Source organism: Equus przewalskii, chromosome 8, assembly GCF_037783145.1.
Source record: "Equus przewalskii isolate Varuska chromosome 8, EquPr2, whole genome shotgun sequence".
In the NCBI taxonomy this organism is placed as follows: Eukaryota; Metazoa; Chordata; class Mammalia; order Perissodactyla; family Equidae; genus Equus; species Equus przewalskii.
The window spans coordinates 75,372,914-75,514,721 of NC_091838.1; the positions used below are offsets into that span (position 1 = coordinate 75,372,914).

General features: G+C 52.3%; 2 protein-coding genes, 2 long non-coding RNA genes and 1 other non-coding gene across 7 annotated transcripts; 2 read left to right on the top strand and 3 right to left on the bottom strand.

Moving 5' to 3' along the window:
* The first annotated feature begins 6,966 nt into the window (after positions 1-6,966).
* Positions 6,967-43,871, top strand: CCN4 (cellular communication network factor 4). 2 transcript variants are annotated; one of them, XM_070632116.1, is made up of 5 exons: positions 6,967-7,313; positions 26,992-27,271; positions 33,606-33,869; positions 37,321-37,514; positions 39,331-43,871. In XM_070632116.1, exons 1-5 carry the CDS (start codon positions 7,245-7,247, stop codon positions 39,628-39,630), a joined length of 1,107 nt encoding a protein of 368 aa, XP_070488217.1. In that variant the 5' UTR covers positions 6,967-7,244; the 3' UTR covers positions 39,631-43,871. The 2 variants fall into 2 exon arrangements, with proteins under 2 accessions (XP_070488217.1, XP_070488218.1); XM_070632117.1 differs by lacking the exon at positions 33,606-33,869 and having other exon boundaries at positions 6,982-7,313.
* A 4,357-nt stretch (positions 43,872-48,228) lies between these two features.
* On the top strand, positions 48,229-62,211 carry LOC139085290 (uncharacterized). The gene is made up of 2 exons (XR_011543533.1): positions 48,229-48,381; positions 56,697-62,211. It is a non-coding gene; the product is annotated as an uncharacterized lncRNA (long non-coding RNA).
* NDRG1 (N-myc downstream regulated 1) lies at positions 49,600-105,385 on the bottom strand. 2 transcript variants are annotated; one of them, XM_070632114.1, is made up of 16 exons: positions 105,187-105,385; positions 92,590-92,670; positions 89,323-89,358; positions 75,728-75,833; positions 73,546-73,666; positions 70,274-70,336; positions 69,405-69,465; positions 68,265-68,351; positions 65,880-65,936; positions 62,997-63,100; positions 62,450-62,506; positions 61,608-61,659; positions 60,338-60,385; positions 57,929-57,964; positions 54,699-54,750; positions 49,600-51,503 (listed from the first exon to the last, which is right to left on the bottom strand). In XM_070632114.1, exons 2-16 carry the CDS (start codon positions 92,650-92,652, stop codon positions 51,292-51,294), a joined length of 1,155 nt encoding a protein of 384 aa, XP_070488215.1. In that variant the 5' UTR covers positions 92,653-92,670; positions 105,187-105,385; the 3' UTR covers positions 49,600-51,291. The 2 variants fall into 2 exon arrangements, with proteins under 2 accessions (XP_070488215.1, XP_070488216.1); XM_070632115.1 differs by lacking the exon at positions 89,323-89,358 and having other exon boundaries at positions 105,187-105,368.
* Positions 105,386-108,879: 3,494 nt separating this feature from the next.
* LOC139085291 (uncharacterized) lies at positions 108,880-114,595 on the bottom strand. The gene is made up of 3 exons (XR_011543534.1): positions 114,444-114,595; positions 110,724-110,874; positions 108,880-110,127 (listed from the first exon to the last, which is right to left on the bottom strand). It is a non-coding gene; the product is annotated as an uncharacterized lncRNA (long non-coding RNA).
* A 12,308-nt stretch (positions 114,596-126,903) lies between these two features.
* LOC139085364 (U6 spliceosomal RNA) lies at positions 126,904-127,010 on the bottom strand. Its single transcript, XR_011543638.1, has one exon. It is a non-coding gene; the product is annotated as a U6 spliceosomal RNA (small nuclear RNA).
* Positions 127,011-141,808: the final 14,798 nt, after the last annotated feature.

Genomic DNA, 141,808 nt, shown 5'->3' on the forward strand with positions numbered 1-141,808 from the left:
CGGGGTGTGACTCAGATGCTGGGGTGTCTCCTGGCATAGTGGTTTTCAACAGGCATTTCTGATGTTCCTTCCACAGGTGCTTTGGGAAGCCTTGGTGCCAAGGATGAGGGTGACATTAGGCTCTTTTCCACAGCAGGGAGGCCCACTGCTTCCCCGCCTGGAGCCCTGCTTCCTTCCTGCCCGCTGCCAACCCAAACCCAGCACCACCTCCACGACCCTGTGTGGACCCAGCTCTTCCGCCCAGGACTCCAGAGCCTCCTGCTCTGACCACTTGAGAGCCCACGAGCCCTGAGGGCCCCTTGTTCAGAGAGGTATAAACCTGGCCTGGGCACCAGCATTCTGGGGTCCAAACCCCAGCTCCACCCCTCACGTGACTTTGGGTCATTACTTACCTCTGTAAACCCAAGTTTCTGCCTCGGTAAAATGTGGATGATGTTAGCACTGCCTCACCCAGTGGCCCTGAGGGGATGAATTAAAACATGGGGAGGGATTAAAACAACAAGGAGATCCCACTACACACCTATTAGAATGGCCCAGAGCCAGAACATTGATGACACCAGTGCTGGAGAGGATGGGGAGAGTGTGGAGAAACGCTCGCTGATTCACTGCTGGTGGCGATGCAAAGCGGTCCAGCCACTTTGGAAGACAGGTTGATGGTTTCCTACAAAACTAAACATCCTCTTACCGTATGACTCAATCATCAATCTCCTTGGTATTTACCCAAAGGAGCTGAACAGTTATGGCCGCACAAAAACCTGCACAAGGATGTTCATAGCAGCTTTATCCATAATTGCCAAAACTTGGAAGCAACGAAGAAGTCCTTTAGCAGGTGATGGATAAGTAAACTGTGGGCCATCCAGACAATGGGATATTATTCAGTGCTCAAAAGAAATGAGCTGTCGAGTCATGAAAAGACGTAGAGGAACCTTAAACGCCTATCACTAAGAGAAAGAAGCCAATGTGAAAAGGCTACAATGGTATGATTCCCACTATATGACATTCTGGGAAAGGCAAGACCCTGGAGACAGTGAAAGATGAAAGGCTGCCAGAGGTTGGCGGGGGGTAGGATGAATAGGCAAAGCACAGAGGATTTTTAGGGCAGTGAAAATACTCTGTGTGATATTTTAATGATGAACATATGCCATTACACATTTGTCCACACCCATAGAATGTACACCAGCAAGAGCGAACTCTGATGTCACTATGGACTTTGGGTGACTATGATGTGTCAACGTGGGTTCATCCTTGGTAACAAACGTACCACTCTGGTGAGCGATGCTGATAATGGGGAAGGCTATGCGTGTGTAGGGGCAGGGGGCATGTGGGAAATCTATGTATCTTCCTTTAAATTTTATTGTAAATCTAAAACTTCTCTAAAAAAATAAAGTTTTTTAAAAAAACCATGGCTAGGGCGAGCAGCCAGCACAGGGGAGCGGCCAGTGAAAGCTTCTCTCACAGCGATCTGAGACACAGAGAGGCACACACTGTCTTTGATTTAATACTCAGAAAAGCCCCACGAGGTAGACAGCACTGTCCTCTTATAAGGTGAGGGAGCTTTATTTTTATAACTAACATCTATTGAGTGACTATTGCATGCAAGGCACAGGGCCAGCTCGCAAGGGGCATGGAGATGAAGAGTGTGCTGTGGTCCTGGAAGATTTTCCCTGCCGCCACCCACGGCAGCTACCTTGCATCCAGCCAGGAATCCTCAGGAACGACCGGCTGGACACAGAGGCAGAGGCCGTGCTGGAGCCCCACGGCAGAGGAAAGGGCTGGGCCCCGAGGCGAGGGTCGGAGGCTCATCAGAACTGGGCAGCAGAAATACAGTGGACCTCAATGCCCTGCAAACCCAACCACTACTACTGGCAGGGACCACACGGGTGACTCCCACAGACAAAATGTGGAGCGGGGAAACCGAATAAAAGAGCATGAACTGCCTGCTTCCGCATGCACGGAGCTTCAGAGCAGACACAGTGACAGTGAATCCACCACGATGGAAGTCATCGCTGTGATTTCTGGACGTGGGTGTCAAGTGAGGACAGGGGCACGAGGAAGCCTTCCTACCCTGATCTCGGTGAGGGGCACACGGAACACTCAAAGCTCATGTGTAAAATTTACCAAGCTGTACACTTAAGATTTGTGCATTTTCGCATCTGTTAGACTTTAATTGTTTTAAAAGAAGAATGAGCAGCCCACGTGTCTGTCTGAGATTGCCCATGGAGCAGGCAGAGCCTGTGGGCCCCATGCCCTGGTCTGGGAGGCCTGGAGACGCGAAGGATGCTCCAAGCCAAGGGCCCCCAGAGACCCTACAAGTTCAGGGCAGGAGAGGGTCTCCGGGAAAAGAGCTCAGGACGTATTTGCTTCTGTTCCAAAGCAGACTGTGGTGAGCTGGCCTTGCCTTCACTTTAGAAGAGAAGCCCCATGAGCTGCCAGGACCCTTGAGGAGTGAGTCAGACCAGGGGGCACTGCTTTCTCTGCCCTGTCATCATCATTCCTTTTTCCTCATCTGCTCACACCCCCCAATTAATTTCAGCAAAGGGTCCCACAGAAACACTCGCCCTGAGGCCTGGGAAGACTAGATTTCACGGGAGGAGGCAGGGACAGTGAAAAAGGAGGGACACTGTGCTCCAAACCACAGCCATGCTGAGAAGGGGAGACTCAGAGGGAGCCAGCGGTGGGCTCAAGGTGACCCAGGCCGGGGACCCAGACAGAGTCCCTATGATAGAAAGCAAAGAAGACTATTAATAATAACCATTCATCCAGCATCTCCCACGTGCTGAGCGCAGACTCAGTCTTCACCACAATGCTAGGAGGTAGATATCGTTGTTACCCCCATTTTACAGACAGGAAAACTGAGGCTCAGGGACGTGAAGTGGCTCCCCTAAGATCTCCCAGCTGGTATGTAACAAAGCAAGAGTTTGACGCAGGCCCGCCTGGCCCCAAAGCCCTTGCTTTTCCCTCCACCTTCCCAGGTGAGAAGTGGGAGCTCCTGGAGGTGGAGGTGAGCTCTTGCCCACATCAGGCATGCCTCAAAAGAAGAGTAGCAAGCAGAGCAGCTGGAGGGGGCTGCCCAGGGGTTCCAGCCTCCCTGAGTGGACCTAGCTGTTTAGGCTGGACCTGAGGAGAGTCACCCCGACCCCTTGGCCTCTGAGCAGACCTGGAGCCCAAGGTGACCCCTCAGAAGTTCCTCCATTCTTGCTTGGGCCCCAGGAAGAGGGGCAGAGCCCCCTGCACCACTGAGCCAGCCCAGCAGGACGGCAGAAGGCAGAGCAGGCCCACGTCCATCCTCCTCTTTCTTCCGAAGCAGCCAGGTTGTTCAGCAGCAGTGGCGTCTGCCACCCAGGCAAGGGTGCGACGTGACATCTGCGTAGCCCCAGGAACTTGCATCACGGACCGTGTGGGCTGCATTCACGTTCACGGGACAAACCAATGACAAACAGGCTGCAAGCAGATCGGGGACTTCCTGGGCCCCTGATCTTCTGTGCATCTGGCTCTGGTCAAGGCAGCCTTCTGTTTGGCACAGGAATGCTCTCGCCTGGCCTCTGTTCTCGAACCCCCTCCACCAGCCCCTCTCTGGAATTTATTTGCAGCTGTTCCGGGAGGTCTGTGAGAGAAGGCGCAGGAAGCTGTGCTCGGGCTGCAGGAGGACAGACACACAGCTGGAGGCAGGGACCCCGCCAGGCTGGGAGAGGCAGGAGGGGAGGCCCGGTCTCCACTGGGAATGAGGCCCCAGCCCAAACCCCACCTCTGCCACAGCGTCCCTGACCTTCGCCATGCACATCTGAAGCACCTACTGTGTGTAAGGCGGGAGGCAGGACACAGACATGACCTAGTCCAGACCCTGCCCTTGAGGTGCTCCCAGCACGGAGGCCAGGTAAGAGTATTCGTCATAGATGAGGAGTTTTGTGGAGCACTGACTACGTGTCAAGCTTGATTAGTACACCTTGACACAGCGCTCACTCTGCGCCAGGAGCCGTTCAGAGCGATCAGTACCCTCTCATACCCATTTTAGAGACCAGGAAACCAGCACACAGAGAGGTTATGTAACTTCTCTAAAGATACACAGCAGATCAGTGGCAGGAGGCAGGAGTCCAACCTAGGCCTGTGCAGGCAGCACTGAACCATCTGCCACACAGGAATGACATCAGCTATGGTGACAACGAACGAGGAGGCCTGAATCCCAAAGAAATCCCCCAGCAGGCCCGTAAGGGGATGTGTCTGGGCCTGTTGGTGCAAAGGCGGAGGGAACGTGAGGACCCCTCAGTAGGGAGATGGGATGAGGGCGAAACTGAAGATTGCACACTGGGGAAACCGAGGCAACAGCAGAAGCCACACACCAGGAAGCGGCAGCCAGAGAGATCTGAAGAATGTAAGACTGAGTGGAGAAAAGGAGACTGGATGGAGGCCACAGCGTCTTGCCCTCCACCTACGGAAACACTCACGGGTGTGCAGAGCTCCGAAGCCCAGTCCGTGGTCTCGAACCTGCACTCTGCTCCGACTTCAAGCAATGTCCTTTCGTCTCTGTGCCTCGATTTCCCCAGATATAAAGCAAGGGTGATATGAGCACCCACCTGCGAATGACTCAGAGCAGCGCGTGCTCCGAGCGTGATTATTAAATTAACAACCGCACCACATACATAGTACACACAGACAAACAGGCGCGAGTAGAAGACACAGAGCCTGCGGTCTGGGGAGAACGGAGGAGAGTCGTGGGAAGCAGAGGGAAATAGGAGTGGGCAGATGGATGCTAAGTTCGGAGGGGGCTCTGTGCAGGCTTGGCAGCGGGCCACGAACCCTCTGCAGCATAGGTAGAAACAAATTACCCGCGACATTGGAAATAACAAACGCTGTGATGCCCCTGGGCCTCAGGCCTGGGAAAATGCAGGCCATCACCCCCAGCCCCACTCGCACATTCCTGCTATCTCTGGGCTTGCCAGGACCCTGCCCAGCTTCCTCTTTCCTTTACTCCCTGGCTCACGCTGTCGGCAAGCGGATTCTGAACCTACTGGGGGCTGCGCATTCTTCCCGGCACCTTGGGGAGCGCAGAGCGGCCTGAGAGACGTGGGCATGTTTACCTCCCCTCCAGGCATTCCCTCCTGCCTTCACCGACTCGTACATCCCCTCACCCCCTCATGCATCTGCTTGGTTCATCCATTTGGCCATTCACTGTAAGTCTGTAGAGAGGAAGATGTGGGGCTGTCCTGCCCTCGGACCTCACAAGCTACGTGGGAGACAGTCCATAACTAAACAATGGCCACTGGGCTGGGGGCTGAGAAGGAGGCAAATGGGTTATTGAGCTAGAGACCAACCAGGGGCCCATTTAAGAGGAGTGATCAGGGAAGAGGGACCTGGATGTGGAAAACTAAAGACGCGGAGCCCATCCTGGGAAGAAAGACCTGGGAAATGGCAGATTCCCAACAGTGGTACCATCTCCTCACACTCATCCATTCATCCGTGTGCCCATCCACGTGTCATTTATTCACTTATTTGTCTAACACGTACGGCAGCTTGGTCTACCTGAAAAAAAAATCATGTTGGAGCCACACAGGTTTGAGTTCTGATTGCAATTTTGCCATGCCCTAGCGGGATGGCTGGGGGAAGTTATTCGATCTCTACGTGCCTCAGTTTCCTCTTCTGTAGAGCGGGGATGATGATATCTAGCGGGAGACCGGGTGTGAGGGTGAACTGAAATGAGGATTCGGTGAGATAACAAGGGTTCCCCGGAACATGGCGGATGATCCCTAAATGGCGGCTATTGTTCCCTTCACCACCAGCCGGTCTCTTAGAGATTGCCCAGTTCAGGTGCCTGGTCCTGGACCACCACTCTGGTCTGTATACTGACCCCAGCCATACACCCAGGCTGCATCACAAGTTCCCCCAAGATGCCTACCCCCTGACACAGGATGGACGTAGGACAACCCACTCGTGCCAGCCTAGGCCGCAGCCCATGCTGGCCTCTTCATTCACAAATACTGGGACACACCTAATTGTCTCCTTCGGGCCTCCTGACAACCCTATAGGGTAGGCACTAATGTGACCCTGTTTCTTCAAATGAGGGAAACTGAGGCACAGAGAGATTGTTGGTTGTCCAAGGCCCACGAGTAAGTGGCAGGGCTGGAGTGGCACCCCAGGCCTTGTGCCTCCTGACCCACTGCCCTGTCAGGGTCACCGTGTCACCTTTCTCCAGGTTTCGCTATACTGCAAATAGCAGCAGCCAGTGGGGCCAGCGGGGCTGTCAGAGGTTCTAACAGCAGGTACGAGCAGTCAGCATTTCCATCATGCTTTGGGCATCTGTTCCAATTGCTCGTCACAATCAGATGTCCTAAAACCCATCCCGGCATTCTCCGGGGTCCTCGTGGCTCCATCACAGAGCATCAAGAGGCTTTGGCAGGTCAAGCTGGCTTGGAAGTGTCCGGTCCTGACCCTGTGCCCTGTCAGGGTTCAGAGACTTTGGTTTCAGCCCCAAGACTGCCACCAAGTTTGTGTCCGCTCTGAAATCGCCTGGCGTCTCCGTGGGCAGACCGCTCCAGCACCAAAGGGCCTGGCGGCTGAGCAGGCACAGGGCACTCCCGCAAAAGGCTCATTTACAGGGATGAGAACATGAGCCCCAGAGCGGAGCTCATTTGCGAATTCCTATCATTTCTAGATCGCTGCCCTTCGAGCCATCCTCCTTTGCTTGCAGCCAGGGAGGGAAGACTGAGAGATGACAAATCAAAACCAGAAGTAGGAGCAGCCCGAAGAAATGGGAGGGAGGTTCCTTTCCCAGTTGGGAGCCCTTTCGAAGCCCCCCCGCCTGCCTGCCAGCCCGGCCCCGTAACTCTATCTCCCCCTCCGCCCGCACCCGCCACCGTCTCCCCCTCCCCAGCTTTGTGAAACACCCTGGCAGGCTGACCCCAGCTCCTTCGGTGAGAATTCACCGCCCCCATGTGAAATCACAGCCCTGTAACTTTCCCTTTAAGAACTGTCAGAGCTGGGGAGGCCAGCCAAGCCCAGGCTGGAGGTGGGGACAGAGGGAAGGAAGAAAAAAAGAGAGAGAGAGGCAGGAAAAGTTTTTTCAGAGGAAAATGCAGGGCTTGTCCTTAACCCTGACGTCAGATCTTGCTTTAATAAAACCCCCCAAAGGCTGCGGGAAGAAGCATATCTGGTGCTCCTCATGGGCCAGGCCAGTCTCGGCCCAGCTCCCCCGAGAGGTGGCCGGATCCTCTGGGCTGCTCGGTCGATGCCTTTGCCACTGACTTCCAGGCATGAGGTGGTTCCTGCCCTGGACGCTGGCAGTGGTGACAGCAGCAGCTGCAGGCAGCGCCCTGGCCACGGTGAGTCCTGTCTGGAGGGGCTCGGAGAGGGGCCCCAGCTCCCTTCTCCCCCGGGCTGCTCCGTGAGTGGGCAGGATGAGAGGGCCCAGATCGGACTGGTGGGGAAAAAGGCGTGGCCCAAGGTGAGGTGTAGGGCTGTGCGGGGTCAGCAGATCCCAGCAGGGTGAGGAGGAAGGAGCAGCATGCGGAGAAATAAAACAAGCAGGTCCTCTACGCCCTTCTTTCCCACCTGAAACAGCAGAAAGGGCACTAGGTGGAACTGGGAGTCAGGGGCCTGGACTCCAGACTGAGCTCTGCCCAGATTAGCTGTGTGACCTTGGACTTGTCACTCACCCTCTCTGAGCAGCGTAAAGTAAGAAAGTTGTTAGGAGGTTTCTAGAGTCTTTGAGTTTGGAAAATGAGTCTCCAAGTGTTGGAGATACTATAAGAAGGGGAGATGGAAAATGCCAAGAAAAGTTGGAAAGGGAAATGCCAGCTTTCAACCAAAGCGCCTCCCTTGAGCGAACAGCACTTGGGCTGGTTTTCTACCCTCAGCAGCTGCCGCTTGGGCTTGCACAACCCTCTACAGTGCACAACACGTACACATTGGGTCCTGCATATAAAGCTGCTGTTTCAGGGGCCTCCTGAGGGTTCTCTCTCTCCCACCTCCATCCCAGGAGAAGCCAGACACGTGGCAGCACCTAGCCAGCCGCTGGCTCCGGGCGCGGAGGCGGGCAGGCAGGAGGTGGGCAGCTGGGAAGAGCTTCTGAAGTCGAGCTCCCACAGGCCGGCCAGGGACTGCTGCCAGGGGCAAAGCCAAGAGTCAGTGGGAAGATGGCAAGAAGGGTTTATTACACCCACTCAAGCTGACAGCTTGCTTTGGGACAAATGTGTCCCATTCATGATGAGAAACTGAGGTTCGGGGTAAGCTACCTGTCGGTTGGCTCGGAGACACTGGTTCTGATTTACCCAGATCCGAGGCTGATGAGCCGACCACAGGCCGGTTGCCTCGTGGGGTGATAGGTATCCTCCCGGAGCCCTGGTAAGCATCCGGAGGGCAGGGCGTGCGTCTGTGCGACTCATCGTTAAATTCTCTATACAGGGCGCCGTGCCTGCCCATGGTGGGTGCAGACATCCCACAAGCAAAGTTCTGAATTCTATTTTACCAGTGAAAGAAACGGAGACAGAGCAAGGGAGGGACTTGCCCGGGGTCTCACAGTTACTAAGTGGCCAGGGCTCAGACTTCGATCTTTTCCTGCCGAATCCCGCTCTTTCTTGCAGAGCTGCCCTTGTTTAGGGGAGACTGAGCATTTCCTGCAGGCTGCAGCAAGAAGAAGGGGCCAGACCAGCCTTCATCTCAGGGTCGCCATGGCCAGGAGGACAAGGGGTAGATGGAGAAGAGGTGTGAGGTGTAGGGCAGCCGGAGTCTGAGTGAGGAGGAGGAAGAGAGAAATCTGCAGGTGGCTCTGAGTCCACAGGAGCCCCAGGGACCGCCACAGGGCAGCCAGCGCTGGGGAGGAGTCGGGTACAGAGTGCGGGCTCAGCGGAGGGGACCCTGGAGCCCAGAGTCCAGACAGACCCAGGCAGCAGCAGGCAGGGAAGGCTCCTGGGAGGAGGCAAGGTGGCTCTCCTCTGTGCAGCCCCTGGCCGGGGCCATCTCTGGGGACGCGGCACTGCCCAGCCCACACTTGTCCCTGGTCCCGGGGCTCCCTGCTCACAGCCCAGTGCCAGAGCTCTCAGGGCATCCCTAACAGCCCCGGTGAGGACCACCAGTGCTTTCCTTAACGGCCAAAGCCCATGCATGGCCGTCCTCCCCAAACGAATATAGAACCGGAATGCAAGTCCACTTCAGGGTCCTGGGGGGCATTTTGATGAAAAAAATGGCTATCGATGTTCATATGGAAGACAGAGTTTGTGCAAATTGCCAAGAAAACTTTGAGGAAGTAGAAGCCTGGCCCAATCAGATAGTAGAACATTCTCTGAAGGTTCTGCAATTGAAGGAGGAAGATGCCAACCCAGGAAGCGATAAATCGAGGAGCAGGACGGGGTAGTGAGCTCAGAAACGGAGCCAAGTACATTCGGGAATGTCAATGATAAAGGGCTGTGATAAAGCTATGATAAAGGGACGCTGCAGATATGGCTTGTTTTTCCGTTGCTTTGTTCTTTGCTTCCATCTACGCATATTGAGTACCCAATGTGTGCTCAGAGAAAGGGACTATGCATAGTAAGCCCTGCCAAGCCCTGTGCCAAATACCATATATGTATGTATGTAAAACCTTCCTCAGTTCATCCGACAGGCATGTATTAACATTTATTAAGCATCTCCTAAAACTCCCATAGTAATACCATTAAGCAGATATAATCATCCTCCTTTGTAGATGCAAAAACTGAAGCTCAGAGAGGTTAAGTAATTTGCCCCAGGTCACACAGCTAGTACTCAGTGGAGTTGGCATTTGAATCTAGGTCCAGCTCTTTGCAGGGCAGCCTCCTGCCTCCTGGTTCACGTGCTTGTGCAGAAATGAGAAGCACACGGTCTCGCCCCTACAGAACTCACAGGCTAGTGAGGTACGTGACAGCACCCACATGTTGGAATGAGAGGTGACAGGGCGATGTCCTCCAGGAGAGAGGGGCTGGATGCAGGCTCTACCACGGCTGTGCCAGCTTCAGCAAATCCCTTATCCACTCCAGACCTCACTGTCCTCTTGTGTTTACGGGGGCTGACAACCTCAGCCCCACCCAGCTCCCTGCTGCTGGGGAATGAACGCAGGACCACCCGAGGGAGCCTCGCAGAAGCATGTGACTGGGTAAATGCATGCTCTGCTAACAAATTCCTGGGTAGACAGGAGGGCTGTGGTAGTCTGTCTGCAGGTGAGACCCATACAAATGTATGTGGGATGTGCACAGATGTACGTGTGTGTGCACGTGTCTGTGATCGTGGCATGTCTGGGTGTATAAACGCCCGTGGTGTATGTGTGCATTTACCTGAGGATGCGTGTGCTAAGTGGGGAATGCAAACTCAGTCTCTGTTCCTGGGAACAACTGCAGGATAGGGTGGACCCGGGCATGTGGAGTATCCCTTTTAAAACATCACAGGAGCCTCAACAATATGCCTTCTTTATACCTCTGGTCCGTAGTTTGGATCTGAGCTAGCATTTCAAACCCCACCCCAGGCCTCACACCCACCAGCTGCCCGCTCAGAGCCTCTTCCAGGAACTCTGGGGCTCTGCTCCCAGCTCAGGGCCCCTCCCGCCCACCACTCGTCAGGGATGCTGGTGAGAGCGCGGCACCAACAGGCATTTTCCACCTGGGCAGGCACTTGGCAAGGGCTGGCCCTCTGGAATGGGCATGGGAGCAGGGCTCCTGGGGAGACCAGACCCCGACTGCCGGCTGGGCAGTACCCCAGGGCCCCTCAGCACACTCACCTCCCCCAGGTTTTAGAAAAGGCCCTGCCTGGCGCCAGCAAAGCAACCAAATGCCAGAAGGCTGCCTTCGGCTTTGTACAAACAGAAACCCTGGGATTCCTCCCAGGAACCTCCGTCATCCCTCTGGGCAGCTGGGAGAGGTTGCTACACACACTGTGGGTTTATATGGGAGCAAGGAAAGTGAGCCAGCAATGGTCCAGGGTGGAATTCCGGTAGGGCCTGGGAGAGATGCCAACCACAGCCCAGGAAGCAGAGCAAGGTAGGGAGCATCAGATAGAACTGTGTAAGACTGCGATGGTCTAAGAGCTGGGTGCGGCGCATCTGTTCATTCATTTAACACCTTTGCAGCGTCCTGTGTCCCAGTAACAAGGATGGTAATCAGGGCTAACATTCGTCAGGCGCTCACTGCATCCTGGGCACAGCATCCCGTGCCTCTGCATATATATATCAACTCGCTCGAAAACCACACACCGACACGGCAGGCAGCCTCATCACAGTCTAGCCCAGCTCTGTCCAGCCAATAGCCACTCACCGCGTAAGGCCACTGAGCATCTGAAGTGTGGTTTGTCCCAGCTGAGCTGGAGGAGTAAAACACACACTGGATTTCAAAGACTTAGTATGAATACAAGAATGTAAAATTCTGATTATGATTTTTTTCTGACTCTATGTCAAATTGATACTCTTAATATATTGATTATTAATTGATATTCTTAATATATATTTAATAATTAATTATTATTAAAATAAATTTCACCTGTTTCTTATTACTTTTCATGTGTTTACTAGGAAGTGTAAAATTCCATATAGGGCTCACATTATATTTTACTGGGCAGGGTTGGCCTGAAAAGACACAAGTGTACATAGAGGGACTACAACAGGTGGAGAGGGAAAATGATCAAGGGTTCTAACCCCGGCTCCTCCACTTATGAGCTGTGCACCCTTGGACAAGTAACCCAGCCTCTCTGAGCCAGTGTCTTCATCTGTGAAAAGGCGTAATATTAGAACTCAGTACTTGGGGCTGTTGGGAGGATTAAAGAGTGAAATGGAGATAAAGCACACGAAGGCCCCGCACACCCAAGGGGAAATGGGAGGGGACTCCATTGTTCCAACAGCAGTGACAGGGACTCCCAGCTCGACTGGAGGCACTGGCTGCAGACAAGTGCCACGTCTGATGGAGGAGGTGTTTATAAAGGAGCCAGGCTCAGCACCAGGTGGGCCAGAGGAGGGGCAGACAAATTGGTGGGCTTCGCCAGGCTCAATGCGGGGACGTCTTCTGAAGACCTTAAGTTTTCTGCATCCTGGCCAGCTTCCCCAGCCCATTTAGAGGGAACTGATGAACACTTTTGGATTATTGTGCGGGAGAAAGAAATAGTGATGATGACAATGATGATGATGATGATGATGGTGGTGGTGGTGATGGTAATGATGGTGGTGAAATGATGGTTCTAATGGCAGTGGTGATGGTGGTAGTGGTGACGGTGTTGGTGGGAATGAAAACAGTGATGATAGTAGTGATAATGATGGTTCTGATGGTGGTGGTGGTGGTGGTGATGGTGCTGATGATAATGGTGATGATAACGATGGTTCTAATGGTGATGTTGATGCTATAGGTGAGATTCGCGCCTTCCAGCCCTGAATCAGGGTCTCTCGACACTGACTGTGGTTTCCACAGCCCAACCACTTACTTGTGCCATGGATGTTGACAGCCCCACTATGTGCCCAGCCCCTTCCTATTTCTAGCGATGTGATGACAGATGGTTGGCTCTGGCCCTACCATTGAGGACGGCTCACGTGTTGGAGACAGACTTTTACACTAGCAGAGAAGAATGTGTCGAGGAATCAGAGAGAGAATCTCAGAGGTCTACGGGAGAAAAATACCAATGCCAGGGCCCTGAGCCTGAATTCTGAGGAGGCCTCCAGGCACCTGCACGCTAACCGACACCTTGACGATTCTTAACGTACACTTGATTTCAAAAACCATTGCATTAGATGGACTCTAACCTTGACGTTCTGTTAGTCTGCCTTTTCTCCACGAAAGAGGGAGGTGGAGGACGGAAGGGAGATAGAATCAGAGGAGAAGGAACCAGGCCTCTCAAAACGTGAATAATGGACATTCCAGGGGATGTGATAAAATCTGTGCCCGCCCACTCTGAGGCCCCCAGTCTGGAGGCAAGTCCAGGCTTGGGACGTGGACTACGGATCTGCTAAGCCTTGGTGGGGTGGGAGCGGGGAGTGAGAGGAAGCGAGAGCCAGGCCCCAAAGAGAGGAAGAGAGGGGTCCGCCTGCGGGGAATCCTGTGTTGAGTCTCAGAGAGGAGAGAAGCGGTCTGTGCCGTGAGCCTGCCCTGGGCTGGATGGGGGAGTGGAAGGGGGTGTCCAAGAGCAGAGGAACTTTCTGAGAGAGCAGGGACTTGTAACCCTGCCTTGGGGCAGAGCGGCGGTAGCCTCGCCAGGATGGCTGGAAACCCAGGGGAAGAGCTCATTGCTGTGAATTTAGACAAACCATGGCTCTCCCAGCGCCATTTTCTAATCTTGAAAATGAGGAGGTTGAGCTTGCCCCCGAACTTGCTTCCAGCTGGAGCCACCATAGAGTCCCAGGGTCCACTCCCTCATCACTGGGCGGGCCCATCATCTCACCGGCAGCAGGGCTCACATGCCATAATTCTTGTAGGGGGCGCTCGTGCTGCTGCCACTCTAGAAAGGGCTGCCCACGCTCTGGGATGTCCCTCGAGACTTGCTTCCTCCCTTCAAGATGTCCCAAAAACGTCCCCCTGTTGGCCCACGTCTCTCTTGGCAAGCCTTCAGAGTGTACCTCTGGTCTCATAAAAGTGGAAAGCACACCACAAGCTTAATCTCCAAGGGGTCCCCCATCTCCATGGCTCCCCAATCAGCCCTGGTCCTCAGCATCCTTGGGTGCTGCTTGCCAAGGACCAATGCCGGGCTCCCCGGGGCCTAGTGAGTCGGGCCAGGCAGGGGTCCAGGGTTCCAGAGTTTCAACATTTTCCAAGACAGATGGTCCTGGATGCCTTGCAAGTTTGGGAAGCATCCTTGTAGATAACGGCTGCCATCAATGGGCTTCAGTCCCACCTGCCTCCCCCTCTCAGTAAATAGTGCCTCCACCTGACCCCATCAGAAGCCTGGGGCCATTGCCCACCCTTCTCTCCCTGCCCTGGGCCTGGCTCCCCACTCCTCCTGCCACAGCCTCCACTTCTGACCTTCAGCTGAGCTCTGCCTCCTGCAGCTCCAGGCCTAGAGGTCAAGCCCCTACACGGAGCTTGGAAGGAAGAGAATAAACTCTGCAGTAGGAATGATCTGGAGTAAACCAGAGTTTGAATTTAGAAGGGGATCATCTTGAGCACCTTGCTTAACCTTTCCGAGCCTCAGTTTCCTCCTCTGTGACCAGTGGACATCCACCTCTGAATAGAGTTGTGCCAAAGAATAAGCCGGGTGGGCACAGAGCCTGGTGCAGATGGGCACTCACGATGCTCGCTTCACTTCCTCGAGTCTGGCCCACATCTGTTTTCCAGCCCCATCCTTTGGGACTGCCTCCTTCACCTTCTCTCCTACTTCTAGGGCGTTCTCCTATGTGCTCAAGGGTCCCCACCTCTGCACGTGCCCATGCTGTTCCTTTGGCCTGAAATGCCTTTCCCTCCCTTCTTTGTTCATGAAATCAATGTCATTGTAACTGGTCCCCCTCCAGGAAGCTTCCCTTGGCCTCCCCCAGGTGGAGCTGCCAGCATCCCACCGTGGGCACCCATGATCCCTGTTCTTGCCCAGGTGGAAGGAAGCATGTCACTCAGCAGAGCTCTCTGCTGGCCTTGCCCAGTGTATGAGCCGCCCTTCCTCACAGCCCCTCCCCGGCAAGGACAAACCCCCGGCCTTGGCACGTGCTGTGCCCTCCCCCACCTGGCTCATGCTTTCTCCCTCCTGGACCTGACAGCTTCCCTACTCAGTTCGCTGTCACCATATCTGCTGGCACATTACAGGTGCCCAAGGCACACCTGTGGGTCAAGTGAATGAATTAATAAACAAAACCAGAACAGAAGGAAGATGGGCGGGGCCGGATGTGTGTGGAGGGGACAGTCGGGAGCGGGGATCACCGCTGACCTCTCTGAAGTGGACGCTTCGTGCTGGGGAGGAGGAAGGAGGGAACCTAAGGAGAGGGCCCGGCCTGATCGCTGGGAGGACTGAGCAGCGAGCCGCAGCCAGTGGGCTTGGTGCCTGAGCACAGAGCCAAGAGTCTGAAGACCCCCTCTAGTCCAGGCTCTGATTTTGTCTCTGAGCCTCGATTTCTTCATCTGAAAATGGGGACAGGAAACCCACTCTGCCCATGCTCCAGGTAGGATGGCACAGTGGTTGGGGGGGGGGTGGTGGCAGCACACAGCCTGGGGTGGAGAGCCAGCTCCAGCACTTCCCTGCTGGGCCTCAGCTTGTCCCCTGTGACAGGGACTTAAAGAGAGCCCCTGTGATGGGGAGAGGGTGCAGGCGAGGCCCTGAGCGCCCGCCGAGGGGGAGCTGGGGAGGCGCGAGGGAGTGGACGTCAAGGAGCTTGGGGTCAGCGGTGCTGTCTTGAGAGTTCCTCGGCAGGGGGAGCTGGGAGTGGGCGCTGAGTGGCTTTGGAGCTGCAGCCACCTGTCCTTCCAGCTGCTGCCCAGGTAGTTACACCTGCCCCCCCCCCACCCCACACGCATACACACACACAACACATGCACGTACACACCCCAATCCATTCCATGGTAGCCCTTTCTAGCCCTGCATTCCAAGGGACCACATCCTGACACTTGGAAACGTCGCTCTTAAATGATCACAAGCGCCAACCTTGTCGAGCCCTCACTGTGTGCTGGGGACCACACATGTCTCACTTAGTCACACAAGGGAGCCCCGGGTGGCAGGAGCTTTTAGCATCCCCACTTCACAGAGGAGGAAACTGAGGCACAGGATTTTATGGATCCCCATGCCATCCAAGCGTCAGAAACACCACCGAGTTCCCCACGCAGGGCTGGCGGGACCCACTCCGGGGGGCACTAGGTGCCAGCCCCTTGTCCACCTCTGCCTCCTCTCCTTGCCTGAGTCAGGACGCAGTCTGAGAGGAGAGGGGAGGAGGTGGGTGGGGCTCTGGGCTGGGGGAGGGAGGAGAGACCTTATCTGAGGCCCAGCCACCCCGTGACCGACTGTCAGAGCTGGAAGGCGCCAGAGGGATCGCCTCATCCTGACCTCCCTGTGAGGAGGCCATAAGTCTCCCAGTGGGGGCTGGAGCCCCAGGCTTCCACCTCCAGGTACAGGGCGGGGCGTTGGAGCTGAAGGCTCCGTTCCCTCTCTCCGCTGGCTAGCTTCTCACTCCTCCTTTGTGAGCCCAAGGGATGGCCACTTCTTCCACCCTTGTTTGTACTGGCTGTTGCTCCAGGGCTGGCCCCCTCCCTGGTGACACCATGGCCTGGGACCCGGATGGCTCTCAGTTCCTTTTGGTTTATTGAATGAACCAGAAATTAGGCAAGAGTAGTGTCCCTTAGAAGTCACTGGAGGAGCATGGCACCCAGAGTCAGAAGAGCCAAGCATGTATTTTCTTGCTGTGTGTCTTCACCTCTCTGGGCCTCAGCTACCCCATCTGTCAAATTGAGGCAATCAGTGCGGACCTCACAGGGTTGTTTGGATCGTAGCCTGGCACGAGGGGTTGGCTGGCTCAGGAAGGACCCCCATCTTCCCCTGAAAGAGTGCACCCCTCCCGGGCTTGGCCCTCAAGGTCCTCTGGCTGTGGCCCCTGCCTGCCAGCTCCATGTCCCAGCAACACTGACCACTGGTCCTTCCTGCACCACGCCGCACTGCTGCCGCCTGCACGCCCTTGTTCATGCTGTTCCTCAGCTTGGATGCTCTCTCTGCCCTTCTGGTCAATTCTCACTCATCCTTTAAGACACACTGCAAATGCCTCCTCCTCCTCTGGGAAGCACGCCCTACCCCGGGCCCTGCCCCTTCCCCTCTCGTCTTGCTCTCAGCGTTCACCTGGATATTGCTGAGACACCCTACGGGGTGGCCCTTCGGCGTGATGCCTTGAGAGACCAACACTGGGTTCGAATCCCAGCTCTGCCATTTGCTAGTGGCCTTGGGTGAATTATCCGACCTTTCTGGGGCTCAGTTTACTCTTCTTTAAATTGGAGAACATGCTTCTTAAAGCATCCTGCCTCTTAGGGTTATCACAAGGGTGGGATGGCTTATTTAGAGTGTAAACTGATAAAGAGGCTTCCAAGACAAAACATAGCACAACAGACAGGCCTCGTTTTGATCTTGATTCAAGGAAATCATTTGATTAAAAAACTATATTGGAGACGATCAGTGAAATTTGAATATGGACCAGGTATTAACTAAAGAAAATCACAAAGTGCAACTCATTTTATTGGTGTGGTAATTGTGTGGGGTTTATATATATATATATATTTTTTTTTTAATTCCTCATACTTCAGAGACACACTGAAGAATTTCAGGTGAAATCACACGATGTTTGGGATCCGCTTGGAAAAACTCAAAAGGGAAAAAGTTTGCCTGTAGGTGGGAGCAATAGATGAAACAAGACCGACAAAGTAAGTGTTGATAAGTACTGAAGCTGATACAGTCTGTGAGGTTCTATTCTTCTCCCAGCTTTTGTGAATATTTGGACATGTCCCCAACAGAGAATTATCATGTTTCCAATTTCTTTACCTCTAAAGTGCTGGCGGTAACGCCTGCCGCTCAGTGTGCGCTCTGCGAGGGCTCGCTGTTCTTAACCACGCTATCACTCTAGAACAGAAGTTAGGAAACGTTTCTTATAAAAGATCACAGAGTAAATATTCCAGGCTTTGGGGGCTATAAGTTCTCTGTGGAATATTCTTCTTTGTTTTTTTTACAACTCTTTAAGAATGTGAAATCCATTCGTGACCCTTATGAAAATTCCGCAGCCAAATGTGGCCCATGGGCCGCAGTTTCCGATCCTCACCCCGCGGCACTGTCTCCTCGGAAGGCAGGACGTTCCCCGAGCCTGCGCTTGGAACTGAGTCCATGCTTTATATGTGTTTGATGAACGAGTGTATGAGCACACACACGACAGCTCCTTATTTGGAAAGAAGCCTGGTGTCCTGCCCCTTCTACGCTCTCCACGTACCGTCGATTTCCTCCACCAGGAGCTTGCAAAACAGCGTGTTTTTAAAACCAATTAGCAGAAAATCTCCAAAAACTTCCCACATCCCATGATGTGCAGCCTGGCCAACGCTGAGTCAGCCGCAGGCCCCGCAGCTCCCTGGAGGTCCCGCCATCCATCCATCAGAGCCGGAGCCCGGGCAGAGCAGGGAAGGCTCTGGGCAGCGCTGGTCCCCCAAACTCTCAGGCCAAGTGACTTCAGGGTTGGGAGCTCAAAGCTTTCCAAGACAGTGGTGCAAGAAGGACCCAGTTCCATGGCCCCATCTGGAGGGCGTTCCCACCAGGGGTGGGGGTTCAGACTCCTAGGGGCACACTCCTTGGAGGTGCTCAGAAAAGAGGGGTCCACCCACTCACATTGTGGCTGCCCCGGCCAGTTGCACCAGAAATTCAAGAACACAGTAGTGGAGAGGGCGGGTCCGGGCCTCCATAGCTCTGGCCCAGGCCAGGGCCACATTCTCCCACTGCCCCTGGGGGGGCCTCTCTTTGCAGTAAAGGAGCAAACAGAAACTGCTTCCAGGCAGAGCGCTGCTTCCCTAAGCCCCCAGGCCCAGCGGGGCGACTCCGGCCATTTCTGTCTCAACCCTGCCCCCTTGTGGGGCCTCTGGGTGCAGCCTCCCAAACACAAGCATCCAAGTGCTGGGAACATCCCTCCTGGTCACTGGGCGCCGGCCCAGGGCATGCTGGTGCGGAGCTGGGCACTGAGGAGGCGGGAAAGGGCACGTTCTCCCTGGAGAGCCCCACGAGAGGCTCCCATCTCCTCTTGTGGGGGCCCTGGGCATCCTGGGCCCAACTCCACGACAATCCGCACCACCTGAGTCGTATCTTTTGTGAGCCTCTGGACTGTGGGCTCCCTTCGGGTGGGGACCTTGTCTTGTTCTTCTGAGCACCAGCCGCACAGGAGATGCTTAGTGCACATGTGTGATGGGTGGATGGAGGAATGAATGAATGAATGAATGAATAGGAATGTGAATGAATGAGGGAGGGGTGCGGCTTGGGGATTGTAAGTGAGGGCTGCTGAGGGACAGTCCGGGGTCGCAGACCACTTCCCAGCTGCCAGACCTTGAGCGAGTTACCTGAGCTCCCTAAACCTCAGTTTCCTCATCTGTGAAATGGGGCTGGTACCAGTAACTGCTCCTGAGGGCGCCAGAGGACGCTGTCCCCCTCACCATTGTACAAACGAGGAAACACAAGCTCAGAGAGGGTGAGCGCAGCCCCAGGTCACAGAGCCTTGGAAATGGGCTCCCGCCCGGCAGACACCATACCCTCTCCACCTCCTCCGGGGTCCTGTTCACCCATGAGCCACACACACTCTCAGGAGAGGAGGCTCCAACTCCCTCATCAGAAGGGACATTTCGAGTTCCCAGAATGGCACTCCACCACCAGCCTCCTACTTTCTGCTCTCATGCCTACCATCATGCATTTTTGTAAAAATGAAGTAAAACTGATGTGCAGAAGTCAAATTACAGATTTATGTGTTCCTAGGTCTATTTTGGGGGAGCTGGAAAACAGCATGAAATCTGTAGGCACTGCTCATCTTTTTTTTTTTTTTTTTTGAGGAAGATTAGCCCTGAACTAACATCTGCTGCCAATCCTCCTCTTTTTGCTGAGGAAGACTGGCCCTGAGCTAACATCCATGCCCACCTTCCTCTACTTTATATGTGGGACACCCACCACAGCATGGCTTGACAAGTGGTGCCATGTCTGTACCCGGGATCCGAACCGGCGAACCCTGGGCCCGTGAAGCAGAACGTGTGAGCTTAACCACTGCGCCACCGGGCCAGCCCCACCACTGCTCATCTTTAAACATCACCCCCAAAATACATGCGAGCATTTCCTGAGGGGCTTGCATTGTTTTCCTTCCCAACTTTAATCTGCTCCAGTTGGGCCGATAAATACTATCAAAAGGATCGAGTCATCGCTTTCAACCTGCCTACTGTCGCCCATCCTTGTCCCGAGGGCCAAGTAAGACGCTGTCTGAGTCAGTTCAGGCTGCTGTAACAAGATACCACAGACTTTGTGGCTTAGAAACCACAGAAATGTATTTCTCCCCGTCTGGAGGCTGGAAATCCACGATCAAGGCCAGCACAGTTGTGTTGTGGTCAGAGTCCTTTTCCTGGTTCACGTGGCATCTTCTCGCTGTGTCCTCACCTGGGGGAAGGGACCAGGGAGCTCCCTGGGGTCTCTCTTACAAGGGCTCTAACCCCATCCATGAGAGCTCCACCCTCATCACCTAATCACCCACCATGGCCCACCTCCTAACACCACGACCTTTAGAGGTTAGGGTGTCAACATAAGAATTTGGGGGGACACAAACCTTCAGACCATAGCAGACACTTAGGGGTCTTATCCTTGGGATCTGCTCCTTTTTGAATTTTTCCACCTTTCAGTCATTTTTCACAAAATGTTAAAGGCAAAAGACATCATTTTCAGTTGAGTGCCCATGGCCCACTCACCCAGCAGGGTGTCCCCTGTGAAGTCGCAGACGGGGCGCGCTCTGTAGTCTGTGCGAGCTGCTGCGGGGAGGGCCATGCAGGCGCCGATGGGTACCACACCCAAGTGAGGTTGTACAGGCCTCAGGCGAAGGAGGAAGTCAGCCTAGGGCCCCCACACCCTTCCCACTCTTCCCCAAACTCTAAGGGGGAGGTCGCATTGCACAAAAATTGCCAGGTACACAGGTCAGTATGCAGACTCTGGGCCCAGCCTGCAAGAACGGAAGCCAAATATTCCAAGGGGGGGGTGCAGGAATCTGTACTTTAACAAGGTCCGTGGCCCATGGCTCTCAGCCTCTGCTGCATTCAGAACCACCTGGAAAATCCCAGGGCCCAGGTTCCCCAGAGAACCACTTAAATCAGGATGCCTGGGGACGGTGCTGGAGCATCCGTGTTTACTCAAGCTTCGCATGGTTCTAACACCCAGTGAAGTGCGGGAACCACGCAGGAAGTGATTCTGGTTGAGGTCGCTGCCCTGGGTTGTCGGGAGGGGTCGCTGAGGAGGGCAGAGCCGGGCGGGTGGTGAGGCCTGTGTCCTGGGCTGAGCAGGCAGGACGGGGCAGGAGCAGCTGGGACCGAGTGAGTGCTGGGCACCCAGCCCGGGAAGCCTCAGGGGATTGCCCCCACCTCCCTGCTTCCCCTTAGATACAGTGGTATGGGCAGGAGTCCAGTCCCAGAAGCACATCGTAAAAGAGACTTTTATGTGATCAAGCACAGCCTGGAAGCGCCCAAGGCCATTCTCTGCTTCCCCTGGCCTTCCCTGGACCACATTCCCCTTGCTGTACGATTGTTTCCCTCTTAGCTTCTGCTCTCAGAAGAAACGGTGCAGGCCCCGCACGCAGTGCGTTTGCAAACGTGCCTGTACCAAGCAAGGGGCAGGTGGGCATGCCATGCCATCTTGGACAAGCAGGGTGGCTGGTGTCGTGTGTGTGTGAGAGTGAGAGAGAGAAAGTGTGTGTGTCTGCATGAGACAGAGAGACAGACAGACACACAGACACAGCCTTATCTGGCATCTCATGGAGCAGGAGGAGCAAGGAGGACCCGAGAGAGGTGCCCACAGCTGGGCCGGCTCCGCCTGTCTGGGGCAAGGGGAGGCGGCGGATGGATGAGCATGAGGTCCCACTGCAGCCGCGGCTCCATGACCAACTGGGAACCCCTGCGAGGTCACCATCACCACTCCCGCATCCCGGCTGCTGCTCAGGGTTTCTTGGACAGGCCATTTTGCCAGAAGCTGATGTCGTTGTGAATGTCCCCTGCCCGGGAAGGGGACACAGCAAAGTCGTCAATGGCCCACACCCCTCGGGGTACGGCTCGGGCGGGGCAGGAGGGAGGAGGGCCCGCAGCTTTACCGGTGGTTCCTCGGGGAGACGCAGAGGCTTCGAGCACAGAGCTCAGGGTCAGGCACTTCAGACTGGCACCCCTCTGCCATTCGCTGCCGTGCATCTGTGGCAACTTCCAGACTCCCTGAGCCTCAGTTTCCCCGCTGGTTAAGTGGGTCAGGCTGCAATTCTACAAAGGCTTGGTATGAGGAGTAACTGACAGAGTCAATGCAAAGCCCTTAGCACCGTATCTAGCATATTTAATGTAGAAAATAATTGGCATTAATTATTAAATGGGTCAATATTGGCCAGAGGAGCTCTTGAAATGAAAACACAAGTTCCTGGAATTGAAGGAGACTGGAAAAGCTCACACTATGGACACTGTGAGTTCTGGGGATAGTGGACGCGCTGGGTCCACTGCTCCATTGCTCACGCACTCAGCCACCAGAACAGCAGCTTAGGCTGGAGTTTATGGAGGAAGGGGGACTGAAACAGGGTGATGAGCCACCATGAGCTCAGCTTGGGCAGTGACATTAATGCCCAAGGTCATTACTTCTCATGAAATGCCATCCTCGGGGCACAGACACCTCACATGGGGATCTGACTCTGCTCCCGGGATCCCGACAGCCTCTCCTGGAGCGCCCAGCCCCTGTGGAACATTTGTTTTGCTCAAGGGCTGATGAGAGCATGTCCCCAAGGACCACAGGCACACAGTCTTTCCTGTGGGGGTGATCACAGAAGATGGAGGAGTTAGGGGCTCAAGAGCTCTGGGCAAGGCAGAGCTTGGTTCCATCCTGATGGTGCCCCAGAAGCTGTGTGGTCTTGCACAAGTCACTCAACCTCTCTGAGTCTCCATTTCCTCCACTCTGGGGAAAATTAGCAGGCCTGCCCTGTGATTTGTTGGGGGGATTATATGAGATAGGGCACACAGAGCTCTCCGTATATGATGAACACTCAATAAGTATTAGCTATGGTGATTGTAAGGGCCTGGGTGTGTGTGTGCACAGGGAAACAGATGGATGGCGTGTAGTCCCTGCCCTCAAGTGTGGACAGTTGAGTCAAGGAAATGTACATGGACTCTTTGATTCATTCTACAGACAGATGCTTACTGACACCTACTATGTGACAGGCTTTGTGAGTCCTGACGCCCTTCTACAGCCGCCAGCCCAAATAATTGTCTAGCTGCTTCTTGATTATCTCCGCTGATGGTATCCTCACTACCTTACAGCCAGTTTCTTCTATTAGAAAATTCTGCTTCACACATATTAGTGGGGGAAAGTATGAACCCAACCGATTTGGGTTCAAGTCCAAATTCTGTCACTTACAACATATTGACCTTGGGCAAGTCACTTTCCTGATCTGTAAGACTGGGATAATGATACCAGCCACTGTGGGAAAGACAAAAGGAAATGGGCCAGAGGAACTGAAGTCTAGCTCAAGACTCACGCCTAGCAGTCATCAGGGTGATGGTCTGCAATGGACGGACCGGCTAGGATGCTAGAAGAAGCTATAGCCATGATCTCATTTGGCACTTGCTCCCAGTACCTTGTGTGTGTGGGGGGGGAGGGGGAGCAGCATCTAGCAGTAAGAATGTCATTGTGCAATGGAGAAAACCAAGGCTCAGGACGGGAACTTCCAGAGTCACATGGACAGTACGTGGCAAAGGCTAGACTTGACACGATACAGTGTATCTGAAACACGGATCAGCCCCTATCATTCTGCTGCTGAAATCCTTCAAGAAATGACTGCAGCCACCTCCAGCCCAAGGCCTGAGACCTTAGCAAGGCATCCGAGGCCCTCCTTGACCTGTGCTGCCCAATGATGTCATCGGCGTCCGTTCTAGCCTCCGCCTCCTCCCACCTCCTCCCTGCACCCTATACCAGCTCACCACACTTCCCCCATGCTCCAGAAACAAGTAGTGCTTGCAGCGCATGGCCTTTGCACATGCTGGGCCTTCTGCTTTGGTGCCTTTCCTTGCCGCCCTAGTCCTGCTCATCCCTCACGGTCCACTTCCCACACCTCTCCGAAGGGCCCTCTGAGGCCCCAGCAGACACCGCCAGCCCTCCCTCCTCTGTGCTCCCACAGGCGGTCCCTCGGGGCCTCCCACTGCATCCCCACTGGATGCCCAGGGCCCGTGTGCCAGTGCCTGGAGCAAAGCGAGAGCTGACTAGAGATGGGTTGGTGAGCAGATGAAGGGAGAGCGAATGAATGAACGAGTGGCTGCCACCTTATAGCACTGAGCACGCTGAACTGCAGTTACCATTTAGACGTCTGTTGGCCTCATGGCGCAGCGAGCTAACAAGGACAGGGACTGTGTCTTATGCACCCCCGCTTCCCTCGAGCCTGGCACAAAGCCGGGCACATGGTAGGTGTTCACCAAGCACCTGTCCATAGGATGCATGAGAGAGTCAACGTGCATTTCCCCAAGGGCAGGAGCCACAGGCCATCCTCCCGCCTCCCTGCACGCACACACACACACACAGAGAAATGATTATAAGGAGTCTGCACTTACTGGTGACCTGTAGTCACTTCCCCTAGGGTGCCGATGTTGGACACGGCAGCTGGATTCAGGGGGTCTTGCACCAAACCCAGGAGTTCTGGTACCCACCGTGCCAGCTCTTCTCCCCTTGATGCAGTCTGGGAGGTTTCACACCACTAGATGGCGCCAACTGCAAGGCTAGCTCAGCAGACCCAGCACCCATCCCTCCACTGCCTGCAGGTCCCAGAACCGCTTCCCTCGTCCATGGGGCTTTCCCTTGAGGAGACCGCATGCCCTGGAGCTCCTGGCAGGTACCTGTAAAGGAGGCTCCCTTCTGGGGATCCTCAACGTGGTATGGAGACTGCAGGGCAGACAGTGACCATGTGGGGAGGGGTACCCACCAGGCTGCAGCCCACCCAGCTCAGCTCCAAGTGTCCAGACCCCCAGCCCTGGACTGGGCCCTACGGGGGCGGGAGAAGAAGTGCAGGGGGAAAGTCATGCCTTTAAGCGTCTGCCAGGTGCCAGCCTCTGCTAGTGTTTCCACATATGCAATGCCCCTCACCTCCCAACAGCTCCCAGAGGGGACATTATTGTGGCTGTATCACAGATGGGGTCTTTGAGGCTCAGAAAGGTTAGGAAGATTGTCGAAGGCCACATAGAGAGAACCCACTGCTGACGGCCTCATGTCCCATGCTGTTTTCTTGACACTCAAACTTAGAGCCCAGAGGAGTGGTTCTAGGATGGGAGGTCCTGAATATCAAGGGATGCCAAACCCCTTGTAGTCAACAATCCACCATCCATCTATCTCACCAGGCAACTTACGAAGCCCTGCTGGGTGCCGTGTGCCCTGTTGCAGGCACACAGGGAGCAGTAAGGCACAGACGCTGCCCTTTCAAGTTCACATTCTGGGTGGGGAGGCAGCACCTCTAACACGGCCTGGGAAAAGCACGGAAGGCTTCCTGGAGGAGAGGGGCTTTTTTATTTCCTCTACCAAGCGTGTGTCCTGAGGGTCTGGGGACTGGTGAGAGATGGTCCACAAGTGTTCTTGTAGTTCTGGGCCGTCCACTGTCAGACCGACAAGAAAAAGCCTCTCCCCACAGTCAGAGAGGCGGGTGTGTGTTTGGATGATTTTACTGATTTGGGGTTTGGGGTTCTGTCGGATCATGTTGTGTATTTGAGGAGAAGCAAATGAGGGCAGGCACCTAATCCTCGCAGGTGGACGCAGACCAGCCCTGCCGCCCCCGCCAGCAGACCCGCCCGAACCCAAGCTCTCGGTGACAAACTTCAAGTCCAGGTTTGCCTTTGTGACTTTCATGGCCCTGTGTTTGTGGAGTCAATCTTTCCCGCACTTACCGTGTGCCCAGCCCAGGTCCAAGAGTCCATCTACAGCACCTCAACCTCGACCGTCTCTCCCGGCCCCTGGTCCTCGCCGCCACGCATGCAAGGGAGGACTTCAGTCACCACGGGTGTTCAGAGAGGTCCCGGGGCTCCCCTGGGATGCCCAGCACACAGCCTCATATTGTAACAAATCACGTCTCAGGTCTGTCCCTCCCATACGCTGTGGGGTCCCCAGGCACAAAGAACTTTACGATTCCTTTTAAGCGCCTAAAACTCATGAGAGACTATGAGGTAGCTCAACAAACATTTGTTGAGTGACTGAAAGAGCCCAGGGGAGGCAAATGGAAAAGGTACAGACATGAGAGTCGGAGAGCCATTTGCGTCCAGGCCCTGACGTGGACTGTGTCATCCTGGATGCTATCTCTACCTCCTTGGGTCTCAGTTTCCTCCTCAGAAAAAGAGAGGGAGAATCTGTCTGCATATGTCAGCATCTGTTGTTCAAAGAAGGAAATGCAGGTCTATAAGTTCCAGGAGCAAGGTCCCTCTGGTTCGAGATGGAGGGGGTGGCCTGGGGCCCCACCAGCCCCGCCTGTGCCCCCTACAGAAGCCCTGGCCACCACAGGACCCGCTGGGAGAAGCCCTGGACAGGAGGCTCTTGGAGCCTTATTTCCCCTTCCCAGCTGGCCCGTTGTCGTGTCCATCCTATTTGCCAGGATGAAGCTGAACCTACTGGCCTGGGGATGGGAGCAGGCTATGGGGAGGGGGAGCGGGGCGGGGTCCCTTGTGCTTTGTGCAGAATAAAGCTCTTCTCTGCAGGGTTTGTGCTGCCAACAGGAGCAAAACTCCCATCCCATGGGGCGGGGCGGGCCAGTGGCAAGGAGCTGTGAGGTTGTACACCTGCTGCCTCCTGCGGCAGCCCTTTCCTGGTGCTCCAAGGTGAAAATAATCACGATAACAGTCATAACAGTAATAGTAAGTGCGCCGGCTGAGACCCAGCATTGATGTGGGTCCACTGGTTCTGTGAGCCCTTGAGGACCCTTAGTGGAATAAAGAGCGTGGATCTTCAGGACACAGAGAAAAAAGCAGTGGGAGCTGGGGAGCATCTCACAACGTGACATCAGAGGGATTTACTCCTCAAAGCCTCCGCTCCCTCATTAGTAAAGCAAGGCCGACTCATGCCCCTCCTGGCTTGTGGGATGTTCACGTAGGAGAGAAAACACACACAAGGCTCCGCAGGCCAGAGTTCTGATGCAGAATCCACCAGCAGGGGCATTCGGGCCATTGGCTTAACATCTCCGAACTCTGGGCTCCTCCGTCTTATTTGTTTTATCGAGGCAAAAGGAGATGGCTGGCCATTAAAAGCAGGGTAGAAAAACATAACTTTATGTAACCTTTTCAAATGCCATGAAGACGGGAATGTGGCCGCAGGCCGTTTGGACTTTGGCAGCCCTGCCTGGCAGCCCCCTTTATCTCTGCCGTTCCCCCGCAGGCCCTCTCTCCAGCCCCCATGGCCATGGCCTTCACCCCCGCGCCGCTGGAGGACACGTACTCACGCCCCCAGTTCTGCAAGTGGCCATGCGAGTGCCCGGCGTCCCCACCCCGATGCCCGCTGGGGGTGAGCCTCATCACCGACGGCTGTGAATGCTGCAAGATGTGCGCTCAGCAGCTCGGGGACAACTGCACAGAGGCCGCTGTCTGTGACCCCCACCGGGGCCTCTATTGCGACTACAGTGGGGACCGCCCGAGGTACGCAATAGGAGTGTGTGCACGTAAGTGAGACCCCCTCTCCTTCCAGCAGCCCCTAGCACCCCCCCGCTCCGGCTCAGGGCCCCTCACCTTTTGCCTGGCCAGGCTCCTGTGCTGCAGGAGGTACCCCTGGGACCCACTCCAGTCCCTGATGGGAGTCCAGGAGCTGGGCCCTTCCAAGGAGGGAGAGATGCTTGGCTTCCTGCTCTCTTCTCAATCCCGGAGCCACATCCACGGCTGACTCCAGGGTACAGCGAGCCACACGGGAAAGACCTAAGTCTGGTTTCCTTCTTAGTGGTGGGACCCTGTGCTGGATACCCATGGCTCCCGGGGGCTCCAGGACCCTGCAGAGCTCCTGGTATTTTAGTAATATCGTAAATGAAAGTAACACGGTTTAAAAATTTCAGGAGCCTTCAAAAAATAAAACTCAGCAGGCTGCGAGCACGTGCTCCTGCCACCCGCCCACGTGCCTGCCATTACTACAGTCCCTTAGAACATTTTAGCCCTTTCTTCTGCTGGTTATCAGCATACAACATGGGTCTTCTGTTATACCTTGATTGGCTTAAAATATCAATTGTGGGTAATCCACTAATGATCCTGTAAGACAGCTGATGACTTAGCTCCTCCATCCCAGCTGACATCTCCCCATCTTCCAATATCCTTGTCCTATTTTTAGTTATATGATTACCACTATTTACAATATTATGACTATGTAAATATTGTTCGGGGCAGCCTGAGATAAGAGTACTTGTCTGAATCTCCTTTCTTGTGAAGCCGTTTGTTTTCCTGGGGTTACTATTTGCCTTTGCTTTTTCTTTATTCTTGATCTTTATAATAGTCTCCTATGGGGGGGCTGTTGTTGTTTGTCGTTTGTTTGCTCTTCAAGTGCTCCACCATGTTCTTTTTTGTTCCCAGAGACCTCCATTCTGGGACTTTCTGGTCTCCTGCTCATATCTGGATGGGCATTCACTTACCTTGAGTCATCTAAGCATTTATCCAAGATACACGACCCAGCATGACCAAGAGAGGGAACTAGGCATCATGACACAGCAGGCTAACTTCTGAAAAGTTACATGAACCCTCATAAACCCAAGTGCCCCTTTCTTCCCTTAGTGTTGAATCAAGCTTTCTCCATAATTATCACACCCTAGAGACCCCATTACACACTCACACACAGCAAGCTCTCATCCTCAGCTAGCCCATATGTTTCCCGAAGTGGGCTGCTGGTGACGGTTACGCCCATAATTCCAAGTCAGACAGTCCTATCTGAGCCTCACGGTGAATTTACGAGCACTTTCTGCTCTTTTGTCATTGGTTCATACTTCAGCTCTCATACCAAGTCATCGGTCTTCAGCTTTCCAAGTAGCTACGTTGATTCTCCCATCCGGCACTTTTTTCCCCTTTACTCAGACTCATTATCGGCCCCACAAAATAGTGTGTTCAAAAAGAACCTGCAGCATCACCTGAACAGAGTCATCTGACACGTAGTTTAAGAAGGTTATTCCTGAGCCCCACCCCGACTTACTGATTCCAATTCTCTGGAAGCGGACATGGGAATCTACACCTTAACCAAACCTCCCAGGGGATTCTCACGGATGCTCCCGTTTGAGACTGACGGCTCCTATCCACCGGCAGGCACATCCTTTCTCCCCACACCCAGGTGAGCCAGCCTGGCTGAGCCTTCCTGCACTAGAACCACCTCCAGGCATATGAGATGGTCTCACCACCTCTTTTCTCGTTTATAGCTGTTCTTCAAGGTTATTACCAAGGTAATTCAGTTTGCTGCGATTATACTAATCTCTAGAGCTGTATTGACATCTTACCACGTGCCAGGCACCACACCTTTACAGGCATTCTCTCATGGACCAGAGGTTGCACAGGCCCAGAACTGCCTCTCCTGCCCGCCTTCCCTACCAGGGGCCTGAAGACCACCCTCTAAACCACCCCTGCCCCCATCTCTGTATCTCACGTCCTTCTGTCACTCATCAGAGCGTCTTAATTCCCCCTCATCACGAGTCTCTGAGTATTTCCTTTCCTTTTATCTGGAAAGAAAAGTCTGGTCTGCAGAAGATTTTAATAAGTATTACCCTTGCCAAGGGTTCCCTGGTCATATAGGTTTACAGATATTGGAACAAAGCTAAACAATGTCATAGAACTTCTCAGAGGTTTTAAATGTTCACGTCCATTGTCAAATTCCAAAAGGGGAGCTATCATTAGACTTTTCTTTTCAAACTTATTTGCCCAGTGAACAGTTTGTCCAGGTAGATTTTTACCCACCCACGCATCCCACCACACATACACACGCATACACTCACACAGACACACACATCTCATGCATACATGGGTTCACATACACACACACACATAACTCGCTAGGGTTCTACTGAACATCTTCCTAGAAATGATGCCATAGTGTCTGAGCTTGTGAGACCCTAATGCAAGAAAGGAGAGTCCAGGGTCTGAAGGCTAGAGAGAGCAAGGCACTTCAGGACCAGAAGGGAAGGAGAAAGAAGAGTTCCCTTAAGTAAACACTCTTTCAGCAGATGGTCAACTCAACCAATGGTCGATCACCAGGACGGGCTGAATCTGCCTGGAGATGTGCGAGTAATCAGGCCAGGACAAGGGAATAAAAATGAGCAATTGCACCACTAGCTCATATAACTCAAAAGAGAGAATGCTGGGGACTCAGGCAAACCAGTGCACACAAGGTTTGGCTACCAGGGATCACCTCTACTGGGCCCCGGCCACTGTGACCAGGCAGAAAAGTGAACTTGGTCTTGTCTAGTCTGCTCTGTTTTCAAGAGAATCCAGAAATCCAGATTTACATATGATTTGTAAATGTTGGCAACCGGTTCAAAAATTTTTTTAAAAACACTCTGTGGGCCAAACTAAACAGATCTGTGGGCAGAGAGTGACCTCTGAATTGGCCTGTTTGGCTATTTCGGTTGTACAAACACCACTCTGCATTTAATGCAGCTGGGTGGGGCCTGAGGGCAGTGTGGTTTGCTGGAAGCATCATGAAACTTACAGGCAGACAGACTTGGCTTTTGAATCCTGGCTCTGCCACTTACTGGCTACGTGACCTTGGGCACGTCACTTAAGGAACTTGATCCAACCAACCTCGTGTGGTTGTTGAGATTAAACAAAGGGACACATTAGAGCCTCTGATGTGATCGGCAGCTCGAGGTCATTGTTTTCTTCGCTTTGTTTGAACTTTCCCTCAAAGACGTCATCTTAGCCTTGTCCACGGTCATCCCCAGAGTCGCCAGCAGGTCTGGCTGCAGGCTAAGACTCCCCAATGGGAACAGTGAGGAAGCAGAAAACCCACACATGGTCTCTGGAGCTAGACGACCTAAATCTGAATCTCAGCACCATGACTAACTAGTATGATGACATTAGGCAAGCAACTTAACCTCTTGAGTATCAGTTTCCTCATCAAAGAAAATGCAACAAATAACGCCTACCTCTTTGATGGCTGGGATGTCCAGTGCCTGATACATGTGAAGAGCCCAATAAAAATGAGGGCTCACCCCACCTCACATCCATCCATCCACGCATCCATTCACACAGTGAACACAGGTGAGTGATAATACAACAATGGGGTGACAAGGCATGACCCACTGTCCTGCTCCCATGCAGCTGACAGTCCATCAGGGGTGTGGGGGATGAGGGGAGTGAGGGTCCAGATGGCAGAGCAAGGTGACTTGAATTCCTGGAAATCCTTCAATGAGAAGAAAGCTCACCAGGTCATGCTTGGACTTGCAGGTCTGAGATTAGATAGGAGACGGTAAAGGAAACTCAGTCAGCTTCACCTTCTGGTTAGCAGCTGGTCCTTCCACTGGTTAGAAAGAAAGTGAATGAGGAGGGGGTACTGGAGTCCGCTGATGAGCCCATACACAGCCATCATACATATCATACACCCCATTAAACATCTCATACAGCCATGACACATATCACACATCCCCGGCCCACCCACGCCCCAATCAAAGCTCCCAGGAGACTGAGAGCCACTTCCAGATGCAGTGGTTTCCAATCTTGGCTGCCAATTGGATTCCTCTGGGGAGCTCTGAAAACTACCCAGGCCAAAAAAGTAAAAACACAGAGGCCCAGGTCCACCCCCATATTCCGGGATACAGTTTGGGCATCAGCATTGTAAAAAACTCCCCAGCGGATGTGGTCGTGCAGCTGGTGGTGAGAACCACCATGTTCGGGCTCCCAGCACTGCCCTCTCCATCCAGAGTTCCCACACCCAGAGGCAGGGATGGGAGCTTCGGCACACTCCTTTCTCCCCCTCTGCCAACGCGTGCATGCACACAAGCACGCACAGCTTCCTGGAGCAAGAGGGTAGGTGTGGTCCGGTGACTCGAGGAAAGCAAAGATGAGTGATTCACCCAACGCCTCCTCTGCTTGGTTTTGTTTCCCTGTTTCCCCTCCCTGACTGGTGTCTGGTGGAAGGAAATGGGCTGGGGAGTCAGCTCCCTTGGGTTTGAGGCGCAGCTCTATCTTCACCAGCTGGGTGACCTTGAGCTGATGAATCACTTGACCCTCCTGAGCTTTCCTGTCTGCCAAATGAAGAAAATAAAGCTCTCCTGGTGTAATGACTGGGGGACGGAACGAGGGAACGTGTCAGATGGTGCCCGGCAGGAGATCAGAGGGTCAGGAAGTGTGAGTGCCTTTCCTTTGTCGGCTTCTTCCCTGCACCCGGCAGTACGTGAACATTCCCACAGGCGAGTTGCTGCTGCCTCTGTGCCACCAGCTCCAACACCCGGGGCACACGACTTAACCTTGCCGAGACTCGGTTTTGCCGTAGGTGACAATGAAGGTGATGATGTGGTAGCGTTTCCACCCAGGCTGAAATCAGCAGAGCAAGAAAGCCTGACACAGAACAGGTCATGTGACCAAGAACAGAGACCGTACTTGAGAAACATTCGCTTCTGTTAGACACTGGGATTGTTATTATTTAATAACCACCTCCAGGCAAATACAGGAGATAGGCGGCCACTCTTGGCGGACTGTGGATTCCAAACTAGCCTCCTGGGGTGGGCACCTTGCTGCCCCAGCTTTCTGCCTGCACTTCCAGACACTGTCCTCATGGCTGGTGGGGGCACTGGCCGGGGCCTGGCAGCCCCAGATCACTCCTGGAACTCCAGAGCTGCATGACCGACTCCACCTGCTCCTCCCAGGAGAACACCTCCTTCCTTCCAGGGCTCAGGTCACAGAACTGGAAGTCATTCCCCACTCCTCTCCCTCTCATCCTCGCATCCCATCCATCAGCAAGTCCCGGCAGCTCTTCCTTCCAAACAGATCCAGAACCTGAGCTCCTCTCCTCATGGTTCTCGGTCCCTTCCTGGTCCAGGCACCACGGCCTCCCTCCTGGATTACCCAGGTGGCCTCCTGACGCTGTCCTCATTGCCTCCAGTCTATTCTCAACTCAGCACCACCAGCATTCCGTGAAGCATCACTCCTATCATTGATTCAACAGTTCCTTATGGAGTGCCTACTGTGTGCCAGGCACAGTTCTAGGCTCTAACCGCTTTGCATCCTCCTCTGAGCCTACAAGGAAGCCCCCTCTCACCTCATCCCCTGCCCACTCCCCGGCCCTCTCTCACATCCCAGGCCTCTAAAGACCTGCTCCCCTCTCAGGTCTTTACACCCACAGACCCCTCCCTGCCTGGAAGGCTCCTCCCCTCCTCCCTGTCTTTGCTGAAGCACCATCGCCTCAGTGAGGCCGCGTCTGCCCCCTGATTTCAATCTGCATCTGCCCTCCCCCCGCCCCCTCCCCACTCCCCGTCCCGCTTCACTTTTCTCCTTGGCCCTGTCCCCATCGACATCCTAGACAATCTGTCTTCCCTCCGTCACCCCCACGGGAGTGTGAGATCTGGGAGAATGTGGCTCTTGTCTGTTTTGTTCACCCCTGAATCTCCAAAGCCTACAACACCCCCCCCCCCGCAAATATGCCTGAATGAGCGGAATCTGCGTTTCCAAGTGTTCCGATTGGTTTTACAAACCGTGACCCTACAGGCAAATATCTGTCAGTAGGAGCCCTTGTGTCCCCCTTGTGCTGGGGATGGGACAGGACGCTAGCCGCCGGGGACCGTCTCCTGGCCGCGTGTATCCCCTCACTCTGGCAAGGGGTGTTCCTCAGTGGGTGGCAGCTGAAGCCATACAGGAACTCTGCACTCCCTCTGCTCAAAAGCCACCCAGCTCCCCATGGCTGCCTGGGCCCCGTCCTTTCGCCCCGCACCAGCCCCACGGTGGGAGGGATTCCCAGGGTGTGGGCGCTGGTGGGGCAGTGGGAGGGCCCCCAGGACTGGGTCCGGTGCCCACGGGGCCTGACCCTGCCACCTGTGTCCGCAGAGGTGGTCGGCGTGGGCTGCGTCCTGGACGGGGTGCGCTACAACAACGGCCAGTCCTTCCAGCCCAGCTGCAAGTACAACTGCACGTGCGTGGACGGCGCAGTGGGCTGCACGCCGCTGTGCCTGCGCGCGCGCCCCCCTCGCCTCTGGTGCCGCCGCCCCCGGCGCGTGAGCGTGCCCGGCCGCTGCTGCGAGCAGTGGGTGTGCGACGACGACGCCGCCACGAGGCCGCGTAAGACGGCGCCGCGCCACACGGGTGGCTTCGGTGGGTGCAGGGCGCGGGGCGTGGGGTGCGGGGCGGGGGATGCCAGTTCCTGGGGGCGGAGGCAGACCTCCCTGGAGCTCTGACTGCGTGTGATTGACACAAGCCCCTGAGTCCCCTTCCCCAGTCCACCAGGCACCAGCAGCCCTGTGACCTTGGGAAGGTCACATCCCCTCTGGACCCTATTTCTCCATGGGTAAAATAGAAACACTTCCCTCTGTCCCGCCTGCCCTATGGGATCCTGGGAGCATAAAATGAGGAAGTGCTTTGTAAAGAACAAAGCCAGACACGTGCGATTCATGTTATCCTACTTAAGAGATTAGGTGGGGGTGTGAGGCGGAGGAGGAGAGGCGTGAACAGCAGGCGCAAGGGCGGGAGAGGAGTAGACGGCCTCCCCCTCACTATGGAGGATGGGTGGACAGGTGAGGCTTCAGCCGGGTAAGCCTGGCCAGAGGAAGCTCTGGAAAGGAAAACAGCCTGTTTGTTTCAGCTCTGCTCACTGGAGCCTAGCCCAGTGCCAGACTTAGAAGGTACCAAATCAGTGCTTGTCATAGGGATGGATGGATGGATGGATGGATGGATGGATGGATGGAGACAGATGGAGGAACAGACAGGTAGATGGATGGATGGGCTAATGAGGGTCTGAAGTAGGGCAGTGGGAATAGATGTCGCAAGGAAGAGACAGATGCGAGAGGCATTGCTCGAGAAAACTGAAGGTCTGGGAGTCAATCCAAGGCATCAAGTGAGGGAGAGAGAGAGAGTAGAGGATGACTCCCAGGGTACATCACTGCCTAGGACAGAATATGAGAGAGTGCATTTGGGGTGAAGCAGATCTGTGCTGTTTGAGACAGGTGGAGTTTGAGGCAGGGCGCCCTGCCCTGGGCTCACCCAGAGGAGGGTCCCATGGGGGCAGCATTGGAGGAGGGAGACGCGGCAGAGACAGAGAGCTCTGGAACTCACCTGGAGCTGCTGGCGGGGTGGGATGGCCCAGAGATGATGGACGGAGGCAGACAGAGGGGGCCTGGGGCGGAGGTCTGGGGGGCTGACGGTGAGGAGCGGACAGAAGAAGAGGAGGCCGAGGCGGAGACAGGAAAGTCATGGATGTAAGAGGAAAACCAGGAGCGTCTGATGACGCAAAAGACGGCAGATGAGGACATTTCTAGAAGGAAAGCGTCTCCCAGGCAAGTGGACATGAAGGAATGAAGAAATGGCGATAGGGTTTGAGAGTTAAGCGGACTGGTAATTTTTTAAAAATTCTAAGTGCGTGAGATTGCCGAGGGAGACTGGAGAGCAGCGTTTCTCAACCTTGGTCCTGACACCGTTTTGGACCAGATAATTCTTTGTGGTGGGGACTGCCCTGTGCATTGTGGAATGTTTAGCAGCATCCTCGGCCTCTGCCTCCTAGATACCCATAGCACTAACCCCCCAAGTAGTAAGAACCAAAAATACCTCCGGATGTTGCCAGTTGTGCCCTGGAGGACAACATCACCCCAGTGGAGAACACGAGTGTACCCCTGGAGACACCACTGTTTAAGGGAGGAAAAGACGCTGAGAAAGGCAAATCCAAGAGGCAGGACAGAAACAGGAGAAAGAGGGTTTGCAGAAGCCAAGAAAGTGTTTCAGAGAAGAACAAACTGGAAAGCAGGAAAGAAGAGGGGAGAACAGGACCTGCCCAGACAATAGAGACCTGCCTCCTGGCTGCATGGCTGGGTGTGACTAGACCAGGAAGGAGGGCGTCCCCCCGACCCCTCACTTCAGGCATGCACCACCTCTGTGTGGGTGCCCCACAGGGGCTGAGCCAGCCCCATGAGCAAGCAGGCCCGTGTCGATGGAGCAGGTGGCAGGGAAAGCTCTGTGGCTAGCAGGCCCAGAGTGGCAGTCCCACCATGACCCCCCTTGGCAGAGCCACACAAGGGTCACAGGGGGACGGGCAGCAGCTGTCTGCCCATTGTGTGTGGCCCAGTGACCCCGTTCTGACCGAGTAGCCACAGAGCCTCTGCCTGCCTGCTGGGTGACCCAGAAACCAAAGTCCTTTCATCCTCCTAGCAAATCCCTTCCCACTGCTTCCCTCCCTCCAGGCCCACAGCCCAGCCCAGCCCCTTCTCTCCTCTTTTTTATCCATCTGCCAAACCTCCCCTCCTCTCACCCATTCACTCCCATGTTCGTCCATCCATGTTCCCTGCACACCTGTTAGCTCAGCTCGGAGGGGCTGGGAGCCAGCACAAGCCTTCCTTTCTCCTGCTCTCATTAGATGTCTTTTCTTTCCTGTTTTCCCCTCTCTTCTATTCCCCCGCTTCTTTTATGACTTTTCTCTCCCCTCCCTATTCTCTGTCTCTGCCCCTCTCCCTTTCTCCCCGCCACCCCGCCTTCCTCTCTGTCTCCCTCCCCTCTCTTCTCTGCTGTCCATCTGTCTGTCCACTCCTCCCTCTCTGCCTCTTCCTTTCCCTCTGGCTTTTGGTGGTAGCCCCCATGCGTCAGGGCAGGGCTGGCTTCCTCTCTGGGTCTTTCTCTTGTATATCTGGTTCCATCTTTCTGTGCGGTCTCCCCTTTGTCTTGCTGGCTCTTTACCTGCCTCCATCTGTAGCTCACGCCCTATCCCGCTTGTCAGAGAGTTCCTGAGCACTCCCCGTGTGTTCTGGATGCTGGGATGCAGGCATTCACAGAACCATCCAAGAGCTGGTGTTTAGTTGGCCGACACTCAGGTACCCACGCAAGTTCCCCCTCATTGAGGGCTTACGGAGGGCAGGGCCAGCTTGAGTGCTTTCATACCTGTGAACCCATCTTTTCCGCCCACAGCCCTGGGAGGAAGATGCTGTGATGCTGTTGCAAGTGGGGAGCCCGAGGCACAGAGGCAGAAGGGACCTTATTGGGAGTAGCCGAGCTACTAGGCGGCCTTGCTCACAGATGAACCAGGCAATTTGACTCTGAAGCCTGTGTGTCCCCTTAACCACTGTGCCCTCAGCATCACCCAGATAAAACATTAGGGACTACGGTGTAGGCACTCCCCTTTGACCCTCCCTGAATAGACTTCATCTCTTCAGAGTCAGGAACAGCATCTTCTAACCTTTCATTCCCAGCGCCTTGTAGATACCTGCTGTATACTCAGTTGATATCCACACCCTTTTCTTCTCATACCAGCCCCACAAGGCAGATGTTATTGTCCTGACTAGAGACTGAGGCCCAGAGTGAGTTCTCTAGGATCCCACAGCTTGTAGGTGGGCGAACAGGATTTGAACTCAGTCCACATGTCTCTAAAGATGGTCTTCCCTCCGGAGAAGTAGAAGGAGCTCAGAACAAGTCCTCCTCTGCCAGCTGGTTAGAAAGTCAACTTGTCCTCCTGTGGACACTTCTCCCCTCCCTGAGTTGCAGGGACCCCACCCCTAAGTGTGGCAGTGGTGGAACTGGGGGCTGACAGAGGCTGGAGACTCACAGGGACTCTGGTGCCCATCCGCAGCGGCCGCGGCCGAGGGAGAGCCATGGCACAGGAACTGCATAGCCTTCACGAGCCCCTGGAGCCCCTGTTCCACCACCTGCGGCCTGGGGGTCTCCACTCGGATCTCCAACGTCAATGCCCGGTGCTGGCCTGAGCAGGAAAGCCGCCTCTGCAACCTGCGGCCGTGTGACGTGCACCTCCATCCACTCATCAAGGTGAGTCTCCCTTCGGCGGGGGGAGGGTGGGGGGCAGTCACCTGGGACCTAACAGACAAGCCTGGCTTGGAGCCTGGCTCCTGACCTTCTTCATGGGGGCCATTGGTAGAAGGGGAATAATTAAGCCCACCTCGTAACAGTTATGGGATCAAGTATATCATGGGGCTGGTGTTGGTGAATTTCACTCAACGGAAATGACGGTGGTGACCATACTATGAAAGTCAAGATCACTCTGGAGAGAACCCAGGGACCCTCAGAGGTGCTCTCTTGTGATGATTCTCAGGGACCCTCGCCGACTGCCATTTTCCCTCTGCTCTGGGGCCAGCCCACACCCACGAGCGTGCTGGTGTGACAGCCACATGGCATGATAGGGGAGCCCTGGACAGCTGGACTCACATGCCCGTCTGCTGCTGACGTCCGTGGCGGTGGCCAGTTTCCTTGCCTCTCTGAGCCCCAGACCCCTCATTGGCAAAATGTTGGAGTTGATCCCAGATATCCCTTCCAGCTTTGATAGTCTAAGATATTTAAAGGGTCAAGGAGGTAGTGGGCCACTGAGACCCGATCCTCAGAGTTAGAGATGGAGCTGATTTGCCTAAATCAAGGCCTACTCGCCTGTGCCTCAGGACTGGTCATTTTCTTCCGCGTCACGCAAAAGAAACAAAAGCTCAGCCCTGAGGCCATTTTTGGAGTGCTAATGGCTTCTTGGGGATGCTGAGGAGAGGGTTGCCCAGTAAACAAGACAGCCCGGCTTCCCAGAATCCTCCTTAGACATCAGACGTTGCTCCTTGTCCTCTGTGCTCTACTCCGGTCATCTCTGTGTCCGTCAGCTGGGTCCTCCGCCGTCTCCTTCTCCTGCGGTCTCTTCTTCTCCTCTCTGATTATTTTCCCTGCCATCCTAGCCTTTGTATTCTTGGTGCACGGGAGCTATCAGCAGCCATCTCTTAACAGAAAGCATGAGAGGAAAAGTTACCGGCGGCAGGGAAACTAGAAGCACAGGTCCTGGGCTGCGTGAATTCACGGTGCATTCCAGGTGGAGGTGGGTTTGCCACAAAGCTAGTTCCAGCCCCTGCTGTCGGCTCACGATTCCCATCCAATTGTGTTTCCACCATTCTGTGCCCTAAGAGGGCTGCTTAGATTGTATAAGCTCCAGGCCCCATGTAGCCTGGGTCTGCTCTGTCCCCAGTTCTGGCACAGTGCTGGTACGTAGCTGACCCCGAGAACCAGGAGTCTGATGAGTTTTGTAAGTGCCCCCTGTGTGCCAGGCACAGAATTAGACTTGGAGACACAGAAAGAGCCCCACAGCCCTCTCCAGTGGCCCACAGCCCAGTGGAGAGTCAGGGCTACCTTTAAATAATGCCAATCCAGTTGACTAAGTTGCACAATAGGGGCAGGTGTGGAGGCTGTGGGAGGCTGAGGAGGAGGAGGAGTCAGGGTAAAGTGCGTCCCCAATCATAGGGTCCCTTGATGGTTCTGCCACTAACTACTGAAGGAGCTACAGAGGCATCCTGTGTTGGTGAAACTGTGACAAAGGACTGGGCGTGGGCAAGGCAGAAATGCAGGAAAGAAGGAAATTGCAGGCTGGAGGTAGCACCCAAGCGAGGCAGTCCCCTTCTGTGGTCCTCGGTTTACCCCTGCGTGGCGTGGCTGGGTCTCGCTGTATTTGGGGAGGTCCCTCCTAGCGTGATGATGCTGCGAATCTGAAAGTAAGCTGAAGGGCCCCCGCATGGTGCATGAAAAGAGAGGAATTGAGGGCTCGGACGGAGGAAGCTGCTTGTTCATCCTCTGAGCATCCCAACTAAAACCTCCTTTCCTGCAGGAAGGGAAGAAGTGTTTGGCCGTGTACCAGCCGGAGGCGCCCGTGAACTTCACCCTCGCCGGCTGCGTCAGCACACGCTCCTACCGGCCCAAGTACTGTGGGGTCTGCTCGGACAACCGGTGTTGCATCCCCTACAAGTCCAAGACCATCGATGTCTCCTTCCAGTGTCCGGATGGGCCTGGCTTCTCCCGCCAGGTCCTGTGGATCAACGCTTGCTTCTGCAACCTGAGCTGTAGGAATCCCAATGATATCTTTGCGGACTTGGAATCCTACCCTGACTTCTCAGAAATTGCCAATTAGGCAAGCACGAAACATGGGCCCTGGGGCCTGGCCCAATGCTTGCAAAGCAGCCAGCCCTTTGAGGCCCACGGGTGAGCCTTCTTTTGTCCCCTTCCCTCTCATTTCTAACTACTCTGATCCAGACCCTTGGCGCCTGTCCTGTCTCTGACCACCCCAGTGACCCATTATGGTGCTGCTCGAGCCCAGGCCGTGGGTCCCTTCCTTGCCAGCATTCTGCACCCATGCCAAAGAAAGTGCCTGTCACCAGCTGTTCTGGACAATACCCAAGCTTGACCCAGCCTGTCCAAGCCACTGGAAGTCCTGCTGGATCTTGCACGAGTCCCAAAGAACAGAATCAGCTAGACATTTGGTGTCACTCATTCTCTCTTTAGATACCAAACCACAAGACTCTTTGGGTCCATCAGAAGCGTAGACGGGATTTAGGGATTTAGGACCATGGAACAGTGTATTGGTGGGGCCCTGCCAGGTGGCACTCTTAACAGACAGCCTGACTGCAGTACATCATGTATCTCTGATTCCAAAGATTCATGCATCCCAAGGTCACCAAACATGTGCCAAGTAGGCGAATGACGGTTTGGTTTTGTTTTTTAGTGGAAAATTGTATCCGTTAATCTGAGCATTGTCGAGGTTAAGTCTCTCTTTGCCTCTGCCCTGTGGAAAGTGCGAATTGAGTGCATCCCAGTCAGAGATGCGATTTGATAAACTTTATTCTTGTTTCTGGGGAAAGTCCCCAGTTGCTACTCCGGGGTCAGAGCAAGGCCAGCCAATTTGCAGAAGGAGCAATGGACCTACCAGCGAATCTGCTGCTGACAGACAGGGCTTTGGGCGGTTGGCCGGGCTCTTCCTTGCATCCAGATCCTCTGCCTGCCTGGGGGTTCATGGGACTTGATGGAGCCCCTAGGGCGGCCTCTCTGACCCGTGAAAGTGGTGTCCTGGGATATTCCCCTGGTCTCAAGGAGCGTTGGGGGATGCAGCAGAAGCCCAGGCCGGCCCCACCTGCAATGACCAAGACAGCTCCAGGCTGGGCGTGGGACAAAGAAGCAGGTCCACTCTGCATGAGCCTGAGGTCGCAAGGGTGAATGAGCCCAGGTCACATCTCTTTCTGCCACAGTGACCCATTTCACAGACTTTGGGTCTCCTGACCCAAATAACCCAGTTCTGGTATGAAGACAGAGGTTTACCAGTTGTCTAGGAATATACTTAACAGGGATTAAAAGCCAAAAGGGGTTGAAGCTAAAAGGGAGAGAAGGTTGTTCCTAATGGAAATGAGGCTATTATTTATTTTGTTAGTAAAGTATAAATATTTACTGTTATAATTCTTTTATTTAGTACCTCCTCTGTGCCGGACATTGTTCTTAGTGCTTTCCATACACTAGCTCATGGAGACTTCGCTTCATGTTGAAAGGTCCCCGTTATTGTTTCTGTCCTTACAAATGTGAAATGGAAGCTCAGAGAGGTCAAGTGGTGGCCCCAGTCACCCAGCTGGTAAGCGGGGAGTCAGGATTCAAATCCAGGTTGGACTGACTTTATAACCCATTATTTTTTCCTTACTTTTAGAGCTTCCAAATGTGTCAAAGCAGAAAAACATGTCAGAATAAGGGACTTTTTGCTCTCTCTCTTCACTCTTATTACTGTCTCTCTAGTTCCTTTCCCAAGAGAAAAAGAGCATCTGACTTTCAGATAATTTAAGTGCCTGAGCATCCAAAGAATATGGGATGGACAAAAATCCAGGAATACCCTATAGATTGTCCCTTCCTTCAAGTCAGAACCAGCTTGAGCCAGCCCTGATAGTCTAGCGGTTAAAGTTCCGTCCGCTCCCCTTGAGCGGCCTGGGTTTGGTTCCCGGGTGTGGAACCACACCACTCATCTTTCAGTAGCCATGCTGTGACAGTGGGTCACAAAGAAGAACTAGAAGGACTTACAACTATACACAACTATGTAGTGGGGCTTTGGGGAGGAAAAAAGGAGCAAGACTGGCAATAGATGTTAAATTAGGGCAAATCTTCCCCTACAAGGAAAAAAAGTCAAACCAGCTCCCCTCACATATTTAAAAGATGCTTTTGTTTACCCAATGGTGCATATTAAATGATGCAGTAATTCATGAGGGAATCCTGCGTGGTGTGCAGAGGGATTCCTAAACAGGAAGAAAGCATTGGGAGTTGGGAGCATCGGGAGTGTCCCCCTTACTGTGAACTCCCGATGCCTAGCCCAGTGCAAAGCATGCAGTGGTGCTCAGTATGTATTTAATGAATAAAAGAAATTTTGTATGTGTTCCTACTTTTATTCAGTAGCTCTCTTCTTCCAAAGGTACGAGACAGTCTAATTTTTACCAGCCAAATTTTATTTGAAGTGCCGTAGGAAAAGAGACACTTCACATTTAAAGAAACGTATATTTTTTATTGGAAAAAAAAAAGAATTTTTGTGTGAAGAGAATTTACCCCGTGAGTAATCCTTTCTAGAAGTCTGTGTGGATTGTGTTGGATTTTCTTGGAGTGAAATCACCTGCCATCTTCAGATTACAATGACCAGATGACAGCTGACCCCTTTTGAAATTCAGCAGCAACCCGAGAGCTAGGTTCTTACTGAATTTGCATCCCAATTCGGGAAACTGAGCATAGCTTCCAAGATCCTAGGAAGCCTGGCTGGAGGAACTGGGGGTTATCCAGGGAATGCATGGGATGGGGTGGCCGGAGTGCCCCCGTGATTATGTGCTTTGAGAAATGGACCCGTCTCAGGCAGGCCCTGGAGGGATGGTCTCAGCTCCATGATTTGAAGTCGTGGGGGAGGCAGTTTGGGCGCAGTGAGAGGAAGCTCTTTCCAGCACGCTGCAGTGGTGTGACCTGCTTCAAGGAAAGTGCAGAAGAAGAATCACCATGAGAAAAGTCTGTCTGTGGAGTGCGTATTTGGTGCCAAGCACCATGCTAAGTTTTAAATTATCTTACCACTTATCACAGCAATTTTGAGGAAGCGTCTCTTCCCCATTTTATAAATGGAATGTCTGAGACTCAAAGAGGCTGAAAAATCAGCCAAAAAAGTTGGAGCCCGAAGCCCAGCTTATTCCACTCTGCCTTGCCCTTGGGGAGGCCTCCAGGCAGAGCCTCGATGACCTCTGCTGGATGTCTCATCGGCGAGAGGGACCAACTAGATCAGATAGATGCCTCTCCAGCCGCTTGTCCCTCCATGTTCTGGGATGAGGGGAAGGTGCACTGACCTTCGGTGGAGAAATTCACATCAGTGCCTGGAGTGGATTTCTCTGGCGTGCTTAGGTGTGGGGACCTGAACTCATCAAAGCACTGGTTCCTGCTCAGCCTTCTCACCAGCATTTGAGGAGCGCTCCCCAGGCCTCGGGCTGCGTGCTTTACACCACGTCTTCTTTAATCCTCATGGCAAACCTAGGAGATATGGCAATGTGATCACTTCCCCGTCTAAGAAAGGAGTCCTTTGAGGCTCCCAGAGGTTATTTGCTCAATGTCTTACCAGCTGTTGGACTGCAGACCAGGATCTCAAACCGAAGTTCTTCTGACACCTGAGCCAGCTCCCCCGACGTGAAGCCGGGTTAGCCTAACCCCCAAAATCAGAAGGTACAAGAGATGCTTTGCTGACCAGAGCTGCAATGTTAACTTTGAAAGTGATTTGGAGAATGATCAAAGAAACAAGCTCCAAGGGGTACGACTGTCTCTAATCTCATTAACATCGTGCTGTGTATACATAGAGGTGGTGGGAAAGCAACACAGCCCGTGACTATTGTGTTAAATGAGGTCACTGCTTTCTTAAGGACTTATCTTGATGCAGAGTAGCTGCAATGATGACCCTGCGCGGCTGGGAATCATGGATGGTCCGAACGGTCAGCTGTGTATCTGCACATATGCATACGTGTCTGTGTCTATATCTGTATGGATATATCTCTTTTCAAACTGTGGCTTAATATTTGTCTTCCTACTGCCATTTTTGTAACTGAAAAATACACATGAAGAAATGTCTTGGAATTTCCCAATAGAGGAGGAAGAGCACTTGGGCAATCTGTCTTGTTTTACCACATTCCTCATTTTTCTTGTGATTTGGGTAGTGTGGAACGTGTTTGCTCAATGTGAACGGTTCTCATTGCTCAAATTCCCTGTTTATAGCTTTTCTCCTTAAAGCAATAAATCATCAGCAAAGTGATTTACTGGATTTGGTGGGGTTTCCTGTATATTCAGTTATTGTGAGGACATTCAATAAATGTGCAGATGGTGGAAATTAGATATCAGTTGGTTGTTTTTTTGGTTTTTTTTTTTGCTGAGGAAGACTGGCCCTAAGCTAACATTCTTGCCCATCTTCCTCTACTTTATATGTGGGATGCCTGCCACAGCATGGCTTGACAAGCAGTGTGTAGGTCTGCACCCAGGGTCTGAACCAGCAAGCCCCAGACGGCTGAAGCAGAGCACGCAAACTTAACTGCTACGCCACCAGGCCAGTCCCTAGATACTTTAAATATGGTAATAAAAATAACTAAAATTTGGAGATGCACTTAGAAATATGAATTCTGGCCTTCAGAAAAGACCAGGGCTACAAATATGTCCAGGCTGGAAGACACCTCATATAAATATAAAATGAAAATTTTAGCATTCACTGATTTATTCACTCACTCGTTCCTTTATTCAGCGTCTTTGTCTATCCCCAACTAGACTGCGGGGACCCTGAAGTCAAGGACCATGACTGCACCCTCTGAGCCCAGCACAGTGCCTGGCACGTGTCAGGGGCTGGGTAAGCAGGGGTGGGTGGATAGAGAATGGATGCATAGAGAATCTTCTGCCGCTGCCTTAGGAGCCAAGGGGAGTACAAAGAAGTGTAGGAAAGTTGCATGATGCAATGGAAACGGTTCTGACTTTGGGAGTCAAGTGGCTCTTCATATCCTTCCTTCTTTACTGGAATTCCTCGCTTCACCCATCCGAGCCTCAGTTACCTCAGCTGTGAAATGTAGAAAATGAAAGGAGACACTGCCTTGTGGTGGTGAAGTAATAATTAGATGCCTGTTGCATGCAGAGTTTTAGAATGGAGCTTGGCACATGGTAAGCACTTAAACATACCTATTGTTAGCTGCACCTCAGTTTCCCCATGAACTGGGGCTAATCAGCAAGATTATAGGAAGAACCGGCGTCCGTGTCTGTGTCTGTATATTCTACTTATTTAGCCTTTATTTCAAAATAGCAAATATACAGAAAAAGCGTCACCAGTCTTCAGTGGAATGCTTTTTTACTTTAATCATAGGCTACTTGATCCCTTAAGTTTTTTATTTTTATGTTTTCACTTTATGCTATAATTTGATTAAACGCCCAGCTTCTTTAAGGTGGGAAGGATGTCACACTTTTCTGTGTCTCCCAGACCCAGCGCAGTACACGGCACGTGCCCAGCTGTGTGGACAGATGTGCCGATGGCCGCGTAACTGAAGGGAATGGCACATTCGATGCCTTCTGGCCAGAATTCCCTCACCTATGGCCCCCAAAACACAGGATGCTGTTAGAATAAGGTCAAGGGGAGAATCCGTTCCAATAAAAACGTAACTGCCGCAGGAACTGTTTCCAAGAGCACTTCTATCCTGAAGCATACCTTTTCCAAAACTGGAAGTTCCATCATGGAGCCTTACAGATGCCTCTGATTCAGAGAAATGTGTGGCCTTTGGGAGAAATTTCTGATGATACCAGGTGGTTGAAGTTTTGGGAAAATGGGATTCAGGGCAATGGCCAGAGCATTTTATTATGAAGGTAAAAAAGCACATAGTAGAGATGCCCAACATGTTGTCTTTTGTCCCCACTAATGAAATAAAAATGTAAAAGTATCCTTTGTATTCAGAGGTCCAAGTTGCAGCTGAACCTGGGTTTATTTTCAAAAAATAGAACTAAGCAAAAATGACTTCTAAAGAGATGAAAGAGCTGGCACCAAGCCCCCTACAGTTTCCTATAAAGTAATGCACCACACAGCCACGTTTCAGTAAATGATGGACGGCATACAGGATGGCGGTCCCATGGTCCCATAAGATTAGCCCCATACAACCTAGGTGCATAGTGGACTGCAACATCTAGGTTTGTGTAAGACACTCTGATGTTTGCACAACAACGAAATCGCCTAATGATGCATTTCAGATAACGACATACCCCTGTCGTTAAACGACACATGACTATATTATATTCTGTCGAGAATGTTTCCAGCTCTCTGTACTAAACTTGACTGCTCTTGTTTCTCTCACGATACTAACAGAGTGGATTTCTTAGTCCATGAAAAGGGGAAGGAAGCTACTAGAAGCAGACTCATGGATAGCAATGTGAAATTTTCAGCCTGCCAGCAAAGGAGGAAACAGAGGGATTAAGAACTAGATGGAAGATATGGTAAAAGCAGGTCATGGAGTCTGGGTGGGACTGTTTCATGGAAGGACAGACATCCCCGCAGACAGTAAAAGCCTGCAGGTCATCCACAGTGATATTCTGCCATCCCAAGGCATCGGTAGGTGGTTGCATTAGTCATGTCCTCAGGGAACCGCTTTAAAAGGCAGTGAGGGATGTAATCCATTTTAGAAATGGCTGGACAAGCCATTTAATCTTCCTGAACCTTGGCTTTGTTATCTGTGAAACAAGGAAAACTCATCTTCTCAGATAAAGAATTAAACAGACAAAGAAACTATAATACACGCTAAACATTACTATGAGCAGAGGGGGTGTTCATCTATTTATTTACCCCAAACCTCCTGGTATATGTTGGGCAATTCTGCTGGCCCCAGAGATACAAAAGAAATGCTAGTGTCGAGGGAAAAGGACACCTAAGGGGATGTGTGAGCTAGAAATGCTGCATGTACAACAGAGGCCCTCTCTGCAGGGGGCCACTGTCACTTCATCAGAGCTTCCTGGGTAGGGCGGGGCATTCAGAAAACACTTCTCGGAGCAGGCAGGAGGAAGGGCCTGCTTTGAACAGTGAGTTTGGCTGTTCATTGATTTAATCGTGCCAAGGACCTGGCAATCCACCTGCCACAACGACAGCAACTACTAGGAGCCCCTGCTGCGTGAACCTGCTCATGATCGTTTGGCCAGTAAGTGGACGCCTGAGTCAAGCTGGGCCAATTAGATTCTTCCCCTTAAGAGGCCCAAAGACCTGATTGGTTCCAGGTCCGAGAACTGGAAGGTCCCGTAGCCCTTGTGTTAGGACAGATATTTGATGCTTTGGAGACACAAGGAAATCTGATTTTAGGAAGGAGGCTGGGGGCTGGCCCCGTGGCACAGTGGTTAAGTTTGACACACTCCACTTCGGCGGCCTGGGTTTAGTCCCTGGACATGGACCTACACCACTCCTCAGCCGTGCTGTGGCCGCGACCCGCGTATAAAATAGAGGAAGAGGAAGATGGGCACAGATGTTAGCTCAGGGCAAATCTCCCTGGGCCAGGGGGGAGGAGGCTGATCTGCTCACTGGGCCCCCTCCTTAATCCCATCTCCAACCCCATAAGCCCAGGCTTCACCGTCTGCCCTTGGATTCCATATGGGACACAGTTGAAGGGCTTCTATGCAGCCTGAGAAGCCCAAGGTAAATAGGTAACCAGATGGCTTTAGGCTACATCTAGGGACCAATCCTATGACTAGCAGTGAGGCTGCGTCTGGGAAGGGGCGGCGAGGAAGGTGGCAGATGGAGGTCTCGGCTGTCCCTACGGATCCTGCACGGGGTTCATGTCAGTGCACACTTAGTCTCTCAGCTGCTGCTGAAACCCTAGGGTGTGGGACTCGAAACCAAAACAAGCAGCTAGAAGAACAGAAATAGATCCTCAGCTGGCAAAACAGCCTCCAGGCGTACCATCTCGAAATAGCATCCGATACATGCAAACACCTGTAACATTCCCTCGGTGGAAGCCTGAGCTCCAGGGAGCTGACGGTGGCCGGTCCAGGGGTCTCTGTGCCACCCCTCACCCCAAAGCTGACGGATGCACCCACTGGTGATTACCTGCTGGCTCTTCCGTTTCTACGTCCCCAACTCTCGACTCTCACACGAGACCTGACACAGAAAACGCACTTACTGTGAATGTCAAATAAATATGAGCCCACACACTCCTCCTCCTGCACCTAAAACAGGGCTTCTTAACGTGGGGTCCTCAGACCAGGGACCCACGGATAAAATTCAGGGGCCGTGTACTTGGATAGAGAAAAAAACGCAGCTTTGTTTTTACTAACATCTAATTGCAATTAAGCATTTCCTTCTATCTAAATGTAAGCCACAAACCCTAATTTGTCACCATTGAAATCACATATTTCTTATCACACTTGTGGCAGGTGTCCAAAATATTGTGCTCGTCACTGCTTTGAAATTATGTTGAAACCTGCCTCCATGTTACTATTTAACTTATTAATTGATAAAGAAGTACATGTCACTATATCACACAATTGTAACATCTGGATAATTATACTTTACTATAAGTGGCTTCTTTTATAATCATATGCATTTTATTTTATGCATTGAAAACTCTTCCTGCGATGCACAGCACACACCACCCTCTACCTGGGTCTATACTGCAGGTTCCTCACTAGGGGCACACCTTCCACCCTCTGTGTTGGTGTCCGTGCTGGCCCCTCCCCTAGGAAGTCCCTCTCACCCTTCTGAGCTGAGTCAGCTGCTCCTGGCTATTCCAAATCTGTCTCGGAAACAGCAGGGCCTGTGGACTAAAGCACGTCCCCTCACTGCACGATGATGCAAACTTCAAAAGTGTTCCAGCTAATTACACACGCTAAGAGACACCTCAAGGTAAGTGAATAAAAACCAATATAAATCACAGCATGATAGCTGTTTAAAAGGGGGAGGGAGGGGCTGGCGTGTGGACTGCGTTTAGGGACCTGCTTCCCAGGAACAAGTAGGGAAAAGCAGCAGTAACTGGGCAGTGGAGAGACCGGGCAGACCCCACCTCTGCCAGGAGATCAAGGTTAACCTCATCGGCGACAAATCATGTTGACCTGTCACGCTGATAGCGTGATGTGACGAGAATGGCATTTCCCCTCTGTGGTCTGCATTCCCAAAACCCATAACCCGCATTGAGCCAGGAGAAAAACACACAAACGTCAACGGAGGGACATTCTACAAAATGCCTGACTGGTGCTCCTCAAAACTGTCAAGGTCATCAAAAGTGAGGAGTCTTGAGGAACCGTCACAGGCCAGAGAAAGTTAAGGAGCAGGATGACCAGTGTAATGTGGTATCCTGGGTGCATCCTGGGACAGAAAAAGGACAACAGGGACACACTAATGAAATCCCAATAACGTATTAAGCTTTGTTAATAGATCAGGGTTGATTTCTTCGTTGTGACCAAGGTGCCACAGCCACATAAGATGTTACTATTAATAGGGGAACCTGGGTGTGGGGTATATGGGAACTCTCTGCACTCAATTTGTGACCGTTCTGTAAATTTTAAACTAATATTAAATAAAAAGTTTAAATGAAAGTGGGAGGTTATACTAAAACCTGTTGTGTTTCTAATTTTTTTTTAAGTGCCATAGAAACAAGCATTACAGTGGCTGTCATTGGGTGTGAGAAAAGGAGTGGTAAAATGTAAAATAATGTCTCCCTCCACTTATAGCCTGAAAGCTTTAGCCCCTTACCACTGCACTGTCCAGGCTATTGAGCACTTGAAACGGGGCTGGTTTGAATTGCGATGTGCTGTGATGTGAAATAGCTCACTAATTGTTATATTGATTCTGTGTTGGAATAGTGATATTTTGGATATGCTGGGTTAAATGAAATATATTAAAATTAATTTCACGTGTTTCTTCCGACCTTTTCAAATGTGGCTACTAGAAAATTTAAAGTTACATCTGTGGCTCACATTCTATTTTTATTGGAAGTGCTGCTCGACAGCAAAGAAGTGCAATGGCAAGGGGCAATGTGGCAGGAGGCCCTGGTAAGGACAGCCCTTCCCCATGTTGTGATGCTGCACGCACCCTCTCTCGGCAGAGGAAAAAGACACAAGCCACTGCAAAGTTACAAATTTATTGGTCTGGAAATAAATACAAATATTTCATTAAGAAAATCTTCTGGAAAGACTTGTACACAACAGTTTCTTGTCTCAATTCAGCCGCTCCTGCCCTGACCCCTGACCTTTCTGCAGAAGCCAGGGAAAGTCTCCCAGGTGGTACGTGGCAGGTAAACCGAGTCATTGCCCCTCAAGCCTCCTAGAAGGCTTGACTACTTCCTTCTACCCACTTAAGGGTCCCGAAATCACCAGGCCCTAGCGGCTGATTCACAATGTTCCATGCGCTCTGATCAAACTTCCTATAAGATCCTTGGTTAGCCAAAATGAAAATCAAAAGGCAGTAGGACAGGAACTTGGCAGCTACGCCCACATTGCCCAGGAATGTCAGTGGTGCCGCCCCATTCAGCAAAAGGAGGTTAGAGGGGCAGGGAAGAGGGTGAGGCGGGAGAGGGAAGGAAATGCCACGGAACAGACATTCCAGAATCCTTGCGTCTTCTCAGCCACCACTCCCCACGTGAATCCCACCCCTGCAAGAGCCAACAGGTCGAGCTGAAAATCCAGGAATGTTCCCAGGGCAGAAACGTTCAGCCGTCAAGTTCAGATTCAACCCTGGGTGTCCAAGATTGGAAGGTGGATTTAACTCAAGCACACAAGATTCTTGGTAACCGGGGTGGGATCAACTGAAATCAGAACCGCACCAGATGCCATCACGACCACAGGAATCCCATACATCTAGGAACCCAGAGACCACCCCCACCCAACACCCCTGCCCCCCCGCTGCGTGGAGCCCCATCACAGCCAGGTACAGTTGTTTGAATGTTTCCCTCCACTTCCAAGAAAGCAACTATGGATCTAAATGATCTTCCCCATGAATGAAATACCCACTCGCTCATTTTTGGGGTGGGAAGCAGGGGCTGTGGAGAAGGAGGCAGATAGGAGAGCCAAAGTCTTCAATCCATGACACCAAATGTTTGCTGAGACCCTTTCTCTGCAAAGCCAAGAGACGCTGGATTTCGTTGTGCATTGAAAGGGTGCCGGGAAAACAGGCCTGTACGCCTCGGCATTAAGGGTGTATATATGCACGAAATTTAAACATCGATTTCATCAAGTTAACGACCTGGATTTGCCTTTCCGAATGCTTCCAGCCTGCACATGTATTCCACCTTTTTCCCCTGCTTCCTGTTTGGCCTAGTTAAAAGAGCTACCCTGCTCACCCCCTCCCCGAGCCAGAAAAGGGTTTTGTTTCCAGAAACTACACCAGTTTTTCTTCAGCTGGAGAGGAAACCGGAAGTCGGTGGGCGGGGCTTCGGAGCAAACGCCCCTCAGAAGCAGGATGCTCGGGTTAGTCTAGGCTTGGACTTAGGAAGTGTTTACGGCTATGTTTCTCGTTTTTGGTAATTTGGCGTCTCCCAGGGAGGGTAAGAGAGTGGTCACCAGGCCACTCCTTTAATGAAAACAGGACACTGAGATGCTTTTCCCTGGGTCCACCCCACCCCGCCCCCGTCAGAAAGGGCGGCCTCGACAAACCCAATCTCACTTTGTCATCACCAGAGCTCACTCTTAGAAAATAAGCCTTGGATTAATACCGAGTTACTGCGGTGCGGCAGGCAGGGGGCGGGAAGGGGCTGGAGGAGGGGGCAGCTACAGCGATCCCGACCCCAGAGTCCAGAGGGCGGCCGTGCGCACCGGCCGCCTAGCAGGACACCTCCATGGACTTGGGCCCCGCGTTGTTCCCGGTGGCACCGGAGTTGGGGGTGATGTCGAGGCGAGTGCCCTCGCTGGTGTGGGAGCGGCTGCGGGTCCCCTCGCTGGTGTGGGAGCGGCTGCGGGCGCCTTCCAGGGATGTGACGCTGGAGCCCGAGGCCGTGCGGGAGCGCATCAGGCGGGTCATGCTGGCGGAGGGCACTGGGGAGAGAGGAGAGAGCCTGGTTAGGGGACGGGAGAACCCCTAGGGCCACGTGCATGCTAGCAATGGCGCCTCCTCCTGCCCAACCTGGCCGAGCTCCTTTGTGCACTGTCCATCCTCTCAGCAATCCAGCTGCTGGGCTTGCTGTGTCTATCAGCTCACAGGGGTGGAGAGCCAGGCTCAGATGGGGTAAGGACTTCCCGCAGTCACACGGTGGCTTGAACCCAGAGCTGGGTCTGAATCCCAATTCTTCCATGTGCTTAAGAGCTATGTGATTTTGGGATTACCTCATTCTGAGCGCCGGGTCCCAACTGTAAAATGGGAATTCTACTACTGACTCCCTAGTCTGTGCCCGTGTGTATGCCCACCCCCCCGTCAACAATTGCTGGAGCAGGGAGGGCAGTCAAGATCAGCCGGGCTAATCCCTGCTCGACACAGGTGGGGAAACTGAGACCACACAGCAAGTTTGCAGCAGAGCTGTCAGTTGTCTCTTCCCTTGAGAAGCCCGTGAGCTCCCAGGAACTGTCAAGGGCACTGTCCACTCTTTGGGACTTAAAATGCACATGGCAGGTGGCTGATAAAGTGGAATGAAGACAAAACCATCCCCTCACCTGTACCGGGTTGATTAGTGCTCCCCCCCCCCAAATTCATGTCCACCTGAACCTCAGAACGTAGCCTTATTTGGAAATAGAGTTTTTGCAGATATATTTCATTAAGCTGAGGTCATACTGGATTGGAGTGAGGTCGAATGCAATGGCTCGTGTCCATGTAAGAAGAGGAGACAGAGACAGACACACAGACACTGTGAAGACAGAGGCAGAGAGATCAGAGTGATGCAGCTACAAGCCAAGGAGCACCAAGGACTGCCAGTGGCCCCCAGAAGCTGGAAGAGACAAGGAAGGATGCGTCCCAGAACCTCGGAGGGAGCATGGCCCTGCGCAGACCTTGACCTTGGATTTCTAGCCTTGAGAACTGTAGTACTGTGAGAGGATAAACTTTGGCTGTTTGAAGCCATCCAGTGATTAACCAGGGGATTAACGGCAGAAACTAAGATGCCACCTAACTGAAGCATCATTGCCAAGGCCACATGGAGTGACGGGCACCACAGACGCAAGCACCTGATGCACACACATGTAGGTGGGGCTTACATTACTCGCTCGTCGGCCATATGCATTGGCTTTCTGTGGCAGACACCCACAAACAGAATTAATCCTTGCTGGGATAGAATTTTCTTCTCAAAGAGCTAGTTTCTGAATCCAGAAAGAATCGGGATCAATCCCACATCTATCGCTCCCGTACAGCCACGTGCCGCTTAATGATGGGAATACATTCTAAGAAATGCGTTGTTAGGCGATTTCGTCGTTGTGCGAACGTCATATAGAGTGCGCTTACAAAAACCTAGATGGTGTAGCCTACTACACCTAGGCTCTTGGTACTAATCTTAGGGGACCACCATCGTATGTGTGGTCCGTCATTGACCGAAATGTTGTTATGCAGTGCATAACTGCATTTTCTCTGAGCCCCTATTTCTCGACCCCAAATCTGCAAGTTTTACTGACCTCGAGGGCTCTGGTGACTATAGAACGGTGTCATGGATGCAAATGGCTAGTCACACCTGGCCCAGCATCCGAGGAGGCCCTCAAGTGATCACTTCCCTTCTCTTTGGCTGATGCCTCTGGACTATAGCTCTTCCTGCTGTCTTCCCTCATAACCTGCAGGATGCTTCGGCTTTCTGGGAGTAGAAGCTGGTGTGTGTGTGCGTGTAGGGGAGCGACAAGGTCTGTGCTTTGCTTCCTTTCTCCCCAGAATACACTTTCCAAGCAGAAATCCAAACCCAGGGCACATCCAAGACAAATGAGTCCTGGGTCACGCCCTGCAAGGTAAACAGAGGCTGCCCAGCAGCTCTCTCCAGTTACGCCTTCGCTGGCACGTCGCCCACGGGGAAAGCACGCCCAAGGGCAGGAGACCCACAGGCAGATGTTTTCTGCTGGAAGAGGGCACCTTGGGACAAGGATCCTGCCCGAAGCATGTAAGTCGGGTTCCCCTGCTCTCAGCCTCGCTAGAAACTAAACATAGCTGAGGCCAAGCTTAAGACTGCGGTCAGTTCACCAAACATAACATTACTATTTTAAATGAGCAAACAGTTTAAGTCTCAGAAAAAAAACGGAAGAGACTAGCCGTTCAGACTTCCTAGTTAAGATGCGCACATAAATTGGAATTCCGAGCGGTAGGCAGGAAGAGCCAAAAGAGCCACATCACGGCCAGCACCACGGCCGTACAGGGATGAGCACCAACCGTGGCCGCTGCCCGACAGAGGGCTGCACCTTGGCACTGTCTGTCCTGGCCCTGGGGCCGCATTCCTGAAAAAGCGCTGTATGTGTCTAACAATATACCATCACCACAGCACAAGAAGCTGCACGTTCTTGAATTACACTTCTCTTTGTCCTTCCACTCCCAAATTTAATGATTTAGCAAAGAAATGCTCTGTCTTGAATATAAGCGACTTTGTCACCCACTTACTCAGAGCTTTACAGTCCGAACTTTCATTGATCCCCACTCTGCTCTTTGCTTAATCTGTCAAAGCCTCAGTTTCATCGGTTGTAAAATGGGGATAAGAATTATCTCATAGGATTATTGTGATGGCTAAATAAGAAAAATAAAGGATTTACTAATCTTTCATCATTATCACCACCATCATCACTATCACTGTCATCATCACCATCATAATCACCACCACCACCACAATAACTACCACCACCATCATCATCATCACTATCTTCAGCATCATCAGCATCACCACCACCATCATCATTATTATGACTACAATCGGAAATCTCTTAAGAAAGCATGTATTCAAAATTAAAAACATTTTCATGGTTTCACTGTTGTCTTGGTGCTTAAATGGATAGTCTTCACCTAACCCTAAAAACCTTCCCTGGTGTGAAACAACTTCTGTTCAACCACAGAGGGAGAATCAGCCACCAAGGGATAAAGGAGAGACTAGAACCCTTGGTGCAGTGCCGCCCACTGCCTCTGCACCTCAATATTTCTTCCCCTGACCCACCCAGTTTGCAAAAGGCTGCAGCTGGACAAGGTGATACAGAATATTCATTCAAACCTGGCTCAGGGCACCACATCTCCCATTCCCACACCTGCCCCTCAACCCACTGCCTGCTGGGAAACGCCATACTTACTGTATCCCATGCCCTGCACGAAGTACTTGAAGGCCTCGGCAAGCTTGGCTGGCTGCAGGAGGAAAGAAGGGAGAGCGCAGTCAGTCACTGGAGGTGGCCACATGGAGCTGTGAAAGACCATGGCCCAACATAGAAGGCCACCATGTTGATAGGACAATACACAAAGGTAAAGGGAACACTATGGGATAGTCATGGGGACCAAAATTAGCTTTGACTAGTGAGGAAAAATTCAAGTTGACTTCACAGCTGGGGGAGCTTCGTCAAGTTATATGACGTGTCTGAGCCAGTTTCTCCACCTGTAAAATATGGGCAGAGTGCCACACCCACATCTGAGGGTTTCTTTGAAGAAGATGACATTTGATAAAGCGATGTGCCCAACTCAGCATCTAGAATGTAACAGCATCAGCATCATGTGCATTCTTTGTGCCAAGGGCTGTGCGGCATTATCTCGTTTTCTCCGGACAACAACCTCATGAGGTTGGTACCATTTTCATATACATCTCATAGCTGAACAGACTTGGAGAGGTAAACAATCCATCCAACGTCCTATAGTTACTTAGTGGTGTGTCTTGAAGATCAACCCAGGGCTTTCTAAACCCCATGCTCTCAAGGCAGTGCCCTCTCGGCCTCAGTAGCAGGCTGGCTGGCTGGATGGATGGACGGATGGAAGAAAGGATGGTAGATAGATAGATAAAAAGGAAAGAAGATGGATGGATGGATGGAAAGAAGGAAGAAAGGAAGGAAGGATAGAAGGAAGGAAGACAGAAAGATAAAAAGGAAAAAAGATGAATGGATAGATGAATGGAAAGAAGGAAGGAGGATGGATAGATTGAGTGAAAAGAAGGATGGATGCACAGAAAGAAGGAAAGATGAATGGATGAAGGAAAAAAATGGAAAGAAGGAAAGATGGAAAGATGGATGAATGGATGGACTGTTGCACAAACTAATTGATCAATTAACTGAGCTACTTGATGTGAAATGAGTTGAGAATGCTGAGAACACACCCAGTTCTGCCAATTACTCTCAAAATTTTAATTTAATCTAAAGTAGGAGCTGAATGCTCAACTAAAGGCCATATTCACAGTCTAATTGCCTCCAGCTCTCAAATGCAATGCCCTGGGTCTGTTCTGAGAAGTCATCAGCGGAGGCCGTGTTCCCACCCACCTCCACCAACTCCTGACACTATTCCACAAGGAGCTAAATGACATTTAAAGGAGGGGCTGTGCTCAAATTGCCCTCTGGGGTTTGGGTGACAATGGTAAGAAAGTGACAAGAGTTGCAGGTTGGGGCTGCAGAGAGCCAAGGACTCCTGTGTTCAAGAAGGCGAACAGAAATAAGAATGCGGACTTAGGAACGAGAATACCTGGGCCCAAATTTGGCTCCCCTGCGTGACCACGGGCAATCTCTCCCATCTTTTAACCTCACTTCCCTCATTCTCTTCCTCGTTCTCTTCCTATCTCTAAGGACTGTTGCAAGGATCAAATGGAATGAAGGGTGGGAACGCCCTTTGTAAACATGCGCCCAACTTGCCAGGGCAGAAGGATGAGGGATGACACAGTACTTGGTCCTCCTTGGGCTGGTCACCTGGAAGCCTGGGCTAGTTCAGCTCCTGCCATGATATTTACAATGTGTTTTCATTCTGGCCAGGGCTAGATCTGTTTTCATTTCAACCAGAGAAAGGAAGAAAGGAAGGGAGAGAGAAAGAGTGTGGAGAGGGAGAGATGGAAGGAAAAATGGCGCCTCTTCTCTCCAGCCAACTTAAGGCCCTGGGTGGCACTGTCCTAGCAGGAGACTCAGGAGCAAGCTGGACTGAGAACCGGCTCCCCCCTAATGTGCAGGTATTAACCCACACTTACGTCTAAGCAGGGCTCTGTTGGGAGCCCATCTGTTCCTTCCGGCAGCTGGGACATCCCACCCTTCTCTGGCTACTCCCAGCTATCAAATGGGCACGACATAACAGCAGATAAAAAGCTGAAAATATTTTTTGTTCTTTTCTAGTGGGTGCAGAGGGAGACGCTGTGGAAACAGGTGCAGAGAAGCGAAGAGAGCCACCAAAGGCCACTTCTGCTCATACTTCTAGACTAAAACACTGCAATGAGATGGGACCCAGAGCAATGAGCCAAGATCCAGCATCCGCCTGATGCAGAAATCTGCTCCTGGGGCTGCCCCATGGGCCCCTCGGCCTCTCCTTCAGACCCCCGGTGGAATACTTCACAGCCCCAAAGAGAAGACTGTTTTTCTGTTGGCACAGTTCCAGCTCTAAGAATTATATATGGCGCCCAGATGGACGTCTCTGCCATGGCCATGCACTGGGGCCGTGGGAGCCAAGACTCACCCTTTTCTGTCCCACAACCCTCGAAATGGGCAGGCCCACATGAAAACAATCAAGGAGCTGATTGCTTCCACATGGAGAGGCACCACATGGAATAGTGAAAACCCAGAAAGGACCTAAATGTCCAGCAATAGCGCATCAGGGAAAGAAATTATGGGATATCTGTACAATGGCGTTTTCTGCCATCATTAAAAATTAAGACACAGAACATTTTTTAACCAAATGGAGATATCCCTGAGATGTGAAATTATGTGGGCAAGTGAAAAACATACCTGCCACATGATCCTGATTTTGCTTAAAGTAAGACAAAAATGTATGAAACTATATCAGAAAGGAGACTAGAGGGAAATACTTTCAAGTTTGTAACAACAGTAATCTGAAGTTGGGGCACTACAGACATGGTTTTTTAAATGATTATTTTATCCATCTGTATTTTAAAATTTCTTGATAAACATGTATTACTTTATAATTAGAAAAGCAGAAGCAATAAATATCAGTGATTAAAAAAAGAAAAACTTCCCAAAATATACACACACACTGCTTTTCATCTCCTCTCCGCCCCCTGCTCTGGGCCTGAGCTCCGGGAGCCCAGGGCTCCAGCAGAAGCCCGTGGTCTCTGGGGTCAGGTACACTGACCTTCTGGTCCATGTTGCCAGGCTGTGTCCCCTTGGCAAACCCCTTTACCCCTGTGAACGCCAGAATCATCTACTCTACAAAGGCTTCTGGGCGATCCCATAAATCCTCACATGTAAACACCTTTTATAAACAGTGAGCATCCACAAACTGTCATCAGATGTCATGGCCAGATGGGGGACAAGCAGGCAGGGAGAGAAAAGGTACTAACAGGTCTCAGAGGCACATGCCCCCCTACCTGGGGAGCCGCGACAGGTGGACTCACCTGGGAGATCTGCGGGAGGCCGCCACAATCCGCCATCTGGGAGAGAAGGGAAGCTGGTTAGTGCCGAACACCTGGGCGGAGGCGATCCTCGCTCTGTGAACCAGCTCCAAGTGGTGCCCACCCTCCGCTGCCCTGCCCTGTTGAGGGGGGACTGGGCATGTTATGGGCAGAGACACCCAAACCCCAGCCAGGAAGGCTGCTGTCATCACTATCCATCTCGGCACTGAACTATCTTCTTGGCGACCACTGCTTGTAGCTTATGACAAGCCAGGCACTGTGCTAGGCCCTGTAGATAATTCCTGTCTGTTCCACAAGAACCCTGGAAGGGACGAATGCACCATTTCAGAGGCAGAAACGGGCCGGAGTGCCTGAGGAACGTGCAAGTTTCCATCCAGGGCCTGTCTGACCAGAAAGCATTCACAGCACAGGGCTCTGGACATACATTCTCTTTAAAGACTCCCTCGGAAGGAAACTGCTAGATTCGAGACTTCGGGCCTGATTGGGGGTCTTCACTGGCCTCCCTTGATAAATGCTATAACTCCCAAAGTTCCCGTTCCATCCCATCGCTGCTTAAAGCCAGTCCGGGCATGTGTGAATATTTATCGAGGGCTCAGGCTTGGGGGCAGCAGGGTGAGGATGGGCCAGGATGGGCGAGAATGGCCTGGAGGGTGACAGGACTGGAAGGTGTGAGTGAGGGAGGGTGGGTGAGGCTGCGCCGTCCTACAGCCCCGAGTCTCAAAGCCAGATCCCGAAGGTGAGCCTCGCGGCCACGCTAACCCAGGACCACCGTCCGGACACCAGAAAGCAGTGGCAGGATGCTGGACTAATGCCAGGGGCCACACAGCAGGGCAGGGTGGGCAGTGGGGAGAGAGTGTCTGGAATCAGGCTGAAACAGGTTCTGATCCTGGATCTACCGTCAAACCAGCCACCAGATCCCAGACAGGTCACCTACCCTCTGTTGTGGGATGTCGGGTGAATTATGTCTCCCCCAAAAGATATACGCAAGTCCTAACCCCAAGGACCGGAAAATGTGATCATATTTGGAAATAGGGTCTTTGCAGATGGGATTAGGTGAAGATGAGGTCATACTGGATTAGGGTGGGCCCTAAATCCAGTGACTGATGTCCTTCAAACGAGAGGGAAATCTGGACGCAGAGACACACAGGGAGAAGGCTGTGTGACAATGGAGGCAGACTGGAGGGACGCGTCTGCCAGCCACAGAGCACCGAGGACTGCCAGCCAGCAGGGGAGGCTGGGAAGGGGCAAGGAAGAATGCTCCCTCGAGCTTCAGAGGGAGCTCAGCCCTGCCCACAGCTTGATTTCGGACGGCACCCTCCAGAACAGCGAAAGAACGGGTTCCTGTGGCTCTCAGCCTCCCGGTTTGTGGAACTTTGTTCCACCTGAGGACACTGGTCCACCCTTCTCCAAGGCGCTTTCCTCGTCTTCCTAACAGCAGTGACGGGGCCATCCCCATCTGGGTCTGTATCTCTGTCCATCTTCTTCCCGGGACAGCAGCCTGGATGCTGCGGGAGTCCAGACACAGATGTGTTTGGACAATCTAGACAAAGGACGCTCACTTTGTCCCACTTTGCAAAAGCTAGCCAATTAGCAGCCCCCTCGGGCCCGAAGCCCAGCATCTTCCAGTCTCGCAATTTCCTTTTGAGGGAATCTTGAAAGAAAATGTAAGGGAAGAACAAATTATAGGGACCAGCCCCCCCAGGAAGCACCAGACACCTCTCTCGTGCCTTTCAAAGGCATCCCGCTTTCACAAGGGGAGTGGAGGGTACAGCTTCTTGTCCTCCCCCACACAGGGGGCCGCCTCATATCACACAGGCCCCTCCTGGTCACCTGCCCTCCCAGGGGGACAACCAGAAAGGTTCCTGCTTTCATGCTGCAGCCTGGGTCACGGCTGCCACAAACACCACATGGGTTTGGAAGGTACATCAGTCCCCTCGAACAGGGTACTGGCAGGGGCTGCGACACAGACCCCAGATCCAGATACAGAGAGAGCAAGCACACATGGGTTCAGATGACCTGTGGGAAGAGGCCTCCCTCCACAGCCTCGGGGGTCCATTCTCTCCTATTCGACAGGCAGGGCCCCTCTCCGAGGTACGTCCTGGCCCTACTCCCAACCGAGAGAGCCCGGTCTGCATGCCTCCTGGTCCGCCCCTCGCCAGAGCACCACAGTGGCTGCCCGTGGACTCATGGGTCCCGGAGAGGGCTCTTCTCATCTTTGTGGCCTTGGGTCACCAGCCGGCACCCAAAGATGTTTGTGAATAGACACACTAAATAATCATTTCCAGGGATTCTGACCACCAGCTTTGCCTCAATCAGACGCAACTCAATTCTGCAGAAACTTGCAGGTTTCTAAGACAGCACAGACACAGATGCCCCTCATTCTCCCTGTACCTTGAGCAGAGTGGTCTTCGTCGGGTCCAGTTTCGAGTTGCACTCCACCTGGACAGGGAAAGGGAGAAGAAATTTGTGAATTTTCCCCGTGGAGCCAAAGTCATAACCTCTCCCCGTTCCCTGCTGCTCTGCCGCCATCATCAGAGATTCCAGCACTCCTACTGGCAGAGAAGAACGCACGCTCTGGGATCAAACATATGTGGCTTTAAATTCCAGCCCTGCCGCTGCTAGCTATGAGACCCGGGACAAGTTAGTTCACTTCTTTGAGCCTCAGTTTCCTTGTCAATAAAATGGGGATACTATCTTTTTCAAAGGGTTGTTATGAAGATTGGCTAAAATGTAGGAGGTGCTCCGGAAATATCTGCTGAATGAATGACACCGTTTAACCAGCTGTTGCCAGTGATTCTGTAGAACGGACAACCCCAGTCTCAACAAATATTCTTCCTATCAAATCACATCCACCAAACTGGTTTCTCTCTGCAATCTGTCAATGACTCTCTTGAAAGTGCATCCAGAAGTGGGCACAATACCCACACGTAAACTGTGATATTCAAAGTGCTTACTATACAACTATCACCTCCCTTGATGGGAACAATATATCTCTATTGATGCAGGCTATGATTATGTCCAGTGGGTTAGATCCCAAGAAACTCACGGTTCATTAAAACACCTCAGATGTTTACTAAATGAACATTTACAGATGCTGCTCTGTAGCCCACCGCATAAGACATGTCCCCTCTCTAGGACTCTGCTCAATAGCCCCTAAGTCTCCCACGTCCCCAGCTACAGTGATGTTGGAAAGGTAGAGCTCCTGCTTTGCATCCACAACATCACAGGTGGGAACGAAGGGGTGAAATGAGCCAGAAAGCCTTGCCTAAGCCCCACTCCCCAGGTGCCCCTCTGCCCTCCCAGTTGACCAGGCACCAACCAGGTCTGAAAGCTCCACCTGACCCCCAAATGGGAGGAGAGTCTCTTGGCCAGGAAGCCGAGTGGCAAAGATGCCCAGATAATCAAGCCAATGAGGGGCAGACTGGCAGGTAAGGGGCTGGGAGAGGAGACAGTGGGCCCACTGCCAAGCGGCCGGGGCTGGCAGTCATCAGGGACAGAGGCTGATGGCCGGGCTCTCTACCCAAAGGCCAACATGGCATTTAGAAGACGTGCCCGCCCTGATGGGAGCAGAGGAGGGGAATAAGGCGGGCAGGGAGACGTCACGCAACGTCTTAATTTCTGCAGAATTAAGCACAGAAACCAGCAGTTGATTTCTACATACCACAGCATCCACAGCAGGAGAATTGTCGCCAACCACCAACAGAGCAGGACACCTGGGGGCAGGAGAGATGGCAGGTTAACACAAGGTTCATTTAAAGACTCTCACACGCCCAGGCCTGCCAGGCTGGGACCAGAGTCCCAAAAAAGTGCATTTTGGTTTCCCCAGTACCCTTTGCTGTTTTTACTTCCTTCTCCCTCCAGGCTCTGCTTTGTTCTTAGGCTAAAACTGGTTAGCAGTCATTTACACCTTAGTATAATTTCAGCCAGACAATTTCTGTGCCCTGATATTTTTATTTTCAAGCACCCTCTCCTCAAAGAAGGACGGGTAGGATTTTGCCAGCAATCAAGATGAGAAGACAAAAAGGACATGTCTGACAAAGGAAACGGCATGGGCCAAGTTCAGGTGTCAAATAATATGGTTCACTTAAGGAACTATAAACAGACACGGTCATTACTGGTGGATACAGTTTGTCACATCCACAGCCGTCTTGTCCTCCCAGCTTCATAGGGCACCTTAGGGTGGGTTCATTTCCAGGCTCTGTGAAGCAAAGACTGACGCTGCATTTGATGTATGGTAGGGGCTTAATAAATCCTGTCCAAAGCATGAACATCGTTCCTTCTCTGAGATCAGAGGTCCCAACCCAGGTCACCGGGGCCCCCTAGGAACTGAACGCCTGCACAGGAGCAGGCCAGCGAGGCTGGGTTGGGCCCAGTCCCTGGGCAGAATACAGCCGATTCTCACTGATGGCGACACCCTAGCACACGTCCGCCAAGCCCAGAAAGAGGCCCTGCCAGCATGGGTGGGCAAGGCCAACAGACAGCGCGGGGGAGAGAGCAACTCACTGCAGCGTGACGGTGTGCGCTCCGGGCATCGGCCGCTCGATCTCCAGGTCCCGCCGGCTGCAGGCAGCAAATGCACCATCAGCATCCGCAGACACCCCACCGCTGGAGGAAGCCCCTCCCACCGCGCCCAGCCCAGGGGGGTCCTGCCATTGACCCTTCTGGCAAACCCCCCACACGCCAACCTGTGCGAGGTCATCTGGCTTTGGGGAAACCTCTTAGCTCTCCCCACCGCCGGCCTCTCCTAATGGTCAGCCACGGACACAGGCATGTCCTTCCTCCCAACCCTTTGAGGGCTCGGCTGCGTCCACTCGTGCCTGCGGCCCGCTGGTCAGGCGTGGTGGCTCAGCTCCTTGCAAGGAGCTCAAACCTCGGGGAGGCACCTTATTTCCCTGGGCCCTTAGGGTACCCCTGTCCTGACAATCAATTTGCTCCAATTCAGGGGCTGCATCTTCTACTAGTTTTGTGATCCCGCCACCTCGCCCCCCTGTTCCAGACCTACAGCAGGGGCCCGACCATGGCCGTGGTGCGGCCGCCGGCAGCCCCATACCTGTTGTAGGCGTTGATGAACAGGTGCAGGTTGCCGGGGTTCATGTCGTTCACGATGTGCTGGCGGTAGGTGTGGACCACCTCCACGTTACTCTGCATTTCCTCCTGCAGTCAGAGAGGGGGACATGCCCTTCACTGGGACTGGGGCCCTGCGCCGGTCACGGCCGTCCCCAACCTCCAGGTCACATAGGTACACAGGGAAGATAATCCTGTCTGATGCACAAGGCTGCTCCAGAGCCCAAGGAAACCTTTGGAAAAGCGGAAGCCACTCCCCGGATGCTGACTGCTGTCTGACCATCAGCTGCAGCACAAAGGAGCCTGCAGGGCAAAGCAGGCTCTTCTGGGCTCCGACTTAGGGGGTTCTGATTTGAATTAGTCCCCCTGGATCTGGAGCGTGGCTCCATCACTGCCCCTTTTCACGCCAAGTGCCTTAACCGCTCTGAGCCTCAGTTTCCTCAAAGAAAAAGGAGGAGGGATAATATTTCCTATTCTATCACGTTGTGGGGTTTAACACAGGTTGTGCACCCAGAAGCCCTTGGAAACAGTAAAAATCGACACAACTGTTAGCAATGATCGTTACTTAATGGGGAGAGTTGAAAAGAAGCTTTTCATGCTTAGAAAATAAAACCAACTCATGCAATGGGAAGTTGCCGGAAAGAAGGGCCATCCGGATTCCCGGGGGGTCACCCAGAGCCTTGCAGAAGGTCGGCCTCTACCTTGCCTCTCCCCGGCTCCTTTCCGAACGTGATTCGGGACAAGCCAGCAAGTTATAAGCTCGCTCTGGTTCTCATTTGTACATCGGTGGATGCTGCAGCTTTCAGAGAACATCCCGATGTGATCAATGACACCAGAGCAGGAGCCGGAGGGAGCGAGGGGGCCAATGTCAAGCCCCAGCCGCTGCCAAAACCATCCTCGATCATTTAAGCAACAGAGAGGCCAACCGGCTGTTCAAAGGCAAATCAGGAAAAAATAGGCTGAGGAGCTGTGCTGGGGTTTCAGATCAAAACACAACTGAAGCCACATGGGGGCACCAACAGATACCTCAAGTAATTTGGGGTTCCATCAGACCAGACTCTCACCCTGGCCTTGACACCCTCCCCCTCCAAGGAAATACAGACACCGGCTCTGCTTCCTTCCATATCCCTATGAGGTTCCGATCATACACTCAGGGTGGAGAAAGTGTATCACCAACTCTGAAAAGCAACGTGAAAGAGGAACGAGGACCGCAGTGGGCTGAAGGGTGGCCCCCAAAGGCCGTGTCCGTGTCAGATCCCCCAGGCCTGCGAGTGTTCACTTATTTGGAAGAAAGGTCTTCGCAGATGTAATTAAGTCAGGGATCCTGAGAGGAGATCGTCCTGGATTATCCTAATGGCTCCTGAATCTAATGACAAGTGTCCTCATAGGAGAAAAGCAGAGCGAGATTTGAAACAGACGCAGAAGAGGCGGCTATGAGAAGAGAGAGGCAGGGACTGGAGTGGGCAGCCACGAGCCCAGGAATTCCGAAGCTCCCAGAAGCTGGAGGAAGCAAGAAGGAGCCTCCCCAAGAGCCAGTGGAGGGAGTGTGGCCCACCCGATGCTTGATTTGGGAGCCCTTTAAGCCATTGAGTTTGTGGTGTTTCATTACAGGAGACAGGAAACTAACATAAGGACCAAACGCAGTGGGCACGCTTCGCCAGCCCCACAGTGAACATCCGCATCCCTGGGGGGTCATATGGTCACACGCCTTAGCTGGGGAGCAGGCAGTGGGCGGTGGGCCACCCTCAGTCAACAGAGCAAGTCACCTCGAGCTGGACACTGAGCGGTTTTTCAGTGTCTGGGCTTATGTCCAGGGGAGACACAAAACCGGAGTCAGGGGTCGTGCTGGCGGGGCTGAAGACGAACGGGGCTTGGCTGGGCCCACCCTCAGCGGGGTCACTGCAGTACACCCCATCTGAGAGCCAGGCGACAACAGAAGCACAGACAGACAGACAGACAGACAGGGTCGTGCTCTGGTTACGGGAACGCGCTCTGGAGCCAGACTCATAGGTTCCGATCCCAGCCCCCCTCTCCCTGCCTGTGAGACCTCACACAAGTTCCTTGACCTCTCTGGTCTCAGTTTCCTTATCCACAAACTGGTGAGAAAAACAGTACTTCTCACACAGGTCCTGGAGCTCCTGAGCAGATTCCATGAGTTAATACTTGTGTTAATACTCGCCTTAGGACTGAGCCGGACACACAGCAACCGCCATGGCTGTGTATGTTACAGGCTTTATCAGCAACAGTCCAGAACTGGAAATAACCCAAACGTCCACCCACAGTGAAGGAAAAACCAACTGCGGTCCATCGACACCACAGAATAGCACCCAGGATTGGAAAGGAGTGAAGAATCAATGTACCCAACAACAGAGATGGGTCTCAAAATAATTATGCTGAGTGAAAGAAGCCAGATTTTTTAAGAAAAGAGTACATACTGTACAATGCCATTTATATAAAAATCTAGGAAATGCAAATTAATCTATAATGACCGAAAGCAGATGAGAGGTTGCCTGAGGAGGAAGGAGAGGAGGATTACCAAGGGGCACAGGGAGCTCGTGGGGGCGATGCAGATGCTCAGCATCCCGATTTCAGTGCTGGTTTTATGGGGGCATTCTTATGTTAAAACCCTCAAGTTTTACGTATTCAATATGTGCAGTTTACTGTACTTCAATAAAGCTGCCAAAAAGCCTTATGTTAAAAAGAGAGAGAACGAACGGCTTGTGATCATGAATTAATAATGGCGAATTATTTGGTGGGTATCCACACGAGGCCCCCACCAGCTCGTGTCTTGTTCGTCTCTATGCCCCACATGCAGGGCAGCACACAATTGCTCAGTGCGAACAACAGAATGCCAAGCCACGCTACTCACCTTCCCGAAGAGGTGGGACACCACCATGTCTGGAAGCGCTTGGGTCCATCCGGAGATCTGGGAAGAACAAGACCAGGTGGGTTCAGAAAGCAGGCGCTCGCAGCAGCACGAAAAGGCCAGCAAGGTCAGCAAGGTCAGAGTGGCAGTGCTGGGCTCCCCAGCACTCAGGTCTGAGGACGCTCCCTTGATGGGAACTTGGTCACCTGTCTCCAGTGACCTACGAGCCCTAAGGCTCCTGGAAAGCAGGGCCTGGGTCTCTGTCCACTCCTTGTCCTCAGAGCCCATGTGGAGATGATGGCCCATGAATGCTGAACCAAGACCCAGCTGGCTCCATGTTCCCTGCTCCAGAGTCAACCAAGTCCTCAGCAGGGGCGGCCCCGTCCATTTCTCCTAAACACACACTGAGCTCCCCCAGTCTACACCCCAGGATCTGCTTACTTCCCGCTACCCTTCCTGTATCATCCTCTAGACTTTCCCCCTCAAGCCAGTTTCCTCTCTCTGAATATACTGAGGATACTAAAGACACAGACGATCTTCTCCTCTCTACCTCTCCCCAGTGACAATGCTAGATATGTAGCAGAAGTTCCATAAATACTAGGTACACAGCAGGAGCTTTATAAATGCTAGATATACAGCAGGAGCTCCATAAATGCTAGATATACAGCAGGAGCTTCATAAATGCTAGGTATACAGCAGGAGCTCCATAAATGCTAGCTACACAGCAGGAGCTCCATAAATGCTAGGTATACAGCAGGAGCTCCATAAATGCTAGCTACACAGCAGGAGCTCCATAAATGCTAGGCATACAGCAGAAGCTCCATAAATGTGTGTTGATCAACTTTAGCATCAGGCAGGGGAGAGAAATTCTAGACAGGGGGTCCTCGGCTGACCTCTGACTGCCATACCCCAGCTGTGTGGCCTGGGGCAGGTTGCAGAGCCTCTGGACCTCAGATTTCTCATCTGTAACTGGGGATGCCAGGAACTTCAAAGTCACAAGGCCAGGGTGAGAACCACACAAGGCAGCTACATGTGTCACAGGATCTGACCCCAGGGCCTGACATACTAGACCCTTGATACAGGTCTTTTTTCTCCAGGGCTGGGGCTGAAAAGGAAGGATGTGGTGCAGATATTAAAACCTCACACACATTCCTCAGGCTCCACTTTAGCCAACGGTCAACGTCCCCAGCCCTCCACGTCTGGCTCGGAATAGCCACCACGGAGCCAAACTGGCTGACTGCAATGTCACTTCCTTTGCTGGAAAATAAAATCAAAAACAGGGAGTGTGTTCCGCTTCTGAATGTCACGCGGGCAGGAGGGCAGGGCTCCCGCGTTCTGGAGGAAGGTTCCAGGGAGAGATGCAATATCAGAGTGGCCAAGATGGGTGGCGAGAGATGGGGGGAGGGGCACGACCCCCTCAAAACCTCTGTCCCCAATGGTCACCCCAAACTTGGCAAAAACACGCTCAAAACGAGAAGCCAGGACCACCCCAGCCTGAAAGGCTTTGTCCTGTTTCAATTGGAATGGTTTCTGCCTCTTCTTGGCAAATACTGGGGACTTTATGAAAAACACAATAATCGTTTTTAAAAGGTAAACAAGGGATGCCAGGACGCCAGGCAAGGCAGAGCTCCGGAGACAGCGAGGGTCCCTTCTCCTCCAGGTGGGGATGCGTCCTGTCCCCTGCATTCCCAGACCTGCGGTCAAGGTGGGCATGAGACACCTGCTGAAGGGGACCAGAGAGGTGCTGAGCATAGCACAGAGTGGAGGCCGAGGACCACGGAGTCCAGGGGATCTGACCCCGTTCTCCTACTGTCCAGCTTGGCGTGACCCCAGACAGCTTCCTCAACTACTGGGGGCCTCAGTTTCCTCCTCCGTGAAACGGTTCTGACCACGCCGCCTCCTGGAGTGACTGTGAGGATTAAACGAGGTCATGCGAGGACGGCAACAGAGAGTCGAAACAGCACCTGGTCAACAGCCCATCTGCGGCAGCTAATTACTATTGTCGTAAAACTAAGTGGCAGAGGGTCACTAGCAAACACGGGTTTGTTTTTCATTAATAATAGGTGGGATTAGAGGCATTCGTCTTCTTCATCTTTTTATTCTCTGCATCCTGAGCAAAGCCCAGCACGTAATAGGTCCTCAGCGAATACTTCTTAACCCAGGCTATGCTGATCAAAGCTGGCTCGGGGGCCGAGGTCCCCCTGGGATCGCTGCCTTGGACAGCAGCATCCTAGTGAAATCTTCGGAGTGGCAAAACCTGAGGCCCTGTGCACATTCTAAGCAAAGCAGAGAAAACATGCTACCTTTGCTGGGAGTGGGGAGTAGGGAGTCGGGGGGACCCTCTACAGGCCGGGACCCCACCTGCCTGAGCCCGGCCCACCCCCTCACCTTGGAGGCGGCCCAGTCCATCCAGCCTTCTGCACAAGGGTTCACGTTGATGAGGACGAGGCCCTCCACCATCTCGGGATTGTTCAGCTGCAATTCAAGCCACGAGGTGAGTGAGACAAGCCAGCAATCGGAGATGCTACGAACGTTAACAGTCAACCCAAAGATTGGGCAAAGGCCCAGAAAAGGGCCCGTGGGGGCCCCCAGGGCAGCCTGCTGCTCTCCACAGGCTCCGACCCCTCCCGCACGCAGAGCGGAGGCCCCAGCGCAGCGGACGTGGGACTGGGTCCCTGGGAGAGTGGGGAGAGGGAGCACGGGAGCAGCAGAAGCACACGGGCTGGGCAGACCTGCCCTAGGCAAGTCGCCTGACCTGGCTGTCCCTCCATTTCCCGCCATGAATGGGGGTATCACACTGTCAACCTCACAAAGCAGGTGGCACATCAAGGCTCTTGCGTAATCAGGAGGCACTGTCTCCATCTCCTAGACACATCTCTAACACGCAGTGGAGACGTTATTTTATCTGCTCAGAACCTAGATATCCAGAGCGTCTTGTATTTGTGTCAGCATTTCTAATCTCTAGCAAAGTCCAGCAAATACAAGGCGGCCAGACACATACGGCTGAATAAAATGAGCATCGCTGCATTTTTAAACAATTCTTTGGTTAGGACACAAAGGCTCCAGGAGCACTGGACTTGGGCCCAGAGTCACATAAGTGACGACAGTCCTGCAAACACATGCAGCTCTGATTCTAGTTTAGGATCCGTCCAGATCCAAGAGTTCCTTGCCCTCACGAACCGTGCAGCTCTGACAAAGAAGTGGCATAGAGCACAGTGTCGAGAGGACCCGTCCACACTCGGCCGCTGAGCGAGCAAAGCCGGCGACAAAGGAATATGGCCAGTATGGCATTTCGGTGATGGAAAAGGAAAAGCTGTCACACTGCACGTGAGCACACACACACACATCACACACACACATAACCCTGGACCAGAAACCACAATGTGAACTGTGGTTCCCCCTTGGGAAATGGAATTCTGGGTCACTTCTTTTTTCCCTTTGGGATTTTTGAGGCTTTTCCAATTTTCGTCCTTAATCCTGAATCAATCTTATTTAAAACATCATTTTCAAAAACTGCCAAGAACTCACAGCAAATCGAGTGAGGATGTAGGCGCCTGCACCGGTTCCCATGCCAATGACGCTCTTCAGCCTGGAAGCAGAAATAAAAATTCATGTCATGGAAGAACGAGCGACAGGAGCCCCAAGAACCCTCTTCAAACCACCCCCTCCCTTGTCCCCTAAGGAGCCTGGTCTCCCCCAGCGTCTGTCCCGGTCACCCCTGAGGGCAGCCAGCAAGCTAGACAAAGTGGGAACACACTGCCGCGTGGCGCCCTCGAGGACCCACAATGCATCATGCTTCACGCGAGACAGAAGGCCATGACCTTGGAGAGACTAGTCTCTCTTCCTCCTTTCTCTCCCGGCTGCCGCCCAGGCTTGGAGACACTGTCTGACACTGACGGGAAGGTCCATTATGGCCCCCCTCCTTCCCACTCTTAAGCTTATTTTGGATTCTAAAATTTGGAATGACTCGAAAATAAATTGAGCAAGAACACTGAGGTATTATCTTCACATGAAAGGCTCAAGAAAGAAGGAAATGAGCCCTGGAGAAAGAAGGGCCTGCAGAGAGAAGCTGAGGGCTCAGGCAACCCTCTTCCAGAACGTTCTACTGGAAAGAGAAAACAATGAAAGGAGAGGTGGCAAGGAAAGGATGAGTGGGGTGGTAGTCATCAGGGGACGTATTTACTCAGGGAGAAAAGCTCGACTTACAAGGGGCAGACCAGAGGAAAGAGACCATGTGAAAAACAGTGTTTACAAAGTGTGAGGAGCTAATTTCTTCCCTGATCTTGAAACGCCAGTCTAAATTTGAGTGGTCAGGCCAGATCAAGGCCAAGGAGAGGCAGAAGCTAGAAGTCACCCTTCTCTGTAGGCGGGTGGGGGAGTGGATCCCTCACTCTTACCCAAACCGGTGCAGGACTCCGGGCAGCATTTCGGCCAGCTGGTCCATGGAGGGGTACATGTACCTTGGGAGAAGCCATGCAGAGGCAGTCAATGAGAGCCTGGACCCCAGTGGAAAAGAATGCAAACTGGAAGGGCATTTGAAGGGCAGTGACCACGAACCAGCTGCCCCATGTGCTCAGGATCCCCAGTCTCGTCCCCCTGTAGCCACCATTCCGAGCACCCCACAGCGTACAAGCCTGCTCCGCTGAGCAAGGATGCTCTCCATTCCCACATCCTGCCCCTTTCACTTCGTAAAGTGACCTTTTATCACTTGCTGCCTATGTTCCAGGTCCAACCCCAAGCATTCGATGAGCATTCTAAGCGCATTTAATCCTTACGATGACTCTATGCGGTTGCCATATTCCCCCCAATGTAAAGATCACAAACGTCACTGAGGCTGAGAGAAAAGCAACTTGGCTTCACAGGAGAGCAGGGGCTGGGAGCCACATCCCCCGTGGGCCCTGGGATTTCAAGGCCCATGTTCTTACTCACCTCCCCAAAGGAGGTGCCCTGGCAGCTCTCCCGTCAAGCACTCCTGACCGACCGTAGGGAAGTCCCATACCCCCTCACCTCCTCTCCCAAGGGATGCTGTGGGAGAAGCCTGGAGATGACGGTGGAGAAGGTGGGCCACCCCGATTAGCTGGATGCGGTGGGCTAACTGGGATTTCAGAAATGGATACCCAGGGGGATTTTAAGGCACAGGATGCCTCAACTCACACATCCTCTGGGACCACAGCACCTGTTAACAGAGGGCTGGGGAGCTGCCCTCTGTTCAAAACCGGTTCCTGACAGCAGGTATGGAGGAGGGTGAGACCGTGAGGCTTCACATTTGGGTGATGAGGAAGCCTCGGACTGCCCCGGGGTCTGTGCATTATGGTGAGGGCTTCTCCTCTGCAGGGTGCAGGAAACACCACAGTCTCTTATCACCAACTCCTTAGCAGGGACGGAAAGGGTTGCTTGTCCCCATTGGACCCACCTTTCCCATGGGCGTGCAGTCACCAATCCCTGGTACTAGACGGAGCCACTTCCCAGGCTGGCTCCTTCTTCTCAGCCAAGAACAACCCCACCCACCGCATCTCTCCTTCCAGATTCTCTGCCATTTCTAGGCTCACTTTTCTCTTGGCCTTTGCACATGCTGTTCCCTCTGCCTCCTCAGGAGCAAGCGTGTGCTCACCAGCTTGGAATTTCCACAAAGGAGGCCAAGAGCCCCTGCCCTGCCAGCTGCCAACAACCCTAGTCAGAGTTCCTACAGGTTTTCTTTCCCGTCAAAGAACTCAAAGAATTGTCCCTCCCACCAAGATCTTGGCTGTCACCAGGGAGCCTGGCCCTTTTTATTGAGAGCAGGTCCACAAGGCACACTGCGTTAGAAGCAAGCCCCTCCAAACATCCCGGGATCCTCTGGGCAGGTCCCTGGGAGAGCCATCAAGGATGCCTCACAAGATGAACGGATGGTCTGGGATGCTGGGGAAGCAGGGCTGGCACTGACTAGAAGGCATTTCACACTGCCGACCTCGGGGAGGAGACATCAGAACAGGCAGGAGGGAACTCCTTCCACAGATGTGGTTACTGGTCCTTACCGCCAGGCTCCTGGCGAGGCCACGAGGAGACCACATGAGCAAAGCAGACTCAGTCCAGGACAGGAGCCAGCCGGGGAGTAAACCAAAAGAGTGACTGTGACTAATGGCAAAGGCAACTAGGAGGGAGGTGAAAGTGCTGAGGGGGGCACCGAACAGGGAGACCTGTTCTGATCAAGTGGTCAGGGAGGGCTTCTTGGAAGAAGTGACACAGAAGGGGGGGCTTGATGAGTGAAGAGTGTAGGAAACGTATTCTAGGCAGGGGAACCAGCATGTGCAAACGCTCTGGAAAGAGCCAAAAAGACCCTGGCTGGTATGGCTACACACACGTGGAGCCATTTTCTTCTGAGACAGGCTCAGCTCAGTTTGAAGCCAGCAGCCTGCAAAGGGCGATACTGGGGATGCTGCTTAACTCCTGGGGCTTCTTTGCTCACTGCTCTCTGGGAGGGGGGGCCACAGCCAGGAGGCAACAGGACTCTCCTCCAAGGCCCCCACGTGCGGGAAGCTGACTCCAGAGCTTGGAGGAACCCAGCCAGGGGTCCCCATCCCTGCTTTGCCGTCTCAGCCTCAGGATGGAGGGTGGGCGGGCACCCTAAAGGGAAGAAGGGACCCCCGACTACAGGAGGCAGAAAGGAGCCAGGTCCCATGCAAACAGCAGTTCCACCAGCCACACCTGGCAACCTTGGGGAATGAAAACCCCGCACCTCAGCCTCCAGTTCAACTGCATAAAAATTCCTGGGGGGGCAGGGGCAGGCTAGGCCTCAGAAGATGTTTTAAACCTCCCCAGGGGGAGCTAAGAACCACTGGGTTCCCCAAGTCCTTCCAACAGTTGCCCCAGCCACAGACGGATTTACTGACAGACCTCTGGCTTAATCTGCTGGTTAACAATTAACTGTGTCCCACGGTATTAAGCAGCTTTTAATTTGTGGTCCTGGCCCCATGTGGCTGGGTGGCCCTTCCTTTGTTCTCTGATAAAGGTTAATTATTAAGGATAATTCGGAACACTAATAGAAAAGGAGATCTCTTTGTGAAAGCCAAGAAGGCCCCTTCTGCGAAAGTTTAAACCCAAGAACCTACTCGTGACCTGGTTTCATCAGAGCATTTTTTGGGGGGGGGGAGCACCTCGAAGGGGTCTGCCTCCCCGACATGACACCAACTGTCCTGTGCGATTCACAAGCCTGTCCTCAGCCTCACAATGAGAGCTGCGTGCTGGGGACGAGCAGGCAGTGTGAGCACCCTGGGACAAGGCAGCCTGATGTTCCAAAGAAAGTACGAGTCTGAGAGTCGGGGTTCAAACCCCAACTCCCCAAATTAAACTAGCTGTGCAACCTGGAGCAAGGGAGTTAACCCCTCTGTGCCTCAGCTTCTTCATCTAGAAAATGGAGCTGCCAACCACGTACACTAGCCCTAAGGATTAAGTGCCAATGACACTTAAAATCCTAGAGACAGACGGTGGTGATGGCTGCACAACAACATGAATGTACTTAATGCCACCAAGCTGTACCCTTAAAAATGGCTGAAATGGTAAATTTTGGATTATATACCTTTTACCGCAATGAAAAAAATTACAAGCCACTCTAACAGCCCCCCACCCCCGACCTGTTTCCCCAGGCCGGCTCTCCCGTCCCTCTCGTGGGCTCCAGGGCCCCTCCTCTCACCCCACGGGGAAGGAGGCGGCGCCGTCCTGCTGGCCAGGGGCGTCCACATGGCAGACGGCAAAGTGCTGCGTGATCTCCTGCATGTCCTCGGAGTTGAAGAGGGGGTTGTAGCAGGTTTTGTCTGGAGAACGGGCAGGAGAGGGAGAAGAGAAGACGGAATGAGAGAATCAAATAGGTTGCTCAGTGGCAAAGCGTATTCATTTTGTTTCGCTCCTACTGAGCAGCGGGAAGGAACTTACAGGAAAGAAGCCCTATTCCTTTGTCCCCTGTCCCACTGTCCTCTGGTAATAAAAGGCAAAAATAAGTCATGGGGCAAAGGAGAGGGGGTGGAGGTGGGGATGGTCTGAACTCCAGGAGTCTGCCACTTCCAGCTGGTGCTGCAGGGGACTCCCATTCTGGCTCCTGCTCCGTCCCCATCAGTCATGGCCGTGATGGCCCTCCTACGAGGTGGGGTTGCCCCACTGATGCTCTCTTTCTCTCTGCATCTCCTGAGCCCTCACATCCGGGAGAATGGCCATGGCACACATGGTTTTCAAACAAGGAGGAGCACAGGAGCTGAAGCATGGACGCTCCCACTTCTTGTGTGGCCTTGGATGAGTTTCCTCATTGCTGAGGGCCTGAGACGAAGAGGCCAGCTGGTTGCCAAACCCTTTCCCTTCTCTTCCTCGACACACTGCTGGACTACATTTCCCAGCCTCCCTTGCAATTAAAGGCAGCCATGCTACCGGGTTCTGGCCAATAGCACGCGATGCTCCTCATTTCCTCATAGCACCTGCCACCAAGCCTCTAGGTTTCTCTTTCTTCTGTCATCTACCTGCCAGATGCAGAGGAGCCGGCAGAAGCCTCTGAGGCCCCAGGGTTGGCAACGCCACAGCTGGAAGGAGCCTGGGTCCCTAATCTCCATGTGGACGGTATTGCACAGAATGCCCACTGAGTTGTCACGTGAGAGAAATAAACGTATATTGTGTTAAGCCACAGAGGTCTTGGGTCTTCTGTTAAAACAGTCAGCTTCCTATAAATAACAATGTGCCTCTCTAAAACGGGGAAGGGACACCACCGTATGCAGCTCAATTTCCTCATCAGAGTCCAGGGCAATAATGTGACGTACATCAAAGTTCCTAGCATGGGATTGGGTACAGGATGGATGCAAGTGGGACAAACAGGGAAGAAAGTGAAATAAAAGAACGAAGAGTGAAGGAGAAAAATGGTTCCCAGTGACTGACATCACCCCCAGCCTCATGGTATTAACAAGCTCAAGGGGAAGAATGTCAGTCAAAAATCCAGCAAGCATCCAATGGCAATACTCAGGCTTACACAGATTCCCGGAGCAGGAAGGTCTAGAAGAACCTTCTGGATCATCCCAGAAATGTTTACTTCTATTCTGTGTAATTTCAATATTAAGGAGATCTTATCGTTTTCCCATCTACGAAAAATGGGGAAGCCACGTATGGTAACACTTCCTGGTAATCTTCAAAACTCCCAGTCTAAACATGAACAGCAGCAGTAGTCAGAACGGCCAAAAAGTGGAAGCAATCCTAATGTCCATCAGCTGGAGGATGATAAACAAAACGTGGCACGTGGCATGTCCATACAATGCAATATCACCCAGCACAAGAGAAGGAAATGCTGGGATTTTCTACAATGTGGATGAACCCTGAAACATCATAAAGCAGCCAGTCACAAAAGGCCACATACTGTGTGATTCCCTTTATACAAAATATCCAGAACAGGCAGATCCCGAGAGACAGAAAGTGGACGTGGTTGCCGGGAGCCAGGGGCACTGGGAGACTTGGGGTGGGGGGGTTGATAGAGAAGAGGACAGGATTTCTTTTCAGAGTTATAAAAATGTTCTAAAATCGACTGTGCCGATGGTTGCACAACTCTGTGAAAATACTAAAATCCACTGTACACGTTAATTAAAGGAAGTCACTGTCACCAAGACACATGGCGGAGGGGCTCCCTGACTTCCCAGCACCTCCAGGCACACAGACAACTCCGTGCCCCAGTGCAGAGCATTCCACGCCTTTCCAGTCTGTGGCAAGAGTTCTTCCCAGAACAGCTCCAGGAGGTCCCAGCAAAAGAGAAACAGCTGGAATCCTCGCCACCAGCCCTGCCAAGCTGTGCCCTTCCTCCACCCTCTGTGGGAACCACCTCACCAAGGACATGGCTCCCCGGGACTTACGGTTCATGCCAATGTCATGGTACGTGAGGATGACGGGCCGGTTTCCCTTGGGGGTCCCGCACAGCGTGACGTGGATGGAGCCATGCAGAGTCTCGATGTCCTGTTCCTGAGGAAAGACAGCAGACAGGGTGTCAGGCGGGACCTGCAGCGGCATCGCTGAGGCTGTCGTTTCTCACTGAGACACCCCGGGGTTTCCAACTGTGCTTTGAGGAAGCTCTGAGTTCACTTCTCATTTGTTCACAAGAGCGCTCAGCTTCGGGCGGCAGATCTGTGGCCAGTGACACCACTCCAAGAAGCACAGAGAGAACGGAAGGAGAGCTAGATGGAGAGAGAGGATTTAAGCCCCGAGAGAGGCTGGGGGTTGGGGTAGAAGGGAGATCAAGGTAGGCCCCCTCATCCTTTGAGGTCCATGCCTGTCAATCTGAGGAACTTGGCTCAAAAATAAAGAAAGAAATACACCCCAATTCTCAGGCTGTACCTCCAGAGCAGGAGAGCACAGTGTCTGTGCACGGAAAGCACATCAGCGGCTCCCTTCCCCATCGCAGGCAGAGCGAGGCAGGGGCCTCCCAGATCTCACTCCACAGACCCCCGAGGCAACCAAGTCTGAAGTTGGGGAACCACGAGGAGCATCTCCCAGACCGCCACTGTGCTCCTGGGAAGTGGGGAGATGCCAGCTCACGGGGAAGCGTGAATGCTTCCAGGGGACGGCGAGGGGTATACACAGGGCACCGTATGCAGGGGCCCTGGCTCCCTGTTAGTGCCCAGGCCCACCCACAGCAGTGTCCTCCTGGGCCACCTGCCTATTACTCCAACAGAATGAGTCCCCGGAACACAGAGTCCATCCATCTCCCTGGCCCTCTTTTTTCTCCTCAGGGCGTGACACTTTGCTCCTGTCTACACAAGCACTGGAAAAATCCACAGAGCATAGATCAATGGCCTGGCCCCCAGTGCAGGCTACCGATCATCTGCTGGGCCCAGTCCTGGCCCCGAAGCCACTGTGAGAACAATGGTCCATTGTAGGGGCCACATTCTCTATTGTCTCCCCAGCTGAGACACATGGTGCCCTCTAAAAATAGGCCAGGCAGCGTCCCCACCAGCCTGGGACATCAGGGTTCAAATCCAATCTCTGCCTCTCCCCAACCCCTTTGAGCTCCCTGGTCCCCACCTGCAAGACAGGAGCCAGCCGCCTCACCCCGGGCTCCTCAACAGAGGAGGCGGCCTGGTGGTGGCAGCCACAGCGCCAGGTGGAAAGGGATTTCTCGGTACGTGGTGGCTGAGGGCTTTAACGAGGTGCCTGGGCACTACACCTCGGGGGCAGGTATGGGACATCCAGCCCCGGCTGACATCAAAGATGTTCCCAGCAGCTCCAGGGGTGGGGTTGGGTAACAGATGTTGAGTCATCTCTTTGGAGGCCTTAAAGTTAGACAGCTGTGGAACCAGAACGACCTCCGTCCAAGAAGGACGGATATTTACCGCCAGGTCCTCAGGCCCTGCTGGATAAAGACCCGAGCCTCACGGGATCTCGGTGAACACAACTTCTCTAACAAAGTGCTTAACTATCTCTGGTCCAGGCTCCACTCAGCCCCTTATTTGGAAAACCAGGCTTGGACCCCACGTCTGCTGGGCCCTCCTGCTGTTGGCCCCCATCTGTCCTCCCCTGAGTTCTGGGCCCTCCAGCCCACCCAGGGAGGAGGAGGAGGAGGAGGAGGAAGGAAGGCAGAGGCTACCTTCCCCATGCCGAGTCCTGTTCCTCAAGTCACACACACACACACACACACACACACACACGGGTCAAGCCAGCCCTGGGGCAAGCCCTCCACTGGCCCAAGCCAAGAAGACTGTGCCTGAGACCGGATGGAGAAATAAAACACTCACAAACACATGCCTTCGTCTCCTGCGGTTCCAATGGGACATTCGGTCCTTCTGCCCCTGTGGGGACGAATCACCCAGTGTCCTGGAGGGAGGAACCCGCCCTCCGCCCTCTGTTCCCCCAAAGACAGGGCACCACGGAAACGAGAACATCAGAACCGCCTAGTTGGCTTGGCGTCCTCCTGCCTGAGAGGGGAAAGCCCTGTCCTGGGGCTCGTCAGGGGTCTCCTGCGGCTGGGACGGTGGCTGGAGACCCTCACACGACACCTCTGTCACCCAGACCTCCATCCTCAGCTCTTCCACAGTCCCGCACCCGATCTCAGGAGCCCTGCTCACAGGCGCCTGAGCCAGCAAGGGAGGCAAAGCCACGCTGTGCAGATTTTCCTCCCACCTCCTCTGGTGCAGAGGGGACGGCAAGATGGTGGGGCAATCCCTGTATCAGCCGTCGTGTCTTCCTGCAGGCCCTGCCCCGAGCATTTCACAAGTGTTCTCTCATTGAATCCACACGACAACCCCACTGAGTAACGTCTGTCCACACCTGACAGGTGAGGAGACCCAGGCAGAGAGAGGGGAAGTAACTTGCCCAAAGTCACACAGCTGGAATGGTGCAGCAAGATCTGAACCCAAGACCATCGAAGTCTAAAGCCTCAGAAGCTCTTTGACGTCTGTTTTATACTCTGTGCCGTGTCACATGGAGAAGTGAAACCTTTAATGTGTGACATGCACGGTGGCTCTCTAAAGAGGGACTCGGTAAGTCAGGTCTCCCACGGATGGGACTGTAGAACTCTGTTTATCTCCCCAGCATCTCCAAGGACCAGCAATCCACGGGGCATGACCTAGAACACACTGGCACACGGAATAGGGAAATGACATCAGCTCCTCCCATCCTCCCCAGTGTGCATCCGCCCCAAACTGCACAAATGTGCGACAGGGGTGTCGGACTTGCAAAGGCCTCAGCACAAAGGTCCTTGCTAGGACGCCCTGCCGGCCACCCACGGTACATATGACACACGGCCCCTTGTTCTCTTCTTGGGACCACCTCCCACAGTGACAAATATCTGTGTCATAGCTGCCTCCTCGATCTCGCTGCCAGTTCCCAGAGGGCAAGGCTGGCTCTGCCATAGACAGGGTTGGGCGCAGAGGAGGCACCTGGAGATTTACACGGTCTACAGTGGTGAATGGCACCATCCCAAGTGTCTACACCGCCTGTAAGCCGGTAAGAGGTGAAAACAGCTCCCACCACTAAGTCTTCCTCAAAGATTGCGTCTCTTTGGCTGTCAGTTGTGGTTTGGAGCTTTATGAACTATGGCAGACTGTGGCGGTCAGCCTCCGGGACCTGCGCTGTTCCCTTCTTTAGGGCGGTCAGAAGACTCAGTTCTGGCCAAGGAGATGTCAGCAGAACCTGCTGGAGCTTTGAGGAGAATTTTTTAAAGGGTCATACTTGGCCCTCTGATTTTTCCATTTCACCCTTCCACTTGCTTACTACCTGGAACATGGATGAGATGCTCAGGGATTCAGCAGCCACTTTATGAGCATGAGGACAAAAGCTACATACTCAGGATGACAGACGAGGAAGCTGGAAGGAGTCTGGGACTGGGTGACATTCACTTCCTGCTGTAGTAGGCTTCTAGGTTAGTAAGAATAACAGACATTTCCTTATTTAGGACACTGTTTTTTGAGTGAGAATTAATAATACTAACGATACACCCACCATGCGCCCTTGGCCAAGTTACCCAACTTCTCTGAGAATTCCTTCCCTCAGCTGTACAGTGAGGTCAACAACAAACCCATCTGCTCACGGAGCTGCTCCCAACACTAAAACCGTGGGAGCAACTGGGAAGTGTTTTGCAAATTGCACTGTTTCCCTCCCTGTCAGTTGCTATGGACGCCTGTCCCAGAGACATTACCAGGAAGCCACGAGGGCCAGACGCATAGCTTAAGTCAACTGGCTGGATGATCCAGGGAAGCCCTGGGACCAGCTGCGGCCGCCTGCTCTATAATCCGCCTGCCCAGCGCGCCCTGGGGAGACGCTGGACACTCTGGCCTGAGACGACGACACGCTTACCCAGGCTCCAGTCAGCTGTGCCCTGGGCTGCCCCTCCCCTCGGTCCAGCAAGCCTAGGTCCAGGCGAGGCCCGAGGGCAGAGGGCTCCCTAAGGAACAACAGGCAAAGAAAGCAGGTTCTGGCTAATGGGACGCAGCGGTAAGGTTTGTTAAGGCAAGAAAGGCAATCAAGAGAACGAGGCTCAAGAGGAAATCCCGGGGACCCGTCCCACCACCAGCTTTCTGGGAAATCACGCGCACCTCCCCAAGCTTCCTGGGTCACCTCCTGTGCCCGAGTGGGGGAGGGGGAGGCACGGCTGCATCACTGATCCTATCCTTCCCCTTAAGTGAGGAGCACATGAAGGATGACGATGACCGGGGAGGCTGCCTGTGTGGAAGGAACACAACAGTATGTAAGGACAACGGTCCCGTTAACTGAGCAAATACTATAAAGCCACATCTGGACCCTGTGCTGTCAGGACGGCCATTTCACAGGTGGAAAAAGCCAGCCTGTGGGGCTGGCACCCAAGGGACACCCCTGATGGGAGCAGAGTTAAGATTCTGGATAGGGCCTTGGGCCTCCAAGCCTCAGGGTTGCAGGAGACGTGGGGCCATGGGGAGGACAAGACAATCTCAGAGGTCAAGCTGGACCCGTGGTGACTCCTTGCATCTCTCAGGTTTCTTAAACGTTGTCATCACTTCAAGAAAAAGAAAAGAAGTTGGAGAGGCAGGAAACGGGGTGCTGGGGGCAGACGGGGGGCAGGCTGGGAACACAGCATGAAGCTGGGACCACACCCAAGAGCGCAGTTCTCCAGGCAAGGATGAACGAGGAGGGAAGACCTTCTTGGATTAGGGAAAACAGCAAGAGCAGAGCGACGACCATCCACGACCATCCACGGCCATCCACCCCGGGAGCAGAGGAGCGAGGCCGGAGGAGGCCGCGGGCTGAGTCCCATGCGACGGTTATTTCATTTCGCAAGACTGGCGGGGACAGTAATGCTCCTCCCCTTTCTACAGATTAGAAAACCAAGCCCCAGAGGAGTTCAGGCAATGGGCCAAGGACACAACAGCAGCAAAGACAGAGCAGAGCTGACCCCGCTCCTGTCCACAGCACCCTGTCTGCGACACCGGGAGATGGGCGTCTACACTCGGTCCAGCCTGGGCTGGACAGACCTGGGGAGGGGATGAGAGCCCCACGATGGGGGTGCTGACCTTCCCTCCCCCTCCGCCAGCGGGGCAGTCCCAGGAAACCACAGAGGACAGCAGAAAGGGAATAGCCTCATTTCACGTTGACCCGGATGAGGGCCGCTGCCATCTGTCACTCGGGGTTTCTCTAAGTCCCAACGGCTTCTGCCAGGAAGTGTGGCTGGGGGCTGGTGGGGACGGGAAGTGGTGGGTTTGAGGATTTCCAAGCCTCTGAGTTCTACCCACCTTCAGTCAGGGGACACGAAAACAAGAAGCAACTTTGTGGAAAGAAAGAATTTAGTTAAAGGTCAGCGTTTCCATTTTTCCTGTGAGCTGAGCTGCTTCCAAGAGAAGGGAAAAAAAAATCAGCTCCCGTCTCCAACACACACACACACACACACACACACACACACACACACACCGGATCAGATGTCCCCCGGGCCCAGCTCTGCCAGACTGGGGACTCTAGAGTGAGCGGACCAGACCTCAGGAGACCCTGCCCACCACCCCTCCACCCCTCCACCCTGTGGGTAACATCAGCTCATTGCCCAGAGAGGCCTGGGGAGCACAGGAACACAGATTCCCATGGAGACCAAATCAAATCAAACCGTCTGAATAACTAAAGATCCAGGTGGAAGGAATGAGGAACAGCAAATCCAACAGGAGAGGCGATCTGAGGTCAAAGGAAGTTACCCAGCCCGTGAGCCAGGAGTGACGGAGGTGGACTCGACTCTGCCACCCCCTCCCCCAACTAGTTAGATGGACTTTGGCTGCAGACATGGGGACGGAGCCAGGCTTTGTCATCTGTCTCATCAATGAGTGACAGTGGCAAACCTTCTCCAGGCCTCGTCTCTTCAACTATAAAATGAGATGGCGATGATACCTCTCTTAAAGGGTCGTCACGGGGATTAAGTGAGATGATGCCGGAAGAGAGGTCAGCCCAGCTTCTAGAAGGCCTACAGTTAGTGCTCAAGAGATCTCAGCTGTCACGAGTCCCATGTTTATTACATATTTAAGAGCCAGATGGGCTGAAATTTAGGACTATCTTGATAGTAGCCTTTGGCAAGTCTCTTAACATCACCAAAATGGTCTCATCCGCAAAGCAGGGTAACACTCCCCATCTTGGCAAAGAAGCCCTGGGACAATGAATGGCCACGCACAGATTCATTCGCTCCTCTCCCCTCAGTGGCCCTCAACAAGGCCTCCCCACCTGGCACAGGAGGGGAAGGGCTGGATCATAAAGCATCTGCCACCTCTGATATTCTTGGATTCTAGAATTCTAGCCAAAGAAAATAATCCAGAACCCAAAATACTCCCACCTAGCCCACCCATCAAATTTGCAAACACTAACTGCCTAGAACTTGATGAGAGAAGCTTCTCTGCAAAGCCAGATCAAACCGTGCCCTTACTCCAGCCACAGGGGCGCCTCCGGCCAGCAGCCCACCCAGCCCCGTGCTCTGAGGGCTCCAGAGCCTCCCTAAGGGGGCAAAACAGGGTCCTGAGAGCAGCTGGCAGAACCTCACGTGCCGGGGCACTGATCGGATTGCTCTAAACATCTCCCAGGCCAAAACAAACTGTCCACCCTAAGATGATGTCAGCCAGGGAGAGATAAGGCCACGCTGCCATCTGTTCCGGCAGCTGAGCTCTCTCCTAAGACGGCCCCCCAACAGCTCGGGCGCAGACCCTTCAGCAGCTCTACTGCCGCGCTCTGGGCTATGCTGTGCATTTCATCCACGGATAAAAAACATACAATACATATATACATATACATGTATCCTTGACTACTTTGGGAAAGAAAAAGTCTGCCTGAGTTAGTCAAGACACTGAAGCAACAAATACTTTTCAAGAAATAACAGTGGCTGCACTCGGACACATAGCCAGATGGCTCCGACTCTGAAAAATTGAGTACCAAAGAGCTGCCCAGTGGAGTCCCTGCTTCAAGGAGCAGGAAGGACCAACTCGAGGAGGAGACGAAAGCAGGCTGCAGTTAAGGTATGTGAACTTGAGTCCTACATCAGCTCACCAAAGTGTTACAGATTATCTGCCTGACTGGGCTTTTAATTTTTTTTTTTTTTGAGGACGATTAGCCCTGAGCTAACATCTGCTGCCAATCCTCCTCTTTTTTTTTTTTTTTTTTAGCTGAGGAAGACTGGCCCTGAGCTAACATCCATGCCCATCTTCCTCTACTTTCTATGTGGGACACCTACCACAGCATGGCTTGACAAGGAGTGCCATGTCTGCACTCCGGATCTGAACTGGCAAACTCCGGGCCGCCGAAGCGGAATGTGCAAACTTAACCACTGCACCACCGGGCTGGCCCCCTGACCGGGCTTTTTTGGATACAAATTGCAAAGGTGAACTGGAATCTAGTCCATAGATGGGCCCTTCCGGGTTGAGACTGCAGCAACACACTTGAGAGCACTGGTCAGGGTCAGACAGAGCTGGGTTCAAGGGGCCCCCTTCACAGCTGCCAGCCATGGCAGACCCTCAGTGTCTTCATTTGTAAAGTGGGGATGAGGGTACAAGTCCCACAGGATCCAGCAAGAGGGCACGGGAAGCCCTGGGGTCTGGGCTGGCTCATCAGACGACCCTGAGGCCACAGCAGGCAGGGGACTGTCATTTCCCCAGAGCCCCCATGCGAATCCTGAGGTCAGGGCGTGCTGGCGAGTCCCTGGGCCCTGCAGCCACTCTTGACCAAGGCTGGCATTCTCTGTCCCCAGCCCTGTGAGCAGAGGCTTGCCAGGGCCCAGAGAATGTCAGTCATCGCTTTGTACCACATCTTTTGAAGGAAATCCCACGGCGACTGACACCCACGACTTTGGAGGCTGCTGGAAATTTAGGGGAAAGCTTCATAAACATCATGAGTCAAGTAGATCCGGGAGCCAAGCCCAAATTAATGTAGTTCTCTGCTAAGATCTTCTGGGAAACAACCTTGAAAAAGGCACTCGGGTTCAGCTCAAATATTGTGATTCACTGGTAAGTTCGAGCTCATTAACAGCCCAGAGGAAGAAGTCACTTCGCCCTTGGAAGGCTCGGAATCCAAGCCAGGGGGCCCTTTCCCTGTGCTGCTGCCTCCACGCGGAATGATCAATCCCTAATCGGGTCATATGACTGGCTCCCTCTATCATTCAGGTCTCAGTTCAATGTCACCTCCTCCGAAAGCCTTCCCTGACCCCTCGGCCTACCACAGCCCCCATCGCATGGGGCTGCACCATACAATCTTCAAAGCCCCTGCAGTAGCTGGGATTGTCATGTCTGCTTAATTGTCCCCATCTGTTTCCTCCCCCTTCAGGGAGTCAGGAGTGGTTTCAAAGACATGCTCTGGAAGCACACCTCTTGAGTTGAAACCCCAGCCCTACCCCTTTCCAGACCTGTGACTTCAGGCAAGTTTCCTAACCTCTCTGTACCTCTGGTTCTCCATCTGTAAAATGGAGATGGAGACTATTACGAGTATTCGATGGGCAAAACCCACGACACGCTCGGAAGGATGCCCGGCGTACACTTGGTGCTCAACAGGGCTGAGCTAGTCATCCAGAATTCTAGTTCCTGGAAACAGGGATCACCGCCTGTCATGCTCCCCACGGTCCCCAGCACCTGAGATGACAACGCCAGGCACAAAGTGGGCATTTGTTATAGGAACAAAGGAATGCACAATGAGAGAAATGCCCCCACCTCACAGGACAGCTCTGGGGACGAACTGAGAGGGCTCAGCCCAGGCCAGTGCACCATATCCTGCCTCCCCCGCCCCTCGCTGAGGCCGCCCTCTGTGGTCTTCAGGTGCCCACTTTGCTGACATCCCGAGCGTGCAGCATCCTTGTCCATAGCGGGGCAGAGGTCCTGTACTCTGCTCTCCCACCTACCTGTGCCCTGGGGCAAACACACAGAACGGTGCTTGTCCACTAGCAAGAGCGGCACAAAGTGAGGAATGACCTGCACAGGGAACAAACAGACTACGCTCTCTAGGTTTCTCCGAATCAATCACCAAGATTTTTTAAATCTACAATAATCGTATGATCCAACGATGCCCCTTCTGGGTATGCACCCAAAAGAACTGAAAGCAGGGTCCCAAATAGATATTTGTGCACCTGTGTTCACAGCAGCATTACTCACAAGAGCCAAAAGGTGGAAGCAGCTCAAGTGTCCAGACAGAGGAATGGGTAAACAGAACAGGGTCTATCCACACAATGGAATACTATTCAGCCTTAAAAGAAAAGGAAATTCTGACACGTGCTACAACATGGATGAAGCTTGAAGACATTATGCTAAGTGAAATAAGCCAGTCACAAAAATACAAATATTGTACGATTCCTCTTATATGAGGTACAGAGAGCAGTCAATGCCTAAAGACAGACAGGGGGCTGCCAGGGGCTGGGGGAGGGGACAATGGGGGTTAGTGTTTCATGGGAGCAGTTTCAGTTCTGCAAGATGAAGAGTTCTGGAGGTGACTGGTGGCGATGGTTGCACAACCATGTGAATGTGCTCAATGCCCCCGAGGTGCCCACTTAAAAATAGTTAAGATGGTAAATTTTACGTCATATGTATTTTGCCACCATAAAAAAAAAAAATTACAAAAAAGACTCACAATAGAGTCAGTAGACAGGGTGTGTTCTCGACCCAACACGACTGGGAAACATCACATCCGGGTCCTGTGTCATTGTCCTCTCTACACTGCTCCTTCAACGAGGCTGGAGTGACTTTGCCCATTTCCCAGGTGAGGAAACTGAGGCTGAAGGGAGGCAAGCCACTTACTCCAGGCCAAACGGCCAGGAAAGGGCAAACCTGGCTCTCGAATGTCGAGTCTGGGCGGATCTGTGGCTTGACCCTGAGGACGGACATCACCACACAACCACAGGAAGACACAACCACAGAGCTGACTGGCTGCCTCGTCAGGGGAGACACGACCAACCGACAGAGACAGCAGGTTCTGTGGCTCCTCCGTGGCCCTGCCCAGCCCTGAATGATGGGGCCCCAGGGCGGCCATTTCAGGGTTTACAGCCCACAGATCAAACATCCAGGGCCCGGCTGCCACAGCTGCTGCATCTTTCACAGCCGTAACTGCTCTGTGACCCGTCTCTCCCTGTTCTCACGAGGATGGAAACCGACTGAAACAAGATCAGACGTCGTAACTCTTAGTGACCCGCACCCTGCAGCCTGGACCAGTGACTTGCCCTCTTTCTCTGCCCTCCAGTTTCCCCAGTCGTTAAGAGGAGGTCGGACAAGATAAACCTGGGGGGGCCTCGAGAGAATCCATCCACCTCCCACTTCCCCAGAGAACCTCCTATGTGCCCAGTGTCCCGTGAGACCTCCGGGGCTGGAGCACAGAGAGCTCAGCAGGTGAACAGCACAGCAAGAACTCTGCTTCCTTCTGGTCAGCCAGACCTAGGAGGGAGTCCCAGTCCCACCACCCTGGCCTCAGTTTCCCCATCTGAACGATGAGGATAATGGGACTTCTGCTCACGTGACTGCTGAGGCATTAAATGAGATATGGGCCCGGAAGCGCTGGGTGCGGGGCCCGGCAGGTAGGAAGTGCCAGTAAGCTAACCACGTTAGGTGTGGGCAGCACAGGAAACTCCCGGGGCCGAGAGGGGGAAGGCCTGGGGTCTGCAACCTCCCCGGTCACTGCAGGGTGACCTCAGGCAAGTGACTTCAAAATTCTGACTCTCTTCTTCTTAAACAAGTACAAGAAGAAAGCGGAACTGGAGGGCACCACAAGGCTGCACTCCTTGAAGAGCAAGATCTGTGCTCTTGGTGCCGACGCTGCCAATGAAATGACGGGTTCGGGTCCTCCCCACCCTCTGATGGCCTGGTGGGCAGAGGGAGCTGAGGGTCTGAGTCATGGGGACATAAGACCCAGTCATAGTCGGTGATGGGTGGGGGTGGGTGACTAGCAGTTGTCCTGGAACCTGGGAATCATAACCCCTTCCTGGCTCCATCTCAGATCCCAGGGAGCCACCCCCCATCCCAGGTCCCTCTCCTGTTCCTACACATAACGGTGCGCTGAGCCCACCAGGAGACCCTCGTCCAGCTCTACCAGGGCTGCAGGCTCAGGGAGAGCACCCTGCCAACCCACTCAGCCCAGGGACTCCAGGGGCGGAGGTGTGCCCAGCAGTAGGCTTCCCATCTGAGTGCAATTTCCTCTACCCCCGGGTACACATTCAGAGAGAAGTTGGTGACTCAGGGGTCCCCAGCCCTCTACTTCCACCCATCCACCGTTGCTCGTGCCTTGCGTGCTTGGAGAGTGTGGTCTTTGCTCTCTGAGCAGTAAGCACTGAGTAAACAACACTAAGGTTGAGTTATCACAGGGTGGTGGTGGGGGGGGTGGGCAACAGTGGGGGGGGCGGAAAGGGAGTCTTAGTGCCTTTGGGTGGGTGGGCACCCTAGCCCCTCACCTCCCTGGCACCACTCATCTGTAAAAGGATGATACCAGAACCTGCAACCCAGGGATCTTGTGAAGATTAAATGACTGCATTTCATTAGACAAATTAAATTAAACGCAGCATGCTTAGAACAGGGGCTGGCACAGAGGAAATGCTCAAAAGCACTCATTCTTATCGTGATGTTAATTTTAAAGATGGAGGATAACAGAGGCCCAGAAAAACTAAGTAACTTGTTCAGGGGCACACCCGTTGAAAGGGTCAGCTAGAATTAAATGGGCCTCAGGCTGACAAAAAAAAAAAAAATGCTTTTTTCAGGATGGCACGATGTTGGCGTCGCTGCTATGGCAAGTTTCACGGTCTGGGCGGCTCAGTTTCTTCATTCGTAAAATGGGGAGACGCCAGCCCTCGTCTGAACTCATGGGCCACAGATGCACTGAGAAGCTGGGATGTCCTAAGGCTGCCAGCCAGGGCTGATGAGTCAGAGAGATGCTCCTGGGGGGCCAGAGGGTGTCTCTGTGCTTAGCTGCTTTTAATCATAAACCCTGTGTCCCAACCCGAGTTGTCCCAGCTCACGGCCCCAGACGCGCCCCAACAGCGAGGAAGTGTGGGGGCCCCAGGCTGGAAGTGTCATGTGCCCTGGGGCTGGGAATGTCAGGTGCCAGCTCGTGCTGTCACTCTCAAGCCAAGCCAGTGCCTGCCTTAAGTGAACAGCCCACGGTGGCCGCGAACCCTCTGATCGGGACTCCCGCCCTAGGCCCACGTACACGGTGTTAGGAGGAGGTAAAAGTAGGTTTTCACGGTCAACCCCACAGGGCACCAGGCCAGCCCTGCACCATGCCAGCACGCTTCACCTCTTTGAGCCTCAGTTCCCTCAGCTTTGAGCATGGAGCCAACAATCCCTACTTTATAGGGCTGTTAGGGTTAAGCGGGGTGTCCCCTGCAGAGTAAAACTGCCACACACCTGTCTGGGAGTCCAGGGCCTGGTGCACAGCAGTGGCTTAATAAGTTTGTTCTGAACAAGTCGATGTTACACAGTGAGGACACGCGGGCCTCAGAGAAGAACAAATGGCCAGAGAGAAACCAAGCCCTCAGACACACCCCAGGGGTTCTGCAGGGCCCTTGTGGTCAGGGTGGGCTCCAGGTCCAGCCTGCCACAGCCAGGTTGATGCTTAACGACACTAAGACCCACAAACCTTGCGTGTGGTGTTCAAGGCCTCCACGGTCCCATACCAGCCAACGTTCCAACCCCTCTTCCAACTTTTCCCCCTTCCTTCCAAAGAAGATGCCAAGATTCCCAGCCTCTGGATGGACGGTGGGCCAACCACTGAAATAGACGATTCAGGAGGAAGAGTGGAGTTGTTTACAGGGGAAGGGTGTGGACAGATGGGGATGCAGAGCTCAGAATGGGCCGGAAGCCGGGGATACGGCTGTGATGTGCAGGCAGAGGTTCAGCGGAGCACATCAGCCTGCATCTGGCCTGCGTCTGCTCCTCTTCTCTGGGAAGACCACAAGCCACCGCCGTGCCAGGCTTCCTGCTGCACCCCCAGGGCCCCGCACCGCGTGGGGCCCACACAAGCTCGGGGATAACGAGTCAAGGGTTTACAGTGCCTGAGGTTGTGACCTGCCCCTTGACCAAGAGAGGCCAGCCCCCTCTCCTGAAAGTTTGTTCTGGAACTAAGCTCCACACGCGCCCCCCTGGCCCTCACGCCAACCCTGAGCAGGGATGGAGCCAGCGAAACACAGAGAAGGCTGGATTCCTTTTCCCAAGCAGAGCCACGAACAGCAAGCCCTTGCTTCCGTTCCCTCCCATCGCAGGGTCCCAGGCCCACCGATGTCTCGCCATTTCCCCCTGCATACGCCCCACAGCACCGCCTAGGCTCTGCAGGGTCCAAGGGGGCTGTCAGCATCCTGCTTTCACAGGGAGTGACTGGCCCCTGCTTCCTCAGCCAGAACTCAAACCACCTCCTGTCCGGGGAGAAAGAGCTGAGCGTGGGGCACTAGCTTTCTTCTCTCCCCTTGCCCCAGGGTCTGAACAATGAGCTACTTCAAACCAGTGGAAGGAAGAGAGAAAGAGAGAAGTCAGAGCAGGCAGGGGGAAGGGAAGGCACGCCCTCTACTTGCCTGAACATCAAACTCTTGCAGGAGGCTGGTGATGGTCTGTGGAGAGACAAGAGAGATGGTCAGTTTCCTCGGGCAGAGAGCTAACGTGGGAACACCCGGACCTCTCTAAGCCCTGAGTCTCTATCTACTCCCTCCTCTGTGGGGCCTCTCAAAGTCCTTACAAAGAGAGACTTTTCTTCTCATCTCAAAGAATAGCAGTCCAGCAGAAAAGCAGACGCATTAGCCGGATTCTTTTTTGACTACAGCCTTGGTGAAAAAAGACCAGAAGGTCTAAGTTGACCACAAGCTTGAGAGAGACAGGACTGTAGTTGCCTATTAAGTGGTCTGCCTGTCTCCACTCACATGTGACCCTTTTAAAGCTCATGGCTGCCCATCGTCTGGATTAAAATGCAATGTCTCATAGGTGGAAGGGGAGAGCAAAGACCTCAAAGCATTTCCTTCCATCCAACAATTCTGAGTTTCCAGCCCAAATTCTATCTTGCGCCAGAGCTGTGAGTGGCAGGACAGGCCCAGGAAGAGAGGGAAAAGGTCCCTGTCCCCTGAGGAGGGGTAAAGAGTGGCTCAGAGAAGGAGCTGGAGCCACGCTTGGCCAACGTTTCCAAGAGATGTGGCTGGCAGGTTTTCGTCCCAGCACAGAGAGGGAGTCCAAACGCCCTCTGAAAACTGAACCCCAGCCAGACCCATCACCAGCCACCAGGAAAGAAGGCAGCTCAGCAGAGCGAACGCAGGAGAGGCGAAGGCAGGGGAAGCAAGCAGTTGCCTGCTGCTGGACTGAAATAGCTTCAGAGCCCTGGCTAGGGTGAGAACATCACGACGTTTGGAAAATCCAGGTGGAGGCAAAGGTGGCAGACCCCACTCTGTGTGTGTGCACACGTGTGCACTGGTGGGAGGGAGCAGAAAAGCCATTCCGTACAACCTCAACCTTCAAAATGTGAACAAGAGTGCAGTGGCCGACCAGGTTAAGAACAGACATCAAGAAGAACTTCCCAACAGCAAGTCTAACGAAAAACACTTTGCTGATTCAACCTAAAGAAATGGAAGGTTGACTTCCATCTAAACCTTGAGAGAAAAGGTAAGTATCCACTTAGAGATAGACTGACAAGGAACCTGGAGTTGATAACCTCTTAGATGTTTGTGTCAGAAATAAAATTTTCCAAGGATATGAGTAGGCTGCCAGAAATATATAAATACTGTGTTTAAAAATGCATTTACCCTTGGACCCAGAGATACCACCTCTGAGAATTTCTCCCAGAGCTGCACCTGCACATGTGGGAAATGACGTACACACAGGGTCCACCCAGCGTCCAAAGCCTGCAGCCCTGCTGGGAATGGCAAAGGGTGGGAAGAGTCCAGTGACCACTGGTCACGTGAACTTGCGGGTACACTGTGAGACTGGAGGCAGGCAGGTGCTCTATGGACTTATGTTGGAAAGGTCTCCAACATTAAAGGTTGTTAAATGAATAAAGCAAAGTGTGGTATACCGTTTCATAGGGTTTTTAAAAAGGGAGAGAGAAGAAAATGTTGGTCTATAAAACCTAGGGGTTTTCTGTTTGTGTGTTTGTTAAGACTGTGCCATAAACTCAGACAGAAGAGGAAATGGATTTGGAGCATGCATAGTGAATAGTACGGGTTGGCAAACTTACGGCCCTCCACTTGTTTTTGTAAATAAAGTTTTATTGGCACACAATGAGCCCATTCACTTACATATTGTCTATGGCTGCTTTCATGCTCTAACTGTAAAGCTGAGTAGTTGCAACAGACTGTATGGCTCACAAAGCCTAAGATATTTACTATTTGGCCCTTTACAGAAAACATTTGCAGACCCCTAGTGTAGAATGATAAACACCCATTCTGCACGCCACCCCTGCCCCCCACCCTGGGCCTGGATTCTAATCCTACTTGTGCCACCTCTCCAAAAGAACTCTGGCAGAATTCCCTTCCTGTTGGAGACCAGTTTCTGTATCTGTAACGTGGGAAGAGAGAGAGTTGTCTCACACATTCGTAATGAAAAGTCCATGAAATAAGGGACCTAAAACAGAGCAGCCACGTGCAGAGTCATGCAGGAATTCAATGAACAGTCCATTTGCCAAAGGCAGCTGGCCTGGGTTTGGCTCCACGCCCCACACTTGTTAACTATGTGACTGAGGACAAATTAGCCTCCCTGAGACTCAGCTTCTTCTTCTGTGAAATAGGAACAATCCCAGAACCTAGCATCTAACCAATCACCATCTTGGCCCGTCAGTTAGCACCAGATCACCCATGAAATGTGGCTGGCCCAGAGCCAGGCATGCAGGACGTGGTGCGTGCACGTTAATTATTATTTTTGAAAGCAGTCAGTTGACCTTAGAGTAACTCCACTTTTGAGCCTGAGTTTCTATTTTTATAAAAGATATATCGTCCCAGGCAGAGATGCGACTCAGGGAGAACCGGGATGTGAACATACTTTAAAAACACAACGTCAACCGTGCAGATGGAAAGGCTTTTCACATCCATCGTCAGAACGGCCAGTCCAGGATGGACCGTGCCAACCCCAACTGCAGGGCAGGCGCTCCTGCTTCCAGTAGGGAGGCCTCGTGGACACGAAAGGTTTGACCAAGAAGATGACAATAACCGCAGCAACAAGAGCTCCCGTGCATTGCTCTCCTTCTCCAGGCCAGACAAGGTTCTAACTGCTCCTATGAATTAGCGCGCTCCATCCTCACCCTGGCCCCACGCTGCAAGTCCTAGCGCCACTGTTTTAAAGTGGGGAACTGGAGCATGAAGAGGCGGAAGGATCTGCCAGCGGACACAAGCCGTAAAGTTTCACAGCCAGGACCTGAACCCAGACAGTCTGGTCCCCGGGTATGTGGCCTGAACCTCTAAGCTACGGGGTCGACACGTGGGGCAGCCGGGCTTCATGGTGCATGTGTTAGAACCACAGGATGTCAGTGGAGCGGGTGCTCAGAGGAGCTCTGATTCCATGCCCTGACTTTACAAAGGAGATCAGTGAGATGTGGGCCGAGAAGCCCAGAGAGATAGGTGGGCAGGGGCCCAGCCCAGCCCACCATGCCATCTCACTTAGTGGCCAAGCCAGGACTGGAACTAGTACCTCTGACCCTTTGCATTCCTGGACAAGGTGACCTGTGGACACAAGAAAGCAGTGGACAGGTGCATGTGTGCCCCCTTGGGTGGGTGTGCACATGTGCATGCATGCTCATGTTGTGCACACACATATGCCCATGTATGAGTGTGCATGTGATGGGGGCAGCCAGGAGCATCTCCACTCACCTCCCCTTTCTCCACCAAAGGCTTCACCTCGGCGAGGTCCACGTCCTGCAGCTCCCGAGACATGTCCCTGCTGTCACCTGCCTGTGAAGGGACAAAGACCAGGAGATCAGCACTTCCAGCTTCCCGAAGGAATCAAAGCTGAGGCCAGGGAGGGAGCCTTCCTTCTGCCTGGCAGCTCCTCCCTCCTGCACCACCCATTGCAGGTTACGAGGCCCCTCTGCCCACGGCCCCATCCTACTCTTGCCCCTGGGCCCAGGGCAGGTTTCCTGGGACGGGACACTGAGGATCACAGATGCAACTACCTTTCTGATGAAACGGATGGACTGACACTCAAAACCAGGTCCTCAAACCCAGTCCGGGCCCACCCACCACAGCCAGGATGTTTCCCACTGCCTTTTAGAATGATTGCTGCATGCCTGATCCCAAAGTCAGGTAGCCCTATATTCAGGGCCAAAAGGGGACAGAAGGTCACAGGAGGCTACCATGTGCACGCATGGCCCAAGCTTCATCCTCTGTCCTCCTCAAACTAGCCCCACTGGAGGGGTGGCCACACAGACCCCCCACGTCCACCTCTGTGCAGGACTCTCTGTTACACACTGGTGGGGAGAGGGTGGGGGCAGGGAAAACCTCAAGCCAAGGGGTCTGACGGGACTGAACGCTCAGTAGGATTTTGAAAGAAAAAGAACCTTCAAGGCAAAAAGCACTTTATGAGCCAAAGCAGGGTGGGGGAAGGCAGAGAGAGGTGGGGGCGCGAGAGCAGAGGGTCGGGGGAGTGCAGGGGGATGGTGGGAGGAGGGGAGGATGGAAGAGCAGGGGTGGGAGGAGTTGGGGGAGAGGAGGTCCTCCTTGGCTCTGACAGGGGCAGGTGCACAAGGACCGCAAGGAGATAGGGGCCACAGAGGCAGACCGAAGCAGAGTCTGGGATGGGCAGAATGTCGTCACAATCGACTCCCTGGGGAGCAAGGCTGGATGGTGACAAGTACTAAGCATCTTTCTGGGAGCTTAACCTGGAAACAGGAGGTATAAACATTCATTCTCACAGACTGATCGTCACACTAGAAGAAGGAAGTGCCCACCAGCACAGGGGAGGCACAAAGAAGTGCAGGATCAGGGTGAAGGGCTACAGGCAGAGGGAGAAGAGGTCAGGGAGACAGAGTCAGTGACAGAGGGAGAAGTCCAGGGACCTCAGGTCACAGACCCAGACCCTCTGAACACGGAAACCTGGTGAAAACCAGCCTGACGGAGGCCCTCGCCCTACAGCTTTCTGAGCAGGAACCTGGCCCCGAACTGCCCACGGCCCCACAGATATAACGACCAGAGAGAGCCACACAAGCCTCTGACATTCCAGCCCAGGGCTCCTCTGAAGACCGGCTCCGGGAACCCACAAGAATCCTCTTTGTGAAACACCTCCCAGGTCAGCAGGCAACAGAGCGGGGGCCAGCCCACACCCACCCCGCAAACACGTGACATTCTGTGGGCACATCTCCTGGGATGCTCTGGTCTGGGTGGGGCCCCAGCACGATTTTCCCCAGTAGATAACCAGCCCCACAAGAATGCCTTTATGCGCCCTTTGGAGTCTATGTTCCAGAACATTTCGAAAACAAAGTCGGTTTTATGCTTGTGAGCATTCCTGGGCAGCTGCCAGCTTGGAGGCAGAAGGCATGAAAAGCCTAGGTCTGTCGGCCTTGCTAATTCAGCGTGTTCATGGTCCCGAGACCCTGGCCCCTGGGACACCTCGCCTACACAGCCTAGGGAACCTTCCAGAAGCCCAGGGCTCTGGCAATGCCGCCCTTCATGCTGAGTGAAAGGACTCTGCATTTCACAGGGGCTCCTTCAGAACTCAGGCTTGAAGTCGGGGTCTCCCACTATCCCCTTGAAGGCAAGCCTCCTTCAGCGCCCGCTGTGGGCTCCCCAGGACCAGGAGCGCACCTGTCTCGTTCCCTTCTCCACCTGCAGCATCAGTATCTCAGCAGGTGCAAAGTCGGACCGCAACTCGCTTGCAAAGTTGGACCGCAACTCGCTTGCTGAACAGGGGAAGAGGTTTTATGCAGCTTAATAGCAACGCATGTATTTAAGTTCACTCTTAAATGATCCCTAAACCACAAGAGTGAAATTAGCCTTGAAACAAGTCTACGTTTTTAAGGACCCAAACACATGCTTTGGTTTGGCCCAGGGGGTGTCAGTTCTTCTTGGCTTCCAGATGCTGTGGTCCTGGCTAGAATGGCAGCCTTTGCCGGCTCCCTCACTCTTCTTCGGAACAGAAAAGAGTTAATTCCAGCCTTCACGGTTTCCTAAACATGCTCCTGGGGAAACCTCTTTACCCCACACCTTCTTTCCCTTCCTACAGCTCAGCTTCCCAGACCACACGAGGCAGTGGGCTGAAAACCGGCGAGTTGCTTTCTAGAGCTGGAGGGGCCTCGTGGAGCACAGCCCCTCGTGTGCTCAGGGCCGTGGAGAGGCTCAGAGAACTATCACAGTGTTTATCTAAACCAGGGGTGTTTCTGCCCCCGCAAGGGACATTTGGCAAGGTCTTGAGACATTTTGGATTGTCATGACTGGGAGATGCTACTGGCGTCTAATGGGTGGAGGCCAGGGATGCTGCTGACCATCGCCCAGTACACAGGATAGCCCCCACAACAGAATTATCTGGCTCCAGATGTCAACAGTGTGAGGGCGAGACACCCTGGTGTAGACCAAGAAGCATCCAGCAACCGCCCGGGATTCTAAAGTCTGCAGAGACTGGATCAAGCAGAGGAAGCCTCTGTACTATTTGTCCCTGGGGGGAGTTAGGGGGAGGGGGGCCTGCAGTCAATAAATGCAAATGTCCTGGCCAGGACAAGACCTCTATCTAGGTCACTGTCCCACGACACCAAGGCTGCCCAGACTGGGGCAGCCCAGGGTGGTCTCTGCACCTTGACCCCCCCGCCCCCACCCCCAGCTGCTGGTGGGCAGCCCGCCATGGACAGGAAGACAGCTGGCTGCTCTCAGCCCAATTCTGCCGACTCGACTTTGGCCAGTCGAGGAGTGGAGGGTCAGTGCTTATCCTGCCTGCCTGTTGCCTCAACCGAAGACCTTTGCAAACTTTGGTTTCAGAAGCTGTGTGTCTAAAGGAAATCTTATAAGGAAGTTCAATACCGAAAAAGAGATTTGCAACAAGACCGAAAAAACAACAACAACAAAAAGCTGACTTGCTTTGGATGAGGCCAGAGAAAAGGCCCTGATGGCCCCCAGCAGCCCTCACCCCTCCCCTCCCTTCCATCTGCCCCCCACTCCCCACGCCGCAAGACCATCCAAGACCATGTGAGTGCCAGGATGCGCTGCTGCAACACTGATTCATTCGTAGGTTGCTTACTGCACCAGGTTCTCATGTGCCCGGCACTGAGCAGAGCGAGAAAGTATCAATCATGGTTCTGTTATGAGGCCCTACTGCGTGACAAGTCGGGGACATGGCCACAAAGAGCAGACCCAGTCTTGCCTCATGGAGCTCCCAGTCCCACGGGGCTGGCTGTCTCCCCTGGGGTCCCCAGCGCCCACTCACCCATCAGGCCCAGTGCTGTCTGTCCCGGCTCTCCCTGAGGCTGCCCAGACGTTCCACCTTGACCCTGCTCACTCCTGTCGCGGTGGACCATGCTTCATGGTGGAGGCCACCTTTGCATTGTAGGAGCAGCACCCCAGGCCAGGCCCAGGCCCATGAGATGCCAGCAGCACACACCCCCAGCTGTGAGAACCAAAAATGCCTGCAGACATTGCCAAATGTCCCCTGAAGGGCAAAATCGCCCCTGAATGGGAACCACTGATTCAGGGCAGTTCCGGGTGCAAACCCAGAGACCGTTAGATACAGTTCTCATTCAAGCTAGTGTGCAGGCACAAACACTCTCACACACACTCACACACACATACATACCCACCTCCCCCAGTGCCGCCATCAGTTTACCAGGAGGAGGCTGAAGCCCAGGGTCCGAGTGACTGTTCTGAGACCATGCGGTCAGCCGCAGCCAGACCGGCCAGCAGGGAGAGGCCCCTGACTCTTTCCTCTTCACCACACTCTTCTTCAACAAGCTTATTCTGTGGGGTCCAAATTCACAGCCCAAGACCACAGGCTCATTGAAGGAAGCGGGTCCAGCAGAAGATGTGGCTTTATAGGAACTGTGATCTCCTTCGCCAGGAGGGAGGGACGGGGGGGAGGGGCCCCGGTTTGGGTGCTCTGGCTGGTGACCCCATCCCTGCCCCCACAGGCGCCACTTGGAGCCCAAACCCAGGTGGCCACCTCCCCTGCCCCCACCCCTGGCCAACCCAATGGCCTGCTTGGCTCAGCAAGTTCTCTCCCTGGGCTGGAGGCCGAGCACTGGACGCCAGTCCCTGCCCCTCTCACCGCCTCCTGGAAAGTCCCTGCGCAGGATGTCGGACCCAAAGGGCCACGGCCATCAGTGAGTGGACAGCGTGACAGGGCACAGAGGGCGGGAGCCTAGGCGTCCGACTGCCAGCGCTCTCGTTCCACCTTGCACCTGCCAACTGTGTCTCCAAGAAGCATGGACAGAGCCCCTCCAGACAGAAAAATCGATCTGATGGGTCTTCTGCTAAAACCTGCTCAGTGCCAACAGCAGAGCTCCGGGTCACAACCCCACCTACCCAACTGGTTCGCATTCTGCTTCCTTTCCCACCTGCCCTCCCCACCACCCATGGAAGGAATTCAGAGAAAACCAATGTTAGAGACGTGAAAGGCAGCCAGGAGCCAGAGGGAAGACTTGCAGGTCAGACCTGACGTCACCCTCAACCAGCTCAGTGATCCCAACATGCTATCTCACCTCGTAGCCTCAGTTCGCTCATCTATAAATTGAGCGTAACTCCTGCTCCCAGCCAGCAGCAGCGGCCTTCAATGAAACAATGGCACATAGAATCTGGCAAATAGCTGCTTAATTAATCCATGCACTTTCCTTCCCTGGGTGCCTGAGAGACCCAGGGACATCTGCGAGGACACAGCCTGGGTTTTATACACCATGAGTCCCAGGGTGACCCAGCAAGGAGGGGACAGAGAGAAGATGTTCAGCAAGCGCCACATGGGTTTCCAGCAATCAGACCCAATGCACCAGCACACAGGCCTCCCCATGAGCAACATGGGTCACTGAGTAACAAAAACCCAAGGCGGGGCTCAGCCAATGCTGTTCTGGTTCAAAGGCCCCAGGAGACAGTCAGCAATTAGCTGGACCACATGGGTTCAGGGGACGCCGAGACCGGGATTTGCCAGGAGAAGGGAAGAACATGACCCCCGGACCGGGAGGGCAGCGGGCAGAGGCGTCTCAGGGAATCTGAGGCCACATGAGAACCGTTAACCAGTCACGGGAGGTGAGAGGACACACAGAACCTGCAGTTCTCAAAAGCCTTGATGGAGCCGCAGGAACACTGGCTCAGTATCCAGGGCGTGGGAATCCTGCCCCTCTCTTGCCACGTGACTTTGACCAAGTCATTAATCCCCTCCCTGGGCCCTGGCTTCCCCATCTGTAAAATACACAGTGTGTGTTCCACGGACATCACATGGTCCATAAGACACGGGGAGGATGGGAGCCCAGGAGGGAAAGTGTTGCACAAAGATCAAACGGCTGGATGCAGAGGGGTCTTACCAGGACCCAGGTCCGCTCCGCCTGGATCAGCCCGGCGACCCTGGAAGTCCCTGTCCCGCTCCCAGCCTCACACTCGTCCCTGTCAGTGAGAGCAGAGCCTCCCGCCAGCTCTGGCACACCTCCCACTTCAGCCGCCTAGGGGGGACCCACCTGCACACCTTCCTGGGCCCCCTGGAACTCCCACAAGGTGGGGCAGAGGGGGTGGCCAGCAGAGAAACATCCACGATGTGCTCTGGGAGCTCCAGGATGCACCCGCCTCAGGAAGAGTGTCCCCAGATAGCCCACAATGAAACCCTACACAGACACACCATGAGAACAGCAACAGGAACAACTTCTGTGGCACCAACTGGGCTCCAAACACTGTCCTTCCTTCGAGCTTCACAGCAACCCTAGGGGATAGGCACTGTCATGTTCACCATTTAACGGATGGGGAAACTGAGGCACAGAGAGGTTGAGAAATGTGCCTCAAGTCACCGAGCATCAAGCAGGCACAGGTTAAAGCAACCTTAGGGGGAAAGTTGACCATGCCATCAGTTTGCCCTAAATATACACACCCGCCGTGAGCCCACCCTTTGTCCAGGTAGGATGTCCTAAGGATGGGCTACACGTGACCAGGAGGGTTTTCCTGTGTGCATCAGCTGGGAAAGTCACATACTCCTCCCTCCACCTTGACCAGTCACCAGTGAGCCGCCACGAGAAGGCCCAGGCTTTGGGCAAAGTCCACATCTTAGACTTTTCCGTTCTCCCTTCAAGAGACCCAGAGGGCTCTGTTTTTAGCACCCTGCCCTGCCCCACAAAGTGCCTCCCTGATACAGCAAATTCCATCCTTTGAAACGGTGTTCACTGCCTTGTTCTATGGGCTCCTCACGGAGGTCCCTGGGAGAAGGTGGATATTATCGTCCCAATTTACAGATGGGTAAGCTGAGGCTCCACAGCAAAGGCCCACAAGACTTCCTAAAGGCCCAGACTCACGCCTTCGATGTGGGGGCAGGCAGGGAGGGCAGGGGTGGGTGAACAACAGGCTCCCGGAGGCCTCTAGTGAGGCAGAGAAAGCGGAAGACCAAGAGGGACTGCTGACAAGTTTGCATCGATTGGGACTGTCAGCAAGTGGCCCAGATTCCATCCCTTCGATAACTTGCCTGGTTTCAAAGCCACGTGAAAGCACTGTTCTTTCCAGCACACTGGGCTCTTCATCGAACAGCATTTAAAAGGGGGGTGGGGGGATCAATGCCTGCTGCTGTCTGGCAGCATCCTCCCCAAATACGGCAATCCCAGGAAGGTTCCGGAGAAGAGTCCCACGTCGCATTAACCTCAAGGAAAGTGGCCTTGGGGGGGGGGGGGGGTCGCCCTGGATACCCTGCTTTACTGCGGTCCATTCTTTTGTCCTTTCTTTGCTCAAAACATATTGACGTCAAGCCGCATGGTAGTTCCCGGGTTCTCCCGATGTTCCGTGGACCTTTTGAAAGTCAAGGCTCTGGGGAGGATGAGCAAGCCAGCGGCCTTAACTCTCAATGGTTTTCTTATGTAACCAATCTAGTAAACAATATAGGTGCACTCACTGGACTGCCAAGAAAATTTCCAAGTTTAGGGGAAAAGAAGTCGAGAAGAGGGCTCTCAAAGTCAAGAGGATGGTGCAAACGCCCTGCAGAGGAGACCACCAGATCAGGAATCCTGGAGGGCTCCCAGGGCTCTGCACGGAGCCTGAAACTCAGCAGCGCTCAACGACTCCTCCTATGTCGAAAGAACGAAAGAGGAGCCACCAGAGAGAAGGCAGAGCCCAGCGGCATTCACTCCCCAGGTCCCGACTGGAGCTCAAACTGAGCCTCAGTGTGTTGGACGAGAGCACAGAACCCCGAGAGGGTCTGGGACACAATAGCAGGAAGGGGGAGGCGTCAGCCAGCTCTCTGACCATCCCTTCTCTGCACCACCACCCGGGATCATCCTGTAGGTTCTCAGTGGGGTTCTGGCAGCTCCAGCCCAAGCCCGAGCCGTTTGTTTAGCAGAGAGAAGACCACCTGAGCGGACAAGCGGAATCGCTGGCGTCCAAAGGATGACACCGGTCGGGCTGGAGGATTCTCCCATGACTCTGCGGGGCAAGCATGAGCTGCACTCAATGGCCTATGAGATAATTTGTGGAAAGCCCACAGATGAGCTAGTGTTCACATAGGACGCGGAAATAGATTCTTCCTACAAAACCCTTTGTCCCCGAAATGGGACTATCGCCACGCCGACAGCATCCTTCGCCAAAATAGCCTTGCTATTGACGGCCCAAGATATTTTCTTAACAAAGGACCAACATCAACTGAGTGCCTGCTAAATGCCCAACACGTGGACCAGAATGATCCAAGGAGGGCGCCCAACCCAGCCTGCAGCCCCGAGGGGAGAGCCAGGGAAGGCTTTCTGGAGAAAGGAGAAGAGGTCAATGACGAAAAAGGAGAAGCGAGAGGACGTGACCGTTCTCGGCTGAGAGAGTCCTCAGAATGACCTACCTCTTCAGAAGGCCTCCCACACCCACTTTGGAGACGGTTGCCCAGAACCTTCTCAAAGCCAAGGGGGTGGAGCCAGGGGTCCGGATGGGGAACAGGATGGAGCCCTGGTCCCCGTCCACCTCTTGAAGTAGAGCTGCCCATGGGTTCACGATTTATACTGGTATAGGTTTCCACAGGTTTAAGGCAGGGAGGTGGGGGGGGGGGGACTATAAAATAAAAGAATAAAATAAAAGAAAAGTGTAGGAGTTCATTCAAGGAGGCATTCAAGGCCCCCAGACTGATAAGAGCCTCCTCTCCCACCACCTCAGTTCCGGAACACTGCTCTGGACTGAAAAAACCTAGAGGTGGGGCTGGGGCGGGCAGGTCTTCAGGAATTAGCTGGGAAGGTCAAAGACTGGTCAAAGCCAGACCTGTTTGAGGGCAGGAACTCTGCAATCTGTCCCATTCTTAGAGTCAAATCACTCTCCAGGATTTTCCCCCCCGAGGGCTCGGGTCTCTTCTCAAAAGGGCGCCCTGGAGAACTGGGCTCCAGGCTGCACCCAGTCAGAGTCCCCCTGCCCTCTGCACACCCACCTGCAACAAGCCAGGGCTGGCACGGCAGGAGGCCAAGTGCATATTCAGGAAATTACCTCTAGCTCCACCTGTCTGTCTCCCTATGCAGAGGGCAGGTAGGAGGGCAGCCTGGGACAAGCCCAAGATCAAGGAGGCAGGAAGAGCAGCCTGAAATGAATCCAGGACCCCAAGCTCATGCTCCAAAGATAGGTCCGGAGGGTCTGGGTGGCCTTGAGGGGCAACTTGGCTCACCTGGAGGAGGACCCCACTCACTTGAGTCTGGACGCGCCTCAGTTTTCTGAGCTGATAAATGGTAAGAATGCCTCCTATCTCAACCGACTGAGGTGAGCCACTGAAATCACAAGATAAGACCCACTTATGGAGCACTGGCGTCACCAGACCCTGGGGACAGAAGAGCGGCCCAGGAGGTATGGGCTACATGGCCACTGCTCTCCCCCATCATTCTGGAGCAGATTCCTCAATTCCAGCTGCATCCAGTATATCCTACCCAACACAGCCCAGGGGGCTTTGAAACAGTGCAGATTCCTGGCCCATCCCAGACCTACTGGGCCTGGAAATCTGCATTTCAGATAAGGTTTCCAGGACATTTTCATGCAATCTGCAGACTCCGAGCTTTTTGGATGACCTTCAAAAAGCAAGACATGAGTCCCGCATTTGCAGGCACTTTCTCCAGCCCGGGTGAGTTTAGAACAAAGGTCTCCGACACCGATTCATACGGAAATACCTCGAGAATGTCGCTTGTGGGAATTATTGACATTAAACACCTACACGGTGTTCCCACGTGCCGGGCACAGTTCTCTGCTCTTTACATCGACTGACTCAATATTTATGAGCCCCAATGAGACAATGTCTGTTATTCTCATTTCACAGGAGGGGAAACTGAGGCACAGAGCTCCTGATTGCCTCTCTGCCTTTCTCCAATCCCCCCAACGTGCCGTCGTGAAAAAGAACAAAGGCTTTGAGGTCTGACTCTCCAGGCTCAAAGCCTGGCTCTCCCACTTCAGCCATGTGGCTACAGGCACGTCCCTTAAACGCCCTCGGCCTCAATTTTCTCATCCACTCAGTGGAGCCGATGCAGCCCAAGAAGAGGGGTGAAAGGGGATGAAGGGGCTACAGCAGCCAGTCTGGAGACAGCTGTCCTGTCCCTCCCTTGGAACCTCTGGGCCTGAGCCAGGTCCCTCCCTGCTAGAATCCTAGCTGCCGAGTCATCATCCTGGCTTTCCTTCTGAGGCACAGGGGCTCTGAGTCACGCCTTGGACGGGATTCTCCGGAGTTGGGTCCCAAGGAAGAATCGCAGCTTCAGGCCATCAGCAAAACACAATGCCATCTTTGTTCCCCGTCCACACGGAGGCCACTCAGGCCAGGAGGTTCCAGCACACCCCCAAGGAACCCCCCCCCAGCTCTGTTCAGATCTGGGGTCCAATCTGGAGGGGGCAGCCCAAATCCAGTCAGCCACTGCTCAGCGGGGCCGCAGCCCTTTCTCCCTAGCCTGATTCTGCTCCACTCTCCGAAACACCTGATTTACACTAAAAAAAATTAAATAAATAAAAAGTCACCCATATTCTGTCTGGAAAGTTTCCTCACCAGAACCTCGGTGAAGAGCCAATTTATCTCTGCCACTCTGATAGCAGACGGGCAAAAATCAAGACCGAGAACCCCTTGACCCCCCCCCAAAGTCCCAACCAGAGCCCTGGAGAAGGGCCGAGAGAGCCTAGCTCCGGGGCTGGCTCAGCCTTGGCAAGCCACTCCCCATCTCTGGGCCTCAGTTTCCATCTGTAAAATGGGAAGAAGTTGGACCAGGACCTTGTGTGAGTTCTTAATTCCATTCCAAATTATCAAACCAATGGTTAGCAATCCTGGATTTACTTGTCACTCCTGGAGAACTCCGCCTCAGGAGAGGAGACCCCCACCGAGGCTCGAAGGTCTCCCTGGAAAGCCAAAGCAAGTGACAGTCAACTGCCTGCTTGGGACTCTCCCGGCGAGATGAGAGGGGAATGGGGCAGAAGGCAATGGGCCATTCAATTCATTCAATGTATATATTTGAACTCCTCCCAAGGGCCAAGCCTGGGCCACATGCCAAGCTACAGGGCGAGGCAGGTAACACCTCCCTCCTCCAGCTGTAATGGGAAGCAGGGTCCCGCAAAGCTAAGAAGTCACAATCAGAGGACATCCCGGGTCTGGCTCCTTACACCAGAGCACTGTGCCTCTGGAGGTTTCCCACCAATTTCTGACCACCTCTACCTTCCCCCGACTCCCTGACCCCACTCTGAGCCACCTGGCGCTTAGCCCCACACAGGCCTGGGGTCTGCACCTGCCCCTGCACTTCTCCCCCTGGCCCCTGTGCTGGGGTCTGCGCTCTCTGTACCCCGCTTATTTCAATTCACACTTGGGAGACTCAGTAAAGACCCCAGAATTTCTCTACCGGAGCAGGTTGGGCTGGAAAGTTTGCCCGGAAACTGCATTTTCATAGCAAGAACCAGTTTATCTTTAGATGGTTTTTTTCATCTGAAGGTTTAGGAGAAGGGTGAGTATGGCTGATGCACATTAGGAGGACACTAAAGGCCTCCAGTGTGGCCACTGGCTGACCTCTCTTTGAATCTTCGATCTTTCCAGTAACTTAAAGGAACCAAACACAGTGATGTGCCCAGGACCTCGGTGAGGAAGAGCTGGTCCTGGGCACAAGACAACCTGGCCTCCGCCACCAGCTCCGGCTCTCCCTCCCCAACCCCCCTCCTCCCCACCGGCTGCCAGGCACCTCCCCCTTGCAAGCCACAAAAGGTGCTGCCCCTGACCCGAAGGGACTTCTGACTGGGAGAGGCAGGCGACAGACTGGAGAGTGGGGGAGGGGTGGGAGGTAACGAAAAAGTCCACTGAATCCCAGCTTCAGCCACCAATTTGACAGAGGCGGTGACAGCGCGTTTCCCTCAGCGCATCACATTCCACACACGCCCTGCCCGCGGCTGAATCAGAGACCCGGCGGGTGTCCCAGGGAAGTCCGAGCAATTCCAGCTGTTCTTCCCCCAGGAGGTCAGGAGGGGCGGGTCGGGACGCAGAGGAGAGAAGGAAAGCGTGGGAGGGTGGGCGGAGGGGAAAATGACGCCACGCACAGCCCAGCCCGCGCGGGGCCACCGCCAGATGCCCACACGACCCCTCTGGCCCAGGACACCTCTTCCACGCCGCCACAGCGCCAACCACGGGCCACCCAGGGGGGCGCACCCTGTCCAGCGACGCTAGCGGATCCTCGCTCCCGCGCGGGTGGCACGCGCTGTGACACACCTCGGACCCTCCCTCAACACACACCCCCCCCCCAAACCCCACCTTGGCTTCGAGACTGAACCGGCCCCCGCCCCTCAGATGCATACCCATTCCAGGCTCAGTCTGGGAATCAGACACACCCACGCCCCGTTCTCCAGCCTCACCTCCAGCGCCGCTCACCCCGACTCACCTCCCTTCTAGACACGCGCGCAATCCTCCTTCCCCAGACACTCCACTCCAAGGATACACCCCCACCCCGCACTCTCGCCCCACACAACACACACACACACACTTAGTCCCTCCTCCCTCCCTCACTTGCTGCGCGCTCCCTGGCCCGCGGCGCCAGCTGTGACTCCAGGAGGGCGTTGGGGCAGCGCGATTAAGGTGTTCCCTGGCCGGCTCTCCACCCCTCCCCTACCCCCAGAACCCCACCTTCCCACCTAGGGGAAAGGTGAGCGGGAACCTGTCTTTTTTTCCTCTTCTTCCCTAATCGAAACCCCCCTCTCCAGCGGTGCCCGCGCCGCAAAGCCTCTCCTTGCGCTCGCGCCACGGGGCCGCCACGCACTTGCAGCTCCGCGGGGCCACAAAGGGCGATCCAGGAGCTGCGGCAGCACCCACGGGCGACTCCTCTCTGTCCGGCAGGACGAAAGCGTCGGGCTTACCTAAGATAGAAGGAGAAAGGCAAAGGGAGCCGGAGCTAGGCTGGCGACGAGGCGCCCCGCGGGCACGGAGGCTAGCTGCGAGGATGGGCGTGCGCTCCGCGGCAGAGCGGGCAGCGGGGCGAGGTTTGTTTATGCCCGCGAGGACCGCGACTTTATAGGCGCCGCGGCCCCGCCCCCGCGCCTCGCCCCGCCCCGACCCTCCCGGGCCCAGCTCGCAGCCCGGACACACCCCTCCCCCCCGGCGCTTCTCCCGCTCCCGCCGGCGCGCCCTGCCCAGCTGGGGCTGCGCGCGGCGGGAGCCTGCAGGAGCCGCCGCCTGTTGCGCAAGCCTTTGTACGGGCGCGGCGGGGAGGGGCCTCCGGGCCCGAGCTGCTGTTCTGCTCTGTGTCCCCTCCCTCGCCGGGAAGGCCGGGGCCTCCGCGTGTGCAGCGTGCGTGTGCGCACGGGGGATGCGTTTGTGTGCCGGTGCGTGTGCGCGCTCACGTGTGTGCATGTGGACTTCCTCGTGTCTCTTGTATGACCGAGTGGCCCCCATCTCCGTCCCTGAGTTTCTTCTTCCGAGTCCCATCGCGCCACGCCCTGACATCCCTTAGGGGCGACTCCCCCACTTCCTCCAGGTCTCCTGTCTTAGCTCCCAAGCCCCATTTAGCGGCCCTCCCGCAGCTACCTCCGTCGCTTCCCCAAGACCAGCTCCCTGCATTCTCCCTCCGTGCCTCTTCCTTGTTGCATCAGCTCTCCGCTGAAAGCCTCGCTCCCATTTCGTCTCGTCCGTCCATCTTGCTCACATCCTAACGTCTTGGCGCGCCCCCTTCCCCTTCACCTCCCCAGTTCTAAACCTGCCCGCCTTTTCCCGCCGCGGGTCCTTCTCCCCTCCCACCTCCCCCCCCAAGCCTGGCTGGGAGCATTCTCACCCCTTCCTCTCCTGGTTCCCAGAACTGACACAGAGCACCGTTTCCAAACTCGGCTGTCTTCTGTGCTGTCTTGCTTTTGTTTAGTGACTGCCTTGGTGTTCTCAGTCCTCACTGCATGTTAGAATCCCTGACAGAAATTTTTTTCAAAAGGTGCGTGCTGGGGCTCCACGCCTGGCCAGCGTAATCAGAACCTCAGGGCCTGCAGACCAGGCCTTGGGTGTTTTAAACGCTCCCCAGGTGGTTCCAATGCGCAGCCTGGATGAGAACCGCTGCCCTGGAGGAACATGATTTTTAAAGACCCTGTCGGTATCCCCGGGTCCCCTGCCCAGCCTTGTCTTTACAGGTTCACGCGCCCCTCCCCCGCCTCTTCTGACCAATTATAAACCTCTTCCCTCCACCAGCCTGTGCTTTGCTCCAGGCAGGCGACCTGGCACAGCTCTGTGCATCCCATTGGCCTCCATAGGCCCTGACATTTACTTCTTCTGGCGTTCCACAAATATTTATTGAGCTGCTGCTATGAACCCCGTCCTGTGCTCAGCCACTGGGAAAAGGATTGAGAAGGCAAAGTCCTTCCCCTGGGAGCCTAGCCTGGGAGCTAAATCTCAGTGTCTCCATCTACACAAGATGGTTCCCGCTGAGCTCACTCATTGGGTAACCGGATGGAGCAGCTACTGTGTCCAGGCAACATGCTAGACACGGTCATGAGTGCCAAGTTTGCCTCCTTCGGAGCCACCGGTTGTCTGAAGACCCCCGCAAATCTAAGTCTGGGTGACAGCTTTCTTTTACCCACGCATATACTTCTCTCTTCCCTTACTTCCCCTTTTGTGGCTTTCAACAAACATCTATTGAGCGCCTATGGTTTGCTACCTGCCAGAGATACAGAGAGTCAAGTTCAAAAGTATGGAGGAGGCTGCCCTACTCCTTCAGTAACAAATGCAACAAGTTAGAGGACAGAGGAAGGAAGGTGCCAGAGGCACAGAGAGGAGAAAAGAAGAATTGAAACAGTAGAGAATTTGATGGGCAGTGGTGTTCTAAAACCAGAGGGAAAGGAGATCTCGCAGTCCCTATCAGCCTGGAAAGGTTCAGAGGCAGGTGCCCTGTGGATCCCACACTCCCTCTCGCCAGGTTTTCCTTCCGTGTTGTAATGGATTGTTGTTTCTTCCACCGAGCGCCAGATGAAGCGTTTTCTTGTAGCTGAGGTGGCCACGCGGTAGGAAAGACTGACTTTGGTGCATCTCTGGATGCACGCACGGGTAGAAGATGCTCATCTTCTGGAGCAGGCCCCGGGGAACTGAGAGCTGCCCATAGCTCCACAGCCCCCACCCAGGCCAGCTGAGGCGGCAGAAGCGCTTGGAGCCAAATGTGGGTGCAGTTGCATTCAACCGTTTCAATGACTTCTCTTTCTCGCTGGTCAGCAATAGAATTAGATTGCTTAGTAAGTGCACATGTGCTGCAAATCCATCACAGGATAAGGTTGCATTTTCTGGACTAATATCCCCTGGAAATTTCCATTTGGCAACACCTTAAATTTTATCATAAAATATTCCAACTAAAGAACCCTAGGAATCATCTCTTCCTAGCCCTCTTTCTTGGAATTCCTGGGTACTCAGGGTTGCGAGAGACCCAAGAGAAAGCTGGAGTTCAGAGGAAGAACACCTGATTTCAACACACGAGCTGTGTTACCTTGAGCAGTGACTTCCCTCTCTGTGCATCCATCTCCTCCATCCACATGCACGTGGAGGAAATGGGTGGGAGGAGCCATCAGACCTTTTGACCACAATTTATGAGCCCAGTGCTGCAGTCTCATGTTCTTTTTCCTCCTGTTAAGATGAGAGAGTGTCTCTGAAAGGCCAGCCTCTCCCAGCTCCAGCACTGGGCTCCCATCTCTCCCCTCTCTTCTGGGTCATTCTAATCAACAAGTACACGTTCACTGCAATTGGCGGCCCATCCTAAACAATCCTGTGTTATCTCAAGCCCCCCTCCAGTTCCTGTAGCCGCTTCCCTCACCCCTTCCTCCCCAACCTTCTCTAAACACGTGTCTATACCCATAGTCTCCACTTCCTCGTCCCCCTTTCATTTTACTTGTTAGACTGTAATTTATCAAGTTCCTCATGGACCTGGCCGAATAATTCCACAAAGCTTGTCAGGAAAAACAATAGCCTTCATCCCCGCCCACCTACTTGCCCCTCCTCAAAAGCCAACCACTTTCATCTCTTTGCGAATCATTTGCATCATCATCTCTGCCACTCATCAGCTCTCTATCCCTGGGCAAGCTCTGTAATTTCCTCCCTCAGCCTCTTCATCTCTAATCTACACATAATAACCGACTTGACTTCTAGGGTCTAGGTCTAGGGTGGTCGTGAGCAATACAGGAGTTCATACGTGTAAAGTGCCTAGAACAGTGTCTGCACATAGAACGCTCTTGATCAAATATTAGCCGCCGTCATCGCCAGCATCATCATCATCATCTCGTCCCATCTCTCCTAGCATCTTGCATTGTACCTGATTCATACAGAAATCCAGCAGCTGTCGGTTGAATAAGTGATCGAATGCCAGCTTTTCTCTCTGAACTCTCCTTACTTTCTGCAGCCTCCTGGGAGTTCTTTGGCAGAGAGAGGATCTTCCTACTTGCTTCAGGACCCCAGGTGAAAGGACCTCCACCCGTGAGCCATGTAAATTCTCCCGGTCCTCTGAGAGCATGCCCCACCTATAATATCCAGATGGGAGCAATGGGAAAAAGCTGCAAGAGGAAGACAATTCCGACTGAGGTTGATATTAGCCTATGTTCAGGGTGTGTAATGAATCCTTTACTTGGAACATAAATGAAGAGTTATACAACTTTTGGCCCCCAGAAAATCAGTTTCCCTTTGCCCCTGGTCTGTAACAGTTTGTGAGGGCTGCCGTAACAAATTAGCACAAACTGGGGGACTTAAACCAACAGAAATGTGTTGTCTCGTAGCTCCAGAGGCCAGAAGTCCAAGATCAAGGTCTGAGCAGAGCCGCGTTCCCTCTGAAGGCTCCCGGGAGGGTCCTTCCTCGCCTCTCCCAGCTCCTGGTGTCGGCTGGCAATCCTTGATGCTCCTTGGCTCACAGCTGCATCGCTCCCACCTCTGCCTCTGTCATCACACGGCCTTCTTCTCTTGTGTGTCTGTCCCTGAGTCTCTTCTCTTCTTACAAGGATACCAGTCATATTGGAGTAAGGGCCACCACCCGAGTACAGCATGACCTCATCTTAACCTGACTAATTACATCTGCAAAGACTCTATTTCCAAATAAGGTCACGTTGCAAGGTTCTGGGTGGAAATGAATTTAAGAACAACAGGATTCAACCCAGTACGTGGTTAATGTATATTTAGCAAGTATGTGTGGCATATCTGCAGAGAGACCCACTTATTGGCCTGCTCGGGGCCACCCTGATGATATTGCTCATGGATGATCCTGCAGCAGCTCTTGCCCGGCTGCCCAACAGCTGCCCCACCTTTGTCACCTGCCCTCTCCAGTGCCCTTCGCCTCAGGCTTGGCTGTCTTCTTGAACAAGCTAAATCATAGGGCCTGCCTAATTAGACCTGCTATGGCTCCCGTTGTCTGCGAAGTTCACCACTCCCTCTCAGGGTGGCAATGGAGATGCCCCTCCACGTGTCCAGACTTTTCCCTCCTTCCTCCAGGCCCTGGGTTACTCACCGCTTTCCCTTGAATGTACCCCTTGCGTCTTCACCTCTGAACCTTGGACCAGGCCGTTTTCTCCTTCTAGAAAGCTCTCCCCGACCCCCTTCACTTATGGAGATTTGACTCATCTGGGGAACACACTGGGGTCTTCGGCACCCATTCCAGTGCTCCTACTTCCCGCCCCCGCCCCCTGAAGTTAGGCATCTCAGCGTACCTTGCATTGTCCATGAATGGGGAGTGGAAGTGACCTGTGTCACTTCTGGATGGAACTTTAATAGCCAACCTGTGACTCACCTTGCTGTCCTTACATCCTGCCACAGCTACTAGCAACACTCCAGAGGCTGGAGGCTCCATCCCCTGGGGCCTAGAGGGAGGAGACACAGAGCGGAGCCCTCAGCTGACCCAGAATGGACATGTGACAGGGGAGAGAAGTAACTCTGTTGCCGTGTGCCACTGGGATTCTGAGGAGCTTTGTCGCTACAGCCCATCCTAATGGGTCACCATCCTCCAAGGCCACGACACGTCCTCTCTTCCAGTAAACCTCCCCTGTTCTTCTCCAACTAGATTCATTTTTTTAAAAATTCAATGCATATTTGTTGAGCATTTACAATCCACCAGGCACTGTGTGAGGTGCTGGGAACAAAGGGATGAATCAAGAATGGACTTGACTATATAATTGCAATGGTTGCAAGTGTTGCAAAGTAAGAATACATGGTCTTAGAAGACTATATGACCCGAGATCTCACCTACTCTGGAAGGTCGGGAAAAGCCCTCCTGAGAAAAGGGATATTTGAAGCAAGCAGCTATTAGTTTAGGCAAGGATGGCATGACCTCACCGCCTTCGGATCCCTGGAGCATTGCGTGTTTTCCCTTCTTTGTATTAGTTAGAACTCTTTAGTGTATGTGTGGCATAAATATAATTTCAAATGGCTTAAGCAATAAAAGGTGGGGCGTACTTACAGGCTCATGTAGCAATGAAGTCCAGAGGAGAGTTTGCTTCAGGCATGGCTGGATCCAGGGCCTGATGCCACCAGATCTCTATCTGTCTAACTTTCAGGATCTCCCAGATTGGTTTTACTCCATGTTGGGTTTGTTCTCAGGCAGGTCCTTTCTAGATTAAATCAGAAGGTTTGTCAGGTAATTTTAGGTCAGTTAATTAGTGAACTCTTCATCTCTGGGGAGGGCAGAGCCCTGGGAAATTGCCCTCATTTTCTCTGAAAAGTCGTGGGAGCTTTGAGGAGCCTGCATGTTTGCTTGGCAGCCACTTATTATGAAATCACTGGCCCTTCACTCACACCCACCTTCCTGGCTTGACCTTCTGTCTCCACTACCACCACCAACCACTCCTTCCAGCCAAACCTGCCTGCCTGCCCCGCCCAGTCATGCTGGGCCCCTTCACAGCTCTGTGCCTTTGTCTGTGCCTCTGCAAACAGGGGCAGCGGCACCTCCATCTTGGGAACACACCACCTTGCACAGGGCTGGCAAGACTGGAGTAATGTTTGCTAATTGAATGGAAGGAAGGAGGGAGGGGGGAAGGAAGGAAGGAGGAAGATTTGAATTTATGTACAATCAGCTTAAAACTATCACCACTCATTCCAGGTTTAGGAGATAGGCTTGTTCTTTGGCATTTCCTAAACTTTAATCTGCTCCTTTTGCCTCCAAGCCTGCATTTATTTTATCCATGGAGGTGCTCGCTGATGGTCTGAGCAGATGGACAACTGGATTGTCTTAGCTGACAGAGAAGTTAGACCGGAGCCTGAGCGGACCTCCCCCTGGCTCCTGGCTGGCAGTTCCCTGGCGCCATCACCTGCAACCTGGCTCCAGAAATGCATGAGGATTTTGTAGCCACCATGACATTGACTTCCCAACCAGACTGCAGAGGGACCATCACATGACTTTGCATTCCTTGTGTTCAGTGAAATCTTAGTCAGCCCTCTGTTCACTGGACCTGGTGGGGAATGCCATCGTGGTCAATCAAGTCTCCTGCCCAAGCTGATTACAATTAAGAAGGCAAGTCTACTGCCTTTTTTTTTTTTTTCCTATTTCCACTTGAATGCTTTCTGAAGCTAAACCTAAATGACTCTTAGGTTTCCCCCTTGCCAGGAGCCTCCTAAACCGCCACTCAGCCGCAGTGTTGATCCTGCAGGGGCCTGTGGCTCCCTCTTTCTGGACAGAGCCTGGAACTTTCACCCCACCCAGGCATTCTAGCAACGTGCCTTTGACCACCACCAGGCTCAAATTCAAGAGAAAGGGGCTCTGTAACCCCCTCCATCTGAATCTGAGGAAGATAGTGCAAGCACTTCACCCTGCAAGCTGCGGGGAACCAGAGGACAGACGCGTGTACGTACCGCGGAAGGTGGGCTGGGGCAGGAGGAGTTAGTGATATTTTCAAGGAACAAGAAGACCACGGCCTAGCCCACCTTAAACATCCTCAGAACACTATGTTAGCCTGCAGTTGGGTGAAATCATCTAACACAAAGCCTATTTTATAGTTAGTGTTGAATAGCTCAGGTACTTTATTGGATACTGTACTGAAAGTGAAGAACAGAATGGTTGTGTGGATACAGAGCAGTGGTAAGTGTATCGGCTGTTCCCCATCATGGTCACGGCGCTGACTGGGAGTGGCGGGGGCTGCCACTGCCCAGCATCACGAGAGAAGATCCGTACAGCATATCGCCAGCCCAGGGAAAAGATCAAAATTCAAAATACAAAGTATGGTTTCCAAAAATCGTGAGTCAAGCCATCATAAATCAGGGACCGTCTATCCCTATTTTTAAGGCTTTTGATACATCCTTGCAAACTGCCTTCCGACAGGCAGTCTGAGGGTTGGGTCCCACCAATTGCATGGGGGCCAGTACCGCCTCTGTGAATGTTTGACCATCAGAGGTGAGGCTGGTACCTCATTGTTGTCGCCACACATTTGCCTGTTCCTGTTTGCTGGAGACGCCAAATGCTATCCTTTTTTTTTTTTTTTTTGAGGAAGATTAGCCCTGAGCTAACTGCTGCCAATCCTCCTCTTTTTGCTGAGGAAGACTGGCCCTGAGCTAACATCCATGCCCATCTCCCTCTACTTTATATGTGGGATGCCGACCACAGCATGGCTTGCCAAGCAGTACAATGTCTGCACCCGGGACCCGAACCGGCGAACCCCAGGCTGCCGAGAAGCGGAACGTTCGAACTTAACCACTGTGCCACCGGGCTGGCGCCTGCTATCCTTTCTTTTATGTATCTATACTCGACCTCCGAGGATTAGCAGTGAGAGGTCCTGTTATTAAAATGTGTCATGTCAAGAGCTTTCCCATCTCTGTGCTCATCTATAAGAAATAAAAATCCCCTCTCACACCTCTCCTCCCTCATCCTGCTTCTGGAGCCATTTTTCAGCTCCCTGAGTTGAAGTCCGGCTTGTGGTGGTTACTTTAGGTGAAGTCCTTGGCTCTGCTAACAAGGGGCTCTGGGAATGGGGCTGCCACCCCCACTCTGAGCCTCATGCTCCTCAGCTAACAAGCGCTGAGCAAATGAGAGAATAAAGACAGCGGAAAAGAATTATGAACTCGATTTTTTCTAAATGATTCCTCACTGAGCACCTGTTATAAGCCAGGTACTGTACTAGACACTTTATGTATCTCATTTCTCGTTTTTACGACAACCCTGCAAAGTAAGTAATGTAATCCCTGTTTGACACATGGAGAAACTGAGGCTCAGAGAGGTGAGGTGATGTGCCCAGAGCTAGGAAGACCCACCAGTCTGGCTGGTTGCCAAGAACCTGCTGTCTCTGGAGAACTGGCACCATCAGCAGCTCTGTTCAGCATATGGAATGACTACCAATGTGAAATGGCGTCTGGGAAATACTATACCTCGGTCCAGGAAATTTCTTGGAGAATCTCACTCTTCTCCCCTGGTGGTGCCATTGCTGTTTGTCACACACACACACATCCAGGATGATGTGGCGACTGCTTCTTGCCAGAGGACCTTTCCCATGACTCAGGCGCACTTTAGCCAAGCTCCCAAGAATGGGATGACACCCTTCCCTCCTTTGGCACCCCTCCTTGTCCCTGTCTCCTGCCATCAGCGCCTTCCACATCTCTTCGTTTCTGAGTTCCACCCACCTGTTCCTCCCTGATGGAAACTCAGAATGTCTAACCTGAGGGCTCGTAGAAGGAAAGAATGAGGAGAAAGGGCTTGCAAGTGTCTGCCTGACTATATTTCAAATGTCTGTTCACGCCAGGGTCTTTACATGCATCAGCTTATGCGATTAGCAGTCCAACTGCAAAGGAAGGAGTTACTAGATCTCCATTGTGCAGATGGGGAAACCGAGCCTCAGACAAGTCAAGCCATGGACCCGGCGTTCATGGCTAATGAGAATGACTGATACCCCTGTAGCACGCAGGTACTGGGGACCACTGTAAACCATCGGCCCCTAGTAACCATAATCTTCACCACATCTTGAGGATGTAGGGTACTATTTTTACCACCCCTACTTTATAAATGAAAACAGCAAGGCAGAAAAAATATTAAGTCATTTGCCCAAGATGGCCCAGTTAGCATGTGGCAGAGTTGGGATTCAAACCCAGGCGGTCCAGCTTCCAGGCTTGTCCCTCACCGCCAGGTCTGGATGGCCCCCAAGCCCACATTCTGTCTCCTAAACCACCAGGGGCCTTCTGAATCCAGGGGGCTGCTCACAGGTTCTTTTCCGGGCTGTTGGCAGGGGGATGCGTGGAGCCCACACGCTCCCACTCTCTCTGCAGCTGGAGGAACCTGGCAGCCAGAGAGCGCACCTGGCCCTGGGCAGGTCTTGTGACTCTGAATCCAGTCTTACCGCAATCCTAGCCCACACTGCCTCTTCTGAAAGAGAAAAAGCACGCATCTGATGATGTCACCTCCTCCCTGCCCCCACCCCAGCGGGGGGCGGGGGTGGCCGTGGGCTGCATTCTCTGAAGCAGTGATAATGGGTTTAATCATTAAGTGAGTAACTGTGGGAGGCTTCCTGTGGCTGATTATTAATAGAAGCTGGGGAAGGTGTGCATGTTCAGGGACAGGCCGTTTGGGACGGCAGGCTAGCTCGTTCTTTTGGTTTCTGGAGTCACCTGGATGATTCAAACTCTAGGCTGTCTCCCTTGACTCATTTCTGGCTGAGGGTCTGGCTTCTCACCTCTGGGACACCCCATTCCCAAGGCAAATTGTGGTCCCCCCCCCCCCTTGCTCCTATTTACATCATCTGTTCCCAGGCTGGCTGTGGGAACCAAAGCTTCCAGTCAACGAGATGGGTTTAAACCCTAGGAGACCTTAGCCGAGTTGTCTAACCTCTTGGGGCCTCAGTTTCCCTGTCTTTGAAATGGGCATGACAGCATCTAAGTCGCTGTGAGGACTGACAGAGATAATCACATAGCTGCCACCTTTAGGGTTAGTTACTCGGGGGGCTGCCACACTGGAAGCTGGTTGCCGCGGGCTTACCAACCTCTGTCCCTTTGCCCATGCTGTTCCTTTGCTGTGAATGTCTTTTCCGAGTGTCTCACCTTTTTCTCTGCGCGGGGAGTGACAGTTCTAGGAGGAAGTAGAACTTACTGCAATATTAAGCATGTGGGTCTTTTAGTTTTTTCACCAGGGCTTTAGGGGAGAAACCTGGCCACTGGGAGCCCTCTTGACCCAGCAGTGTTAGGGTTACTGAGCCCAAAGTAAGACACAGGTCTCACTGGCTTTCGTTTTGCTGAAGCCTGAAGCAAGAAGGATTGGTGCCGAGGATACCAGAGCGAAGGAGAGAAGCTTGCAGGTGAAAAGGGACCATCCCTCCGCCTGGGGTAGGGCAGGGTCCAGGGTGCTGTTAGCAGCAAGGACCCTTGACCCTATGCCTTGAGAAAGGGGAGGGGCCACAGTGTCCTCGACTGGCCCTCTCAGAGGGTCCTGGTGCCCAGGCAGCCCCTCTGCCCAGAAGGCAGCCTGGGTTACCCAATGCCTGGCTGTTCTGGAACACAGCCCTGGAAATTCCCCATGACATGAGTGTGGGGGAGCCAGGTGCCCCACTCAGGACGGAGGCTGAACTTCCCACAAAGCGGGCAAAATGGGGGCTGCAAGTCAGGTTTCACTTGATTTAAAGAAAGTAAAGAAATGGATGTTTGTGGCCTGAGCGCTCGACACAGCACACCTGCCGTGGGGCCCCCACATCCCTGCACGAGGGGAGCACCGGTGTGTGAACCCCTCCCGGACAGAGGATGCCTTGAGGTCCAAAGTGTCAGGAGACAGAGTGGATGCAGGGCTGACGGGCTCCCTCAGTGCTAGACCCACGCTATCTAATCCACTAGCCGGTAGCCACACGTGGCTATTTTTAAATTAATTCCAATGAAATGAAGTGAAAAATTAGCGACATTTCAAGTGCTCACTAGCTCCACGTGGCCAGTGGCTACTGTACTCACCAGCACCTATTTCCATCATCGCGGAAAGTTCCCTTGGGCAGGGCTGGTCTAGACTAATTAGCACAGGACAATTCCCCCGGAGGCATTTGGGAAACAAACTTTCTCCACCCCTCCTGACAACACGTGAAGACCTACATCCATTTTCAGAGACAGCTTTAATGATTTCTGAGAGTTGGCATGGAGGAAGAGGCTTGGAAAAAGCATGGGGGGGACATTAAAATCTGTTTCTACCTCGCCCGCATAGGGATTTTGTGGCCACTGTGTTTTTCCAGGCTCATCTCTGGCTCCCTCCTTCTGAGGCCCTCCGGGGTGCCATCTGGGGTGAAGTCTCCATGGCCATGCTTCCCCACGGTTTTCCTGAAGAAGGTTTCCTGGGATGGCAACGTCACGTTGAAGCCTCAGTTTGTGGGCCTGTCTCTTCTCTTTGGGTGCTAACTCTTTGAGAAAAGTCCTCTGATCACCAGTGTGTCCCAGAGCCTGGCTGGCATGCAGTAGATGCTTAATTTATGTTGATGGGCTGGATAGATGAGTTGCCAGATGGCAGGCTGGCTTGGGGTGGCTGACTGTGCTCTCCAACTAGCTGGGTTTAAAGCTCAACCTTTCCAGGAAGACTTTGCAGACCACAACCCCCAACTCTGGGCAGGATCATGAGTCTTTTAAGAGCCAGAGGGCTCTCTGTAGTGATCTAAAATCTCCCCATTGCCTCCTGGGTTTCCCAGAACTGGCTTTGGTGTTACAAGTAGCAGAACTGAGAGGTCGGTTATGAGAAAATGAAAGGGGAGGGAAGCCGGGGTTGAGACAATAGATGAAAGAGGAGGAAGCCCGATGTGGGTGGCACATTGGGGGTGCACAGGCCCCTCTGTCTGCCCAGCACAGACGCACTGCCCAAGCGGGTGCCCACTGCCCAAGCGGGTGCCCACTGTTCTCGCAGGCGGCCCAGCTGGGACCCGTGTCTCACCCGCTTCTCTGACATCTCTGCCCTAACCACACTGGCCCGCGTGCTCAGTCACGTCCTCCTCGTTCGCCACGTTCCCCACGCACACTGCATCAGCCTCACAAGATGCAGGTAAGCCTCTGGCCCCGGCCCAAGTGTGTCTGGCGGACTCTCCCGCTGAGCGGAGATGACTATGAGCCTCGCAGCCCGACCTCCCCCTGAATAAAGAAATCCCCCATTTTCACACCTGAGCACTCGCTTTGTCTTTAAGTATTTCCCATTAGATATTGGAGAGGTGTCCAGTGAAAACAAAATTTTATGGCTCTTTAGTCCTGCATCCTTCCAAGAAACATTTGAAATGGCATTCATTCATTCATTCATTCATTCACTCATTTGTCCAACAATATTCCCCACCATGAGCAAAGTCTTCTATGATTCCACTGAAGGCTAGAGGTCTGGGAATGGATGAGGAGCCTCTGCCCTTGAGGTCTGACGGGGTACGTGGACAGTAATAATTATTGTAATCACAGCTTACACTTATTGAGTGCTAATTCTGCGCCAGGCGCTATTCTAAGGGCTTTCCATATTTGAAACCTCAGAACATTCTTATGAGAGAGATACTATTATAACCTCAATTTTATAGACGAGAAAAATGGGCACAGAGAGTTTAAATGAAAAAGTGTCACTCAGCTTGTATTACTTTGCTAGAGCCGCCATTACAAAGTAACACACACGGGGCAGCTTAAACAACAGAAAGATACTTTCTCAGTTCTGGAGCCTAAAAGTCCAAGAACAAGGTGTCCACAGGGTTGGTTTCTTCTGAGGCCTCTCTCCTGGGCTTGTCGATGGCCATCCGCTCCCTGAGTCTGTGTGTGGTCTTCCCTTTGTGCACGTCCATGTCCTAGTCTCCTCTTCGTATAAGGACACCAGTTGTGTTGGAGTAGGGCCCGCCCTAATGACGTTATTTTAACTTAATTACCTCTTTAAGGACCCTGTCTCCAAATACAGTCACGTTTTGAGGTCCTGGGGGTTAAGACGTCAACATACGACTTTTAGGGGACACCGTGGCAGAGCCAGGATTTGAACCCAGGCTGGCGGCTCCAGAGTCCATGTACTTGAGCCATGGGCTGCATCTCACAGAGAACTGCCGCAGTGGATGATGGAGCCACAGAGATCCCCTAACCCGAGGTTGGAGGATTCCCAGAACAGACACCAGGAGGGGCTGAGACTGGCTGGCATCCTCCAAGCCACCGTGTCCCAGCTCTCCAAGCGCTGGGTACCCCACATCCCCTGGAGTTCTCAGGCTCCAAAAGGACCTCCTGACATGGCCAGGGAATTTCCCTTGCCTGTAGCAGAGCAGCAGTCATGTAAACAAAAGGAAAGATTCTCCTCTCCCCCAGGCACCTTGCTGGGCGCTCTGCCACAGGGCTCAACCAAGTCAAGCAACCATCCTGCAAGCTGGCGATTGTTATCTCCAAGGGGAGAAAATGGAAGCCAGGTTCTTTGGGAGCCAACCCTTCCCCTACATCTCAGAGACATCTTGTCAGAGAATATTCTAACCAGGGGGTCCATGTCAGTTACGGGATCCAATAATCCTGTGGACGAAAACACCATGGCTCAGAGAAAGGATGTGATGTATTGAATTCACAGAGCCCATTCAAGTTGGAGCTAGGACACCCAACTGGGCTGTGAGCCTATGGCGGCAAGGACCACATCTGTCTTAGTTGCCCCGAACCCCTGGATGGAAACTAAAGTAAGCCTTTGAGCACAAAGTAAGCCTTTGTACAGAAACGTTTGAAGAATGAATGAGCGAATGAACAGTGAATAAATTAATTCCCAGCCCAAGCCATTGTTTTAGCCCCAAATCACTCAAGAAAGAGTGGATTCTATCCATTCTCCTCTTCACCTTCCATAATACAACACCAGATTTTAACACAAAACCAGCCAAAATAAATATATTTCCCAGTTTCTCTTGTATATGACTAGGTTTTGGGCAATACTAAGTTTTAAGTAGAAATAGTTGAAATCTAGGAAATATGCTTAAAGGGAGGAAGCATGCACAAATGAATTTACTTTCTCCTTAATGATGGCAAGAATAAAATGCAGTGGCTGGAGCTCCAGCAGCTATGGTGGACCATGAAGAGATCTTATGAATGAAATCTAATGTAGAATAACAAGACAGAAGGAACCTGGGTTATTGATACTATGGGGCACCAAACCAGCCCTGGACAGCTCCTCTGGACACCTTGGACATGAGAGAGAAGTAAACTTCTCTATTGCTTAAACTACTGTTATTTGGGCTTTTTTTCTATTACTTATAATTGGACATAATCTTAAACTAATACAAGTCTCTAAGGAAGAATCCCACTTAAGAGAGAGGCCACATGGAGAATTAGTCAAGAGCTCAGGCTGTAGATTTAGATGCACTTGCTTAAAGGATCACCTTGTACATGTTACCTTACCTTCTAGAGCCTCGGTTTCCTCATCTGTAAAATGGGTTAGTAATAATGTCTATCCCATAATGTTGGTGGACGGATTAAGTGAGCTACATCAAATAAAGTACTTAGCACACAGCTCACTGAGAGGTGCAGGCAGTGGACTGCTCCAGTGAGATCCTGCCATGAGCATCCAGGCCCCAGTGTGGGGACGGGGCTGGGATCAGCTTTTGTCAGATGATGGTGATGATGTCGATGCTTTCCTTTCTGGTACAGGCAACCATGAGTCAGCCTGGCCTTGACTGTGGGACAGCCCAGGGCTACTGGCTGAGCCGTCATCAAACAGGGCAGAGGGCTGCCAGGCAGGAGAAGGCACCTGAACTCGTTGACTTTCCGGCCTTTGCCAGCTTGGAGAATTCTCTGGAAAGGGAGATGGGCCTTTGGGGAGCCGGGCTGAGTGATCCACCATACTGCTGCAGGAATCAGAAGAAGATGAGCTCTAACCGCAAAACCATGTGCCTCCAAATTAAACATTTCTACCACTCGGTGCCCCAAATATTGTCCACCCTTCAGGCTGCAGGAAGAAATAGCCATCTAACCCAGACGAGTTTAGTTTGGAGGGGTTTGTCCTGCCTCACATCTGTTATTTAGACAGGCAAGAAATTCATTCAATCAGCTTACCAGCTCTGAGACCTCAGGGAAGAAGCCATTTAAGCTCTGTGAGCCTTAATTTTGTTACCTGTACCATGGGGATAGTAATAGCAACCTCAAAAATCTGCTGAGAAGAAGAGATCATATACGCTTTCCTGGCAAACAGTAGGTACTTAATAAATATCCTCTGTTTCCTCCCTTCCCCCCAGGGCCACAACCTTGGGCCTCTAGAGGACTCGTGCCAAGTAAATTCGATACACAGAATTTATTTCAAGAGCACGAATGGAGAAGGAATGCATTTGCCTATGTGATCACCTGACCACAGGTGAGCCAGACAGGACAGAGCTTCTGCCCGAGGACAGCCCCTCCAGGTGCAGCAGGACCTTGCAGGAAAGCTCTGCCCCCTGCCCTGGTCCACATCACACCAAAGAGAAATGTTTTATTGTTAATTAAAAGTAACTTGGAAGCAGCAATCTATTTTAATGTCTTTTTTAATTAAATATTAAAATTATTTTATATTTTAACTTCTAATAGAATCTGAGAAATCAGAGATAGCAAGAGTGTAATGGGGCTTTGGAGACCTGTCTAGAATGGATAAATGGATATTACTGCACCTGCATGGCAGTGGATGGGGCATAGCTGCTGGGAGCACACTGCATGGAGGAGAATTCTCTGTGTTATATCAACTAGTGATGTCTGCCCTTCATATCAGCTAGTGATGTCTGCCCTGGGCACAGAGCAGAAGTATGACCATACACACATAGTCAGAGTATTTGCTATCCCTGAGCTAGTCCCTTCCCATCATCTGGTTAAACCTAGTGAAGCTAGGTAACAGCTAGGTAGTAGCTCAAAGAACACCCCTTGGTGAAGGTCTCCTCCGGAGAGAACTGGCAGAGAAAGATATGTTGATACAGGAATCCCATGTTAAGTTACCCAGAACTAAGCACAGAAGACTAAGCACTTTACACACATTGTTTCTAATCTAAAAACATCGCATGTTAGGCACAGGCATACCCATTCTACAGATTAGGAAACTGAGTTTCCAAGAGCTTAAATGTCTTGCCAGGAGTTACTACTCAATTGTTAAGTGGCAGAGCTGGAATCTTCCATGCAGCCACACTGTGTTCTCATGAAGCAAGGGAGCGGACCATCCGACTAGACAATCACAGGAGGTTTCTTTCTCCTCTGCCCTTGCTGAGTTATCCAGGCAACCTCCTGGGCCTCCATTTGGCTTTGACCCTGGGACACAGCCTGGGCTCTCTCCACAGACAGCTGGGTGGTTCTTCCAGTGGTTGGGAAATGCCTGGTTGTCTCAGACAGGTCGGCTTACCCCAGGAGCACGTTCTTCACGGACTCACCTTTAGAAACCCGTTTCTCTGCGTGCAGAGGCAGGGCCAGATGCTGACTCAGGGCTGCCGGGATGGTCTGGAGTTGCTTATTCCAGCAGAACTGGCAGTGTTAAGACCTGAGTTCTCTCCACCAGCTCCTCGTCTGTGAGCCAAGCATGCGAGGGTCTTATGCAGGCTCGTCACGGGAGTACCAGAGCCTTCTCTCCCTCTCACTGGCACCCCTACTTCTTTCTCCTGCCTTTGTGCTAGTTTTGCAATGTTTCAGTATTAACTAAGCAACTTTGAATAGGTGATACATTCTAACAGCTTAAAAATTCAGCAACATAAAAAGGTAGACATGAAAATTTCTTCTTCGCACTCCTGTCCTCCATCCATCGAGTTCCCTACCCCCCACAATAACCACTCTCATTACCTTTGTGCATGATCTTCCTGAGTTTCCTATAGAAACACACACAGATGTGTGAACATATAAGCTTGTCACCCCACTGCTATTATGTGAAAGTTCCTGCATTGTATACATCACCCCGCTCCTTGCTTATTTCAAAGCTTTCCTTATGACACATAAAGAATGGCCTTGTCCTTTTTTGACATTGCATATATTCCATTAAATGTGTTACTAGATGATTTGATTGGTCTTCACTTGATAGATATTAGGTACATTTCCAACTTTTTACTATAAACAATGCTGCAATAATATGTCACTTAGTAACTGAGCAAGTTTATTAGTTGGATGAATTCCCAGAAGTGGAATTGCTAGTTCAAAGGGTATATGCATTTATAACTTTGCTAGTATTGCCAAATTGCCCTCCATAAAGTTTGCACCAATTTCCTCTCTCGACAGCAAGGAACCAGTTTCCACCCAACCTCACCAACGGAATGTATTGTTAATATTTAAAACATTTTTTTTTATCAATCTGCTAGGTGAAAAATGGTATCTCAGCATTATTTTAATTGTCTCATGTTATGTCAAGCTATACATTTTTAAAATATTTTTTAAAGCCATTTTTCTGTTTTACTATGAACTTTCTATTCATACCTTTCGCTAGTTTGGGTTATTAGTCTTTTCCTTGCTTATTTCTGAGAGCTCTTTCCTTATAGGCAGATTAAAGCCTTAGTCTATAACATGGGCTGCAAATATTTCGCCTAGTTTGTTTTTGTCTTTTGATTTTGCTAAGGGTTTTTATTTTGCTGTGTAGAAATTTAAAATTTTTTTATGTGGTAGCATTTATCAATTAATTATTTTATGAACATCAGATTTTTGAACCATAGTTAAGCAGGCCTGCTTGCTCCATATTTTCTTCTGGTATTTTAATGGTTTAAAATTCTACATTTAAGTATTATATCCATTTTGAGTTTATTGCAGTGTATAAAGCAAGGTATATTCAGACTGATGCCCGGTTATCTAGCCATCCTTTATACTTTGTTCTTCCCCTGAAGATTTAAGATGCCACCTTTATCTTTCTTATATTCAGTTACAGAAAGCATTTGGTTCTATTTATCAACTTTCTCTCCTGTTCAATTGAACTGATTACTTGTATGTCGGTGCCACACTAACTTAATTAATAATAATTAAATTAAATTTTTAGTGAGCTTCATCACACATTTTAATATCTGATAGGACTGGACCTCTCTCTGTTCTTATTTTTACTTTTCAGATTTTTCCTTGTTTGTTTTCAGTGTGAACTTTAGAATCATCTGGTCCACTTATCAAACTAAAACAAATACTTGGTACCTTTATGGAGATCATGTTAAATTTAGAAACCAAGCTGGAGACTCTGGGCATCCTTTTGCTATTGAATCTTCTAACCAAGAACACATTGTATCTTTTCATTTGTTCAAGTCTATCTTTGTGCCTTTCAGTAGAGTTTTATAGTTTCCTCCATAAGAGGTCTCGCTTATTTCTTTTAAGATTTGTTCCTAGATATTTTATCTTTTTATTGCTATTGCCAGTGGGGTTTTTCTTCTTTCGTATCTAGTTTATGAATCAGGATCAGTTAGTCAGGAAAAAGAAATCCTGTGAAGTATTTCAGTCGGGGGGAATTGAATGCTATAGGAATTTGTTTCAGAATTACTGGAAGTGTGCGGAGCAAAAGAGAAGGAGCATTAACTTGAGATCCGGAAGCTGCTAACACGGGGGCTGGAGCTCGTGAGCGGGCCCTGCTTCTGCGCACCGGAGGCCCCGTGCTGCCCGCGCTGGACCCACTCAGGGGTGCCCTGCAGGGGGTCCCCTGAGTGCTTAGCTGCCCCACCCATGCTGCCGCTGTAGCAGGACAGCATGGGCCAGAGCAGTGTGCTCTCCTGCCCTCCTAACACCAATCTCCTCCCGATGTCTTTTTTTTTTTTGCTTAATTATTTTATTAAGGTCATACTGGTTTACAACATTGTGTAATTTCAGGTGTACCTTATTATGTATCAGTTTCCACATAGACTGCATCGTGCTCACCCCCAATAGTCTAGTTTTTATCCATTCACCGTACATATGCGCCCCTTTACCCCTTTCGCCTTCCTCCCTACCCCTTCCCCTCTGGTAACCACTAATCTGTTCTCTTTGTCCACGTGTTTGTTTAACTTCCACGTGTGTGTGAAATCATACTGCATTTGTCTTTCTCTGCCTGGCTTATTGGGGGGGGGGGCAGGGGCTAGCTTTTTGGCAGCTGTCTGTATTTATTCTCTGGCAATAAGAATATTTGGATTTTCATGATCTGCTGGGGTCAATCTTAGTAAATTTTCTAAAAATTTTTCATTTCACCAGGGTTTCAGAATATTTATTTAATTTTATTTTAATTATGGAAAATTTCAGATATACGTGAAGGGAGGAGAGAATAGTGTATTGAGCTCCTTGCACCCAGGACCCAACAACCGTCAATTCCTATTTGCTCCATATTCTCACCCCACTTCCCTCCGCCCACCCTCTGAGTCTGGATTATTTTGAAGCAAACCTTAGACCTCATATCATTTTATCTGTAGGTATTTCAATATATATCACTAAAGGATAGCAATTCTTTAATCATAACAGGGATCACATCAATATAAATCAACAATATTTAATATGATCAAATATCCTTATGTTTTTAGCGCCATGGGATCGATTCTGACTCCTAGGACCCTGTGGACAGCAGAGTGGACCCCTGCCATCCTTTCAGCTTCCAGCGCGGTATCAGACATGCTCTGCTGCTGTTCATAGGGTTTTCACTGCCAGTTTTTTTTGGAAGTGGGTGGCCAGATCATTCTTCCTCGTCTGTCTTGGTCTGGAAGCTCTGCTGAAACCTGTCCACCATGGGTGACCCTGCTGGTATTTGAAATCCCAGTGGCACAGCTTTCAGCATCACAGCAACACGCAGCCGCCACAATATGACAACTGACAGACAGTGGTGTGGTCCCCCGAAGGGGAACTGGGGCCGTGCTGGTGAGAGCGCTGAATCTTAACACTAGACCCCCAGACCAAATATTTGGTCGATATTAAAATATACCAGTTTATTTGTTCAATTCAGAGTCCAAATAAGACGTAGACCGTTATAATTGCTGGATATGTATCTTAAGTCTCTTAATTTACAGGTTTTCCTATAAGTCCCACCTCCTCCTCCATTTATCTTTCCTTGAAACTTATTTGCTAAATAAACTCGGTCACCTTCCTCATAGACTTCCTACCATCTGGATCTCACTGTATTTGACTCTGGGTGTCATTTAGCGTATTCTAATCTCCCCTGTATTTTCTGTATTGTTGATAGACCTAGAGTCTACACCAACCTCAGGTTCAAGGTTTTTTGTTTTGGCTAAGAATATTCTATAGACTGTCGTGCATCTAATTTATTTTGAAAGTTGAGCGATGTGATCTCTTACGTTTCATTTAATTTTCTCTCTTTCTGTGGTTCTTTCCTACTTATCATTTCCTATTTATTTAACCTTTTTTCCTTTTTTTTTCTTTAAAGCAAGTTAGATGGTAGCTTATCTATTTTACTGTTTTTCAAATAAATACATTTTGGATTCACTTATTTTGATTTCTGCTTTTATCCTTAAAATTACTCTCCTCCCGTCATGTATTTTAATGTCCTTTTTCGAACTTTGTATCGCATGCTTAATTTATTTCCTTTAACTTTAATATAATTACTTAAGTCTGTGTGTTTTCCTCTGAGCACCATTCGTCTCTAACCACGTGCTGCTTTTATGATCATCGCTCTCGAGACATTCTGCAGTTCAGGCTTGTATTCCTTTTTGACCAAAGAGTTGTTTAGAAGGGAAGACTTTTCAGAGTTTCCAAGTGGAAGGGCCTTTATGTTTTCCTACTTTGTTATTAATTTCTAGTTTTATTGCATTGCGGTCAGAGAAGGGTTTTTATTGTTTTTCCATTTGGGAATTTATTAGTTATACTTGTGGCCCAATGTGGTCAATTTTAGAAGATGTTTCAAAGACACTGAAAAAGAAGGTCTTCTCTGTTTTCAGCCTTCTGTATTTGAAACACGTCTCAAATATGGCTTATAAGTTATATTCTTCATTTTTCTCTGTCTCAGTTTTTGGATCTGTCGGTCCTGAGAGTTACTAAAAGAGAATTAAATTCTCCTAATAACAAGGCATTTTTGCCTCTTGCTCCTTTTAGCTTCTATAATTTGCACCTTATGAATGTTGCTACTATTATGTTTAGTCATCAGTATTTATAACTGTTTTATTTCATTAATTATACCCTTCAGCTTTACAAGTTTCCATCATTGTTCCTTTTAACACTTTGCCAGAATTCCACTTTTTCCGATATTAGCTTACTTTCCCTCCTTCGCTTTTGCTTGACAAACATTGCCCATCCTTGTATTTTCAATTTGTATGAATCACTTTGTTTTGATGTGTCTTTGTAATACATTACAATTTTCCTTTGTACTAATCACATCTGAGAACATTTTTCTTTAATAGGCAAGTTAAACCTATTTATATGGATTGATATAACAAACAACATTTAGTTTTATTTTGTTGTATGACTTTTTTATAGTGTTTTCTGCTTTGGTGTTTTGGTTTTCTTGGTGAGGCAGATTATCCCTGAGCTAACATCCATGCTCATCTTCCTCTCTTTTGTATGTGGGACGCCTGCCACAGCATGGCTTGATGAGTAGTGTGTAAGTCCGCACCCGGGATCCAAACCTGCGAACCCTGAGCCGCTGAAGTGGAGCGTGTGAACTTAATCACTATGCCACCAGGTTGGCCCCGTGTTTTCTGTTTTAATAGGTAAAATTTTTTCTTTCCTATTTTTTTTAATTGAGTTAATGATAGGTTACAATCCTGTGAAATTTCAGTTGTACGTTAATGTTTGTCATTCGTGTTGTAGGTGCACCACTTCACCCTTTGTGCCCACCCCCCACCCCACCTTTCCACTGGTATCCAAAAACTGTGGAAGGCTTCATGAATTTGCGTGTCATCCTTGCACAGGGGCCATGCTCATCTTCTCTGTATCGTTCCAATTTTAGTATGTATGCTGCCGAAGCGAGCACTTAATAGGTAAAATTTTAACACAGGGTCTGTTTGTTTTGATAAGTGCACATGTGTATGTGTAATTCTTATAAAATTAAGAAAGTTAATATTTTTGTTATAATAATCATCTTTATAATGATTCTTTGGTCACCTATTTCTTTAGATAATTTTCTTTAGTTCAGCACCATAAGTAATAATAAAATTCACATGAGTCCTCTCCCTTTTCCCCATCAGATTTTCGTTAAGAATATTATCTTCCCTAGCATTTACCCTTGAACTATTAAATATGCTTAGTACTCTGCTCTTTGATTTGCCAACTTTAAACAATCATTCTTAGACTCTATTGTTGCAATTACAGATGAAGTTATCTGCAAAATTGTCATCCTTCCCACCCCAATTTCTGTTAGTTGCATTTACGTTCTGCTCTGTTACCTTAGCACCACCTTTGTTTCCGTCTTCGTTCTCTAGTTAATTTGTTCAAGGCTCACAATCAATCTTTTGCCAAAGTCCCCACGATATTTCGGCTTTCTGAAATGAGGTCTGTCTTCTACTAGCTCCTTCAAGAAGAACTCATGAGAACATTTCCCGAGTTCTTGCGTTCTCAGACCTCCGTTCAAAGATGACTGCCCCCATAGGGGAGGGAGGTGGGCCAGTGAAGTGGGACTGGACAGGGGGATGCTCCGGTCCTCTGAGACTCAGCCCTGCTCGCAGCATTCACCAAAGCTGCCACAGCCCCGGCAGAGGACCCCGCTGGGAGAGGCCAGGCTTAGATCAGGTCTAGATGCGTCGTCCAGCTCCTCAAGCCCAGAGTTCTGGGGAGAGCAGACACCACATTTGAAGAAGCTGTGAGAGCAGACAAGAGACTGGCTTCGAGCATCTCTGAGGCACCTGCAAGGCCCAGCCTTCTTTGTGCAGAAGGATGCGGGATGTGGGCTCCCGCAACCTGGAAAGTGAAAGAGCCAGTTAACATTATAAATCCATCTCCTACTGCTTGGGGCAACACCCAGGTCCAGAGAGGGGACAGAACTGACTCAAGATGCACAGTAAGCCAGTGGAAGGGCCAGGACACCAGAAAAGCTTAAAATCAGATTGAATCATCAGAAAGTGGTCTCTCCCGGACTCCTCAGTCACACACTCTTTCCTTAAATTGCAGCAGCATCCATCACGCAGCCGCTCAGCTGCAACATCTTTCCCTCCACCATGGGTTGGGAGGTCTCTCTGAGTCTAACCAGGTCCGCGCAGTGCCGGCTACCAGGGAGCAGTCCCTTCTTCCCAAACGCCCAACAAGAGGAGTTCATTCTCTCAAAACTAGCTTGCTGGGAGCCCTCTTCAGTCTGGAAATTGGAGAAACAAAGGAATAAAGTGCTGGCCGTGACCTTGAGAAGTTCTGCCTTGTGATGGAGGCAAAGGTGTGGGGACAGCCTCCACCCTGATGGTAAGTAGGTGGAGAGAGGCCTTCGGGGTCTCTAACAGCCACGGACATCTTTACAGAGGGAGGGAAACTGAGGCAGCTGGTCTAAAGATGCTTGTGTGAAAGGCTCAGGTCCCAGTGAGAGAGGCAGGTAAAACGAACGGGGCCCTCTTCAGGCGACTGAGAGGCCCTCGTTAATACTGTCTGCCAGATGTCCCCCTTCTCTTCCCGGGCTCCAGGGAGAATTAGCCTTCTCTGACTTCCTGAGGCAGGGGGTGGCCAGGTGACCGGGCTTGGGTGACGAGGGGTGAGCAGAAGCGATGGGTGGCACTTCCAAGTTGAAGCTCTAAGGGCATCTTTCCCTCTGTGACAGCAGGCAGCCACACCCCTCATGGTGCTGGTCCCACCAGCTTGGGCTCTAAAGCCCAGCACGTGCGCCCTCGCCCTCCAAGACAGTCATGTAGGGAAAGTAAGAAACAAATGTTTGTCATTTAAAGCCACTGAGATTTGGGTTTTTACTGCACAATAAGTGCAGTCCGACTGAGCCAACCCAATCCCGAATGGCCTCACTCACAAAGTCTGGAATTTCACCACTAGAAATCTCTTTTTTCAGGATAAGGATAGATATATTTCAGTATGTCGGTCAGGGGTGGCCAGGCTATGAAGGAATGACAAAAAAAAAAAAAAAAAAAAAAAAAAACCCTTATGTATCTGGGGCTTAACATAATAATTGATTTGTGGCTTACATCAGAGTCAGATGTGGAGCGGGGGTCCCCTCCAGCCTGCACCTGTGCCCTCAGGAGCACGTGGCCTGCAAGGTTGCTACTGTCACAGGAGAAGAGGGAGGAGATAAAATGACTGGAAATTGACACAAGTCCCTTTTGCTCACCGTCTATTGACCAGAAACAGATCTATGTTCCCAGGCGAACTGAAAGGGATCATGTAGAGATGGGGTAGCATTAGCTGCTTCTGCCACTGGCGTCATGGTCAGTGTACGTGTACTGTGATGGTATCTCTGAGGAAAGGGGAAGCACACGATGCCTCCTGCTTTGGGAGGATAACAAACAGTGTTCTGTGAAACGTGTGTCAGCTTTCTTAGTCCTCGCTGCAGCCCTAGGAGGTGGATCAGACCACAATCCCCACTGACAGCTGACCACAGCACGAAGAGGGAAGTTGGTGGCACGGCTCGCCCGCCCGTGGAGGACCTTGGGTTTGAGCACAGGCAGCCTGGCTGTTCGGGCTCGCTCACTGGGCCAATTCGTTACACTGCTTGTGTGCACGGAGTGTGTCGACTCAAGGTGACCTTGTAATCAGGACATTCTTACTCCGTGGCAAGGAGAGAAAGGAGTGTACGGTAGCGCCCCCTTATCAACAAGAGATATGTTCCAAGACCCCAGCGATGCCTCAAAATGCGAACAGGACCGAATCCTATATATACTATGGTTTTCCCATACATTCATATTTGAGTGCAACAGCAAAACTAGTGTGAATTTCTTTTTCCTTTTTCACAGTTTCACAGGTAGCAGATTCATTCTTACCACAGATCTGAGCAACCTCAGCAAGTGAGCTTTTTTTTCTTTTCTTCTTAAGTTGAGAACTTTCACCTTTTCCCTTAAAGGAAGAGCTTTACGACTTCTCTTTGGTGTATCAGAACGGCCAGCACCACTACTCCCACACTTTGGGACTGTGATTAAGTGAAATAAGAGTTACTTGAACACAAGCGCTGTGATATCTCGACAGCCGATCTGATAACTGAGAGGGTCACCAAGTGACTGACCGGCAGGTAGTGTGTGTACAGTGTGGACACTCAGGATAAAGGGATAGTTCACATCCCAGGCAAGAAGGAGCAGATGGCGTGGGATTTCATCATGCTGCTCAGAACGGTGCGCATTTTAAAACTTACGAATTGTTTATTTCTAGAATTTTCCGTTTAATATCTTCAGACCACAGCTGACCACACGTAGCTGAAACCACAGAAAGTCAACTCACAGCTAAGTGGAGACAACTGTAGTTACAGCTTTGAATTGAGCAAAACTGATGTTCCCTCCCAGGAGTGAATCACTGACATTATCACTTCTCCTGTGTGTTCCAGTGGGAGAAAGAGGACAGAGAGAAACCTCCGATCATTCGAGGGATAAAACGCTATTAGAGGATGGCTAACTTTTATACAGCACTGAGTATGTGCCAGGCACAGTGCTAAGTTTGGCATAGACGTTTGTATTATCCTGTTGTCACAACCACCCTATGAGTGTGCATGACGACCTCATGCTACAGGTGGGAGCTGAGGCTCATGGAGGTAAAGTGGCTGGACCAAGTTCACAAAAGGAGTAAGCCACAGGGTCAGGATTCAAGTCAAGTCCTGTATTGTCAAAACCCACGCTCTTAGCCACACCTATGGTCCTTCCCTGGCTGCCAGTTAACACACCGAACACTCTTAGAACGTGCTTGGGGCAGGAGGCAATAGCCTGGAATTGGCGTCAGAAGACCTGGGTTTGAGTCCTGCTAGCTGGGTGTCCTGGAATAAGCTACCCAATCTCTCTGTGCTTCTGTGTTTTTAAGCACATAAGAGACTTAATGTTACCTTGCCTGGCGGTTGCTTGTGGGGCACAGGTGAGGTACAGAACGTGAAAGCAGTCTGCGAGCCATAAATTCTGGGCGAAATGCACAAGTGCCTGCTAGCCCCCGCCCCACCTCTCCCTGCCTTCTTCCCAGACCCATACAGCTTGTCTTTGCTTTGGGGAATACTTCAGCCCTTTTCCCAAGCCCTGGACCGACAGGCTGCCTTCCTAAGATGCTGTAGAACAAGGGTCAGACTTATTCCTTTGGTGAGGAAAGAACGACACAATTTGTGCTTACGAATGTTCCCGCTTCAGGGCGAAATCCCAGGGTCTCACTTTATAGAAAAGACTTGTAGAATAAGGGGAGGTGGCTGCTTCGTGCCGTCCTCTCATTTAACTGCACAGCAATCCAGTGAGGTGACAGTGATGAGGGACACACCCTGGCCCACTTTCCAGTGAGGTAAACTGAGGCTGGAGGGGCCTCTCTCGCAGACTCGCAGCCGTGGGGAGGTGATGCGCGTCGGGCCGTGTGACTCCACGTGCTCTCCCGCCTCACCTGTCCTGCCTCCTGATTCCCTGTCCCAGTGATGACATCGCTGTCCACTCTGGGCTTGTGGGCGTTTCCCTCTGGCCTGAATTTGGCAAACCCTGCATCTTAGCTGAAGAAACAATGGGCCCCAAGGTGTCCAGTCCTGGCCTAACGAGGCCCTGCCAGGATTGACCTCCGGGGTTTTATCGGGTCAACACCCCATCTTTCTGTCTGCAAAGCTAAGCGGCAAGGCCTTTCTTCTTCCAGGGCCGACTCCCAAATGCACAGATAGACCAGGCCCGCTGTGCTGCCCGCAGACACAGAAGCGTTGGCAGAGCCCTCTGAAGGCGGTTCTTCAAGTTTCCTGGGAAGACGATGAGTCAAGCTTGGGGAATCTGCTTGGAGAGGGGTTCCGGGTTGTTCCCCCAGAGGCCTCCCCGCCTGGCTGCCAGCACCAAAAATGCATGTGTAGGTGCCTCTGGCTTCTAGGAAAGCTGCACCCCCCAGGCTGGGGTGGGGCAGCCACAGGGGTGAAAGGACAGGTCTGGTCCCGCCGCCACTCCCAGGGGAGTGGATCTGGAGCACTCAGGGGCACTCACAGGGCCTCAGGTCTCCACGTCAAGAATGGGGATAACAGCCCTCACCTTACAGTGTTGTTTGGGGATTAAATGCAAAATTCACTTATTTCTCATTCTCTCCTCACCCATTTAGCCCGATCACATTGAGGCCGACCATGTGCCAGGGCCACAGGGAATCCAACGGTGACGTGGAGAACAAGTGCGTGTCCTGGTGGAACTTATGCTCCAGTGAGAGGAGACATGTCACAACAAGATGATCCTGGAGAGCCACACAAGCTAGAAGGGAAACAGGGCGAGGGGACAGTCACCGGGAGGCCCTGCCACTGTCAGATGGGACGTGGGGAAGAGGCCCCACGTTCTGCACTGAGGCCTGAAGGACGAGAAGGAGCCAGCAATGGCCAAAAGCATCCCCTGTGGATGGAATGGATCAGAGGATGGTTCTGGAAAGGAGAGGAAGGAATGCAGCGGGTGGGGCTGGAGTGCAGGAGGGCAGGGCAGGGCGGAGTTGAGAGGGAGGCTCCCCAGGGTCTGCAGGCATGACCGGGAGCTTGAGCTCTTTCCCCGGTGAGCAGAGGTCCCTGGAGATCTGGAGCAGGCAAGCAAGGGACCATTTTGACTGCTGTGCGGAGGTGCGGGGGTGAGGCTGGAAATGTCCAGATCAGAGAGGAGACGACCACAGCTGTCCTGGGAGAGAGACAGTGCCAGTCCCCTAGGGTGGACAGTGGACATGAGGGGGTGGGACGGAGCCCAGATGTATCTTGCAGGAGTCACTGGCATGCCTCCAGCACAGAACCTGGTGCATAATAGGTGCTCTGTAAGCATTGGTTCCTCTTCCTTGGACCCTGATCACAATTAATTGCCACACTCCTCATGCCTGGCACGGCCCTTGCACACAGTAGGTACTCATGTGGGTTTGCCATGCTGAACTAACCACTTTTTACCTGTGTGACCTCAGTGCAGTCTATAACCATGGTGATGCCTCAGTTTCCTCATCGGTAAAATGGGCCTGACACTGGGACCGACTTCACAGGGTTGTGAGGATTCAACGGGTTAATATGTGAGAAGCATTTAGGACAGTCCCTGACACATAGTAAATATTATGCAAGTGGCAGCTATTATTTTTATTATTTATCATTGTTTACCTCTCCCTGCAGCCCCTCCTCCTGCACACGCCCTGGTCTGGCTGGTGTGAGGTACGGAGACACGCTCCCCTACCCCGCATGGTTCACTCGTTTACTGTGGACCAAGTTTATCGCACATCCACCTTCCTTAAACATCTCCCACTGGACGGCCACACAAACAAAGCAGTTTTTCATAATGATCTGAGCCCACAACCTACTTCCATCTTATATAGACACCCAAAGAGGTTTTGCACGATGTTTCTATTCCCTGAATTGTCTAGGATGCAACTACCATGTCAATCGAGGGAAATTTGTGCTTTGTCGGCTCTGGGGGTTTTCCAAGAATTGTTCACTGTGTTGGAAAACCACTCACTCTCGGAAATGCTTTGAGTCATGGACAAAGCACCCCCGGGACGGTCTGTATTTGCAGTGGTGTTCATGGTGACGTTTTATTTATAGGTGTGGGCCCTCTGACTGCTTCCCGACGTTCTCCAGTCCAGTCGTGCCCCAGCATTTGCATGTTGAAATCCGTATCAGAGTATTACAAACCATTTTCCTTCTAGCCCTCCTTTGTATTAAAGTTGGCGCTTTGTCGGCATTGTCTTAAAATTCTACAAATAAGCAGATCGTACTATCTACGACCTTGATTTCTAGATAGTAAAGCATATGTACTTTTAAAGGGGGGCATGGAACCGGGTTTTTTCTAGGAAATAAGTGAGTCAGGAAGAGGAAGTGCCTTCTAGAGGGCACGGTGGAATTCCAGGCATGTAAACATCGCTCAGGGAAGTGCCTTGACGCTCTGCCAGCAACTCCTCCTGGGCCTCTTGCGCTGCACTTTCCTCTGGCCTCTCGGATCCAAGCAATGTCCATATATCTTTGCCCTTTAAAGTCTCTAGAAGTAGGTTTCTTTGCTCTTTGGGATATAGGGTGTGAGCATCCTTTAGAGGGAAAGGTGCCAGCTGGAGGCGAGAGATCTCAGTTTGAGTCAGCTCCTGCTTCTCACGTTGGGACAGTGCATTTCTCTGGGCCTCGGTTTCCTCATCTGTAAAAGCGAGGATAATAGCCCCAGCTCTGAAGGGTGGAGGGTGTTGAGATCTGTAAAGGACCATACGAATACGAGGCAGCACACCCAGGAGGACCCTAGGGAGAAGAGTCAGGCCACGTCCGGAGAACGATGCATGCTGGGAAGACCTCAGACCTGGCTCTGTCCACCAGCTGGTCCTGGACTGAGGTCTGCTCTCTTATCCTCCGTTTCCTCATCTGCAAAGCCGGTCCAGGGGCAGAACGATCTGATATGTTTTCTAAGGCCCGTTTACCCATGCAAGTCCCGTGAAATTAATTTAAACACACCCACAGAAAAAATTTTCAGAAAAAGTCCTCTCTGTTCTCACATTGGAAAGAAGCTAAACCCCCAATGTTCCATATGTCTAGATATAGCCCTGGAGGAAAAAACTCCCTCCCAGAAAGGAAGATGACAGCAGTTATTTCCACATGCTGTGGGAGCTCCCAGGGAGGGGCCAGCGTCTGAAGCTGTCAGCAAAGGGCTGTCATTGATACCCCGGGGTGGCACCGGACATCCATTCTCTCATTTGATTAGCACCTTGCCTGAGCCAGCTGCCTTCGGATGCTCCAGGTCGATGAGGAGGGGGTACGGAGAAATGCTAAGCACAGGCTTACGTGGGAACTGCGATGACAGAGGGATCCCAGAGAGCTATGGGGGCACAGAGCAGGGCCCCCTAACTCAGCCTGGGTGGGCGGGTGTCAGGGAGGTGCTGAAGATGACTTCTGGACAAAGAGAAGAGCTGGAAGACCTGGTGGCTCCAGGCAGCGGGAACAGCCTGTGCGAAGGCAAGGACGCATGAGAAAATGCGTGTTTTAGGACTGACTAGTCATCACATTTATTGGGCATAAACAACAGGGGTTGGAAATCTAGAATCGAGTCGGATTGGGCAGACAGGGGCCAGCCAGGAAGGTCCTTGTACACCCTCTTAAGGAGTTTTGATTGCCCTTTGGGCAACTGGGAACCACTGAAAGATTGCAAGCAGAACGACGTGGTCAGACTTGTGTTTTGAGAGACTTCAACTTCTGCTGCGTGATGGAAGCACCAGAGCGGGGAGACAGTTGACGATCTGTTATAAAGGGAGAGACGACGAGAACTGACCTGAGACTGCGGCTGCGGGAACCAACAGGAGGGGACTGAGCTGAAAGACGCTAAAGGAGCTGGAAGAGAAAGGGATGGAGCGCAGCCTGAGGGGGTCGCGGGCAGCAGAGAGCATTTGCTCAGATGTGTGGAGGGCAAAGCTCAGGCATTTGAGATCCAAGATGACGATGGGTTTTATATGGGTGGCACCTGATATGGGACAAAGTCACAGGAATCTTTGCGCCAATCCTGAGAGTTGATCGATGCTAGGATGTTGGTTCCTCAGAGAGAGAGATTAGCCCAAGGTCACACCTCTAAGAACCAAGCTGTGATTACGTCCGCCCTGTTGACTGGGACCCTGAATGACTGCAGTTTGAGAAGCCTTACCATACCCTCTTAGCTGCCTGCAGCTGTGTCATCGATGTGTTTCAGCATCTCAGAAAGGGTGTGGATTGTCCTCAGGGCAGCCCTGACTGGGTGTCACGGTCTCATGAGCATCACGAGCTACCCTAGGAGGGAAGAGACAAAGCTGGTCACTCTGAGCAGAGGGGGCTTTGTTGTCATGACGACCAAGGATGGGGAGAGAAGCTTCCTGTTCTTTGTGAAAACAATGAGGTGTGGTTCCTTCTGCGATAAGCTAGCAAAGGCCTCATGTGTTCTCCTCGATCTGGATGCCTCTCCTGCCTTCTCTCTTCCCTTTGCTTGTGACTTTCTCATTCCCGCCCAATAGGTCAGTTGAGTTGGAAACATTAATGGTTTGTGCTGGTAGGTATCAAAGGTCCTGCCTGGCCTTGCTCCCCTGACACAAGGCCATGCACCCTTCAGAGCCCCACTCAGACGTCCTCTCTCCCTTGAAGCCCCCCACCTCCAGGCTGCTCCTTCTGTGGCCCCTACAGCATGCACTTGCCTGGTCGAGGGCGGTCACCGTGTCTTGAGCCCCCCCGCCCGTAATGCTGGTGTGAACCCCCCTGACGCTTGCTCCTGTGGGTTCTCCCCTAGACTATGAGTGTCCCATCCTTTGTGTCTTCCTTCCTGGGATGTGACTGCCACCAAATTGTTGAAAGGATCAATCAACAAATGGATGAATCCATGAGTGAATGTAAAAGATACTAGCAAGATGTACTGTAATAAAAACACTGTCTCTGAGACATTTTAAATGTTTTATTACAATATTTTTATGAAACACACACACCAGGTCCAAAAAATCCTTATAGTGCCCAGGTTACCTCATTTGGGATGCTGTAACAAAAATACCATTCACTGGGTGGCTTAAGCAGCAAACCTTGATTTCTGACAGTTCTGGAAGGTGTGGAGGCCAAGATCAAGGTGCAGGCAGATTCGCTGTCTGGTCAGGACTCACCTCCTGGCTCACAGATGGCTGTCTTCTCGCTGTGTCCTCACACAGCGAAAGGGGCGAGGGTGAGGGAGCTCCCTGGGGTCTCTTCTATAAGGACCCTAATCCGATTCATGAGGGCTCCACCCGCACGACCTAATCACCACCCAAGGCCCCACCTCCATCGCACTGGGGGATAGGATCTCAACAGAGAGATGGGGGGGGGGCGGGCGGGCACAGACATTGAGTCCACATTGGTGCCCAAGGGCATACAATGAAGAGCCAATCTTTCTTCCACCCCCCCAAGACTATTCTCCAGATGTTCTCACCCACAAAATGCTTTCTTATATTTTTAGAAGTTTCCCTTTTATATATTTCACACAGCTGGGGATGTGCTGTATAAATTGTCCAAATAAAAGAAAGAAAGAAAACAAAATAAAATAACTAAAGAGAAAGCTGTATTTCTCTGATACTATTTCTTTTTAATAATATCATGGAGATAGTTCCACATCATTCTCTACTCAGATGTAGAGCTCCATCTTAAAGCTGCGTAATAATTTAACTGAGCTTCTGCAGAAGACGAGGATGCTGTGCCAACGAAGATTCTCCCAACAGGGCCTGTCTGTTTCACCCTCACCAGCACGGGGTACAACTTTGTTCCTTTTTTAACCTTATAGGTTGACTTCTGGATGAAAGAGGTGGGGTTGTCAGTGTGTGTTCACCCACGCTATTCACATTTTGTTATACTTAGTAGTTAATGTTTCTATTTATTTTCTCCAAAGATAGTGAAAATGTATCAAAGTCAGGGGCTGTATCACCCATAATTACTGCTCCCGATGGGGCGCTCAATATGTTTGTGGGATGAATGAGTAAAAGAATGTCTGGATGGTCAAATCTAGGCAACAGCAATAGGAAGGGTTGGCAAGTATTTTCTGACATGAGATCAGCAGCTGAAAAGCCAAATTCATTAAGATATCATTTCCTGATCTGTATTCCATTGCATCGATTCAGCAATTTCTTTAACTCGCTATTAATGAACAATCAAGTTCCTCTCAATCTTTTATTAACCTAAGCAACGCTGTGCATGTTTCTGAGTATTTCCTCACTAACAAGTTCTGGAGAGTCCTAAATGGAATTGCTGAATCAAAAGATTGGCTATTTTTAGAGGTTTTTGATACATATTATCAAAATTTTCCTCCAGAAGATCTACAGAAATTTTTACTCCAACAGAGGTTTGTGAATCTTTGCAACATCCTCGTCCATCCCTGGGTGAAGGAAAATTAGGTGAAATTTAAATGTGCAATTATTCAGTTACTAGTTGGGTTGAATATGCTTTTACATGTTCTTTAGCTGTTTGTACACCTTATATGAATTATTTCTTCACGTCATTGTCAATGTTTTCTGCTGGAATTTTGGTTAATTTCTTACTGGGGCAGAATGCCACTTTGTTTTTTCCAATGAATCATGTCTCCTGGTGTTCGTGCCTCTGCTCCCTTCCCCCGCTGTTTGAAGCCACTAGTTCAGGGTAGTTTATTTCACACCAATAGGAAACCCAAACTGTTACTACTTATAAAATTCTACATGTTAAAGTTTACCTATTGAAGATATTAAGTGTCTGAAGTTCATTATCATGGCTAATTTTTTTCCCTCCAGAATTTCTTTGGCTTTTCATTATAGCTGACTGATTTCCTCAAATCTATTGATTTTTCTCTGCACAGTTTCAGCTTTCGACATCATGCTTAAAGCTCTTCCTGACCTCGATTAAGTGCAATAATATTCACTTGTATTTCTGCTATTATTTTATTTCTTTATTTTTATCTGTGATCTTGAAAGTTTTCATCAGTCTGGAATTTACATTGAACCAGAGTAGGGGTACAGGAAAAGTCTGTGGGTGCCCAGGGTTTTTCCTGAACCTGAGGCGAGAAGGTAGTGGAGACAGAGGAGGAGAAGCCGCGTCAGGTGACACATCTGGATGGAGCATGGGGTGGCAGGTGGCACAAGTGGGCGAGGGTCAGGAGTAATCTAGGTGCCCCCACCTGCTCAGGTCCTCTGGCTCCGTCTGATATGACCATGGTAACTTGCCCTCGGAGCGCATCTTCCCCGCCAGGGCCCCAGGCCCCCATTGCATGTGCCACCCTCTTATCTCTGAGAGGGTCACACACAGTCCCCTCACTAACACAACCAGCCATAATTAGCTCTGAAAATGGCCGAGGTCAGGCTCAGCTGGGAATCAACTGCAGGTGGACCAGGGGACTGCGGACAATTCCAGAGTGTGGGGCAGCCTTCAAGACATGTGACTTGCCCTTGACCAGCAGCCAAGGTGAGGAAAAAAATGCAAGGGCCCACCTCTAGGTTAAAAAGACTTGAAATGCATCATACACAATGCATTGCATGAATCTTGGCTGGATCCTGATTCAAAAAAAAAAAAAAAAAACCTATAAAAGTTATTTGGGGGACCATTCTGGACATTTGAATGTGGACTGGGTTTTAAATGGTATTAGGAATTTATCATTAATGATCTTAGGTGAGAGGATGGAGTGTGTTATGTGAGACAACACCCTTATTTTTATTTTTAGAAAACGTTTGTAGAAGGATTTAGGGATGTCTGCGTCTTACTTGCATACGATCCAGCAAATGAAAGCAAAAATAAGGCAAAATGTGAACAATATTGAATCATAAGAAGTAGTTATAAGAATGATCATTGTATTGTTCTCATAAATAGAAAGGAAAATGCAGGCCCAGTGCCAAGGAAAATGAGATATAATCTCTGTGGGTCCTCTCTTGGCATTTTATTAAGATCCTTGAGAAAATGCCAGTCTGCCTGTGGAGTACTATAGTGGGCAGGCCCATCCTGGGGCTGAATTGCAAAGTGGGTTAGTGGCAGCACCTCCAGGGTCTGGGCATGGCAGAGGGGAGGTGTGCTCCCTCATGCGGGCTGAATTCTAGATCTTGTGAACCCCACAAACTCATCCAGAGCAGTCCTCAGGCACAATTTAAGGAACCTCTCTGGGGGCTGGACCCAGCCCGGGCTGGGGACCCAGCAAGCCCACTCTGGGGTGAGCCGAATGAAAGGACATTGGTACGTGTACCATTCTTTCACCCTCCATGAGAGGCACCCTGCGCACCAGGGCCTGGCCCATGTCACCCCTCTGACCTCCGTCCTCTGCCCCGCCAGGCTGTCCGCTCCATTGATCGCTGTGTCCTGCCTTGCAGCCTGGCGATCGTTTTTGAGGGCGTGACTTCGAAAGTGGGTCACAGATCACCATGGATTGTTGGAGACGGACAGCGTTTTCCCGTGGGGCTGGAAAGGTCGTTGTAGTTCATTCATTCATTCACCCAGTTATTCATTTATTCAAGAAACTGGCTCTGACCAAGTCCTGTTGACCTGGAGACTGGAAGATGAATGAGACCTGTCGCTGCCCTGGAGGCACTGACTGTCACCACGAGCAAAGGCGCTGCTGGATGTCCATGATGGCGTACGCCTCGTGGAGGCAAGCATGGACAGGGGAATAGAGGAGGTGTCTTACTCACCCTGGGTGAGGAAGGGAAAGGGTGAGGGTAGGGAGCTGGCGAAGGGGCTTCGGGTGGACATCACTAATAGTGATGCTGGTCTTTATCGAGGTTCTGACCCGTGACAACACAGCACGTGCATCCCCTTCGTAATCCTCCCAACGACCCTGAGAAGAAGACCCGATTCTTGTCCCCCGTGGTACAGACGGGGCACCAAGGGTCAGAGAGGTTACGTAACTCTCCCTAACAGGTAAGCGATGCAGGTGAGATCAGAACCCGCCCACGAGATCCCTGGCTCATGCGCCCGGCCCCTGCCACCAGGCATCGCTGCCTCTGCAAGAAAGGGGCAGGCCCAGCAGAGGCAGCAACACAGGAGTCAAGAATGCCATTGCTGCTTGTTAGAACGGCAATGAGTTTGGCAGAGCAGGGCAAGAGGTGCCAGGGGAGAAGGTGAGATACAAGGGGCTTGGGCCGCAAACCCTTTATGCGCTCATTTTGCAGGGGTGGAGATTATGCTCAGAGGGGTTGAGGAAATGCCTAGATGCATGTTCCAGGAGCGGAGCAAGAATTGGGACTGCACTCTGGGCCCCAGGACGTGTGGCTCTTTCCCCATTCGAGGTTGACTTGGTAGGCCCTGGCTGACCTTGGCCCTAAGTGGAGCCGCAGTCAGCTGGCGCGGGTGGGTAAGGGATAGGGGAGCGAGGGAGCAAGGATCTATTTTCTTCTCTGCTAGTTAAATAAAAACCCGGGTAGCAGAAACGCTGCCTAAGCCCTCAGCCCACGTGTGCACCAGGCCATGTCCAAACCCGTTTGCTGGGCTGACTGGTCGAACTCTTCTGAAGATAAGGCCAAAGCAGGCAAATCCTTAACCAGGGAGGGGATAGCTGGGTCCCGTGCTTCCCAGAGCCCCCGTGACTCAGGCCCAGTGTGGACCCAGGCGCTCCTGGAAAGTGCTGTGTGAGGTTCCCGCTCCGGACTGCCCCCTCTCCCCACTGCTGTGGTCTGAGGGGGCTCCTAGGCAGCTCCAAGCCTGAAGGGTGCAGGCTCCATCCTGTTCTGGACCCTCAGTGCTGGTCAGCTGAGGTGCAGGCATCTCCTGTAATCAGGAGAGAAACCCTTAGCTGGAGAGCTTACTGTCCTTCCTTTACAGATGGGGAAACTGAGGCTCAGAGAAGGGCAACCCTTGCCTAGTGTCACACTAGCAGAAGAAGGATGCAAGCTTGGTCTCCTGATACCCAGTCGTGGGCCTCGTCCTCCCGGCTTTCGTCTGCTCCGACTGCTGTAAAAAACACCACAAACATTTGTTCCTCGCAGTTCTGCAGGCCGGGAAGTCTGAGATCATGGCAGCTTCGGTCCCTGGCCAGAGCCCCCTTCCTGGCTTGAAGGCTGCCGCCTTCTTGCTGTGTCCTCACATGGTGGAGGGACCATCTCGTATGTCTTCCTCTTCTCATAAGGACCTTAATCCCATCACGGCAGCCTCAGCTTCATGGCCTCCTCTAGCCCTAATCCTCTCCCACGGGGCCTCCTCCAAATACCAGCATTTTGGGGCTTCGAGCTTCTGCGTGAATTTGGGGGCTGACATTCAGTCCACAGCACTCCCCGAGATTTGGAGGACCCCTCAGCTCTATCTGCTCCTTC

Excerpts from the sequence above, each read along its gene's own strand:
- CCN4 (XM_070632116.1), top strand. The coding sequence starts at position 7,245 with ATGAGGTGGTTCCTGCCCTGGACGCTGGCAGTGGTGACAGCAGCAGCT. Across the intron at positions 7,314-26,991 it reads CAGGCAGCGCCCTGGCCACG|GCCCTCTCTCCAGCCCCCAT; the intron begins GTGAGTCCTGTC and ends GTTCCCCCGCAG. Across the intron at positions 37,515-39,330 it reads ACCTCCATCCACTCATCAAG|GAAGGGAAGAAGTGTTTGGC; the intron begins GTGAGTCTCCCT and ends CCTTTCCTGCAG.
- NDRG1 (XM_070632114.1), bottom strand. The coding sequence starts at position 92,652 with ATGTCTCGGGAGCTGCAGGACGTGGACCTCGCCGAGGTGAAGCCTTTG. Across the intron at positions 68,352-69,404 it reads ACATCCTCACTCGATTTGCT|CTGAACAATCCCGAGATGGT; the intron begins GTGAGTTCTTGG and ends CTTGAATTGCAG. Across the intron at positions 60,386-61,607 it reads CTCCTGCTGTGGATGCTGTG|GTGGAGTGCAACTCGAAACT; the intron begins GTATGTAGAAAT and ends TTCCCTGTCCAG.